This window comes from Crinia signifera, chromosome 1, assembly GCF_055691185.1.
Source record: "Crinia signifera chromosome 1, ASM5569118v1, whole genome shotgun sequence".
Lineage (NCBI taxonomy): Eukaryota > Metazoa > Chordata > Amphibia > Anura > Myobatrachidae > Crinia > Crinia signifera.
In genome coordinates, this window is record NC_139217.1 from 460637096 (window position 1) to 460756990 (window position 119895).

The window sequence follows — 119895 nt, forward strand, 5'->3', positions numbered from 1 at the left end:
AACCGTACAGTAAGATCAGTGTGATGTATATGCTCCAGAGCAGGGATGGGGAACCTTCGGTCCTCCAGCTGTTATTGAACTACATGTCCCAGCATGACCTGCAACAGTTTTAGCATGGCCTAATAGCAAACCCATAGGCATGCTGATATGTGTAGTTCAACAACAGCTGGAGGGCCGAAGGTTCCCCATCCCTGAAAGACAGGGATGGGGGTATCGTAGGAGGTCAGTCGCACTGGATCTGTACAAAAATTTCTAAATAATGGTGTAGACGGACCCTCAGTACAGTTATGGTGGGTGTTTCCACTTTATTAATTTCAGGAGGGTGTGCTACCACTGGACATGGAGAAGAGCATAATTCAAAAAGAAAGAAGAGAAATGTCTCTGTGTGGTGCACCTCAGATTGCAGAGTTTATTAAAATATAGCCTTTATTAAATTTTTATTAAAAGACAAGGAGGCAAAATATTGACAAACACGTGAAAACATATAACACAGACAGTGTAATAAAAAAGGATAAAGATTTATCCTTGCTCAGTGTGGCCCAATTCCCCCGGTATCCCCTATGGATGTAAATGATTGGTGCTGCTGTGGCACTACTGTTCCCCATCCCTGCTCTAGACATTGAGACTTGGACTCAGCAGGGGTGTGGATTATTATGCCCCTTTCAGACCGCACTTAAAAACCGTTATTTTGCCGTTTTAAAACGGTAATCTGTGTGGTCTGAAAGGTGCAGGACCACTTTAAAAGCCGTTTTTGTAAAATGGTTAAAATGGAGGGTCCTACTCGTTTCAGACCCGGTATTTTGGCATCAAAATCGGGTCTGAAACAGTATTGAGGACCCAGCCAATGAGCGGACCCAGCGCAGTGAATATTTAATGAGTTCTCATATTAAATATTCATATGCACTTCACCCCCTGGGCCCCCCCCCCCATGGGTTTAAGGAAACACCCCCCTCCGTGCAACCGGTACCTCCTGTGTTGCAGATCCCGGCAGTACTGTAGACAGATGCGCTTCTAAAAAAAAAAGTGACTTTCGGAAAATGGCTGCCCCATAGGAAAACCTGTTTGAAAAAACAAGGGGGGAGGGGGGTTTCTTAAACACATTGGGGGGGGGGGGGGTTGTTAGCCCTAGGGGGGGGGGGGGGGGGGATATTAACCCTGGGGTGGGGGGGGGGGGGGGGTGGGGGGATAGGGTGTGTGTGTGTGTGTGTGTGTGAGAAGAATGTTAACCGGGGGGCTCTGCTGAAGACCGCAGTGGCTTTGATCCTGTATTTGGAAAGATTCCAAAAACGGGTCTGCCAGTGTCGAAAAAGCGGTTTACCTGGCAGACCCGTTTTTGGAAACGTTTTCAAATACAGGGTCAAAGCCAGTTATGCGGTCTGAAAGCAGCATTATTAGATAGATGTCAAAAGGTCTACCCCAGAAGATCGACCTGTAATAAGTAAACAGGGGCAAACCCCTTGGTCCGGCCCAGCCTCGCCCCTTGACCCACCTTCTTATGTGTTTTTTTTAAACTTTGCAATTCTTTTCCTGATTTTGCACACTGTAATACCCATTACACATTATGCCACACACTGTGATGCCCATTACACAATATGCCACACCCTGTGATGCCGTTACACATTATGCCACACACTGTGATGCTCATTACATAATATGCTACACATTGTGATGCCCATTACACATTATGCCACACACCGTGATACCCATTATACATTATGCCCATTACATATTATACCACACACCATAATGGTTATTACATATTTTGCCACATAAGTGCCGCTTACCTACATGTTAATTACCAGGGCCTTCATGCTTGATGTCAAGCGGGATTGCATGCTTGTTGCCACAGGGGAGTAAAATGTTCATTGCCAAGGATGAGTTTAGGCAGTCAGACAATCGCAGCCCGGCTGAGCAGGCGCGCTATTTCAAATCTTGCACCAGCTCGTGGTGTGTCAAGCAAATCAGGAGCAACCACTGTTACTTCCGATTGGCTGCCACACCACATACTCCGATTGGCTCCCAAGGCGGTGTGAGATTTCAAATAGCCGCCGTGACCCTTCTTGTTGGGCTGGGATGGCTGGCTAGCCTATCTTTCCCAGCGTGGCTGCCGATTCTGCCTGTTTCTGTGCATTGTATAGCCTGGGAATGCCACCCTCCCGGACACCGGACTTAATCATCGGACTGTCTGGAGTAACCCCGGAGGGGTGGTAACCCTACTATTGACTGTCTATCTAGACACTGTAGATCTGTCAACTGGAGCCAGCAGGTTGGGGGGAGCTGCCTACTACCCCATAATACCCATCAAGAGATCGAATACTGTGTGCACAATGCAGATGACCTGGATATTGCAGCAATGGAATGACGAGGAAACTCGCAATGACCTCATACTGGGCGTCAAAGGGATTTCCCTAAAACTTTCTGCAGCATTTAAAGGGACACACGACACGAGCTGGTTTGGTTTCACTTTCAGTTGTCTCTGCCAGTACCCCCCAGCCCCCACTAGATGGCAGCACAGCAGACAGCCCCTTGCAGCGTGTAGAGCTGGTGGAGTAAGCAGGAAGGACAGCAGGAAATAATAGTTACACCACCAGGCAGCTACTGAGCCTTTGCTGCAGGGATGTCGGACTCTCAGCACTTTTATTCCCTTAATATCAACTTGCTGCATGAGCCTGTGCTTCAGGGAGTGTGTGAGCTGCTGGACCAGACCAGTGACAGGGGATGGAGGAGACTGGCTGGGGTCATTGCCAGGAACAGCCGCTTCAAATTAAGGTACTGACTGCTTGCCAGGCACACTGGTGCCCTAATTCCTGCTGGTGACGAGTGATCGCTGTTGGGAGTGACACGGACGGATGTGCAGGGTGGTGTATGCGGTGAGGAGCTGCTGCACCCCATCCTCTCTGTCTGTCTGCAGAGATGCTTACAGGATACATATATATCATTTACAGGATACTTAGTATAACTATATATAACTTATAGGATACTTATTATAACTGTATATACCTTACAGGATACTTAGTATAACTATATATAACTTATAGGATACTTATTATAACTGTATATACCTTACAGGATACTTAGTATAACTATATATAACTTGCAGGATACTTATTATAACTGTATATAATGTACAGAATACTATATATTTCTTACAGGCTGCTTAGTGTAACTTAACTTAAAGCACAGGTTCTCAAAGTCGGTCCTCATGACCCCACACAGTGCATGTTGTCAATGCCTAATGTACTTCCATAATGTTTTGCCAGTCTCACAGAATCACAAGTGAAATAATTAGCTCCACCTGCGGATCTTTTAAAATGCGTCAATGAGTAATGAATGCACCCGTGCACCTGGAAAAAATGAACTGTGTGGGGTCCTGAGGACCGACTTTGAGAACCCCGGACTTAAAGGATGCTTAAGCGGCCTACACACGGGACATCTTATGCCCTATTTCTAAGCGATATGACTAGACCGCTAAGAAATGTAGCATGGATCTCTCTGTACACCCAATAGCGATGGTGCTGCGCGGTCCAGTGCGTCGCAACCGCACGCAAAGATAGACAGTGCATGCAATTGCAATCTAAGCAGGCTAGATGTGTTTTGAGATCTATAGTACCCCAATCTGCGCTCAGTGTATATGGAGCAGCACCTCTGAGGGGTCCCTGTTAGGTAGGACCCAATGTTTTAGAAATGAAAAGAAAGAAGGGTTCAGAGGGCGCTAAGAATAAATGAACAAATATATACGAAGAGTGTTTAATAAAAACACCTACGGGCACAACATTGTATATACAATTGCTAATAAAATTCAGTACAGCATCAGATGAAATGGTACTCTTTACCTAGAAGGGCGCCCATTGCGGGCATCGCATGTACTAAAAAAATCGCATGCGATGCGACCGACGCGATGACTGCGATTTCCCATAGGGAACAATGTTAAATGTCCCAATTGACCCGATTTTCCTGTTCAATGTCCCAACTGACCCGATTTTCCATAGGGAACAATGTTAAATGGCCCACAGAGGCCAAATAGGCACCCTGAAGTATGAAATGGCCCCCCCAATTGTTAACGCCACCCCACGGTCAACGTCAACCCGAAGCGTGGCGAGCGCAGCGAGCCCGCGAGGGGCGGCGGTACGCGTCCTACGACCTTTTCATACCCCCACTATCCACGTCGGCGTGGAGTTGAGAATAGAAAGTGTGGCGAGCGCAGCGAGCCACCGAGCCCGAAGCGTGGCGAGCGGACGCGGACACTTCACAGGTATACGCGTCCCCTCGCGGGCTTCACAGCTGTCCACGTCCCCTCGCTGCGCTCGCCACACTTTCTATTCTCAACTCCACGCCGACGTGGATAGTGGGGGTATGAAAAGGTCGTAGGACGCGTACCGCAGCCCCTCGCGGGCTCGCTGCGCTCGCCACGCTTTGGGTTGACGTTGATCGTGGGGTGGTGTTAACAATTGGGGGGCCCATTTCACACTTCAGGGTGCCTATTTGGCCTCTGTGGGCCATTTAACATTGTTCCCTATGGAAAATCGGGTCAATTGGGACATTGAACAGGAAAATCGGGTCAATTGGGACATTTAACATTGTTCCCTATGGGAAATCGCGGTCATCGCGTCGGTCGCATCGCATGCGATTTTTTGGTCGCATCCGATGCGACCGACGCGATTTTTTTCCCCGAACGATGCCCACGATCAAAATCGTGGGCGCCCTTCTAGGTAAAGAGTACCGATGAAATTCTTTCAGATGTTTGATGGTTACAATCACCAAGTAGGCGTACAAGGTCCAACGCGTTTCGTCATTTCAATGACTTCATCAGGGGCAGTAAGAACGGCAAATCAATTGAGCGATTTATATATGATTTGTCAAAGATGTAGGTCATCGTTAAAGTTTTGAGACAATGATCCGATACAGGTAGTTCCAAGTTTATTGACGGAAATCCACCAATGAGGGTTCCTCAGAACATTTGTTTATTTGGCTCAAAGTAAGCTGGTGCTCTGTAAATGTATTCAATATCAGCAACCAATGAAAAGGTGTGTGCACTGCTAGGATCCAAAACTGGAATCTCCTGGAGAACACTGGCTCTGACAGATTGCTCAGCGGCACATCGCTGGGCAGAGCGGTGTGCTTGCATTTTGAACGTGTCGGTATTTTGACCGTTACAGGAAACTTAGTATAACTATAAAACTTACAGTATAGGACTGAGCTGTTGCTGAGTGGTCTACATGTAATGTTACCATTGCTGGACTTTACAGTACTGCAGCAACATTTAATTGTCCAAACTATGACCCTCCAGCTTTTGTGAAACTACACATCCCAGCATGCCTTGCCATAGTGTTAGCATTCCCTAAGACTGTTGCAAGGCATGATGGAACTTGTAGTTTCACAACAGCTGGAGTGCCATAGTTTGGACAGGCCTGGTGTACACAGTGCCGATGTTCGTGCAGCTACTGCCCCCTGTCTGTTTGACCATAGACTCACTTGCGGAATTGGTATTCCTAGTTCCTGTTTCCTGCTTCCTGCTTCCTGCTTCAATGCTGCATAGGTGTACCTTGCAATGGCTCCAGTATTCTTTACTGGTCAGTAATTCCGTAGGCTGAAATGGTGTCACAACGTAGGCTTTAGAGTACAACTCAGAGTCAAGCCCATGGCTAGCTAGTACGTACAGTTTGATCCACCAGCTAGCAAACCACGCGATTGTTGAAATGGGCGACTCTTCTACCTCTTGAGGGCGTGCTGGCAGGGACGTGCAGTCAGGGGAGGCAGTGCCTCCCCTGTCATAAATGATTAAAAAAATGTACAAAAATATTTATAACACATATACTGCGCTATAAATATCTTAATTCTTTTTATTATTTATGAGGTAGGACAATGGGAGAGTGTAGGAGGCAATGGGAGCTGTGCCTCCCGCTGACAATTGAAAAATGTCAGCAGCAGGGGGGGGGGGGTTTAGCCGCGGGGAGAAAAGCATCTGAAAAGCCCATTAAAAATCAATGTGAAAGCGGCATCTACACATCTGCCTCAGTGACAGGGATGCACGACCCTGTCACTGAGGCAGATGTGATAGGACAGCCTATGTCCGCTGTCATGTAAAGCTGTGTTGGCTGCACTGTCCCCCGAGACCCCACTAGAAGGCTTGGCTCCCGTTCCTCCTCCCGCCATCAGTGGAGCCCCGGCATTGGCATTTCAGGGAGGCCTGACTCACCTCCTCCTCCCGCTGCCGCGGACCTGCTGGGTGGCCTGGCTCCCCTTTCTCCGCCCGCCGCTGCTGGAGCCCCGGCTTACGCATGTCAGGCTCACCTTCATCCTCCGCTCCACCCGCTGTCCTGCGCCCAGCTCCCCTCCCTCCTCTTGCTGCTGCAGCATTTCAGTATGGCCCCGCTCCCTGCCTTGCGCACTACTGAAAACCGGACGGTCGGGTGCCGGACTTTCAGTGATCAGAGGCAGGCTCTGGCGTCCAACATGGGGGGGGGGGGGGGGAAATCGGACTGGTAAACAGTCGCACCGGTTCCCCTGCACCCTCATTAGTCTGCCTGCAATGGCCGCAGATCCCCCTGATAGCACAGATGTGCAGAAGCGTATTTGCAGCAGAGCAAATACGTGCCGGGCTCACTGCTGATAGGCTCTATTAAATAATAACCCTGTCGGCCATGCCAGGCTCATGGTTTCCACTACAGTTGGTCTGCTGCATAAATTCTCACTATTACCTGTGCTGTGCGCCCCCCCCCCTGTGCCCCAAGTACACTGTCACAGTGAGCTGCACTTGATGTGCCACATTTGGAGAGAGGTCCATCAACATAAGATGCGGTGCTGCCCAGGTGAGCTGATTTGGGACAGGTAAGAAAGAGGGGAAGAGAGAGATGGTTGTGTGATTGGTAGTGGTGGCTTTCTGTCTGAACGTGAAGGGGGGGGGGGGGGGTGTTTTGGTGATGTTAACAGCGAGCGACAGTCTGGGGGTAGGGGGTGCTGTTATTATTTGGAGCAGATGTATTGAGGGAAATGGGCATTTTAACAGTATTTCACCTTTAATCAAACATTTTATGTAAACATATTTTTGCTTAGTGCTGTGTGACACTGTCTGCCCCCCTCTCTCTTTGACCCTTTCTCTGCCTCTCTCCCTCTCATGCTGTCTCTCCCTTTCTGTTCCTGACACTTTCTCCTTCGCTCTGATGCACTCTCTCTTTACCTGACTGACATTGTCTCTCTCTTACCCTCTCTGACACTGTCTCTACCTCTTTTACTGACACTGTCTTTCCCTCACTCTGTCTCTCTCCTTCTCTCTGACACTGGCTCTCTTCCTGACACTGTCCCTCTCATTTTTCTACCTGACAACCCATCTCTCTTTACATGACACCTACACTCTCACACTCCCCTCATTCTCTCTGTTGCTCCCTTATGGGGCATTGTAGCAGGGGGGCCCTTTTTAATATTTTCCTATGGGGCCTGTGAAGTTTTAGTTACATCCCTGCTGGTAATAAATGTATATATATTTCTGTGTGGATAGGGTACTTGTGATGCACATTTCTTGTTAAGGCTAATATCCTGAGGACGGGGTTACGTGGATATATATATATATATATATATATATATATATATATATATATATATAATGTTAGGGGCCCCACTGCACTGCTTTGCCCGGGGGCCCCTAATGCTCTTAAGATGGCCCTGAGTGTGTATATATAATATTATATATATATATATATATATATATATATATATCTGTTAGCTTATATGTGGTCTGTTCACATAACAGTGAACAGCAAATATATTAACTATGTATGTGTGCATTTGACACATGTGCCCACCCTATTTTTTTTTTGCCTCACCTGACACTAACCTCACCGCACGTCACTGCGTGCTGGTACTGCTAAGACTCCGGTACAAGCTGATATCAGAAGTTCCATAACTCAGACGCAGGTGGAGGAAACAGGAATGCCGTTAGACAGCAAGCCTCAGAGGTCTGGAGCCAGGAGACTTAACTCTAATAACAACGTTGTTTAATGCATCAGCAGCTTGTCTGAGCAGTCCTTATATCCTCCCCTGTAGTACACGATTGGTGGATCAAGTCAGAAGACCGCTGCTAGGCCAGGGATTGGTGAAGCAAAGCAGCGTCTTTTGGTGTGCAGCGTCAGATGACCACTGCAGAGTCTGTGGCACAATTTCCACAGACTGCCGCCGAACTTGATGGCATTACATCCTGGCATATAATTCTGTTATGGGGCACACTTTAGTTATGTAGTAATAGGTTAATTAGGTTAAATGACCTTTTACTAGGTTTCAGTGCGAAATAATACACATAGCAACATTTGAACACATATGACAGCAAATCATGCGAATGGAAGCCGGTCCAAGCGAAATTCTTCTGGACTCTTTTGCAGCGTGGCATATGAGGGAGTGGCTCACTACGTTTTCCAATCCATTATTTTGAGCACCTCAGTTCTTGTGTGGAGTTTGTATGTGCTCTCCTATATCAAGGCATTCGTTTAACTCCTGTAACCAGTGGATTTAGGGGCCGATTCACACCTGCTGGCCGATGTCAGTCCTTTGCGCATGTTCAGGGCCCCCGCAGCAAACGCATTTGACAAGTTTTCCCTTCTCCGAGGCGCTTGCAGCTTGAGTGACAGGCAGGGGGCGTTCCTGGATGGACCACTAGAGTTTCACGGACGTGTCCACAAAAAAACGGTGGGTGCACTCATAGAAACTATGATCGGGCCCCTTTAAATAGACGACTCGGGGTGGACGCATGTTGATGTCGCCCGCCCCAATTTTGCTGAAATACAAGCGGCCAACGGGTGACTCCACCTGGGTCACGCGGTGGCTGCGAGCATCAGGTAGAGGAGGAGAAATCCTTTCATCTTTGCTGGTGCTAGTGAACTGATGTGTGCCCATAGACATCCGTTTGCAGCCCTGCGCGGGGATTTGTACAGCAGGGCGGGGGGGGGGGGGCTGTGTTCGACAGGACGGTGTTCACCTGCTCGCTCGGTATAGACGTCGACACCTAAGAGTAGTCAACATACCCTAGGTTAACACTGACAGTAGGTCGACACAAGCTTAAGGTTGACCGTTTTTGTGGGGGTGCCCATAAAGTGCCCTGCTTCCGCCCCCTTCCCACCCACCATTGAGCCAATGCCCCGGCCAGTCTGAAACTCGCCAAAGGCGTTCGCTCCCGGGGTTTGCACATGCGTATATTTGCGCAAAACCCCACCATCGGGAATGGGGGCGAATTCGCACCTGAGCAATCATGTCTGACTGTACCCCTTAGATTGATCGAATCGGGATCTGATCGCAAGGCAGCGGCACCGTGTGGACACCCCTTTACACAAGCTACTAGAGGAAGGGGAATTAACGGGTGACAACAAACCCTTTCGAACACGTTCTAATGACATTTGTGCGGGAATACAATGTCCGTGTGAACACATTTTAGAGGCCTGTCACCCATCGCTATTTTGGTTGGCTAAAGTTTTTACACCAAGTAAGAAAACCACTATATAGCTACAGGTTTATTGTTTTGCTGTCAGTGTGCTGACATTATGCTGGAAGCAATAAGTATCAAATATCAATGGTTCATGGCTCCCGGGCAGCAGATTCCCCTGTGACAAGCGCCACCCCTGGTGAGCCGCAGTGCGCGCACTGGCTTCACATTAAATAGGCTTCTTCTACTAATCTCATGCTGGACTGGCAGTCCCAGGGAGGAGTGAAATCTCTTCTCCAGGGGCTGCCAATCCAAACTGACAAGCCTTGCCTCGCTCCTAGAGGCTGCAGCTGATGCAGTCCCCGAAATTATTTTTTGTGTGATTGGATGCCAAATCGCACCTATGCACACTTGCAGCCCCCCTGGAGTCAAAAGGTGGGAGCCACCACTATATAGGAAGTAATGCTGGCTGTACACTACATGTGCAGCAGACAGGGGAGGAGCTGTCTCTCCGATAGTTGGTTCACCTCCATACGCTACTTGATGTACAAGGACGATCTATCTTCACAGTGTGAAGTTGCCTGTATGATGGTAGGGTGGATTGGACAGGGTTGAAAACCGAAAGCACTTTTTTAGTTTAAATAACTCAACAGTAAATAATGCTTTTGATTAAGCGTATAATCAGGACTCTCTTACACATAAAATGGTCGAGATATATATATATATATATATATATATATATATATATATATATATATATAATCTCGACCATTTTATGCATTTATATATACACCAGTGCTGGAACTTGTGAGTGGTGGGCCGAGGTGCAAAGATTGGTTTTGGACCGCCCACCTCTGTTTCATACCAGGTTCATAGTACGCTGGTAGTGCACAAAGTTACCACAAGGGAGAGGCTAGGCAGAGGGTTGCAGAGAAGGCAGTGTGTGACTGAGGAGGCAGAAGGTGACAGGGGGCGGGGTTCTCTAAAATCCGCAGCCCTATTCGCCTTCCACTCATTTCTAATGACCGCATATTCTCTAAAATATGCGGTCATTAACGCAAGGGACAGCTCTTGCGGTAAGAGCTGTCCCTTGCGATGCGGCGCCGTTGCTGGACTTCCGGGTCTATGACCCGGGAGTCCGTCTGCGCATGCCCAGACTGACGCGCCGGCCGCAGGGCATGCTGGGAGGGATCCGTGACGGGATCCCTCACACACCGCTGCGGTAAGAAGCCCATAGGCTTCTGCAGGGAACCGCCAGCTTTTGCTGGCGATTCCCTTCGCAGCGGTGACACTGCGGAGGGAGGTTAGAGAATACAGAAATGCGGAAAAAACCCCGATAACGGGGTTTTTACCACATTTCTGTGATAGAGAATCTCACCCAGGGAGAGTCAGCGGGCTGCTGGGGAGATATGTGGTGACACGGAGAGGCAGAGGGCAATTGAGGAAAGCAGAGGGTGACAGGGAGAGGAAGACGACGAATGGTAGACAAATACAACAGAGAAAGTCAGAGGGCAACAACAGGCATAGGCAGAGGGAGAGAAGGAGAGGGTGACATAGGAATTAGGTGGGTGACAGGGAGAGGCAGTGGGTGATAGGAAGGCAGAGTGTGATAGGGGAAGGTGGTGGGAGACAGGGCAAGGCAGAGGGTGACAGGGCAAGGCAGAGGGTGACAGGGAGAGGCAGAGGATGAATGGTAGACAAATTCAACAGAGAAAGTCAGAGGGTGAGAAGGAGAGGGTGACAGAGCAATTAAGTGGGTGACAGGGAGAGGCAGTGGGTGATAGGAAGGCAGAGCTGTATATCACGGACACCAGAAACACACCAAATTCTGCTGCATGACTATTCTGAGTCAGTGAAAATATTTCCTAAACAATATATCGATGTATAAATGTTGAATTGTCTCATAAATGGAACATTCAGCATGGTGCATATTGTAACTGGAGATGATTACTGCTGGTAATTGGAGACTGAATCGCAAAAAAAAACCATTCATTTAAAATGATTTCTGTTGGAAGTAAAAGTAGTACACACAGCAGCGATATGGGCTGAAATCGCTGGCAATATGGTCGCTGGCGACCATATTGCCAGTGATGGGAGTGTGCCCCGCGCGCTCCCGTATTCAGCCCCATTTTAATCGCTGGACCAGCTGATTCCCTCTGCGGCTCCCCCGGCAGAGGTTCCTTCTCATCAGCGTCCATCTCTGGTCGCTGATGAAAAGGAGACACTGAGCGATATATCACTCGGCGATATATCGCCCCATGTGTACGCACCTTAATAGTCATGTTTCCTATGCAGAGATCAGATTATTCAGGCGTGTGTGGTGAGTGATAACACAGCCATCTCTAGTGGTCAGTGAGACCTTTTACACTTTCTGATTATTTGTTGGGAGTAAACACATACAGGGCTTTACATTTTCATGGATTCAAAACGTAGCGCCTCCTTTGCAGTTGGGACAATGGCCCTTCTTCAGATCTGATCACAGTTCAAATTTGTTCTCAAAATGGGCAAAACCATGTGCACTGCAGGTGGGGCAGATGTAACATATATAGGGCGGGATGTACTAAAGGGAAAATGCGGTAAAACGGGGGTTTTACCACATTTTCCTATTTACCATTACCCGTCCGCCCCGTTTTTGCCTGGCAGGGTATCGCCACCCAGAGGGTGGCGATACCCTATAGAAGCCTATGGGCTTCTATCGCCGCCCCGACGTCCGCGGGCCCCCCCCTCCCGTCCTCCTCCCCCAGCAGGTGTCACAGCCGGGAGGACATCCGGCTGCAGGGCGGAGGAGGAGACGCAGGGGGACACTGGCAGCCGCCGGGAGGTGACGGAGACCCCCGCAGACCACATCAAAGGTATCGCGGAGGTCTCCGTCACCGCACCCCGATGCTAGCCGCATATGTTAGTACATATGCGGCAGCATCGCGGTGGCTGTCAGTCGAAGGGCGGCAATGTATATTAATACATCCCGCCCATAGAGAGTTAGATTTGTGTGAGTTATTTTGTTTCTGTGCAGGGGAAATACTGGCTGAATTATTTTTACACTGCAATTTAGATTTCAGTTTCAACACACCCCACCCAAATCTAATTCTCTGCACATGTTACATCTGCCCCACCAGTAGTGCACATGCTTTTGCCCATTTCGAGAACAGATTTGTACTGCAAACAGATCTGAATAAGGGCCAATGATTGGGGGGGGGGGGGGGGGGATCACCTGGGGGTTCACAATTGTGGTGTCCCTACTGTAGCACCTCTAAATGTATACCGTGAAGTGTATTTAGTATAAATACTAATTTATATATCACCTAATGCCAGTGAAAGAAAAAAAATGGCAATATTCTGGATTGTGAAGATAAATATAAATATAATATTGTGTCAGTTGTTCAAGCATCTTAGGTCTGTTTGGCCAATATATCCCCATCCCAGTTTTTCCCAAACCCAGTTCTCAAGGCACCCTAAGGGTTTAAGGATATCCATCATATAAGAAATTGTAAATAAATAATTTGTTAACCCAGAAGTCTTCTGAAAATCGTTCCTGGAAAGTTTCACACTTGACTCTGGACAACCTCGCACCCCCTCCTCTGCTGATCAAATACTTGCAGTCACGGCTCTCAGGGAAAAGGTGTAATTTATCCCCTTGAGTACGTGAGGCTCCGTCCGCATCCTCGAAGGGGGGCGGGGGGGGGGGGGTGCACTTGCAATTCTCAGCATGGTGGCACATATCATTATGTTGGGAAATAATGTTTCTGGGCAAGTCTCCTGCCTTTATAAGGGGAAACTGAAGTGAACATACGCTCTGTTATCTGTCTGTGGCTAACATGATGTACTTGGTGCTTTCGCTCTGTAGTACACTGTAATATACTGTATGCTAGCTGGTGTATCCTGCCAGGGTGCAATCTACTGTATAAAACCTCTCCTCAGAATGCAGATGTCTCCTACCTCCGCTCGGGGGCTCCACAGAAGGGCCTGGGTCCAACACCAGTGCACCAACGTTATCCAACGGGGTGCCACACACAGATGGTATAAATAAACTGACTGAGGTACTAATTACGGAGTCTATGTACTATTTAAGTCTTGGAGAGATAGTGTTCATTCTAGCACCCGCCATCTTTGAAAACCCATGCAGTTCCTCTTCCCTGCCTGGGGTGACGATGTCTGCTGTAGTGCTTCTAGCACAGTGTGGTCTGTATATAAGCACTGATATGCAAACCAGACCTGTGCTAGAAACACCACAGCAGACAGCGACACCCCAGGCAGGGAACAGGAACTGCATGGGTTTTCAAAGATGGCATGTGCTAGAATGAACACTGAGAGATAAAGTGGAAAGAGATAAAGTATTGCCCAATCCGCTTCTAACTGCCATGTTCCAGGCTGTGTTTGAAAAATGTCAGGAGCTGGTTGGTAATTTATCACTCTTCATTTTATCTCTCTCTCCAAGGCTTAGTAAACAGACCCCTAAATCACCTGTGTGTTTAGCATAAGAAGCCTTAAAACATGGACTGTAAGGGGGCCTTAAAGACTGCGCTTACTAACCACTGCCGCATTCTATATTTTACGGTTGGTTGGATAAACCAGCGGTGTAACTATAGCACCGCAGCCCCCGCCACCGCGCGGGGGGGCGCTGTGCATGTGGGGGCGCCGGGGGCTGCGGTGCTATAGTTACACCCCCACCCAATCCCCCGCAGACTTACCTATCTCACTGGTCCCGGCGGCTCCGTTCTTCTGCTGAGGACCACCACAAAATGGCCGCCCCCATATAGCACACAGTTCTCTGAAACTGTCTGCTGTATGGGGGCGGCCATTTTGTGGTGGTCCTCAGCAGAAGAAGAACGGAGCCGCCGGGACCAGCGCGATAGGTAAGGCTGCAGGGGATTGGGGGGTTTTGCATGGGCGGTGGGGGATTGGGGGTGCTTGGCGGGGCGGCGGCTGGGGGGGGGCGCCCCCCCCCCTAACGGCGGGGGGCGCCCAAAACTTAGTTACGCCACTGGGATAAACCCTCTAGTGCAGGCATGTCCAAACTGTGGCCCTCCAGCTGTTGTGAAACTACACATCCCAGCATGCTTTGCCATAGTTTTAGCATTCCCTAATAGCAAAACTGTGGCAAGGCATGATGGGACTTGTAGTTTCACAACAGCTGGAGGGCCATAGTTTGGACATGCCTGCTCTAGTGTGTATCTAACGGGTTTTAGGCTTCTGGGTGTGGCAATGGGGCTACAATGTTGTCACATTTATTGCAGCAATTGGATGGAAAGCCTGGATACTTCTATGCAACATTCTACTGTATTTCTGCATTGGAAATTATTGTCTTTGTGCAGCCAAAATAAAAGTGGGGTTGGAGTTGGTCATCCGTTTAGGTTGGTTACTAGATCCATTATAGCAAATACAGTGCAGCCGGAAAGTATTCACAGCGCTTCACTTTTTTTCCACATTTTCTTATCTTACAGCCTTATTCCAAAACCTGAACAAATTTTTTTTTCCCCCCTCAAACTTCTACACAGAATACCAAGATATTGTGAGGGAAATGTACTAAGATGGGTGTTCTATTCAAGATGGGATGTTGCTTATAGCAACCAATCAGAATCTACTTCTGATTTATTTAGCACCTTCCAGAATATAATAGATTGGTTGCCCATAGCAACAATACATCTTCCTGGACGGTGTAATGGTTAGCATTACTGCCTCACAGTACTGAGGTCATGGGTTTCATACCCACCATGGCCCTAACTGTGCAGAGTTTGTATATTCTCCCCGTACTTGCATGGGTTTCCTCCGGGTACTCCGGTTTCCTCCCACAATCCAAAAATATACTGGTAGGTTAATTAGCTCCAAACTAAATTAACCATAGAATGTCTGTGTGTGCGTGTACATGTGGTAGGGAATATAGAATGTAAGCTCCACTGGGGCAGGGACTGATGTGGTTGTTCAAATATTCTCTATACAGCGCTGCAGAATATGTGTGCGCTATATAAGAAACTGGTAATAAATAAATAGAACTCTCATCATAAATTTACCTCAGTGTTCCTCCTAACTGTCCCGATTTTGTCAGAGTTTATAAAGACACAGAGATAGATGTATATAGTAGTGATAAGGGAGGAGAAGTGATAAAGTGCCTGGTACTTTATCACCGGCCAATCAGCTCCTGACTGTTAAGTTACAGGCTGGGTTTTAAAAGGGACAGCCAGGAGCTGATTGGCCGGTGGTAAAGTACTAGGCACTTTATCACTTCATCACTTCTCCTCCCTTTATTACTGCTTCATACAGTACATCAACACCACAGTTTGGGATGATATCGACCTATTGTTGGGAAGTGTGATTCTTGGTAAATCATAGAGGGTTTGTCCACTCAACCTTCAAATAACATGACATTTATCTATTTATTGACTTCTAGATGCATTCCTACAACTTGTACTAAATACATTGCTTTATATCTGTGCTTTCCATCCACGCTTTCTGACTATGCTTGTATGTGAGCCTCTTGGATGAGCTGTGTAGGATACAACTGTATCCATAGAGCAGCTTGGTTTCCTATACTGTACTTGTTATAACGACACAGCTGAAAGGCACAGAAATGAGGCTGGAAAATGAAAACAATGCTTTTAGTGGAAGGGGTGGAAGGCCGCTTTAACACATGAACTCTTTCACATTGTTGGCTGAGAAATCAGAGACCGTTGTTTGATACTGTACTTGTTTTCTGTAGTCAGGCATTGCCGTGTCTGCTGAGTACAGATACATATCCAACGTGTTAGGGCAGCTGAGCGGTGACTTACACCTGTCACTCTTACTGAACTTTCAAAATTCGTGCAGTTCCTCTTCCCTGCCTGGGGTGGTGCTTCTAGCATCAGTGCTGAAATACAGACCACATTGTGCTAGAAGCATCACAGCAGAGAGCAACACCCCAGGCAGGGAAGAGGAACTGCACTGGTTTTGAAAGATGCAGGGTGCTAGAATGATCACTACATATGGTTATCTTTAGTTACATATAGCTACACCTGTGTCTCCTGGGTACTGATACACTGTACAATGTGTCAGGGCAGCTGATTGGTGGCTTACACCTGTCACTCTTACTGATGTTATATGTTTCATATGTACTTCCTCATCTAGCCACACGGAGCTTCATCAGTGTTCTCTGAAGGTGATGGAACCAGAAGGAAGTCCTGCCCGCAGCTTACTGAGATTAGTGGGCGACCAGGGATGTACCACAAAGGAACTGGCGGACCTTCTGCAAAACATTGGCCAGTCTAATGCCATCCACATCCTGCGCCCTCCAGGTGAGAGTATTACACTGTACGCTGATGCGGCATCAATACCACTCTAATAAGGATTTCTGTGCCGAAAATAAAGAAAAATTGGTATTGTGGCGGGTATGTGTTAATTAGGTTGACATGGAAAATAAAAAAACTTTACCATCCCAGTGGGCATAGACGGGCACCATGTCTGAAGCATGATGAGTACAGCGGTACACTAATACAGTGTCTATGTCGGCACAGACACTTAAAACCCATGAAAACTGCATGTCATCCTTTTTCTTGTGTTGACCTCCTCTGTGTCGACCTATTGACTGTCAACCTTATGCTTGTTGTCTTAATGATCCACACCCATTATCATGCAGAGCAGGCATGTCCAAACTATGGCCCTCCAGCTGTTGTGAAACTACAAGTCCCATCATACCTTGCCACAGTTTTGATATTAGGGAATGCTAACACTATGGCAAGGCATGCTGGGATGTGTAGTTTCACAACAGCTGGAGGACCAAAGTGGCACAGCGTATTTAAGCTTTGCCAAGTCCACGGCAGAGGAGTAGCTAGGCGACATGGTGCCTGGAGCAACGGGATTTTTTGGCACCCCCACCCCACCCAGTCATCTTTCCTTCTTATAGTAATGCTCCTTACACATTATGCCCCACACACACACTGTAATGCCCATTACACATTATAACTTGCTTAAGTAACTTTATGCCATACACTGTAATTGCCCATAGCACATAACACACAGCATAATCCTTAATTCACTGTAATGCCCCCTGTAGTGTTGCTTACACATATAATGCCCCCCAGCAGTGCGCTATTACACACATAATGGTCCCAGTAGTGCTGCTTACACATATTGGCCTTTATTCAGATCTGATCGCAGTACAAATTTGTTTGGAAAATGGGCAAAACCATGTGCACTGCATTTTGTTTCTGTGCAGGGTAAATACTGGCTGCATTATTTTTACACTGCAATTTAAATTTCAGTTTAAACACACTCCACCCAAATTTAACTCTCTCTGCACATGTTACATCTGCCCCACCTGCAGTGCACATGGTTTTGCCCATTTTCTAAACAAATTTGTAGTGCAATCAGATCTGAACAAGGGCCATAATGCTCCCCTTGTAGTGCCACTGCCTTACACACATAACACCCCCACTAGTGTTTACAAATATAATGCCCCCCGTTAGTGCTGCTGCCTTACTCACATAATGCCCGACTAGTGCCGCTTACACACATAATGCCCCGACTAGTGCCGCTTACACACATAATGCCTGACTAGTGCCGCTTACACACATAATGCCCCGACTAGTGCCGCTTACACACATAATGCCCGACTAGTGCCGCTTACACACATAATGCCTGACTAGTGCCGCTTACACACATAATGCCCCGACTAGTGCCGCTTACACACATAATGCCTGACTAGTGCCGCTTACACACATAATGCCCCGACTAGTGCCGCTTACACACATAATGCCCGACTAGTGCCGCTTACACACATAATGCCTGACTAGTGCCGCTTACACACATAATGCCCCCACTAATGGCGCTTACACACATAATGCCCCGACTAGTGCCGCTTAGACACATAATGCCCGACTAGTGCCGCTTACACATATAGGGGGTTATTCAGGTTGATTCGCAAGGCTGGCAAGGCTCACCGACCATCGAATGATGTTTAGCGTGCACGCATATATAAGTGACTTTCAGTTGCGTATATATGCGTGCACGCTGGCGTGGATATGGGCGGGCAGCTGACATCCGGTGTTGTCAGCTACCCGCCCCCCACACCCGCGTCACTGGCTCATTACCATGAGAACGCCCAGCGTTCTCATGGGAACGCCCATGGAATGATGGGTGTTCCCATAAGGTAATGGGGCAGGCTGGCGCCCCCCGCCCCTCTCCGCCTGCACATGCACAGATACCCGCCTGCGCATGCGCAGACGCACAACATCGGTACTGCGTGCGAATGCACGCAGTACCGACCGGTCTGAATCAGGCCCATAATGCCCCCACTAATGCCGCTTACACACATAATGCCCCCACTAATGCCGCTTACCTACACATAATGCTCATTGCCTGGGGTTCCATGCTTGTTGTCAAGGGGGTATACATGCTGGTTGCCAAGGGGCATTACATGCCCATTGCCATAAGGGATTACATGCTTGTTACCAGCAGTTCTATGCTTGTAGCCAGGGGGGATTACATGCTCGTTGCCATAGGGGTTACATGCTCGTTGCCCAGGGGGAGCTAAATGTGAGTTACCCAGGAGGAAATAAATGTGTCTATTGCCCACCCTTCCCCCTGCCAGATGCTGACTGGCCATCTGCTGCGGAGGCACATAGTCTCTGAAAGCATTAGAGACCGTGTCCCTCCAAAGATGGCCCCCACCACAAAGGAGACAGCCGCTAGAGGTCCTCCTGCACCTCTAGCGTTTGTCAGTGTGTGTCTTCTCTGTGGCGGCGGCGGCCAGGGCGCAGGGTCTCTGTAATGATGTCAGCAGACAGTGGTCAGCATCCGGAGGGTGAACCGGTGGGCAGCGAGTGTGGTGCCAGGCGCCCTGCTACTTTTCAGCACCCGGAACTTGCGCTCCGCCGGCTCCACCCTCCCTACACTCTTGGTCTACAGTACATGTGCATTTGTAGGCAAGGTTCCATTGAGAGCCGATAGGCTAGTAAATAGCCAATCCAAGGATCTAAGCATCAACAACAATGCAGAATAATACTGTGCTGCTGTCACACTGGTGCTCGTTGGATGGGGGGGGGGGGGGGGTGCAGCACTGTCAGTGTCTCATTAGCTGTCCAGGAATGCCCCATACTTTTCCAATATACTTACACTAGTGTGCGTCGAAATCTGTACTGCGTCTCTGTACATCCAACATCTGGAGGAACGAGCAGCGGAAGGTGTCTCTGCCTGAAATCGGTGCTGCACCCATATCCTCTCAGCGCCCTTCCCTCTCTCAGTACTTCAAAGGCTTCACTGATTACAGGTCAGAAGCCACAGAGAAAACACAGGCAATGTCACTTATACACACATACACACACACACACACACACACTCTGATTTTGTTTCAATAAGGCTCGATTCAGACCTGATTGCTGGGTTACGAATCTTCGGAGCCCAGGGATCAGATAAACACCCCCCCTCCCCCACTATATACACTGATCTGTTTCAAACTTGATGGATGTGGAGAGAGGGAGCTGTGAAACAGAGATTGGAGGTAGGAGCAGATAGGGACTTGGGCCGGCTGGAGAGATTGTAGGCTAAAAACTGTCACAGCTCAAAGTGAAAGCACACCGCAGAAGCCGCCATTTTTACAGGATTTATTATATATTCACTCTCCATAGACCGCACTGGCTGAATGTATCTCTTATTCGACAAGACTTTTCGCATGCTGCTCCCTACCTCTGGAACTCTCTACCTCTCTCCCCCAGATGCTGAACCTCTCTACAAAACTTCAAACAGGCTCTCAAGACCCCACTTCTTCTCCAAGACCCATCCAACTCTCATCCTAACCCACTGTTACTTGCTCATTTCTACCCCATCTGTGTCACCCCTGTCTGTCTGCCCCTCCCCTTTAGAATGTAAGAGCTCACAAGCAGGGCCCTCCTCCCTTGCATGCTTTTCCTTCTCTTACATAAACAATCTTTGATGGCACCAAATCCTGATACTTATGTCCGTGTCCCCTGCTGATGCAGCTATGGTTATGTGCCCTGTACTTGTCCTCTATTGTAGTCACCTGTAAGTCACTGTGTTCTGCCCCCTGATACTTATGTCAGTGCCACCTGCTGATGCAGCTGTGGTTATGTGCCCTGTACTTGTTCTCTATTGTAGTCACCTGTAAGTCACTGTGTTCTGTCCCCTGATACTTATGTCAGTGCCACCTGCTGATGCAGCTGTGGTTATGTCCCCTGTACTTGTTCTCTATTGTAGTCACCTGTAAGTCACTGTGTTCTGCCCCCTGATACTTATGTCAGTGCCGCCTGCTGATGCAGCTGTGGTTATGTGCCCTGTACTTGTCCTCTATTGTAGTCACCTGTAAGTCACTGTGTTCTGCCCACTTATGCTTATCTCAGTGCCGTCTGCTGATGCAGCTGTGGTTATGTGCCCTGTACTTGTCCTCTATTGTAGTCACCTGTAAGTCACTGTGTTCTGCCCCCCTGATACTTATGTCAGTGCCGTCTGCTGATGCAGCTGTGGTTATGTGCCCTGTACTTGTCCTCTATTGTAGTCACCTGTAAGTCACTGTGTTCTGCCACCCTGATACTTATGTCAGTGCTGCCTACTGTTGCAGCTGTGGTGATGTCCCCTGTACTTGTCCTCTATTGTAGTCACCTGTAACTCACTGTGTTCTGCCCCCCTGATACTTACAGTATGTCAGTGTTCCCTGCTGATGTTAGCTATGGTTATGTGCCCTGTACTTGTCTTCTATTGTATTCAGCTGTAAGTCACTGTGTTCTGCCCCCTGATACGTATGTCAGTGCCGCCTGCTGATGCAGCTGTGGTTATGTGCCCTGTACTTGTCCTCTATTGTAGTCACCTGTAAGTCACTGTGTTCTGCCCCCTGATACTTATGTCAGTGCCGCCTGCTGATGCAGCTGTGGTTACGTGCCCTGTGCTTGTCCTCTATTGTATCCCCCTGTAAGTCACTGTTTTCTGCCCCCTGATACTTATGTCAGTGCTGCCCGCTGATGCAGCTATGGTTATGTGCCCTGTACTTGTCCTCTATTGTATTCCCCTGTAAGTCACTGTTTTCTGCCCCCTGATACTTATGTCAGTGCTGCCCGCTGATGCAGCTATGGTTATGTGCCCTGTTTTTGTCCTCTATTGTAGTCACCAGTAAGTCACTATGTTCTGTCCCCTGATACTTATGTCAGTGTTCCCTGCTGATGCAGCTGTGGTTATGTGCCCTGTACTTTTCCTCTATTGTATTCCCCTGTAAGTCACTGTTTTCTGCCCCCCTAATACTTATGTCAGTGCTGCTCGCTGATGCAGCTATGGTTATGTGCCCTGTACTTGTCCTCTATTGTAGTCACCTGTTAGTCACTGTGTTCTGCCCCCTGATACTTATGTCAGTGCCGCCTGCTGATGCAGCTGTGGTTATGTGCCCTGTACTTGTCCTCTATTGTATTCCCCTGTAAGTCACTGTTTTCTGCCCCCTGATACTTATGTCAGTGCTGCCCGCTGATGCAGCTATGGTTATGTGCCCTGTTCTTGTCCTCTATTGTAGTCACCAGTAAGTCACTGTGTTCTGCCACCCTGATACTTATGTCAGTGTCCCCTGCTGATGCAGCTATGGTTATGTGCCCTGTACTTGTCCTCTATTGTATTCCCCTGTAAGTCACTGTTTTCTGCCCCCTGATACTTATGTCAGTGCCTCCTGCTGATGCAGCTATGGTTATGTGCCCTGTACTTGTCCTCTATTGTATTCCCCTGTAAGTCACTGTTTTCTGCCCCCTGATACTTATGTCAGTGCTGCCCGCTGATGCAGCTATGGTTATGTGCCCTGTTTTTGTCCTCTATTGTAGTCACCAGTAAGTCACTGTGTTCTGCCACCCTGATACTTATGTCAGTGCCGACTGCTGATGCAGCTGTGGTTATGTCACCTGTAAATCACTGTTTTGCTTATTCATTTGTGTACTCTGTAATTGGGCGATGCGGATCCCTTGTGGCACCATATAAATATAGCATAATAATTATACTCTAGTATAATTGAGTACAACTGCATAGTTTAAGCTTTTGTCAAACATTGTATTGTTAATCTACAATAGAAATAAACTGAACTCTTATCTCTTCCAGGGATCAAAGTAGTTTTCCAGCCGGAGTCAGTAGCAGTTCAGGCCGGGCAGATGGTGAAGCTGTGCTGTATAGCGGCCGGGCACCCCATTGTGAATTACCAGTGGTTCAAAATGGATAAAGAGGTACTTTCCCTTTACTCCGTACTGGAGGCCTTATTTAGAAGTGGGTGGAGTTGCTGGGCGTAGTGCAAAGGCGTGACTCCTCCTGCTGGATCACCATATTAGTCCTTCCATCTAAGCCGCTGCAATAGCTGCTCCGTCCTCACCCAGAGTCTTCCGTCTTTTCCTACAATTTGCCACCGTCTGAGTTGAAATGTCTGGGCCCAATTGAAATAGATCGTCAGCCTCGATTTCATACAATAGCTTATTATCATAAACTAGACGTTCTTTATTGAGATCTATGCAATATGTTGGAGGCCACTGTTATCCCTCTAGCACAAGCTTGTACCATTAATCATTAATGAATCCTTTGTGGAAGCTTTACCATTCCCCCCACATCGCTATTCGTTAACCCCTGATTTTCTGCTAGTCAGCAGTGATTCGCTAATTCCAAGTTGAGTTTTATCGCTACCCTCTCTGATGCATACCTATTAGTGACGGAAGCCGGCAGACACCGGAAGGCCCTTTTGCCAATGCTGCTACGGCCCAACCGCAGGCATCTACTGTAGCACAGTGACTGTCCAGTACTTCAAGAGGTTCTTCATTCAGCAACTGTAATAGAAGCACCGAATACGGCAGGCATGTTGTGAAACCACACATCCCAGCATGCCTTGCCATAGTGTTAGCATTCCCTAATAGCAAAACTGTGGCAAGGCCTGATGGGACTTGTAGTTTCACAATAGCTGGAGGGCCATAGTTTGGTCATGCCCGTATTACGGGTATGGGTCTCTTGGTCAACAGTCAAAAGGACGACCACTATTGGCCGACCGTAAAAAGGTTGACGCGCACTAGGTCAAAAGATCGACATGAAAAAGGTTGACATGGGAAAAGGTCAACGTGTGTGCTTTTTAGTCTACCATGTCCTCTCGCATGGCACGCTGCGCTTGCCACGCTACGGGCACTATTATAACGGGTCGGTTTTCAGAAATAAAAATTGTGAAAAACTCATGGCGACTGGTTGTTTTTTTAAGCTATGTCGACTTTATGTATGTCCACCTTTTTTTCATGTATCGACCTTTTGACCGATCACCAATAATGGTTGACCTTTTGTATGACCCCTTCCCACTAAATACTGTGGCAGCTGTAGGGCATCCGCTGCCCTGTTAGCCTGGCATTGCCCAGATAATACAGTCAGAGCGGACGGACTGAGCGCTGGGATTCTCAGGCCGTTAGAAATGTGAGCAGTGAGAGCAGCTGCTGGTAACGACTCTGAGATTATGCGGAAGTGTCAGTTTGCGGAGGATGCGTCTACTCTTACGGGGAGTTCCCACATTCTCATTGGCGGGACAGTTGCTGGCGCGTCAATCAGGGCTATTTAGAAAATGACCAATTTCCAGTTAATAACTGAGTTATACGCTCATACTCAAAGCTCTGTAAGGGAACTGAGAGCCGTAATGTTACTTTCCTGGTAAGAAATGTTCAGTGCCAATAAGCAACTTATTATGACTCAGCTGAGGCCAGATCAATACTCAGCTTCTGACATGACCTGCAGGTGCCCTACGGGAATTCATCGGAGCTGGCATTCAATCCTGTGGATGTGAACGACGCCGGGTTCTACATCTGCCGAGTCAACGACGTTCAGTCCTTTGATTTCAGCAACTGGGCACAGCTGGATGTCATCAAGTGCCATGGGGCTTGTGCCGGTGAGTGACGCGATGGGTGTGTGATAGTCATTCTGAATGCCCTTTGTCTGGTAAGTAGACGCCAACCATCAAAGTATTTCTCCTGCTAGGGAATCCCCTTGCTTTGTACTGAGGGGATTTGGTGGTGGTGGTGGGGGGGGGGGTTCTCTGCTTACCGAACCAACATGAATCAACATGTGATCAATATCGTTGAAGAAACTGTACAATAGTTTAAATCCTATTTGGGATTAAGTTATTCAAACCTCCCACCCCCCTCCCCGTCCATGGCTCGACTCTGTAGTGCTGGGTGCCTTTTTAATTTTTTTAAATAGTGTATTATTGGCAAATAGGACACACAAGCAACTTCTGCTGATTAAAATGATATGCGGAATGTCTATAGTGTGTGACTGCACATACCAAAAACTTTGTTTTGTTTTTGTACTTTTTTTTTCATATTTAGGTCTGTCTATGTTACCCGACCACAAGCTGCAAATCTGTTACCAACCTCAAAGCCAAAACCTAGTGGCGGGGGACAAACTGATTTTGGAGTGTGCCGCTGTCGGGAAGCCCCTCCCCCAGTACCAGTGGTACAGAAATGACATAGCCATGATGGATGCAAGAAGCAAAGTGTACACGGTATGTATACTTTTATAGGGTTCAGTCTGATTTACCGACAATTGAAATACCGGCAACCACTTGCTGACACTGTTATACCGGTTGGGTGTAAATACCGATGATTACATAATACCGAAAGTTGAAATCCTGCGCTCAGCGCACTATATTATATTCTCCCTCTTTGCCCACTGGGGTCGTAAAGTGTTTTTTTGTGAAAAAAATCAAGAAGAACTGTATTCAGTATTGTTTGTGTCAATATTTTGGCTGTCGACATTGTGGTTCGTCAGTGTCTTGTACCTGTCGGTGATTTGATTGTCGGTATTTTGATGTTGGCAGTATTTCAATTGTCGGCTTTCTGTACCCGTTGGTATTTTGTCTGTTGGAATTTGGTTGTGGGGATTCTGTCAATCTGTATTTCATCCGTCGGTAACTTAACTACATACCCTGTTATATTGTTTATAGATTTACTACATACTGTATTGTGACTTTTGTGTTACCTGTTTTTCTTCTACGATCCCCATGGCAGCCATAACATTGGGATGTATCCCTTTCCCCATAGATTAGACAGGAGTTTTTTCTCTAGGACCGCCCACCTTGGGTATAACAGCCTCCTCCTCCTTAGCGTCAGTGTCTTTTTTTCCTGTCTCCGTTAGAGAGGACAGAATAGGAGTCAGTTAATTTATTTTCTAACAGGGCTACCTCTTATATCAGGGAGCTTGCTAGGGGGACCAGATTTATCTATACCCCTATGCATAACACCCGCTTACATGCCCAGCCAAAATACCTGTCAGACATCCAGTCTGGGTGCAGGCGCTGTGGATAAGTTACGTTTTTCCAGCTGGACACAATGGAGAACACAGGCGGCAGCAGCGCTGAGACAATACAGGCTGAAAGCGCAGTTGGAAACAGCGTGGTGAGCAAGCGGCAGTCCCAGCTGTAAGCCGCGACTGCACGCTGCGGGGATAGACACGGTAGGGCGGAAGTACGCGCGGCGTCTACTTCCGCCCAGAGCAGCTCTAGTGCGCTCAGCAAGAGTGTCCCCGGAAACACAGCGGGGAATGTTTGTTCCGCTTGGCCATCCTGAAGAATGTTGGAGCAGTAATGAAGGAGTTAAGGCGCCATATTTAAACACAGCAGACAACGCTGTGCAGTGCACACGCTGGGCTGCAGAAATGATGGCTGAGATGGAAGTGCCTTCTTCCCCTAAGCTGGACAGTGCCCCTATGAGGTAAGCCCTTAGTGTTTTTAGGGCATCAGATTCTTTTATTTCTAGCTACTTAGTGTGTCCATTGTCTCTTATAGTGTGCCTACAGAAGTTATCCCTGTGCCAAAGAAAAGGCTTTCAAAAAAGAAATACATTGAATCTAACTGCATGTCATGTGATAAGGTGTTCTCTGCGTGTCAAAACAAGTCACTATGTGAAGAATGTGAGACAAGACATAAGGAGCCCATAAAGGAAGTGCCAAAAAAATCAGAGCATACGGAGATACTAAAAGAACTGATGGCTTGGATGAAACAAAACTTTGTGTCTAAGCATGAATTTGTCCAGTCACAGACAGCTAAGAGGTCTAGGTCTCAAGCTGGGTTGAGCCAAGAGGAGGGTTCATCCGGCATGGAGGAACCAGATAAAAACTCCACTGATGAGTCAGGAGAAATAGAGGAGGATAGAACCTTTAACCTGGATATAGTGGAGAACGTTCTAAAGAACATATACAAGGCAATGAACTACCAAGAGGCTACAGGTACCGCTTCGGAAAAGGACCCGCTATTTGAGGATAGATCAAAGAAGGGGAGGTCCTTCCCAGTTAATAAGGTAGTGAGGGAAATAATTGCTAAGGAGTGGGTAAATGTTGACAAGAAACTCACCCTTAGTAATAGAGTGGATAAAATGTATCCATACAAGGATGAAGAATTCATGGCGTGGTGCAAGATCCCTAAAGTAGACGCGGCGGTGGCGGAGCTCACGTCAAGGTCTACAATACCGGTGGAAGACGCTGCGGCCTTCAAGGATTCCATGGACAAGAAAGTGGAAACCGCCTTAAGAAAGGTGCATACGGCGGCGTCAGGGGCACTCAGGTCATCAGTCGCTATTGCTTCAGTATCCCGTGCTCTGAGACTCTGGGCAGCAAACCTACATACGGATGTAGAAGATAAGATATCTAAAACATATATCTTACGCAGTTTAGAGATTATGCAAAAATCTATTGACTACCTGTGTGAAGCATCACTGGACTCGGTGGCATTTGCATCAAAATCCATGGCAGCCGGAATAACTGCAAGACGAGCACTGTGGCTAAAGCCTTGGAGTGCCGACGCAAATTCCAAAAACAAACTAACAGCATTACCCTTCGAGGGAAATTATTTATTTGGATCTAAACTTGACGCCATGATACAGAAACTGTCTGGCGGAAAATCTGTCCGGTTGCCGCAGGATAGAAGGAATAGGTTTCCCTATCCGGGAACACCTAAACTGTCCTTTAAGGACGCAAGAAGCTACAGGCCTGGAAAGCCATACTATAAAAGAGGGAACCCTAATCTTTCCCGTCAGTCCTTTCGCCAGCCTTACCGAGGAAAATTTCAGTCGGACAGAGGTAGAAGGCTATGACTATCCACTAAACATCAAGATAGGTGCAAGACTATTGAATTTCCCAGAGGTCTGGGAAAGGACGATTGGGGACAGATGGGTCCTGAATATAATTCAGAGGGGTTATTCAATAGAGTTTGCATGTCACCCGAGGCAAGACCGGTTTTTAAAATCCAGAACACCAATATTGGTGGAAGAAAGAAGAGAGTTGAAGATAAAGATAGAGCAACTCTTAGAAATAAACGCCATAGAGGAAATCCCCAGGCTACAACACAAGAGAGGCTTTTACTCGAACTTATTTCTAGTGAAGAAACCCAATGGAGAATACAGGACAATCCTGGATCTGAGGGATCTCAACCTGAATATAAAGAAGATAAAATTCAGGATGGAAAGCTTGTCATCCATTCTAACTGGGATAAGGAAGGGAGCGTTCCTAGCGTCAATAGACCTAAAGGACGCCTACTATCACATCCCAGTAAACAGATACCACAGAAGGTTCCTCAGGTTCGAAGTGTCAAACAGGCATTTCCAGTTTACTTGCCTGCCCTTTGGGCTAAGAACATCTCCGAGGGTCTTCACGAAGGTTCTAGTAACCTTGATTGCAGAGCTAAGGAAACAGGGAGTCCTGATTTGGCCATACCTGGACGATCTGCTAGTCGTAGGGGATTCGGAAGTAGAAGTCCTACAAGGTCTAGAGTTGACACTATCAACACTAAGGAGACATGGCTGGGTAGTAAACGAAACCAAGAGCCACCTTCTACCAAGTCAGATTATTCAGTTCCTGGGGGTCCTGATAGACACTGTGAATTTCAACATTGCTCTATCACCAGAGAGATGTATAAGAATCCAGGAGATGATAGAAAAGGTCCTGTATTCGAAGAAGGTGACCTTTCTGATGGCCGTACAATTGCTGGGCATGATGACGTCCTGCATAAAGATTATACCTTGGGCCCAGGCAAATATGAGAGTTCTACAAGGGTACCTGTTACCTCTGATCCGAAGAGGGTACAGGGACCATCAGCTTATCACACTGAACGAATCAGTAAGAAGATCCATACTGTGGTGGACGAGGGACATGGAGAAAAGAAGGTCCAGTCTAGAGAGTCCGAGATATGCGGTAGTAACTACAGATGCCAGTCTAACTGGTTGGGGAGCGCATATGAAGAATGCATCAGTGCAAGGAATATGGTCCCTAGAAGAAACAATGAATTCCTCGAACGTAAGAGAACTTCAAGCAGTCTGGGAAGCAGTAAGGCTACTGAAGAATTACATAGTGGGGAATCATGTCAGAATAATGTCGGACAACGTCACGGTGGTCTCACATATAAATCATCAGGGAGGCACCAGAAGCAGAAAACTGATGAGAATATCACGGGATATTATGGTATGGGCGGAGAAATACCTTCTCTCGATCTCGGCTATATACATACCAGGAAGGAGGAACGTAGTAGCAGATTTCCTGAGTCGAAAGCTACTAGATCCGGGAGAATGGGAACTGAACGAAGAGGTGTTCAGGGAGATTGTGCAGAGGTTCGGAGTTCCGGAAGTGGACCTGATGGCTACTTATGCCAACAAGAAGGTGAGGACATTCTGCTCAAGATATTATCATGCCCAAGCAGCAACATTGGATGCCTTCACGATCAGATGGCAATTCAAACTAGGGTACATATTCCCACCTTTTCCCCTGATAAACAAGGTGATAAAGAAGATACAAGAGGACAAGGCAGACCTAGTGGCAATCCTACCATACTGGCCACGGAGGGGCTGGTTCGCAAACGCCATGAGGTTATCAGTGCAGAAACCATGGGAGCTACCCAACAGACCGGACCTACTGACACAAGGCCCAGTACTACACTCAGAACCCGCGACATTATGTCTAAGGGCGTGGAGATTGAGCGGCAAATACTAAAGAAACATAATCTCTCTTCACAAGTCACAGACATGATGTTGAAAGCCAGAAAAGATGTTTCTTCTCTAGCATACTACAGAACATGGATGAAATTCATCGAATGGGGGCAGTTCTCAGGTGACTATAGTAAGATTTCCACTGGAGAGGTGTTACAGTTCCTCTTTGATGGATTCCTCTTAGGGCTGGCAACGGCCACCATTAAAGCTCAGGTATCAGCTTTAAGCGTTCTGTTAGACAGGCCATTGGCGGAAGAAAAGGTGGTAAAGAGGTTTAGCAGAGCAATGAAGAGAGTTAGACCCCCAATCAAGTCGATAGTAGCCCCTTGGGACTTGAACTTACTTCTTACAGTATTAGCCAAGCATCCATTCGAACCACTCATGGACATTCCGCTCAAACTGCTCAACTGGAAGGTGGTTTTTCTTGTAGCAGTCACCTCTGCGAGGAGAGTGAGTGAACTACAGGCGCTGTGGATCGAGGAACCCTATCTTATTGTGTTCCCGGACAGGGTGGTGTTGAGGACACACCCGCAGTTCTTACCTAAGGTAATCTCTAGATTTCACCTTAATCAGGAGATAACCCTTCCCGAGTTTTATCCAAACCCTCAGAGTGATGAGGAGGAAATGTGGCATAACTTGGACCTGGTGAGGGCCATATCCATATACTTGGAAAGAACCAAGACATTTAGAACCTCCAAGCACTTATTTGTAATTCCTGAAGGAATAAAGAAGGGAGGAGCACCTGTGAAGCAAACGATCTCTAGGTGGATAAGAGAAATTATCTTATTCGCCTACAAGAAAGAGAACAAGGTGGCACCTCCGATCGTACAGGCACACTCGACTCGGGCAGTCTCCACATCATGGGCAAATAAGGCGAAGGCATCAGTTACAGATATCTGTAAAGCGGCTACCTGGTCGTCAGTCCATACATTTTCTAACCATTATGCACTCAACGTATCTACTGCCCACTTTGGGAACCACGTGTTGCAAGGAGCTATGTCAGCGGGACTGACATCGCCATAAGTAAATATAATACAGCTATCCCCCCCGTGTGGTGTACTTGGGTATGTCCCAATGTTATGGCTGCCATGGGGATCGTAGAAGAAAGAGCCGAATTATAGTCACCGATAATTCCTTTTTCTTCCTAGAGATCCCATGGCAGCCACTTGTTACCCTCCTGTGTTATTATTGTGTTTTTTCTCCAGGTTACGGAGACACTCAAAAGACACTGAGGCTAAGGAGGAGGAGGCTGTTATACCCAAGGTGGGCGGTCCTAGAGAAAAAACTCCTGTCTAATCTATGGGGAAAGGGATACATCCCAATGTTATGGCTGCCATGGGATCTCTAGGAAGAAAAAGGAATTATCGGTGAGTATAATTCGGCTCTTTATATAGCGCACACCTGTTACACATCTTTTGTAGAGAATATTTATTCACACCAGTTATTTCCCCAGAGGAATTTACAATCTACATACCCTATAATTAATAGTATACATTCTGCAAATACCTGCTTGGAATACCAGAAGAAAGTAGACTGCACCTCTTTTCTGTCCAAATCATGCACCTGCCCCCCCCCCCAATCCATCTGTACAATACTCAGAGGCTGTGACATTTTTCTTTGTGTCACTGCCTTTTATGTATATTAAGCTTGACCTAATAAACCTTTAGGGGAAGAGAATCCATGTATATACATGGATTCTCTTCAATTTGCATGTTTTGGAACTTAAGCTTTTTTTTTTTCTACCCCTGGATTTCTACATGGACCAAAGAGGACTGATCTATAATGGATTAGGTGAGTATGTCTCTTTGTTGTACAGGTACCCTATGAATTTACTGGAGAAGTGGACAGAAGGGCTATGGGGATGTAGGTATGTAGGAGTTTATCATTATTTATGATATAGCAGATCAACGCTGTCTACATTGACCTTGTTATGGTCGACCACCCTTAGTCGCCTAAAGATAGTCAACCGCGTCTATATAGACAGTAACGGAAGTTAGATGCCAGCGTTAGAGTGATGGGAGTGTGGTCGACTGTCACATGGTCAACGTAGATGTATGTAAGTGTGCATGAATGTTTAATAAAACTATACTGTCACGGTGTATGTTCTGAGTTTATTGTATTATTAATTTTAGATAAATAATAAATCTTAATTTTACACTTTTGTGCTATGAATGTGGCACCCACCGTCCAGGGGTGCTGGGGTTAGAGCATCGGACTTCAGCACTGGCCTTTGGGTGCCCTGGAGGCAGGACCCCGTTATTTGGAGAGTCCCTACTATTTGACTGGTTGGGGAGATTTAATGCTACAGCCACAGGGACTTGTCCCCCACAGCTGTGGCATTACCTTACAGACTAGTGGTACCTGATGCTGGTTTAAAAAATCTGGGGACCAGTACATCCTTTCCCCTCTTATTTTTGAAAACAGCAATGATCCAAGATCCCAGGTGCTGTGTTTTTTTTTTTTTTATAAATACAGGGGGGCCCCTATGCAATTTTGCAATGAGTGCAGCACGAAGCCACCCCACCAGGCATCGGCTGATCTGCGTTCCCCTGCAGCCGCTCCCTCCCCTACCCTTGCGAACGCCCTTCGTTGGATCTGCATACACAAGATAAGACCGTTCTTTTCGACTGCCATGTGCTATAATACAACCCCTATACAATGATTAGTAGATACTGAATTCTGTGTTTGTTACACTGAAATCAGTGCGTCAGCATACGTTGGCATAGCAGCGCCTCAAAGATTCAGAAAAATCCATTTAGGTAAGATGACGGATTATTAGTCATTTAGTTCTGAAAGCCACTTCCTTCGGTCATACATCTGACAATAAACCACAATAAATAGGAGATGTTGTTTCAATCACTAAATACATGAGAGGTCATCACTGGTCAGATTCCGCAGTTCTTCGTTCCTCAGGTTCCCCACTTCCTTCCGCAAACCTTGCACACTGTATACAGTATACTCCGTCTTCTCTGGTCATGTCTTCAAGTTGAAACTCCCCTCTAAATGAAAAAAAATATATATATTTTTTCCTAGGTTCCCAATGTTTCAGCTGAAGACCAGGGCATTTACTTCTGTCAGGTGTCTAATGGTAATGAGAGCGAGACTAGCCAGGGAGCGGAGGTCCTTATCGGTAAGTCTAAAGGATATGATGTGTTATTATGGCACATCTACATGTATGATTACCGCAGGGTGCATCTACTTTTTGTGTTGGCTCAGTGGTGCCGGCCGGCACATTATCCTCAACCACATTCACAAACTGAGATTTTAAGGCAGATTTTAAAAAGGAAATTCTAAGCATTACTGATGAGTGCAGTACCATCTCCAATCCTGCAGAGGGTGCTGTATGCTACAGCTGCTTTGAAGTACAGTATAGAGCCCACCAGTATGCAGCTTGTGATTCACCAGCTATTATGGAATTACATACCACAGAATGCCCACCCAGATAGAGCAGTAGTTCTAGAATAATCACAGAGACATAGCTTGCATATCTATAGCCAACCTGTGTCTCCGTGGAATTGTATTCTATAACCAGGGTTGCCTACCCTCCCAGAATTGGCGAGAGGGTCCTGGAAATCTGGTCCACCTCCTGGCCCCCTGGAAAGGGGGGTGAGCCTCTGGGAATCCTGGCTGTCTCCCGCAACTCCCCCCTTGGTTGGGGAGTTCCGTGGGACCAAATGACGCAAATTGCGCCATTGTAGCCCTGCCCACAACTGTACAATGCCTGAAATACCAGCATTGCACGGTGGGGGCATGGGCATGAAGAAGGGATTGCGCTGGCCACCACCACAAAATGTGACATTCTTCCGTAGCTCTGCCCCCCACCCCTTTCCCATCCCTTCAGCAGCCCCGCCCCCCAGCCTCAAGTAACTGGCTATCCTCTCCCGGAGGGGGCAGCCAAAAAGTAGGCAACCATGATTACAACACAACACATTCAGTACCTAGTCACAGCCTGCAGAGTCGTATGCCTATATTATAACGCAAGTAGGCTGGGATGTAATTGGGGCCAAGTTAGGTCCAATTTTGTGAAATTACTGATTTTTACGCTAAAAATTTGTTATGCACATACAGTTGCAATTACACACAAAAAAAAAAATAGACAAGCCGCATATCATTCTATGTGACTGTATGTGCATGCCAAATAATGTTACACTGTTTGGCTGGGAAGCATTGTAGCAGGATATTTGTATAATTACATACAGAATGTAGGCATGCTGTATATCACTTTAATCAGCAGAAGCTGTGTGTGCATCTTTTTAGCATTCGGATGTGCATAATAAACATTTAACAGGAAATGACATGTACAGTACATGAGCTATTTCGACAAATCAAATTAATGTCGCTTTTTCAATGTTAGAAATATTTTTTTTCATTGTTTATTTATTACAAATGTGCTGTCATTTTGTGCCTATATAAGTTGATTTAGACATTGGCGATTATAACTCCCCCGAAACAAACAGCTCTAATTATGTCCGACTCTATAGAGCTGTTTTGTGTGAGACTTGCTAACCCGACTATCATTACTTCCTGGCATGCAACATACTATAAATGTCTCATTCCGTTTGGTCAAAAGGAATCAGAGACTTCCTGCTCTAAATCCTGTAAACAGAGCGTAAAATTAGTCCACCATTACATTGGCCGAGTTTGGAAATAAGTCAGACATTCAAGCGTGGGGGACGGCCATCTTTACTGCCCCTGAGAGTAACTATGGGGCAGATGTAATAAGCCTGGTAAAGTGATAAGTGGAAGGTGATAATAACGCACCAGCCAATCAGCGGTGTTCGAAAAGTGACAGTTAGGAGTTGATTGATTGAAGGATGCACATGTGAGAGGTACGGGTACAAATTGCATAATTACCAGCATTGTTCAACTCAATTTCATTTATCTAAAATAGGTCAAAATGTAAATGTTGTTTTTCTTTTAAAACAAAAGGATGTGGAAATCTTTGGACAAGTGTCGCAATGGAGTGCACAGAAGGTAGTGTAACTGCATGGCCGCTTCCTGCATGTCGTCATTCGGGGACTTTCCTGCTTGTGATTGGGCAGAATGCAAATGGAATGACGCGGGATAAGTGTTTATACGGCTCTTTGATAAATAACATCGGATACAGCCACGCGGATCTGTACACAGGAACAAACTGACGCTCTGTACGCGCAATCGGCTATGAACACACACATCATCCAATGGTCGCAAAGTAAAGTCACTCTCCGGTGAGATTTGCGGCGCCCCTGCTACGCGAACAGGGCGGGCAACTGACATCCGGTGACATCAGCTGCCCGCCCTCGGAGGGCAGGAAGCCGCCCCCATTCGCATGGGGACGCCCAGAGCGTTTTTGTGAGAGCCTCCGAGGGCGCCCGCACAGAAGGCCTGCACATGGCCATAAGTAAATATGAACATGCGCAGGCCTTCACCGTCGGTCCCCGTTGCGATTTCGCAAAGGGGAGAATCAACCAGAATGACCTCCAATATGTATCATTCACAACAAATTTTTAAACTCCTGATGGCGGATGATAGAACTTGATTATAAATCGGCCCCCTAGGAGGCCGTTCAGTTAGTGGTGAAGGCCGTATGGTGCCCTCATTCCGATTGCCGTGGCTAAATCGGAGTTGCACTCAGGTGTGGAATTTTTCTGCACAAGCGCTCAGAGTCCGTCGCCCAGAGTGGTGGATGCGACTGAAATGTGCAGTCTCTGAAATGACTTGATGATGTAGTGGGTGTTCCTGGGAGCTGGCTATGTAGATGCATAGAGTTTCGTATGGGAGTGGCACAGGCGGGTCACTGAAGGGGGTGAGAATGCAGCAGACACAGCAGCTTCGAGTTGGGGTCCTACTCTGATGGAGAATCTGCACCCAGCAAGGGGCTTGTACAAGATTAAATGATGAGACAGATATTGGCATCTAAGGAAGCACCAAAGAGGATTGCAGCATCTACACACCCTTGTAGGCGTCTCTGTTCTTACACAGAGGCTTAGACTGGCCCGGCGAGGTACCGGTGGATTGACTGGTAGGCCCCTGTGATTTATGGCCCTGCCCACTTTTTGAGGTGGGTGTGTCCTGATGCAAACTTTTCATGCTGCCAGCCAGTCAGCAGCGAATGACTTACCCAGTTGCGGTGGCTGCATCACCAGCCCCGCATCCTGTTACATGCCACAACCCACCCCGTGTTGTGACGTAACATGCTCCCCCCCCCCCCCCACCGGTACACCCTTACCCTCCCAGTATGACACTACTTAAACACATGGCCATTTGCATAAAGCTGCAGAAGCAATACTGGCAATAGATGCACCCACAGGAACTGTATCAATACTTTTAGAACGGGGAACAGAGGCGCGGCAGGACAATGGGCAGTGTTCCTGTACTGTAATCAGCAGGGAGGAGCACAAGAGAACATTTCCGCCACTCATCCCTGGGGTACAAGCCTCAAACATGAGCGTAATCTAACCACTGATATCAGGGTGACGAGTGCAAAAGTATATATCTGATCTATAATGGTAATGGCCCTTATTCTAGTTGACTTGGATGGCCACCGAGCATTCTTAGCCCTGCCTACCATACGGATCGCTCACACCGTCCGAATGCGGTAAGACGCCGGGCGAATGGACCGCGAGTGGATGTTTCATGTTAATAACTCTGTGGAAATCTGTGGAAACCTCCAAACCACTCTGACATTTTTCCGCATGAAACAGGGATATCGGCGGGCAGCTGACATCTGGCTATGTCCCCCACACGTGCGTCACAGCCGGATTACCATACGTACGCCCAGCGCTTTCATGGGAACGGCCATGAAACGCGGGGCGTACGCATATGGTAATAATCCCCTCTCCACCCACTGTCCGGATTGTTCCGACCGACGGTTTTCTGTACGGAATTCACGCCGTATTCGGACGTGCGTGGCGTTCGCACATGCGCAGAAACGCCTCTGCACATGCGCAAACACAATACATCGGCCATCCGACCGGACACGCAGCCGTCCGACTCAATCAGAATAAGGGCCCATATTAGGATGTTATTGTATCTTCTCTGAAGAATGGTTATTACCACAGTGTAAATAATGAAGTGAGATTATTGCAGATATGCAAACAAAGCTGCAGCGATCAGCGGTCGTCCGTAGGGAAGACTTCATATTACGTTTGGGTTTTCTTTGCACTTTTTTTTGCGATATAAATTGATAGTTGGCTCATCTGTTTTGCACTTCTTGTCCTGATACCTTTTAAATAGAGAAAAATATTGTGCGCGCCGAACTAGGGGCCCGATTCAGACCTGAACGCTGGGCCGGCGAATCTTTGCAGCCCAGCGATCAGGTAAACACCACCTTTCTAGAGTGTTTCCCTGTCCCCGAGGGGGAAATCCACTCGGAAAAACTCACCATCGGATGCCATCTTTTTGGGTAACAGCGGCTGTCAGTGATGTCACGAAGCCGGTTTGGCCCTCCCTGCAATCAGTCTGGAATCACCTGCATTGTCCACACCGCACACCCGCAAAGCCTCATTGACGTCCCTGTAATGCCCCCCCCCTAGCCAGCCGATAGACTGCGGTCGCACTTTTCTGATTGGTTAGTTTTTGTCTGCTTAAAAACCCCATCATGGGTGACATGTAATAGGATGAGATGTTTAGTACAATTCTGAAATCGCACAAAATCGCATTTATGGAAATCGCTAATTTTAAAAATGCAAATACGAATTGAGGTGTGAAAAATCCGATGTTATGCGATTTAGGGGTTATGCAATGTACCGCCGCTATTTCCGACGTGGGAAATAGCGGCGGCTCCCTATCATTAACAACAGCATTGATGCGGGATCACGGCAAAACGGGACTTCAGAAGCTGCCGGGCCCGTTCTGCCGATTACGGCATTCGCGGCCACGCCCCCTTTGCGCCCATCGGCAGGTGGGACATTGAATCCCGTCTGTCACAGCCAGAAGACACTTTTTGTTGGCAGAGTAGATCAGTGGGGTAGCACTGCAGGCACTATATCTGCAGGAACTCTGTGTGAGGCGATGATTGACAGGACAGCTCCGGCGGCTATGTCTGCTGGGGTTCGGGCGCACTCCCCTGTATAAGGGTGCTGACCTGTTCAATGAGCCTGGGGCCAGAACCATGCACAGATCACAATGATCTGTACATAATTCTGTCAAACTCGTCATCCAGAACCTGGTCTATTCGTTTTGGGATTTTTGGTAACGATTCCTAAAAATTGCACCCTATTAAATTTGCGAGTTTTATAATAGGAAAGCTTCTGGATGCGAATTGAAGTGTGAGAAAAAGTCGACAGGTCAAAAAGTGTGATTTTTATCACAATTCCTATTACATGTATGTCAAAATATCTCATCCTGTTACTTGTCACCCCTGTTACATTATAACATATGCCCCTTGTAATACCATCTTCATCAGTGTGAAGTACTGTAGGTGTATTTATTTATTTACAGTTTCTTATATAGCGCAGCATATTCCGTTGCGCTTTACAATTGGAAACAACAGTGATTAACCAAACTGGGTAGAAACAAACCAACATAGAGGTAGGAGGGCCCTGCTCGCAATCTAATGCTGTGTACACACGGGGGAGATATATTGCTCAGCCATATATCGCTGAGCAATATATTGCTCAGGTTCACCTTTTCATCAACGACCAGAGATGGTCGCTGATGAAAAAGAAACTGCCGGGGGGAGCCCGGCAGTGGAAATCAGCTGGTCGCAGGAGCATGTTCCTGCGTCCAGCGATCACCACAGGGGCATGTTCCTGCGACCAGCGATCACCACAGGGGCAAAAACTAGCATGCAAGTCCCACCAGATTACAAGACAGTCCTGATGGGATGCAATTAGATATGAAAGGTGTATTAAGGCCTCCAGCTGAAGCTACTCAGTCTGTCTACATGTGATTCACATTCTCTGCTACAAAATTGGGTGCACTATTTGTTTTCTTTTAAATGTTGGTCTTCTTCTTGGTGATGGTTTAATGTAATAAATGGGGATCAATGTCTAAAACATTATCAATGCCTTAATAGATGTGTCGCTCTGGGGCTGGGGGGTGGGGGTCTCATGTCGACCTAGTGACCGTTTGGACCCAGAAATCAGTTGTAAAGTGTGTTGTAAAAAAAAAAAAGATCTTTGAACTTTAATAATATTTATTATTATTATTTAATTATTAATGAAAATATAAATAGGGGTATTTGATTAGCCACATCAATATTTTTGTCCTGAAAAATGGACTAATATCACCTTTCAAGCCCGGTGGTCATTATCAGTTTTCTGGGTGGGGACGAAAACGACCCCATTTTTGGATGATAACTCATTGGTTCCGGCTGGGATAAAAACTGGGGCTGTTCATCTGGGATTTTGTTTTACGTGCCTGAGGGTTGTTACCAACCAATCAGCTTCTAACTGTCAAGATTCAAATACAGGCCCTTATTCTGGTTCACTGGCTAAGGCAAATTCCTTCTCAAATGGAGAAACCCATGCTGCACTGTAGGTGGGGCAGATGTAACTTGTGCAGAGAGAATTAGATTTAGGTGAATGATAGATATGAAGAGAGTTATGTACACACAGGGAGATTTTGGCTAATGGACAATTTTGACTAAGCAATTTTTGGAGACATTTTGGCTAGATACACTGGAGATTTTGACCAAGCGATTTTGTCTTTAGAAATGATAGTCTATGATCTAGTCAAAATTGCCTTGCCTGCGCAGTCAATCTATGCTAAGCAATCTATGCTAGACAATATTGACTAAACAGGAGAAAATAGGGAGATTTTGGCTAACCTTCTAGGATATTTTGACTATCTAGTCAAAATCTCATGCCAAAATCTCACCGTGTGTACACCCCTTTACAGTATTAAGCATCATATAGGCTTAGGTTCAGGAAAAGGATGCTATAATTAGTGTTCCAGGCAAGTTGTGTGGAGGCTAGCATAGTACATGTATTTGCGTAATGTGGGCTGAGTATGCAAATAGTCCTTATCCTCTACCTCTAATTGTACAAAGGTGAACACCAGATATGAGAGAGGAAATACACTGTGCATGCTACTTAGTTACTACCATTGCTAAGACTTACAAATCTGCTTAACCCTACAGTAACCAATCAGTAGCTCCCTCTAAACTGTCTAGACCAGGGGAGGCCGAACCTGTCTTCAAGATCTACCAACAGTCCATGTATCTCAGGCCACCTGTGTATCTATAGTAGGAATGAATGCAGCATATTTGACAATGTGACAGTTAGTACATACTTGCCTACCCTCCAGGAATGGCCGGGAAGCTCCCGAAAATCGTGTGCTCCTCCCTGATGTACCAAACAATGGGATTCGCAGGTCCGCGGTGAGGGGTGGGTTTCGCATCATTTTAGCCCCTCCCCAAACCCGCAGACCTGCAAATTGCCGAGTTTGACTGCCAAGGGGGCAGTGCTTGGTGATGTCCGCCTTCTCGCGCCCCCCTGACAGTCGCAATCAGTCTCCTCTCCGGGCTTCTCCCAGAGAGAAAAATAGAAAAGCAGGCAAGTATGAGTTAGTAATGACTACAGCTGTGCACCAGCTAGGTGATCTGGGACATGTGACAGTTAGTAATGACTACAGCTGTGCACCAGCTGGGTGATATGGGACATGTGCCAGTTAGTAATGACTACAGCTGTGCACCAGCTGGGTGATATGGGACATGTGCCAGTTAGTAATGACTACAGCTGTGCACCAGCTAGGTGATCTGGAACATGTGACAGTTAGTAATGACTACAGCTGTGCACCAGCTAGGTGATCTGGGACATGTGACAGTTAGTAATGACTACAGGTGTGCACCAGTTAGTTAGGTGATCTGGGACATGTGACAGTTAGTAATGACTACAGCTGTGCACCAGCTAGGTGATCTGGGGCACGTGACAGTTAGTAATGACTACAGCTGTGCACCAGCTAGGTGACCTGGGACATGTGACAGTTAGTAATGACTACAGCTGTGCACCAGCTAGTTCATCTATGACATGTGACAGTTAGTAATGACTACAGCTGTGCACCAGCTAGGTGATCTGGGACATGTGACAGTTAGTAATGGCTACAGGTGTGCACCAGTTAGTTAGGTGATCTGGGACATGTGTCAGTTAGTAATGACTACAGCTGTGCACCAGCTAGGTGATCTGGGGAACGTGACAGTTAGTAATGACGACAGCTGTGCACCAGCTAGGTGATTTGGGACATGTGACAGTTACTAATGACTACAGCTGTGCACCAGCTAGGTGATCTCGGACATGTGACAGTTAGTAGTGACTACAGCTGTGCACCAGCTAAGTGATCTCGGACATGTGACCGTTAGTAATGACTACAGCTGTGCACCAGCTAGGTGATCTGAGACAAGTGACAGTTAGTAATGACTACAGCTGTGCAACAGCTAGGTGATTTGGGACATGTGACAGTTAGTAATGACTACAGCTGTGCACCAGCTAGGTGATCTGGAAAATGACAGTAATGACTACAGCTGTGCACCAGCTAGGTGATTTGGAAAACGTTGACCGTTGGTAGATCTCGAGGACTGGTTTGGCCACTCCTGAGCACATAATCAGTAGCGCACGCAGGGGGGGTTTCTGAGTACCCAGAAACCCCCCAGGAGTCTAAAAGCTGAGGGTCTCCTCTTTCCATGGATACAAGAATTGTAAAAATCGGCCCTTGGGAACCAGAGATATCTGACTTCAAAGCAGTGGTCCCCATCCAAGCATGTTAATTGTTATTCCCAGTCAGATATTTCAGGTTCTGTCTGACTTAGAGTTTTTCTGAGGGTATATTCCAAAAGCTGGGACTCTTCCCCTTTGATGGACACTAGAAGCTTGTCTCTACTGTTCCCAGAACCAGAGATATCAGCCTTCCAGCAACTGGTTACTGCTCCAGCTCCACACACCTGGTATGTAGTATTATATACTCGTTGGCGGATTGCTCTGCCTCCTGAACTCTGATCCCCTAGTCCCCAATACCATTTGGTAGGTGGGATTCTCTAGTTTTTAATTCCATTAAAATTTAAGAAATCTATTTCCGGTAACTGAAGATATCTGCAGTCAAGCAAGCTGTCCTCGCACCAGAAAATTATGAATAATAAGCCCACTCCACTACACACCCCTCCTCTGCATATTAAACATCCTCTACCACCCTGGAAGTTATGTATCAGGGCCCCTTCATTCAGCCAATGCCCCTTCTTCCTCCCCATCTCCCACCATCTGTGCAGTAAAGGGGTAATTAGTGGAAATTACTGATCCAGGCCCTACATGCTGAGCGGTTGATATAATACCCCCTACAACCCGCGGGACATCAAAGCTTACCCCACCCCTACCGCTGGAGGATCGGTAGGGGCCCCAATACATTGCTATGCCCAGGGGTCTACACTGCTGTTGACGCCCCTGTATGTATGTATGTATATATATATATATATTTTTTTTATTATTATTATTTATATACATTTGGTCTATCTATAATACTTTAACTGACCCGGTATATACTGGGTCACCTAATACCCCTTTCCCACTGCAGGCTTTACACGTGTAAATGCCGTTTTTTTAGCCTTTTTAAACGGCTAGAGCTGCAGTGGGAAAGCTCCAGGTTGCTTTACACGGGTAACAAATACCGGTTTTTGTTACCCGTGTAAAAAGCAGTGTTTTTAACGTGTAAGAGCCGTTTTTTCGGCAGTGGGAAAGGGGTAGCCCTTACACGTTAAAAAAAAAACGGCATGGGGTCCCCCCCCAATGCCGTAACCAGCACCAGGCTGAAGGAGCCGGGGCTGGTATTAAAAAAATCAGGAAACCCGACAAATAGGGGTTCCCTGATTTTTTTTACAACCAGCCCCAGGCTCCAGGTCCGGGGCTGGTTCCCAAAATACGGGGGACAAAATGACTAGGGGTCCCCCGTATTTTAAGAACCAGCCCCAGGCACAACCAGCCGGCAGGGTAATGCCACAGCCGGGGGACACTTATGATATAAGTTCCCGCGGCCAAAGCATTAACCCTACCGACCAGTCAGCCTGGCCAGGGGCCCTGGGGGAGTGGGGACCCCCCTAATAAAGGGGTCCCCCCCCTCCAGGACTTACCTGACCAGGCTGAAGCCTGGTGCTGTCCTCGATGCCCCTGGGCGGTGGGCATCGAGCTGATGGTATGGTGTAAAAAATAGAATAAAAACCATTGTCTTTTACTGGTGAACTATGAGTCCCAGCAAGCCTCCCCCGCAAGCTGGGACTTGGAGAACCACAAGTCCCAGCCTGCGGGGCATTAAAGGGCCCGCTGGGTCTTGTAGTTCCACAGTAAAATAAAGAGTTAAATAAACACACTGACACACGTGAAAAATAAAAGTTTAATACATACATAACACATACATACTGATACTTACCTATCTTGAGCCCGTAGGTAGCCCTGGTCCTGATGTCCTGGTCCGTGTCGGCGTCTGTATCCATGTCGGCATCCCTGTCGGCGTCGGCGGTCCGGAGTCCTGAAGAAATCCATTTGGGAAGCTGTGGAAGGAAACCATACTCACCTGTCCCAGCGCGACGTAGTCCAGGTAAGGTCTTTGCAAAAAAAACAAACCGACACCCGAACCAAGCGAACAGGCAGAGAGCCGCACGGTGTGTTTACATCGTGCGGCTCCGCCCCCGAATGCTGCGGCTCCGCCCCCGAATGCCGCTATTGGCCGCCTTGCGGCCTAGCGGCCAATCAGGAGCCGCTAGGCCGCAAGGCGGCCAATAGCGGCATTCGGGGGCGGAGCCGCACGATGTAAACACACCGTGCGGCTCTCTGCCTGTTCGCTTGGTTCGGGTGTCGGTTTGTTTTTTTTGCAAAGACCTTACCTGGACTACGTCGCGCTGGGACAGGTGAGTATGGTTTCCTTCCACAGCTTCCCAAATGGATTTCTTCGGACTCCGGACCGCCGACGCCGTCGCCGACAGGGATGCCGACATGGATACAGACGCCGACACGGACCAGGACATCAGGACCAGGGCTACCTACGGGCTCAAGATAGGTAAGTATCAGTATGTATGTGTTATGTATGTATTAAACTTTTATTTTTCACGTGTGTCAGTGTGTTTATTTAACTCTTTCTTTTACTGTGGAACTACAAGACCCAGCGGGCCCTTTAATGCCCCGCAGGCTGGGACTTGTGGTTCTCCAAGTCCCAGCTTGCGGGGGAGGCTTGCTGGGACTCATAGTTCACCAGTAAAAGACAATGGTTTTTATTCTATTTTTTACACCATACCATCAGCTCGATGCCCACCGCCCAGGGGCATCGAGGACAGCACCAGGCTTCAGCCTGGTCAGGTAAGTCCTGGAGGGGGGGGACCCCTTTATTGGGGGGGGTCCCCACTCCCCCAGGGCCCCTGGCCAGGCTGACTGGTCGGTAGGGTTAATGCTTTGGCCGCGGGAACTTATATCATAAGTGTCCCCCGGCTGTGGCATTACCCTGCCGGCTGGTTGTGCCTGGGGCTGGTTCTTAAAATACGGGGGACCCCTAGTCATTTTGTCCCCCGTATTTTGGGAACCAGCCCCGGCTCTTTCAGCCTGGTGCTGGTTACGGCAGTGGGGGGGACCCCACGCCGTTTTTTTTTTTTAAATTCTCCCCCCCCCCCCCTATCTTTACACTGCTTAAACGGGTTTTTAAACGGGTAAGTGGGAATGTGACAAAACAGCTTTTAAACGGTAATTTACCGTTTAAAAGCTGCAGTGGGAAAGAGTCTTTATGGCTCTTACCCGTTTAAAGACCCGTTTAAAAAAAACGGGTCATTACCCGTGTAGGCAGTGGGAAAGCAGCATTAGTGTCCATCTCCGTGCTTTGCTCCGCCCCTCTGGAAACCCCCTTCTGAAAATCCTGCGTTTGCCACTGATAATAGAGGCAGGTGATTGGTTATTTTGGTTTTAGTGCAAATTTTTATGTTTGAGAGGTTCCCCTCCCTCTACCGTAGGGATGCCAATCCCGGAATTGGTGGGACCCTGGGGATTTAAGCATTTTTGTCCAGAATTAAAAATTTTCAGATTGAAAAATACGTATGCGCATTCCATCCCTTCATGCCGGGCAGCGCTCGGCTTAGGCGCACAGCCACCCACTGGTCATTCCCACTGCCACATCTGCCGGCCTACACCTGCCCTCTTTACGCTGAGTGTCCCCCACTCCTGCTGTCTCTGCCTGCTCTGTCTGCTGCCTCCGCCCGCCTGCCCACTTGCTCTGCTGCCTTTGCCTGCCCACTCCACCGCCAAAGGACTGCTTCTACAGTTACCAGTATCAGGAGGCCAATCCTGGGATTGACCGGTTTTTAATCCCAAATCCCGGGATTGGCCTCCCTACTGTACTTTCATGCTCTTAATGCATATAAGCCAGCTGTATACATTTACTAGGTCGACAAGAGGAAGGTCAAAATGCATTAGGTCGACATGGTCATTAGATTGACACATGCATTAGGTTGACATGGGGAAGGTCAACAGTCAAAAGGTCAAAGGTCAAAAGGTTTATCAATTTATTTTTTGAGCCGACGTGCCAACAGGCGGTATTTCATGCCCTACCATCCACTAAGGCGTGGTGGGAGAATAAATAGTGTGCCCGAAGCATGGCGAATGCAGCAGTGCCACGTTACAGTGTCCATGTCGACTGTATTGACATTCGGATAAAAAAAAGTGAAAACTCCCATGTCGACCTAATGCTTGTCTCAACCTAATGACCCTGTCAATCCTAATGCTTTTGTCAACATAATGACCCTGTTGACCTAACCCAGTGTCGACCTAATGCATGTCGATACTTCCTTTTGTCGGCCCTATGACCCATACCCAAGCCAGCATCATACATACAGATCAGTGAACACGTATTTTTGTAGCATTAGTGATATGATGTAAGCGTACAACGTCCCCGTGGCAGAATTTGTACATATTAGGACATGTCCTGATTCATGCTGCCGCACCCTGATCTGCCAGACTGTATTATTCCTATTTATTTCCGTAGTGCCAATCACGTAATGCAGAGCTGTATGGAGAACCCATAGTTCTTCACGTCGGTGCTTGTTGTGCTGAGTATAACAGTCTAGGAGGCACATTTATCAACAAGTGATATTGTTGTTGTGAAAGATAATGCTGCTGCAGCCAATCAGCTCCTACCTGTCATTTTGCAAACACAAAACAGGAACTGATTGGCTGGAGCACCATTTATTTTTCGTGATGAGTGACATCAAGAAAATCACTCTTTGATAACACTTTGGACAACGCGTTATGATATGTGCACCAACACTTTAACATTAAGCACATTCTGGTCACTTTTCTCATATTACCACCACACATTGGCCCTTATTCAGATCTGATCGCAGTACAAATTTGCTCTCAAAATGGACAAAACCATGTGCACTGCAGGTGGGGCAGATGTAACGTGCAGAGAGTTACATTTGGGTGGGGTGTGTTGAAAATGAAATCTAAATAGCAGAGTAAAAATAATGCAGCCGGTATTTACCCTGCACAGAAACAAAATAGCTCACACAAATCTAACTCTCTCTGCTTAAGTTACATCTGCCCCACCTGCAGTGCACATGGTTTTGCCCATTTTGAGAAAAAAATTGGTACTGCGATCAGATCTGAATAAGGGCCGTTATTTACCATCTGCAAATTCTGGTAGGACATAACCCACATGCGGGTGGAACACTTAAGTCCATCCAACCCTGTAAGCATGACCTGAATTCAGGACTGTTGACAGGTACCGTATATCAAACTGTTAATTTAAGACCAGGGTTCGGACTCCTTAAGCAGCGCAATGGATTATATTATATCATGCTAAACACAAGGCACTTGATTACATTATATCTTTTTTGTTTTCTTTTGTTTTAGATGAATTGAGTGACTTAATCATTAATGGTAAGTTCTAAATATTGAAACCGTTTTATTTTCCGATGGCCTTCAGCCTGACATTAATACCGCTTTCACACTGCCTAAACGTTTTAAAAACCGGTATTTTGAAACGGTATTTAAAACGGTTCTGAGCCTTCACATTGCAGTAGATTACCGTTTAAATACCATTCACATCAGTCAACCCGTTTAATCCCCTGAACATGTTTCAAGGCAGAATGCAAGGGCCAGCCTATCACAGGTCTGTAATCTGTTGATTTTACTAAATACCGTTTCAGAGCCATTCTCAATGCATAAAAAACGGCTCTGAAACGTGTAGGACTCTGCTTTTTAAACGTTTAGAAATACTGATTATCTTTAACCGGTAAATGAACTCTGGCGCTTTCCCACTGCAGCTTTAAAGGTTTTGAAATGGGAAAAAATCGGCAACATACCGTTTAACAAGTGCGGTGTGAAAGGGGTATTATCTTCTGACATGAAAATATTTAAGGTATATGAGAAATGTAAATAAAATCTCGATTAAGGTGTTTTGATGGTGCATTTAAAATGCAGGGAGCATTCTAGTCACTAATGTACTATACAATAGACTTAAGTATTCTAGTGACACAATACAGAGATCAGTCTAGTGACTGATATACTTACTATACAATGGACTTGAGTATTCCAGCGACACAATACAGAGAGCATTTTAGTGACTGATATACTATACAATAGACTACAGTATTCTAGTGACAACACAGTACATTCTAGTGAATAATACAATAAAGTATTCTAGAGACACAAGGCAGAGATCATTCTAGTGATTGATATACGTACTATACAATGGACTTGAGTATTCCAGTGACACAATACAGAGAGCATTCTAGTGAATGATTTAAATACAGGGAGCATCTTAGTGAATGTTATACCATACAGAGATCATTCTAGTGAATTATATAAGTACAGAGAGCATACTTTTAACTGATATACTATACAGGGATCATTCTGGTGACCGATATAAATACAGGGAGAGGGTTAGTGACTTATACATACCATACAGAGAACATTCTAGTTCTCTGTATTTATATAAAAACAGAGAGGATCTTAGTAACCTATATACTATACAAAGATAATTCTAGTGACTGATCTATAATACAGAGACCACTAGTGACTGATACACAGTACAGAGCACATTGTCCTATATACATTCTAGAGAACAAAAGTATATTAATTATATACTGTAAAATATAGAAAGCATCCTCGGGTCCTCTATACCAGTGATTTCCAAATTCTCTACTGAAGACACATTCTAACTATCCAGGTTTTAAGGATAACCATTCTTGAGCATAGATGACTTAGTGAATTAGTAGCTATAATTTTCATTTAACCATCTGTGCTTAAGCATTGATATCCTTTGAAACCTGGAATGCTAGTGAGTCTTGAGCACAGAGTTTAAAATGTACAGCTTTATACACTGCAGCAGTGCAGGGCTGGCGCCACCACTAGGCAGCTTTATACACTGCAGCAGTGCAGGGCCGGCGCCACCACTAGGCAGCTTTATACACTGCAGCAGTGCAGGGCCGGCTCCGCCACTAGGCAGCTTTATACACTGCAGCAGTGCAGGGCCGGCGCCGCCACTAGGCAGCTTTATACACTGCAGCAGTGCAGGGCCGGCTCCGCCACTAGGCAGCTTTATACACTGCAGCAGTGCAGGGCCGGCGCCGCCACTAGGCAGCTTTATACACTGCAGCAGTGCAGGGCCGGCGCCACCACTAGGCAGCTTTATACACTGCAGCAGTGCAGGGCCGGCGCCACCACTAGGCAGCTTTATACACTGCAGCAGTGCAGGGCCGGCGCCACAACTAGGCAGCTTTATACACTGCAGCAGTGCAGGGCCGGCGCCACCACTAGGCAGCTTTATACACTGCAGCAGTGCAGGGCCGGCGCCACCACTAGGCAGTTTTATACACTGCAGCAGTGCAGGGCCGGTGCCACCACTATGCAGCTTTATACACTGCAGCAGTGCAGGGCCAGCGCCACCACTAGGCCGCTTTATACACTGCAGCAGTACAGGGCCGGCGCCACCACTAGGCAGCTTTATACACTGCAGCAGTGCAGGGCCGGCGCCGCCACTAGGCAGCTTTATACACTGCAGCAGTGCAGGGCCGGCGCCACCACTAGGCAGCTTTATACACTGCAGCAGTGCAGGGCCGGCGCCACCACTAGGCAGCTTTATACACTGCAGCAGTGCAGGGCCGGCGCCACCACTAGGCAGTTTTATACACTGCAGCAGTGCAGGGCCGGCGCCACCACTATGCAGCTTTATACACTGCAGCAGTGCAGGGCCGGCGCCACCACTAGGCAGCTTTATACACTGCAGCAGTGCAGGGCCGGCGCCGCCACTAGGCAGCTTTATACACTGCAGCAGTGCAGGGCCGGCGCCACCACTAGGCAGCTTTATACACTGCAGGGAACTTTCTGTTGTCCAGTTTAAAAAGTGTTCAACTGGCTGCTCCATTATATGGAGTGCAGCGTTGAGATAACTACACACAGCGATATCCCTAAAAATAAAGGGACCCCATAGGAAGTTGGAATGTACTGGCTGCTATGGCTGTGCGACTCAATTAGCCACAGTGTTTTGTCAGGTTCCTGGTAGCCATCTAATGCGCAGACTGGCAAACCCGGAATATTCTTTGGAGTGCCACTGCCTGCGCTCCATCTTGCCGGACAGCGCAGCTGAGATCAGCGCCGCACTCAGCTACAGCTGCTGCCCTGCTCCTGCTGCCCGGAACTGCCTCCCTCCCCCGGATGTGTGTGGCGTGACCTTGTAATGTCACACCGCACAGAGCCGGGGGCAGGGCCGGGCAGTGGCTGACGGAGAGTTCAGCGCGCTGCCCGGACCCGGGGGTTGTAGTGGTGAGGGGAATTTTTTTGGGGAGCGCTCCCCAGAAAAAACTCGCCCAGTGGGGAGCGCAGCCTAAAAATAAACCCACCACTGAAGGGGTTAATACACTGCAGTGCAAATTACATCAGCAGTACATACCCATCAGTGGTCTCAACACATGACGAGGCGAATCCTGGTACACTTGCAAAAGCAAGTTCACTCTCTAATGGACAAAACCATGCTGCACTGCAGGTGGGGCAGACGTGACATGTGCAGAGAGAGTTAGATTTGGGGGTAATTTTGTTTCTGTGTAGAGTAAATACTGGCTGCTTTAATTTTACACTGCAATATACTGTGGATATTAGTTTGAAGTACAAACCCCACCCAAATCTGCAGTGCACGTGTTTTGTCCATTAGAGGGAGAATTTGCTTTTGCAAGTGAACCAGAATCAGGCCCAGTGTGCGCTGTGCGTCAAGACCAACATCCTAACATCAGCTGCAGCCTAATTAGCCAGCTGCCGATAGGGTGAGCCTCTCTCCTGCACAGGGATTCCCGCGCATCACTCCATTTCCTTCTGATATCTGGGTGGGGGGCGGGATTACGGTTGCTCATCAATTCTGTCATTCCTGAATTCTAAATATCTATGAAAACTGCTAATGAAGATTCACTAATTAAAAAAAAATTAGGATTTTTTGAAATGTGTGAAGTTATTTGCTTATACGTGAAAAGGATTTCTTAATAATTTATTTTCCTTTCTGATGTCTTGCAGTACCCACAAATGAGCCGCTGTTTGGTAAGCATGACCAGATTATCCAAAATTAAAGGCTTTTTCACCTTTATTATATAAACCTAAATCAATGTTTTCATTTACCATAACCATAATCTACGGGGCCCGTACATGAGGGGAGAATCCAGTTCCCCATTCTCTTAATGCCTCGGGTAATCCTCAATACGCCATTACTGACAAAATAAAAGGATCGGGTCTGAGAATTTTAGCATGCAACATTTTACTGATTACTTCCGTCATAGGTGTGTGCGTGCAATGTGGGCGTGAGTTTGCAGATTGGGGAGGGCTTGTGTTTCCCTGGATTTTGTCCCTATAAATATATCAGGATCTGACTCTTAAGGCCCCCGTCCACTAGGGCGAGGTATCGCTTACGATACATTGTATGTGGTCCTTGCATCGTATGCGATCCTAGCAGGGGCTACAGGCTGCGACACATATTCATGGCAGCACGTAGGATCAGCGATGCGAGGCGCACAGGAATGTGCCTCACATCACAATCGCAGGTAAATGACATGCGATGTGTCACTTTTTATGCGATCCGACGCAGCAATGTCATATTGCCCTAGTGGATGGGGGCCATTACTTTCTACATTGCAGTCACTGTACTTACACTGTACATGCAACATTAGCCCTTATGGAAAAATACTTCAAGCTATATTATGCAGTCAATAACAGATTTAGGGCCAGATGTACTAAGCTTCAAAAAGTGATACAATGGAGAGTGATAAACTACCAGCCAATCAACTCCTAGCTACTTAATCGCCACATAGGCTTGCCGTAAAAGCAGATGTTTGTACCTATTTACAAAACTCCATAGCCACAGATTTTAATTTCAAATGATGCTTTTTTTGTTATGGCAGCATAACCAGAACATGGGCCGATAAAATTAATTGATGCCATTGTTCACCTGTAATAACCGCGTCCTGTTGTGCGTGACGCAGATGCTGTGAGTCACTCCTGGCAGTCAGAGAATGAGGCGCCCCACGTCTCAGTCACTGCCTCGTAGATTTCCTATGTCGGTCTGCTACAGTCTGAGTCATGGGCTGGATCATTATTCTATTTATAAAGCTGATTTGCCTCTTACATTACGCAGATGTAATAAACTCGTTATATAACTGCACTAAATACCGTGTGGTACATTTTGCTGCCTGTTGGTCTATTGTTTAGTAAATAAAACTCTTAAGGCGCCGAAGGAATTATGTTGGTTGGCCTATACAGATGGGTCTTCTCCCATCTTGGCAGGGGATGGCGCTGGCGTCGCCAGCCGCCATCCCCCGCCAGCGCCATGGCGATGGTGAGAAGGGGACGCGCGCGCACGAGAGGCGCGCGCGTCCCCTTCCGACGGCGCTTCCATCCGTTTCCCCGGGTCCCCGCCGGCTTGCCGGCGGTAACCCGGGGTCCCCGCCGCCTGCCCGCACCCCCCCCCCCCCTAACCCCCCCTAACCCTGTCCGTCTCCCTGAGGCGGGAGACGGACAGGGTTTCCGTCGCGCTAGCGACGGAGACTGAGACGCGCGTGCGCGTGAGACGCTAGCGCGTCTCAGTCTCCTCGCTGGCGTGGCTGCTGGCGGGTCGCCAGCGCGTACGTTCTGGCGACCCGCCAGCAAGGATGGCAGTAGTAACATACTGTACCTTAACTTAAACTTAAGTGCCTAGAAATAAATCACACAGGACACCTTATATAAAAATAACGACTCGGACAACCATGGCATAAGTTTAAACTGGTCACAATTATTTATTGAGGTGGTATGACCCCTATTTGTCTATAAAAGGGATGTCCAAGAAAAGCACTTGAGACCAGCACCAGTCAGAGGTGTATGCCAATGGTAGCGACTACGACGCTCCAATCTAACAAAACACCCCTTACGTGAGGTACAGCCTGCACCGTGACGACTTACCGCCCCTTCTAGGTATGGCGCGGACACTTCCAGGAAGTGTCCACTGTCCCCGCCCAATTGGGGGACTCGCCCACCGTCCTGGCAAAGGGGGGCCATACCGTACGGTGACCGCCTGACACCTCACCCGACTGCTGGTCGAGAGCGCCTTTTAAGTATTAAAATTTGCTAATAAATTGTTTGGACAGCCCGTAGGCAAGGTAGCACAAAAGTGGAAAGAAGAGAGGGAAGGGAGGGTGGGGATCTGGACTCCAAGGAAGTGCTACCCCTCAAGCAATCCCTTATATACCCCTCCTCAAGCTGCCTCCCCAAAGCTACCTGATTGGCCCAAGGTCCCATGACCCTGCTGCCTGGGATTTTTCCCACAGCACCTTGCTTCTTCAACAACTTTATTAGTCACCTACAAATTCCCAGGCTCTTAAATGCACTTGAGCCTATGCGGCCCTCGTTCTATATTGTGATCAGGGGGCGGAGCTAGAACTATAATAGGGGGGGTGGGTGGGACACACTTGCTTTTTGTACTTTTGCTGTCTGTACTATGCGATAAAACTGAACTAATTATCATCTGCATATTATAAAGCTGCTCTAATGATGTTAGTTTATATATTTAAGGACACCAATGGGTCAACATTGACAAAGGTCAACACAAACAAAATGTTGACATAGCAATGGTTTACATGAAAAAGTGTCAATTTTTTTTTTTTTTTGGGGGGGGGGACGGACGGACGACTTTTCATACTTTAACTTCTACGTGGACTCGTAGATTAGGACTTGTAAACTGTGCCAAGAACTTCTGGCCCAAAACACGTGCTCAGGTGTGGACATGGACTCATGTCGACTTTTTGTCAGTGTCTACCTATTGACCTAGATGTAATTCGGTTGACGGTGTCTAGGTCGACAGTCAATAGGTCGACTACTATTGGTCGACGGTCAACACGTGAAAAAGGTCGACATGTTTTTCATGTTTTTTTTTTTTTTAAACCGATTTTTTTTTAAAAACTACTCCGGCTGCCAATGGCAAAGGATGGATTTGGGGGGGTCTTGGAGGCAGATCGAGCGGCCACCGCTGCTTCCTTTCAGACTGACGGGACAGACAGCAGCGGCGGAGGATGCAGAGCAAGGAGAGCACCTCTCCTGCCCGGCGCTTCCCCGCTCTGGAGACTATTGGTGTTTGCCAGTGGTGCTGCACCGCTGGCACACACCTACAACTCTCATCGGATGCTATACATCGCGGGTGCTAAAAAAGCGTGCTGCACAGGATCCAATCCGACGCGCATGGGAACACGCATCGGGTCGGATGTTAAACAGGTTAGATTTGGCCAGTTTTCATCCGATATATCGGCCCGATCCATCACAATCAGATTTTAAAAAAGGCCAAATCGGACCTGTGTATGGGCACCTTAGTGATAATTTTGCTGGTTTATATATTTTGCTCACCCTGACACCCATGAGTGTGCCACAAATCCTGTCTCATTACAGCTACAGACAAAGTCGCACTATTGATGGGGAACATGTCCTACAAGAATCACTCCCAGCTGAAGGCACCGATGGTGGACGTGTACGAACTCACCAACTTACTGCGGCAGCTCGACTTTAAGGTCGTGTCACAGCTGGACCTCACCGAGGTGGAGATGAGGAACACGGTGAACGAATTCTTACTCCTACTGGACAAAGGCGTGTATGGTAAGACGTGATCGATTTAGTTATTGTTATATATACTTTTGGGAAGATGGCGCAGTGGATCGTGTGTGTTTTTTGCGCCACAGCCGCACTGCTCTTTGGCAGTAAATGATTTGGGATTGCCGACACACAGAAGATTTATTCACCAAATGAGGAACAGTGAGTGTTTGGGGGGAGGTAACGGGGTGATTAGAAAAGACACGCACCATAAATGTCCATTGTCATTTATCTGACCTGGATCTCCTTTATATGCTGGTTCTGTATTAGGCATTTGCTGTTGTGCGGCACAGGCACATATAGGGTTAATACGTCATAGTCCCCTTGTAGCAGTAATCGTATGCAAACCGCAACATTTACTGCTCCAGCATGAATTGTGGATTTAGGGCCCAGTTTTATACCTGATCGCGCCGATAGGAATTTCCGCATTGACCGATTTATCAATAGACTGCACGTGCGTATGGTCCGTAGTATACATGTCCTGCAGTGAAAGAATGCTACTTTTTGATCGCTGCCCATTTGCATAGTGATTGACAGGAAGTAGGCGTCTCCGGGTAGTAATTGGCCATTTCACAGGAGTGCCCAGAAAATGTAGGCGTGTTCAAGAGTTTTAGGGGAGGGTGCTTGACGTCAGCAACAGGCCGGATATGCCTGCTTTCATCGCAGTCACTGAGTCTGTCTCTGGCTGCTCTGAGCCTGTGATAAACTTGTACCCAAGTTAGCGGCTTACCAATGGTTTGAGAACATTTTCGCACAGCGATCACATTAATCCGCAGGATTTCATTCAAGCGGCCGTGCGATCGGGACTGAATTACCCCCTTAGAGTTTACAATATCTGGAAATGGATATTCCTACTTCAAACAATCCATCCGCATGTTTAGAGTTGAAAATACATCGGTTTTTGTTTAGCGCAAGATACACAGGTACAGAGAGGTACTTTATACCCCAGACAGGAAGGTATACAGTTATGTATATTACTGTATATACACTGTTGTGCATTGTGGCCATTTTTGTCATGCCTGACACTTAAAATCCTACCCACCCTCATTTCCTGTGGTTTTGTTTTGCAAGATATGTAGATATAAAAACCTCTTCTTCCCTTTTTGCAGCATTATACAGAACTGCTTTGTTGTCGCTTTATAGATTCCTGTATACACTGTGGATGTGTTTCTTTCTCGGAGTGGGGAAAGATAAAGTTCTAACCAATCAGCTCCTGGTTGTGTGTGTCTCTCCCTCTCTCACTCTCTCCTCTCTTTCCCTTTCCCTCTCCCCCCCCTTGAAAAATCTCCCCCACAACGCAACCTGCTTGTTCCATGAAAGATCTATTCACAAATACGCGAATTCTCCGGCAGGTCCGTCTGCAGGAGATCTATATGGAAATCTGTTCGGTTATTGCATTTAGTGGAGTTAAAATAATAATATTAGTCCCTGTGGAATTGCTAGGCCAGACTAGGGTTCAACCCACAGAACTTGCCACTGCCGTGTTGTGTTGCGAAGCACCTGTGTCTCACACGCGTGACATCAGTGGCCGCACATTACAACAATGGCGTCTCCAGCATTTGTATATAAATATAAGCGAACTGCTTGACATGCAGTACCTATCCTGTTCTTGTGCACATATTTTGTATATATTTTGGCAGGGACAGCATAGACCCATACGAAGTTAAAGTGGGAACAACAGAATCATGATTTAGAGCAGCAGTAAAGGTGCCCATACACGTTCCGATCCTGCCATGTGTTTTGAGCTTAAATAGCATCGCATTGCATTGCATGCCTTGTGCATGCGTTGTGCATGCAATGCGATGAGATAAAGACAGTACAAAAAGTATGTGCAGCACATACTTTTTGTACTGTGCGATGAGTTGCATCTCATAGCACACATCGCAGCGGCAGGATCGGAACGTGTATGGGCACCTTAAGACTGATTAGATCCTGTCCAGGTTTTCCTAAAGCTGGCCATACATCAGAAAGATATTGTACCCAATCATACAATCTCAATTGATTGTAAGATGGATTGTATGCAGATTGTGTGCACATCTTGTGTACACAATCATACAATCAATCATAAGATGGATTGTATGACTGATTGTATGATGGATTGTATGCAGATTGTGTGCACATCTTGTGTACAAAATCATGCAGCAGATGGATTGTATGACTGATTGTATGATGGATTGTGTGTAGATTGTGTGTCCAAAAACCACCAAGGACTGCCGGGGATTTCAAGGGAAATTGTACACAATCATGAGTGCAATCGATCTTAAGATCGATCTTTCTGATGTATGGCCAGCTTAAGATCTCATGTGAATCACGGTTTGGATGATTACCAACACCTGTGGTTTCCTGTTAAATGTCTGTTCAGAGCAGAGGGTCAGGGTTCCCAATGCCAGTTAGTGGCTGGAAAATAGGCTTGGGGTGTGGGGAATATGCTAGTGATCTCAGGACTGTTGTACCCACATTGTGAAGCCTGTGAATCGCCAAACTGTCAAGCCTGTCTGCTGTCTGCCTGCTAGAAACCGCTTGTTTTCCTCCAGTGTATGTGATCTCTGTCACAATATGTTTCCATGGGCACGCCCACAAAACGCTGGGCGGACCCCAGCGGCCGCCCCCTGCCTGTCCATCATTTTGCAAACGCCTCGGCGAGTTTAAAACTCGCCAAAGGCATTTGCTTTGGGGTTGTGCGCATGAGCGCTCCCCCACCAGTGAAAACGGGGCCGAATTCGCTGCTCACCAAGCAGGTCTTAATCGGCCAGATAGTCACGAAAATGGTCAGGACACGCTTACGTTTTTGCTGCCTCTCCCCGTTACCTCCACCAAACGGTTCCTTTGCGGTAGTACTGTAACTCTGCAAATGAATCCTCATAGCGGGCAGCTTCGCTATGGTTCCTTAAAGCGTAGGGAGTCTTCCGATAATACATCGGTTGTAGCGTGCGACTGCGGTAATGTACCTTGGCGCACGCGCAGTTTACAGATAATCGCTCACCTGTGAAAACATCGGTACAGCGCACATCTCAGACCCTTATTAAGATTTCTTATCCTGTTCCTTCTTATTATTCTGTAATAACAACATGCACCTGTATATAATGGTGCCCCCATCCTTACACTCAGGGCTGCTCTACTACGCCGGCCATGGGTATGAGAACTTCGGGAATAGTTTTATGGTTCCGATTGATGCTCCGAAGCCGTACCGATCCTCCAACTGCTTGTGCGTCCAGAGTATCCTAAAACTCATGCAGGAGAAGGAGACCGGCCTCAATGTGTTCCTGCTGGACATGTGCCGCAAAAGGTAATGACCGCCACACAGCGCAGCTATCAGCGCATAGCGAGCGCGGCCATTACCGCACGAGTACATGAGACGAAAAGTGACATCTGTCCACACAGTGGAAAATTCATTATTGTTAAAAGACTGTTAAGGATTCACTTGGTAATAATAATAACGCCAGCAATGGGCGGTAGAACTATTGGAAAAATGCTTTCCTTTGCATATAGTATATGATAGTAAATATTAGCCAACCAGAGGGCCATTCAGCTGTAATGCAGGCATATAACACAGCATACCAACCTCTGACAGAGTATGCTGGGACTTGTAGTTCCACAATAGATGGGATTCCCTTTGTAGCTGAACCCCACTAGACTAAAGGCACTTTCTGCGAGCAGGGCCCTTTTACCTCTCTATCTCTTTATGATTACACAGCCTTGTTTATTACTGTTCTTTCCCAAATGTAAAGCGCATGTCAAATCTGCTGGAGCTAATATAAATCACGTTTCTTACATTTATTTCATTTATTATCTATTATCCGTTTCTTATATAGCGCACACATGTTCCGCAGCGCTTTACAGAGAACATTTGAACATTCACATCAGTCCCTGCCCCAGTGGATCTTACAATCTATATTCTCTACCACATGTACACGCACACACAGACATTCTAGGGTTAATTTTATTGGGAGCCAATTAGCCTACCAGTATATTTTTTGGATTGTGGGAGGAAACCGGAGTACCCTGAGGAAACTCACGCAAGTACGGGGAGAATATACAAACTGCGCACAGTTAGGGTCATGGTGGGAATGGAACCCTTGACCTCAGCGCTGTGACGCAGTAATGCTGACCATTAAACCAACCGTGCATATTACTGCTATCCTGAATTATTCCTTCAGATCTTCTGGTGTCCCGCACACCCTGCACCCTTTAAATCAGGCATGTCCAACGTTGGCCCTCCAAATGTTGTGAAACTACACATCCCAGCATGCTTTGCCACAGTTTTGCTATTAGAGAATGCTAAAACTATTGCAAAGCATGCTGGGATGTGTAGTTTCATAACATCTGGAGGGCCTATGTTGGACATGCCTGATTTAAATCATACTGACCTCTCCATTGGCCTGACGCCAGCAGAAATCACTGGGAAAATGGACACTGCAGGTATTTCCTGGTGATTTGCGCATGCTCATTGGATGTGTCCTCTGTAACAAGGACCATGTTCCCATATTCGTCCAGATTGCATTGTATATGCCGTCCAATAGTAAATGTGCCCCTCTGTCTGTAGTCATCATATAACGTGTGTCATTGCAGGAACCAGTATGATAATACCATCCTGATTCCAGAGAACCTGCAGGTGACAGCGAACATTGTGTTTGGCTACGCCACGTAAGTTATGCTTTGTGTGTCAGATTTCCCAGGCGTGTGACTCGATGAAGTCGTGCGGTCTCTTCTGAATTATTTTCATTGTTATCGCAAATATACTGTACCAGTAACAGGGCCTGATGTATCAAGCTTCAAAAAGTGATAAGATGGAGAGTGATAAGCAACCAGCCAATCAGCTCCTACCTGTCATTTTTCAAACCCAGCCTGTAACACGGCAGGTAGGAGCTGATTGGCTGGTTGTTTATCACTCTCCATTTGATCACTTTTTGATGCTTGATACATCTGTCCCTCAGTGAACAACAGAATAACAGGTTATAGATCATTACTGCAGTATGTCATCAGAAAATCATGCCCAGTATGGTTATATATCTGTCCCAGCTGAGTTTGTGGTCGCCAACAGTAGCTCTATCTCTTAGCCTCCCTCCCCATCTGCCCTGCGGCAGCCTTAATTTCCCGAGATTCGTAGGTTTTTTGGGGGGGAGGGGGCGGAGCTAAACATGCAAATCGCGTCATTTAGCCCTGTCCCCTCCTCGAAGACCCGTGAATTGCAGGATTTGCCATCCTGTGGGTGGGGCTTGATGAAGTCTACATCAGGCCCCGCCCCCCAAAGTGCTGCTGACAGTCTCCCAGAAAGGGGACTTTAAAAGTAGGCAACCCTGTAATAGTAACCGTGGGACTTTGGTTTTGATTCACCTGAACTCTAGTCTCTGATATTCAGCCGCTGGACCTTTCAGCTTTGCAACATCGCAAGAAAGTTAAAATGATTTGATACTGGGAGAATCAGACCTTCTAATGTGCAGAAATACATAGCAACCAATCAGCTCCTGCCTTTCATTTTATATAATGTACTTGATAATTCTAGCTAGTATCTGATTGGTTATGGGCAACTTCTCCACCTCCCCACTTCTCAAGAATTGATGCAGTAGATTGTAATTATTCACTTCTCATTTCTATTTATGGTGCTATTTTGTATTTAAATATTATAGTATTGTATGTAAGTATTGTAATAACTAATAGAATTAGTTAATTTCATTGCTCACACTCTGTTATAATTAAAAAGTTGTTCAACTGGTAATGAAAATGGCAGACATACTTTCAAGAATATACAGTGTATATACTAAAGGGACAGATATTTTAACCTTTGAGTGCCAACGATGCTGTGAGATCCTCACAGAGACTAAAATAAATAATAAAAAATATATATATTTTACTTATTTCCCTGTGAAGACATCTAGAATGCAATGTATACTATAGGGGCAGCCAGACTTTTGGAGTTGATGATCTAATGTAAATGTTGAAAAGTGTTCATGCTCTACCAAGTAGGCACATTTGCATGCATCCAAAACATTAGCCCTGATGTACCAAAAAGGGGATGTAGAACCGTGACAAGGAGTATGAGGATTGTCCAACCAAAATGATACAGGAAATAAATACATACACGTTGCCCCTCGCAGTAATTAACACATTGAGATGTTTTGTTTTTCTTCCATGTGAGGACCAATGACTTTGTCCCCTACATGAAAAAACCCAAACACATTACCCCAGACACATTGCCCCCCTCAGGAAAAAAAAAAAAAACACATTGTTCTTCCCCCAGAAAAAAAAAAAACACATTAGATTTTTTTCTTGTGGGAGTTCAATGTGTGTTGGGTTTTTTCCTGTGTGGTTTAAACACATTGGCCTGCAGTGTCTCCCACAGGGGGGGGGGGGGGGACACATTGTCCCCACACAGAGACAATGCAGATTTTACTTTAACTAGCAGGAAATGTCCCCACATGAAAAACATTGTGCCTCACAGGGAAAAAAACATGACTTCAAGTTGTTTCAAAGGGCCATTTGCATCTGAAACATAACTGTATATTCTCTCTACATTAGTTAGACTTGGCACCAAGAACATTGGCCATTATTCTGGATAACTTGCAAAGGCAATTTCCTTCTCAAGCATTGCATTGAGGGGGGGCTGATGTAACATGTGTAGAGAGAGTTAGATTTGGGTGGGGTTTTACTTTAAAGTGAGGTATACATTGCAGTGTAAATATAAAGCAGCCAGTATTTTCCCTGCACATAAAAAAAAAAAAATCACCCAAATCTAAATCTCTCTGCACAAAAGTTACATCTGCCCCCTCTGCAGTGCACATGGTTTTGTCCATTTGAGAAGGAATTTGCCTTTGCGAGTGAACAAGAATAAGGGCCTTAATTATCTCCTATTTATTATGGAGGAGTGTCTGTTTTTACATATATGCAGATGTCCTCTCTAGCCTCAATAGGCCAAGCAGTGGGAAATGCCTGGCAGGGTCGAGCTGAGAGGTCCGATGCAACTCTGTTGACGTTGAGCTTGCAGTTTTTATATGTAACCATTATTTATGTAGAGCAGCCAGAACTGATTATAAATTGGCAATAATCCATCATGTCCGTGAGAACACCCATGGGTATGTGTGAATGTGTCACCGATCACACTTCGGTCTTTATATATTGTCATCTACTTGCAGTAAGCATCAGAGTTCTAAGTAATAGCGAAGGCGCGTTTTCTGCAGATTGGATAAGGTCCAAGTCACTTCGTTTGCGATTCTGCAGAATAGGGGAAATACTGTACAAGTTTTTGCCGTTTTAAGTATTTTTCTTAAAAATATTTTTTGTTATTTTTGCACCTTAATTTTGTGCCGCTTAGAAGTCATTTGGCGTCTTTCACATAAAACCTCCACTAATGCTATTTCTGATTTAGGTTATTATAATAATAAAAAAGAATGTTTATCTAAACTTACTGGGGCTCATTCAATTCTCAGTGAGTCAGACGCCAAGTGGCAGTAATTACGGGAAGCCACATAAACCTAATTTACTATGTTGTGCTTATGAGTGTATCCGTAAGGTGTAGTATGGGCACCTGCGCTAGCCCCTTGCTGGGGGCCAGAGACCCGTCAGAAACAGGGTTCCCTTACCCATATGCACGGTTCAGAATGACACAGAACTTCTGGGCTTCAATGTCGGGACCTAGAACTCGCCCACAAGAACCAAAATTGACGCATAGACGACTTCATTTACAAATTACGCACCATTACACTGCCTGGAAATATTCAGTGTATTCACTGGCCTCATTCTCCGCCAGGGATACATTGACAGAACTATCAGCCAATGTCTGCCAGTGTTTAAATATTCCACCTGCGCAGGATCATCTTTCTTTGTAACAATTTGATTTCACCATGCCCTTATTTCTATGTTCATTTCTCTAGGTGCCAAGGTGCGGAAGCTTTTGAAATTCAACATTCAGATCTAGCCAACGGTATTTTTGTGAAGTTTTTGAAAAAGCGCTTATTGGAGGACAAGAAGATCACCGTTCTGCTGGATCAGGTGGCAGAAGGTGGGAAATATTGTAACGGTTATCTCACGCCGACGTCTGAATGGAATAGGGTGGAGAGCGATAAAGTACTGGCCAATCAGCTCCTAGCGGCAAATTTACAGGTTGTGTTTGAAAAATTACAGGAGCTGTTTGGTTGTTACTTTATCTCTCAACAATTTAGCACTACAAGGCTTAGTACATATATTCTGGAGATGGGGGTGAGCAGATCTGAATGTTCTAGGCACTGATGACATACACATCTAGGTATGGCCATTGCTGGACCCCATTTACTGCCCATCCCCACCTGCATTTATCGGATTATGGGGGCCTAACTGTAAAAGCTGCAATCTGCTGGCAGGCATTTGGTCATGATGGGCACCTTTAGCACATTATCGCCCCAGCGGACAGTCCGCCACCTATTACGAGGTCAGCTCACTCATCTCCTGAAATACACTGTGCTGCTGTGAACATTTGGATAATTTGATTGGCTGTATGTTGTTCTTCCCTGCCCGCTTGAAACCAGAATTCCCTGATGGTAGGGGGTCCAGGCAGGTGCAAATCCCGCAGCGAGCGCCTTCGGTAAAATTTTAATTCACCTGGGCACTTGCTGCCTGAGTGACAGGCTGGGGGCGTTCCGACAGGTCCGCCCAGCTTTTTATGGGCGTGCCCACAAAAACGGAGGGCGTGCCCATAGAAACACTGGGCCTGCCCATCAGTACGCAAGCATGCTCCTGCCTGCTCGGGGGCGGGTGGGTGACATCACATGACCTCCGGGACCTCCCCCAATTCGAAATGTTAGTCCTGGCTTACATTTCAGAATGACCAGAGGAAAAATCATTTCATGATGGGCGACCATCAAATAATTATGCCGCATGCGATTGGATGTTTAAGCGCACACATCCGCATGTATGGAAGTGCGGGTATTCGGGCCGCACGCAGGGCGGTGGGACTCGGGCAGCATTTACCTGCCCGCTAGGCAGCAAATTTGCGCAGCATAGCGAGCACATCTGAATTACCCCCCCTCCATATGTGCTAACATATGAAGAACCCTGGTTAATTGAAAACACCCATAATGACGCCATTCCGTTGTCCTCAGACATGGGACAATGCCTGCTCACACAAGGGATGCAGGCTTTGGAGATTCGCAGCAGCCTATCAGCAAGAAGGGCACTGACGGACCCCATACAGCAGACGGCCTGCTCTCAGGAGTCCTTGGCACGGAACCTACAGTGGGCCAAGGCAAACGGTAAGTTATCCAACCTGTATCAATGTCTCCTTGTTCTTATAGACTATGGGGCAGATTTATGAAGTGATAAACTGTCTTGTTTTTATCACCGGCCAATCAGCTCCTACCTGTGAAGTTACAGGCTTGGTTTGAAAAATGACAGGAAGGAACTGATTGGACGGTGATAAAAACCAGACACTTTATCACTTCACCAAGCTTAATAAATCTGCCCCTGAGTTTCTAGTGGATAAGGTGAAATGTATCAAACCTTCTAAAGAGTGGAGTAGTAGATAGGGGAGAAGTTGCTATGGGGAACATCTCCACTCTTCAGAATGTGTTCCATGGTAACTCTGTACTGTCCAAGAGAAACTAGGGGGAAATGTAATAGGATGAGAGAGTCAGAAAGTGACAGATTTGGTAAGAAACATACAGTTTTTTTAAAGCGGCAATCATTTACCAGTGTGATTTTTGAAGTGTAAATGATTGGCACTTGAGATTTCTTACCAAATCTGTCACTTTCTGACTCTCTCATCCTATTAAAATTTCACCCTTGGTCTTTACAAGTTACCTGCTTGTCAGTGAGGGCTCAGCGATTTTGGTAATCAATTAAGGTACAAAGCAGCATAAAACCATGCACAAGGCAATGAGGATACTCATGTTTGCCGCAAAAGCCTCCCAGATCTACAGTAACCGCAGTAGATGAGTGGGAACCGTCTGTTGGACAGAATAGAACGGCAAGAATTAGGAGACTGACAAACATTTTGCGGTATTAAATGCGAGGGGGTTTGTACGGTGAGGATGGCCTTTACTTGCTGAAAGCAATCCATCCGTGCCGTCGATCTCCCTTGCCGTCTCTCGCAGTATTCAACGTAAGGGAGAAATCCTCGCCATGAGAGGACGGTGAGGATCCCTTTAAATGGCGAGGTTTGCCATAAATACAGCGGGTCCGCTTCATTTTGTGGTGAGCCCGCTGTTTTAATGGCTAGACTCGCCGTTTCCACCTTGAATGAAGCAAGGTGGAGACGGCGAGTGAAGGGGAGGGAGTTGAATACTCTGGCGGCACTACTCGCCATCATAGCTCACCGTCAGGGGCGTTCAATACACCTAATTGAATGATGCAGCGTAAGCATCACAATGGTATACTTATGCCACACTAGCGGTCCCTTTTCTATTGGGTCGATTGTCAGTAACACGTTGCTGCAACCTCTTTATCTCGTTTTGCCATAGTGGTGTCCGAGACTTAATCAGTTAAGCCGCCTATCTACTCTTAGGCCAAGTGAATATGTCCAAAACCCATCGGAACAGGCTCACAAGTCATCGCAGGCTCAGCGTACCCCTGTCCTTAATCTGCGGTGTGATGGAAAAAGGCATATCCAGCTTTTCACGCACCCTCACCTTTACCCCTCGGGCAAGCCTGCATTTTCCCAAACAATCCCAGCATTTGGTACTTGTTTCCTAGCATGGCGCCCACGATATTAAGTCGTACGACATATAATCGCATCGCATGCCATACACCTGATGCGATTTTAAAATTGTATAAGCCCCTATATGATTTTTAGTTGTATAAGCACCCTAATGGGGGCTTACAATGTTAAATGCACCCCCACTATGAAAGCCAACTCGAAGCGTGGCGAGCGGCGGCGGTACGCGTCCTCTGAACTTCTCATACCCCCACTATCCACGTCGGCGTGGAGTTGATTTTATATAGTGTGGCGAGCCACCGAGCCCGAAGCGTGGCGAACGCAGCAAGCCCCGCGCGGGGACGCGTATTACTTTACATGTATTCCGCATCCCCTTGCGGGTCTCGCTGCGCTCGCCACGCTTCAGGCTCGCTGCGCTCGGCACACTATATAAAATCAACTCCACGCCGACGTGGATAGTGGGGGTCTGAAAAGGTCGGAGGACGCATACCGCCGCCACTCGCCACGCTTCGGGTTGGCGTTGATAGTGGGGGTGCCGTTGGGGGTGCTTTTAACATATAGGGGGCACATTTAACATTGAAAACACCCATTAATGTGCTTATACAATTTTAAATCGCATACCATTGTATATGCCATACAATGGCATATAATGCGATGGTATACAATTTAAAATTGTATCCCATCGGCTGCCATCGCATAATATCGCATCGCATACCATCGTATGCCTTATGGTCTGCGATGTGATGGGCGCCGTGCTAGGAAACAAGTACCCAGCATTTTCCTAGGCGCGCCTGCACTTCTCTTAGCATTCTCAGTAAACGGACAATTCCCACCCCCAGACGCCTACTTCCTGTCTCTCACCTTGCGAACAACTAATAACAAAGTAGCAGGATTTTATCGTAACATGGCGTCACCGATGTGTAATACTGACCATACGTATGCGCCATTGATCGATAATATTCGATCAGGGCTGAATTAGCCCCAGAAGGTGGCCGTCGCACCGTGGCCTGCGAGGCAGTTGGTTGAAAACTCCAGCTGCCCCATCCGTCCCCTCGAACGCCTTCACAAAACTATGATGCGATTGAGAAACTGTGCTGCAGATCACACAAGTGAACCATACTGAATAAGGCGCAATATCGCACTGACCAACTAACCTGCTTGAAATGCATTTTATTTATAAGCAACATTGCCTGCCTACAATTCTCCCCAGCATACGTATGGCTGGCAATTACCGTATTCAGTCCCTTTAAAGCTTCTTTGTTTTCCCTCTGTAATCACTATAAAGCTTCAGCTTTATAGTGACAGAAATAGTCCGGTCTGCTGAGGGCACTTCGCAGCTAATTACCTCCTCCCGCGGCGCAGACCACGGCTGACACTGCTCAGACACCCGTCCGACCACCTTTCAGAGATGCAATGAACCACTGCCGCCTGGACCAGTCATAACCGCTGACCCATGAGCTGGAAGCGATATACCATTGTCAGATCCCGGTGAGCACTCCTCTAAGTGCGGCCCTCTTATGACCACATCATGACCGTTACCAGGAGTTTTGGGATCCAGAGCAGCATTATACATATGTGGTTGCCGGATTTAAAAGTCAATATATCAGATTATTAATTATTAGCGATATTGATATTAACCGAGTTACTTGGTATTGTGGTCCCCATCTCCAGAGCTTCCGGAGAGCATGTGCCTCGAGTTTGACTGCGGAGTTAAAATCAAGCTGGGATTTGCTGCCGAGTTCTCCAACGTGATGATTATTTACACGCAGATAATGAGCGCACCCTCCAATGTCAGCGAGTGCAGGGCCAGTGTCACCGACTTCCCACTGGTAAGTACCGCTCCAGCTTCCTCGCCCGGCAGCGATGCTGTGATTGGTGGGCTCAGGGTCTGTCCGCCCAATCACTTGTGCTTTGCTGCGTTATTCATTCCTGGCTGGGAAACTAATTTGATGTTTCCAGAAACTAACTGTATTCATTTTTACCAGTGCTATCGTCACAGCACTTTGCACTGAGCTGAGAGGTAAGACGGGTACACACTGAACGATGTGTGTGTAGCCTGCGGCATTGTGCGTAATGGGAACATGGCGGGGTTCCGGCATTGGCAAGTGTAAAGACAGTTGCCGATACCGGCGGCGGCGAGCAGCGGGGTGGGGTTCAGGGAGGGGTGTAACAGAGTCCATGATGCATTCTGCAGCATGGCCCCCGCTAGGGATGTCTCCTGTTGGGCTCTGAGTCTGATTCAGACCTGCACGCTAGGCTGCTATTCGGAGCCCAGCGAGCAGATTAATGGCGCCCTGGAAAATTCACGCCCCTGCCGCCAGCCAGATCAACTCGCTTCACCGCACTTACACATCCTCTCGTCTGCGCCCGCACACAGGAAAAATCATGACTTTCCCTCTGTTTGCAGCAGAAAGATGAGCCGGGACTATCTTTCTCCTGCACGCTGATGTCCAATTTGGGGCGGGCGCTGACGTCATGTGATGTCATCCACCCGCTCCGAGCAGGCCGGGAAAATCCTGCATTCCATGGGGCCCGCCCAGCGTTTCTATGGGCGTGCCCAGCGTTTCTATGGGCGTGCCCACCGTTTTGGTGAAATTGCATGTGTTTTACCTCCGGTGCGCAGTACCGTGCGCAACGGACCGGAGCCGAAGATCGCAAGGGCCGCGCTGGTCACGCTTTCCCCTGACTGCCTCAGCGACTACTACAGCAGTGGTGCCAAGAGAGGGGGGAGGGGGGTACTAATTACCAGGGCCCAGGTGGAGAGGCCCAATGTGGCTCCCATTTCATGGCAGCAGCAGCTATTCTCATCCCAGCACACGCTGCAGTGTGGCCATGGAAGTGATAAAAGTGCTATTTATTCCTCTGCATTTTATTCGGAGGAGACATGGCCACGCCTCCCACAAGTAGGCCGCGCCTCCTGAACAATACCTGTGCCCTCTCTACTGCCCTGGCCGCCAGCTCCCCCCTCCTCTGGATGCACATCCTCCCCAAGTCTTAAGGTGCCCACACACACGAAAATCGGCCGATGCTCGCTCCCGTGGATCTTTTGCTAAATCTTCTGATCTTACGTGCTGCACAAAAGATCAGAAGATTTAACAAAAGATCCATATGAACGCACACGGGATCTTAAGAAAAATCTTTGGTAAAGATGTGCGCTTGCTTGAAATCTTTTGTCCAGATCGGACAAAAGATTTGAAGGCTATAATTTATGCGCACATCTTAAGATCGCAGATCTTTCTAGTGTGTGGGCACCTTTACATTCTTCCTTTTTCCTTAGCTATAATCATTGCCTACATACACCACAGCCTACTAGCCCTCCCAACTCCTGTCCAACTCCCCCCTCCTTCCCAGTTCACTCCCTATCAGTTCACCCTCCCACTGGTTACCCACTTTCTGTAGATTGCAGGGCCTTGGGTTGGGCCTGTAACCGAGCACTAGTCTTACCACCGGTGCTCTGTGTTTTTTGTATTCTTCTGCTTAAGTGCACCAACGCTGCCTGTTGACTCGGCTACATCCAGTTGCTGGACACTTCCCCATACTTGTCACTCTTGGGACTTGCGGTGCTTGAACAGCTGTGATAGGTGACTGTCGTGCATTGTATTTAAGCTGTGTGCTGCATTTGTTTTTGTGTCTGCGTCATGTACAGTGCTGTGTACACCTGCTGGTGCTGTACAAACAAAACCTAAATAAAGTAAAGGTAGAACTGCAGGAAAAATGCACAAATTTTATTGCAACTGCAACCAGTTCAGCAAGTACACTGACCATTCACCTCCCAACATTCTCCGGTACAGATTAAGCCCATCCCATAATCACCCTAAGCCAATCCCTGATAGGCACAGACTGTGCTACTCATGAAGCCACACCCATTTGGAGGCATACATAAACAAATAATATTTTAGAATAGCAGCAATATAAAACTATATAACCGTGCGTCCTTGTGCTACGCAGGATTTATACGTGGACCCTAAAGAAACAAATAAAGGCACCCCAGAGGAAACGGGGAGCTTTCTGGTGTCTAAGGACCTTCCGAAGCATTGTCTATATACTCGTCTGAGTTCCCTGCAAACACTAAAGGTCTGTATGCAAATCACGTTCATTGGTGTCGCTAATAGCATTGGTCACATGTTTACTAGGATGGTTAATTAATGATAAAGCAGTTTTTTTCCCAGACATCTAAGTGTACCGCCGGCGTGACCAGTGGTGCAAGTGTGGGAGTACAGCATACCTTTAAATAATACGTTGCTGGTACTTCATACCACCCCGCATCCCCTGCTGTTCGCTGCCACATTCTTCTACCACCCCTCCGGCACCTGCTGCCACTGAGAGGAGGAGGAGAGAGGAAAGCAGCACCACAGGCTTCCCCCACCCCTCCAGTGGCTCTTGGCCATTTCAAATGTGGCGCAGCTCCTGAGCCAATTAGAGCTTGCGTACCGGCAGCCACGGTGATTGGCTGCTGGGCCGTGAGCTCCGATTGGCTCCCGATTCAGCACGCCATATTTGAAATGGACTATACCATAGTAGAGCCTCTAGCACAGAGCTAAGTTATTGAACTGACCCTGCTTATATTTGGGGGCTAGCTAGGACACAAGGAGAGTGTGCAGCCAAGGTGGTTATGTTTTCGCCGGACCATGTATGATACTTTACATTAGAGAAGGCTCCAGAGGCGGGGCTGCAGTACAGTTTAAAATTCAAATAGGAGAGCCACCGCAACTGCCATTCCAAACTGACTCACTGGCAGTTGATGTGAATTTTGGACCGTGCTGCAGCCCCACACCTGGATTCGCCACTGTATTACATCAAAGGGCCACTATTCAGGTCTACCGGTGGCTGTTGGGTTTCTCTAGATTATTAGAAACATGGTAGGTTTTCTTAGTTCCTGTAAGTAATGTGTATGTATATAATAAAGTATAATAGCGCATAATATTAGAATTGAATATATATCCCACTAACTTTTGGTTTCTGCATTGTACCATGTAGGAAAACTTAACCTTCTCTGTATGCCTGACCTACATGTATGATGGATTCGATGATATGGTGGATGAAAGAAAGAAAATCGACGTAGGAAAGCCGCTTATTGCCAAACTAAACCTCCATTCCTGCCTTCAGTCCTCCTGCATGCAGTCCGCTCCTCTACCTCACAGTCCAGAGATGGCCTCGTCCACTCTCCATAAACCTCCGGTTTTTACAAGTTCCCCTTATGAACCGTCACCTCTCAGTATTCACCACCGGAACTTGGCCAGCAGCATGCAGCCAGAACACTATCGGCCGGACTGTTACTCAGGATTCCCCCATAGTGGTGGGCGCAGGTACTTTTCAGAACTGAAGTCACCGTATAGCAATGTGCCCACGACAAGCCATAGGAACGTTCCGGAGGAGAGCACGGAGGAGGGGACAGAGGAGAACTTTGCTTTATGATTGCGATATGTAATATGGATTATTATTATTACATTTTATTTATAAGGCGCCACAAGTGGTTGGCAGCGCCGTGCAGAGGGCACACATTAGGACAATACAGGGTACACAGGACTAAAGATAACAGTAACTGAAGAACTAAAGCAGAGCACAGGTAATAATTAGAGATGTGCAGGCTCGGATTTCAGAGATCCGAGCCCCCACGGACGTCATCATTCCGAGCCCGATTCCGAGCAGCGCTCGGAGATTCCGCCTGACTCGGTCCGTCCGCGTGATTAGAACGTCATCTCCCGGCGTTGGATTTCGCGAGGCTTTATAAGCGGCTGCCGCGCCCGCCATCTTCACTCCAGTCAAGTAGTGGGTTGGGAGAGGGTGTGTTGGTGCTGCTGCTGGGGCTTAAATTTGAGCTTGAGCTTTTGCAATCGCTGGTGCTGTCTCTCAGTGCTGCTGTGTAGTAGTCTAACTGTGTACTTGTAGTACTACTGTCTCCTCTGTGCGGTCTACCTCTGGTGTGCTGTGCTGCCTGTAATTGATTATTTTATTTGCTGGGGCTGTCTCCCTCAGTGCTGCTGTGTCCTCTGTTCTCAGCTTAGGACAACAGTCTAACTGTGTACTTGTAGTACTACTGTCTCCTCTGTGCGGTCTACCTCTGGTGAGCTGTGCTGTAATTAATTATTTTATTTGCTAGGGCTGTCTCCCTCAGTGCTGCTGTGTACTATGTTCTCCTCTGCTTAGGAGAACAGTCTAACTGTGTACCTGCCTGTAGTACTACTGTCTCCTCTGTGCTGGGGCATACCTCTGGTGCTGTGCTGTGCCATTTATTATATATATTAATAATTAATTAATTATATTAAATAAATATATATAGTCCACTGGTGCTGCACTGCTGCCTGCACTGAATCTGCCAGTCTGGCGGTCTGTGGTCTGGGGCTCACAGCCTAATAAATAATAATGCCGTATATCTTATCTAGTTACCTGTGTGGTCTGGGGCTCACTGGCTAATAAATAATTGGTACTCTTTACCTAGAAGGGCGCCAGCGATTGAAATCGCGGTCGTCGGGGGTAAAAATCGCGGGCATCGCGGGTAAATCGGGATGGCCGCGATGACCGCGATTTTCCCATAGGGAACAATGTTAAAAAGGCTGATTGACCGCGATTTGACTGTTAAATGCCTCAATGGACCCGATTTGGCCCTAGGAATCAATGTTAAATGGGCCACAGAGCCCAAATAAGCACAATTAACCCTTAAATGTCCCCCCCAATTTTTAACGCCGCCCCACGATCCACGCAAACCCGAAGCGTGGCGAGCCCGTGAGGGGCGGCGGTACGCGTCCTCCGACCTTTTCATGCCCTACTATCCACTAGGGCGTGGAGTGAGAATATAATAGTGTGGCGAGCGCAGCGAGCCACCGAGCCCGAAGCGTGGCGAGCCCCGCGAGGGGACGCGGATACCTTCACAGGTAGACGCGTCCCCTCGCGGGCTTCACAGGTGTCTGCGTCGCCACGGACACCTGTGAAGCCCGCGAGGGGACGCGTATAACTGTGAAGGTATCCGCGTCCCCTCGCGGGGCTCGCTGCGCTCGCCACGCTTCGGGCTCGGTGGCTCGCTGCGCACGCCACACTATTATATTCTCACTCCACGCCCTAGTGGATAGTAAGGCATGAAAAGGTCGGAGGACGCGTACCGCCGCCCCTCGCGGGCTCGCTGCGCTCGCCACGCTTCGGGTTCGCGTGGATCGTGGGGTGGCGTTAAAAATTGGGGGGGGACATTTAAGGGTTAATGGGCTCTGTGGCCCATTTAACATTGATTTCTATGGCCAAATCGGGTCCATTGAGCCATTTAACAGTAAAATCGGGTCCATCGCGCCTTTTAACATTGATTCCTATGGGAAATCGGGAGCATCGCGTCGCGGGCATCGCGGGTACATTTATGGCCGGCCGCGACGCGACCGACACGATTTCCATGTTTAACATGGGTTTCAATGGGAAATCGCGGGCATCGCGTCGGTCGCGTCGCGGCCAGACATAAATGTACCCGCGATGCCCGCCTAATAAATAATTAAATACTGCCGTATATCTCTACCTTTGTGGTCTGGGGCTCACTGGCTAATAAATAATTAAATACTGTCTGCCTAATAAATAATTAAATACTGACGTATATCTCTACCTTTGTGGTCTGGGGCTCACTGGCTAATAAATAATTAAATACTGCCTGCCTAATAAATAATTAAATACTGCCGTATATCTCTACCTTTGTGGTCTGGGGCTCACTGGCTAATAAATAATTAAATACTGCCTGCCTAATAAATAATTAAATACTGCCGTATATCTCTACCTTTGTGGTCTGGGGCTCACTGGCTATACTGCCGTATGTACCGTCTGGTCTGGGGCTCACTGGCTAATAAATAATTAAATACTGCCGTATATCTCTACCTTTGTGGTCTGGGGCTCACTGGCTAATAAATAATTAAATACTGCCTGCCTAATAAATAATTAAATACTGCCGTATATCTCTACCTTTGTGGTCTGGGGCTCACTGGCTAATAAATAATTAAATACTGTCTACCTAATAAATAATTAAATACTGCCGTATATCTCTACCTTTGTGGTCTGGGGCTCACTGGCTATACTGCCGTATGTACCGTCTGGTCTGGGGCTCACTGACTAATAAATAATTAAATACTGCCGTATATCTCTACCTTTGTGGTCTTGGGCTCACTGGCTAATAAATAATTAAATACTGCCTGCCTAATAAATAATTTAATACTGCCATATATCTCTACCTTTGTGGTCTGGGGCTCACTGGCTAATAAATAATTAAATACTGCCTGCCTAATAAAATAATTAAATACTGCCGTATATCTCTACTTTTGTGGTCTGGGGATCACTGGCTATACTGCCGTATGTACCGTCTGGTCTGGGGCTCACTGGCTAATAAATAATTAAATACTGCCGTATATCTCTACCTTTGTGGTCTGGGGCTCACTGGCTATACTGCCGTATGTACCGTCTGGTCTGGGGCTCACTGGCTAATAAATAATTAAATACTGCCGTATATCTCTACCTTTGTGGTCTGGGGCTCACTGGCTAATAAATAATTAAATACTGTCTGCCTAATAAATAATTAAATACTACCGTATATCTCTACCTTTGTGGTCTGGGGCTCACTGGCTATACTGCCGTATGTACCGTCTGGTCTGGGGCTTACTGGCTAATAAATAATTAAATACTGCCGTATATCTCTACCTTTGTGGTCTGGGGCTCACTGGCTATACTGCCGTATGTACCGTCTTGTCTGGGGCTCACTGGCTAATAAATAATTAAATACTGCCGTATATCTCTACCTTTGTGGTCTGGGGCTCACTGCCTATACTGCCGTATGTACCGTCTGGTCTGGGGCTCATTGGCTAATAAATAATTAAATACTGCCTGCCTAATAAATAATTAAATACTGCCGTATATCTCTACCTTTGTGGTCTGGGGCTCACTGGCTAATAAATAATTAAAGGTGCCCACTGCTGAGAGTCATTTTTTAATGAGGGTATTGTCTTTTGAATGCATACAACTGTTTGCATTCCACCTCATTGCTGCACCTTCATGGGTGAGAATGTGATCTCCCTGACCTGTGGGAGTAAGGGCTGGGGCAGGAAGGCTACAATTACACTTCTTTTTGGGCGGCTAAACTTTTTTTTACCTGTCTGGTCTGGTGCCCACTGCTGAGAGTCATTTTTAATGCACATCAGGGTCAGGATCAGGCACATCATAATTAATAATCAATCAATCATAATCAGAATCAAGCCTGGGCGGCTGCAATTAAAGTTCTTTGGGGGCGGCCAGGGCTTAAAGTGGTCCTGGAGAGGTGGTGGAACTCAGTTCCCCTAACACTGCCCCCCCCCCCTTCCCCCCTATTAGGCAAAGCCTAGACCAGTGCCAGGGAATTTGTGCCCTACCACCCATAAAGGGATAATGGTCCCACAACACATGGTAGCACAATCGTATACACATTACACCGCATGTAGTGCCCTTGATTCATATTATATCACACAGTAATGCCCCTTATACACATAATGTCCACAGTTGTTCATCTTAACTTTACATTACATATGCCATGCCAGAAGAAGAAGCCGATGGGACAGAATTTTCTATTGGAATTACTGTTCAGGACTGTGGAAGAGGTGGAACTAAGTTCCCCCTACCATTAGAGGTGGTGGAACTCAGTTCCACCTGGTTCCCCCTCACTTTAACCCCTGGGGGCGGCTAAAGTTTTTTTTCGTTTTTCAGTTACAGCAGTTTTATACATAGCTTGGTTTTTGTAAGTTGAAGACTTGTCAGTGCAATTTTCTTTTACAATATCCTTTATCTTTGCATGGACTTTGTGTATTTGGTTAGCATTCTGAGGTGTACACTGACTGCCTTCACCTTGAGAACTATCAGTTTCTGAAGCGGCAAAAATGCTTTGGTTTTGAAGATAGTCACTTTCTTTGCCGTTAGTTTTACAGGCTGACATACTAACAGACACAGTTGATTCGGAACAAGTTGTTGGAAATTTTTTAGGAGATAAAGCTGTACAAACCTTCTTGCCCCCCTTTTCAATTTTTAATTGATTTGCAAACATTGTGTAGTATTTGTCATATGTGCATAGCCTTTTAGAGAGAACTGCTTTTTCCTCATCAGATAACCTTTGTAATGATTTGACCTTCGCATCTCTCTCCTTTTTATTTAATGACAAGAACTATGAATACTTCTTTAATTTCTTCATCAACTGTTCTTTATTGATGAAATGGTCCGATAAAGCCTTTCCTCAAAACTTAAGTAAAGTGATGTTTCCTTGATAATACTTTCACAGCTCACAAAATTCTCATCACTGGCTTCCTTTTCTTTGCCACTTGATACCTTGTTTTCACAATAAAGATTGGTTTCTGTTTGATGACCAGTTGGGTACTGATCAGCTGATATTGGTGCTTCATGATCATATCTCTTTAAGAGTCTTGGGTCTTTCATAGATTTTGATGTAATCACCATAGACGAAGTCAGTAAATTCTCTAGAGTAATAAGATTGTTTTGATGGAATGTACTTATTTCTGGAACAGTAACTTGCTCCTGAAACACAGTTGGTGCCATTGGGATAATATAACCTGGATAAATAGCCTGTGCTATTTCCTCTGGGCATTTTGGGGGGCAATTCTGTTGCTCGGGTTTCTGAACCTTTGGACGAACACTTTTATAAATAATAGTGGCATCTTTTCCTTTTCCTATACGTTGAGCCACTGTATGGCCTGTGTTAAAGGTATATGATTCTAGTCATTCTATAATTCTAGTCCAGGAGATCCAGGCGGACCAGATGCTCCTGGTTCTGATAAGTTCTTCCATGTTTTACTAATGATTTGTTATTTCTCTAGTTAACTAATGAAAACCAGATGTTCTGTTGAAAACAACAGGATGTTATGTAATTGATCCTTCCAGAATAGTCTTTGGAAAGGACTCTTCACACACACACTGAAACAAAGTCATAAGACCAGCAACAATAAGTGGCAATAGAATACGCAGTTAGAATACCATACTTGGACTTAGGAAATGATGGTTATGACGTATTACTAGGAGTGTCAGCCCGAATCATCAAGTTATAAAACTAGCCACAGCTGCACCCAAGTTTTGAGCTTGTCGTATGGTGGTCGTGGGTGTCACATAAGGAGAGGAGTTAAGCTGTGATGGGGAAGCCGAGACGTGAAGATGTCTTGTTATGTGGTATTGTATTGAATTACATTCTTGTGTATGATGAAGAATAAATATTTATATCTTTTATAATACTTCTGGTAAATGTCCTTCTTGCATGGGAATGGCAATAGCACTATGTGGGGTACAAACACGTTTCAACAAGTGGGGGCTCGTCCGGGATTTTACGGGATTCTAGGGTTGGACGGACCAGCCAGGATGGCCGCTGTGGACTCCCTAGAACCAAGTTGATTTGATATATATATATATATATAAATATATGTATATATATATTAGATAAAAGTTTGCAGGACATCTGTTGATATGTTACAGACATTCATATTCATATTAAAAGAAAAAAAAAAGTTTTTGTTATTTGGAACTGTGCCAGATTATCGGCTGCTGTGATGTTCTAATGATGTTATAGGATTTACAGAGACAGGGTATATAGATGGTTTGTGTAACGAGCCAGCATATGTATAACATGTATAGATATGATTTACTTAAACATATGCACGGAGTTTGAGGAAAAAAAAGAGAAATTATCTTTTTTTTTTTTCTCCTTTTCTGGGCGCAACGCCATGATCCGGGCGTGAAGCCGGGACCGATCCTTGAGATCTCCAAGGGTGGGGGCCCCTGTTGTAATGCTGAGTACAGCGTACAAGTCATACTATGTATTATGGGTTGTACTAAGCGGCATAATTGTGCCAAGCTGAAAAATATGAAGCAGTACTCAGCGTATCATTAACTGCTGGATTATCAACAGCTGGAGTTTGTATATGAGTTAATGTCTACCTCTAGTAAAGGAACTTTTTCAGAACTTTTCAGTATTTTAGTGATGAGGTGTAATTTGACCCCATCCTAATGTGAATCATTCCAGACACTGCATATTCAAGTGATACACAGTGAGACCTACAGAGCAGACCCCAGCCTATGTTTTACATAGGGATCTCGATATTTATTTTGGGTACTTGTTTCCTATCTGGGCGCCCAGTACGTTAATTGCGCTCCTATGTATTCTCCGTACTGAAATCGGATCGCATCGGATGTCACAAATGCACATACACGATATTGAACGATGCGATGCGATCCGATTTAGTTCCCGCTTCTATGGTTGGCCCATAGAATGGGCCATGTGTATTACTACAGTGTTTATTTACCCTTGAAAGCCCTCCCCTTGTCACATCTGCACAGAAACACTGAAAATAAAGTGTTTTCATATGTACATGCTAATCCTGCCCCCTTCAGTTTCTGCACAGTTACACATTACATCATCATTATCAGTGTCATGACAGCTGCCCCAAGCCGGCCCCCTGTCACATCTGTACAGTGAAATCTTTGTGGGTTTGTTGGTGATAAGAGAGGTTGATATTGTGAGAGCTGCTGATTATTGAGAGATAATTGACGATTTATTGGAATTTGGACTGAGTTTCATTCCCCAGACTTCCTTTGCTGATTCCAGTATCCATCTGAATTATATTGGTGAGTTATATTGGTGAATTATACGGGTAATAATAGTGGTTAAAATATATTACAGATAAAGTACTGATTGTGGATTTTTCATTTTATTTTATTAGTGCTTGGCATCTGCCACTAATTTGTTCTCACTGCCTAAATCGGAGGAGGATGCGATTACGTTTTTCCAACGCAATAGTCTGATCCCTTCCGTCATGACATGTGAAAATGGGCATAATATGAAGATGTCTGTGAAAGAGATGAAGTGGCGCTGCCACGTTAAAGTGTGCCGCAAAAAAGTGAGCGTCCGGGCCACCTGCTGTTTCCCAGGAAGCCGCATGCCACTTGTCATTATGGCAAGATTTATTTATTCCTGGACCAAGGAGCTCACTTCGATCCAGTATTGTGCGGAAGAACTTACTATGTCCAAGAAGACTGCTGTCCTCTATAACCGCACTATGCGAGAGGCCTGCACTTGTGACCTCCTGTCGCAGCCACAGCGCAGAATTGGTGGTCCAGGAAGGATCGTGGAAGTCGATGAATCCTTATTTGTGAAGCGAAAATATAATGTTGGCAGGATTCTCCCACAGCAGTGGGTTTTTGGGGGCATTTGCCGTGAGACAGGCCAGTGTTTCTTGTGTATGGTGGAGCGGAGGGATGCCGCCACATTGGTGGCCGCCATTATTGAAAACATTGAGCCAGGGACTGAAATCTACAGTGACTGCTGGAGGGGCTATACGACCCATGAACTGACACAAGCAGGTTATTTTCATGCCCAAGTAAATCATAGATTTAATTTTCTGGACCCAAATACAGGTGTGCATACACAAAACGTCGAACGTATGTGGGGTGCGTGCAAGTGGCGCAACAAACGCCACAGAGGAACAGCACGCCACATGCTCAAATCATATCTCCAGGAGTTCATTTGGAGACAGACATTAGCCAGGGATAATCTTTTCCAAAGGGCACTTTATGCATTAACCCTCCTCCCTAAGGATGAATAATCCATTAATTGTTCTGTCTGCATTTAAAGTTATATATTAATAACATAATATAAAAAAACCATTGTTAAAGCAGGTAATCTTTACTGTCTCAGATGGATGATATGATTGATACGGTATGATATGCTTGATTACAATCTTTCCCTCCACCCCTTTCCACCCCCCCCCCCTTCCCACTGGCCTTCACTTCACAATGTGTGCTGAGTGCAGTTAAATAATTTGCCTCACCTTGCGTAGTCACGCTGCGCAAGCCACACTACTGCAAAACATGTATAGTGTGTGGGCTAAAGGGGGGGTTAAATATGGAGTTGGATTGTGGATGGGGGGTTTTGGTTGTGGTTGGGGGGAGCAGTGTAGGCTGGGGTATGGGGTGTGCTGGGGTATAGAGCACATTACAAAAGTAGTGTAATATTAAATTGAGTGTGGTCGCATCTTATGCCAAAATCTTATGGCTTAAGATGCGATGACACACGATTTCATATCGTTTCCCATAGGTTTCATATGTTAAGTCAGTCGTCTCAGCCAATACATTTAGCTATGAAATCGCGTCGCGTCGCATCGTCTGTATAGAGGCGACGCGATTTCCCGCCCTCTTGTCAATCACATTGTACAGGCGCCAAAAGGTACATGAAACCAGGAAATCACACCACTCACTGCGCGACAGAATCGGTGCCTGGCTCCCTGGCTGACTGACACTAAAGTAAGTACTTGAAAGTGTAATCCAGCACATAGCTGCACGTTTGGGGAGATATGGGGGTGGGGGGATGGGGGTGGGGGGATGGGGGTGGGGGAGGCATGCACAGGGTGGGGGGCATGTTTATGTGGCTGTGGGGAGAGGGGGTTGTGTTTGTTGGGGGGTGAGGTGCAGCTGTGGGGATTCAGAATTGAAGGTCGACATGACTTAAGGCCAACATAGGGCAAGGTCGACATGGGTTTAGGTCAACAGGCATTAGGTTCCCAAGAGGGTTGCACTGTATATTGAGCCGACATGTGCCAACAGGCAGTATTTCATGCCCTACCATGCACTAGGACGTTATTGTAAAAGAAAATAGTGTGTGCAGTTCAACTTCAACTGTCTCCATGTTGACTGTGTCAACTTTTTCCCCCAAACACAGTGAAAAACTCCTGTTTACCTAATGCCTGTTGACCTAAACCCATGTCAACCTTGCCCTATGTTGGCCTTAAGTCATGTCAACATTCAACCCTGTCGACCTTATGGTGTCGACTTAATAAATGTAGATCTAAGTCTGGTATAAGGACCAAAAAAGTTGATTGCAATTTTTATTGGACTGATAATGTTAATTTCCCACCCCATTACCATCGACACACCCACTATCCACGCGCACCCGAAGCGTGGCGAGCGCAGCGGTACGCGTCCTCCGACCTTTTCATGCCCTACTATCCACGTCGGCGTGGAGTTGAGAATATAATAGTGTGGCGAGCGCAGCGAGCCACCGAGCCCGAAGCGTGGCGAGCCCCGCGAGGGGACGCGGATACCTTCACAGTTAAGCGCGTCCCTTCGCGGGCTTCACAGGTGTCCGTGGTGACCCGGACACCTGTGAAGCCTGCGAAGGGACGCGTTTAACTGTGAAGGTATCCGCGTCCCCTCGCGGGGCACGCTGCGCTCGCCACGCTTCGGGCTCGGTGGCTCGCTGCGCTCGCCACACTATTATATTCTCTACTCCACGCCGACGTGGATAGTAGAGCATGAAAAGGTCGGAGGACGCGTACCGCCGCCCCTCGCGGGGCTCGCTGCGCTCGCCACGCTTCGGGTGCGCGTGGATAGTGGGGGTGAATTTCTATGTCATTGAATTATGATTAATGATGTTTTTTTTATTTTTTTGGGGAATTGAAGTTGCTGTTATCAGAGATTTTCTACGAATCTAAAAAGAAAATCAATATTTGGTGTCTGACCCCTAATAAGGTAAGTCTTCCTTAAATTGTGCTTCTAATAAATTTGTAAATGTAACCCAAATGCATTTTTTTCACAGTGTACCACCCCCACTATCCACGCGCACCCGAAGCAGGGCGAGCGGCGGCGGTACGCGTCCTCCGACCTTTTCATGCCCTACTATCCACGTCGGCGTGGAGTTGAGAATATAATAGTGTGGCGAGCGCAGCGAGCCACCGAGCCCGAAGCGTGGCGAGCGCACGCGGATACCTTCACAGTTAAACGCGTCCCTTCGCGGGCTTCACAGGTGTCCGGGTCGCCACGGACACCTGTGAAGCCCGCGAAGGACGCGCTTAACTGTGAAGGTATCCGCGTCCCCTCGCGGGGCTTGCCACGCTTCGGGCTCGGTGGCTCGCTGCGCTCGCCACACTATTATATTCTCAACTCCACGCCGACGTGGATAGTAGGGCATGAAAAGGTCGGAGGACGCGTACCGCCGCCCCTCGCGGGGCTCGCTGCGCTCGCCACGCTTCGGGTGCGCGTGGATAGTGGGGGTGAATTTCTATGTCATTGAATTATGATTAATGATGTTTTTTTTATTTTTTTGGGGAATTGAAGTTGCTGTTATCAGAGATTTTCTACGAATCTAAAAAGAAAATCAATATTTGGTGTTTGACCCCTAATAAGGTAAGTCTTCCTTAAATTGTGCTTCTAATAAATTTGTAAATGTAACCCAAATGCATTTTTTTCACAGTGTACCACCCCCACTATCCACGCGCACCCGAAGCGTGGCGAGCGGCGGTGGTACGCGTCCTCCGACCTTTTCATGCCCTACTATCCACGTCGGCGTGTAGTTGAGAATATAATAGTGTGGCGAGCGCAGCGAGCCACCGAGCCCGAAGCGTGGCGAGCGCAGCGAGCCCCGCGAGGGGACGCGGATACCTTCACAGTTAAGCGCGTCCCTTCGCGGGCTTCACAGGTGTCCGTGGCGACCCGGACACCTGTGAAGCCTGCGAAGGGACGCGTTTAACTGTGAAGGTATCCGCGTCCCCTCGCGGGGCTCGCTGCGCTCGCCACGCTTCGGGCTCGGTGGCTCGCTGCGCTCGCCACACTATTATATTCTCAACTCCACGCCGACGTGGATAGTAGGGCATGAAAAGGTCGGAGGACGCGTACCGCCGCCCCTCGCGGGGCTCGCTGCGCTCGCCACGCTTCGGGTGCGCGTGGATAGTGGGGGTGAATTTCTATGTCATTGAATTATGATTAATGATGTTTTTTTTATTTTTTTGGGGAATTGAAGTTGCTGTTATCAGAGATTTTCTACGAATCTAAAAAGAAAATCAATATTTGGTGTTTGACCCCTAATAAGGTAAGTCTTCCTTAAATTGTGCTTCTAATAAATTTGTAAATGTAACCCAAATGCATTTTTTTCACAGTGTACCACCCCCACTATCCACGCGCACCCGAAGCGTGGCGAGCGCAGCGGTACGCGTCCTCCGACCTTTTCATGCCCTACTATCCACGTCGGCGTGGAGTTGAGAATATAATAGTGTGGCGAGCCCGAAGCGTGGCGAGCGCAGCGAGCCCCGCGAGGGGACGCGGATACCTTCACAGTTAAGCGCGTCCCTTCGCGGGCTTCACAGGTGTCCGTGGCGACCCGGACACCTGTGAAGCCTGCGAAGGGACGCGTTTAACTGTGAAGGTATCCGCGTCCCCTCGCGGGGCTCGCTGCGCTCGCCACGCTTCGGGCTCGGTGGCTCGCTGCGCTCGCCACACTATTATATTCTCAACTCCACGCCGACGTGGATAGTAGGGCATGAAAAGGTCGGAGGACGCGTACCGCCGCCCCTCGCGGGGCTCGCTGCGCTCGCCACGCTTCGGGTTCACGTGGATAGTGGGGTGGCGTTAACAATTGTGGGGGCCATTTCAGAGTTCACAGTGACTATTTAACAGTGCATTCCATGATTAGATGAAGCAATGTTTTTGTTTTCTTTGCATTTTTTTAGACATGCCACGCACATACAGCAACAAATTCTGGTCTGGATTCCTTGCAATCTTCAAGGAGAACAGCTGCCTTTGGAATGTGGAAAATCCTAACTATCGGAACCAGGGAATGCGGAATCGGGCATACAATAAATTAGTGGATTATAGCAAACGTAAAAACAGTGCTACAGACTGTAAATGGGTTCGGCGTAAGCTGACAAATATGAGGACTGTGCTAGTGAAGGAGCACAAAAAAATTTTGGATTCACAGCGTTCAGAAGACGAGACTGTTCCCCGTTACAAGCCAACATTGTGGTATTACGAGGAAATGAAGTTTGTCGTGGAACAGACACCAGGGAGAACACCAGAGGAAAGTTGTACAGAGGATGCCTCTCACTGCAGTGATTCTGAGAGTGCAGAATTAGTAAGTGTTTCATATGCCATTTATTGTATGAGACCAACTGTAAATTTGTATTTTTATGTAATTATGTTTTTTTTGTTTTTTTTCACTAGCAATTTTCCCCTGAGCCACAGGAAGAAGCTGGTGAATTAGCAGAAGCAGCGCCTCCTCCTCCACATGAGGCTTCTAGAAGAACTGCTGCTTCTTCAAGGAGGCGAAGGAGTAGAGAAAGCTCCCAGCCGACCAGCTCTCTTTCTAGTGGACAACAGTGTGGCTGTATATATGCGGAGGAAGCACGGAAAAATCCTCCAGATTCTTTCCAACGTTTTGGAAATTACGTCATCGATGAGATGCGGAATATGGATCCACACCAGTTCCGCATTTTCAAGCGTCTACTGCATGTTGGTCTGATCCGCGCATCAGACAAGACTTTGATTGATGCGTGTGATATCGTACCACATGCTAGTACCCCAAGTCAATTGCCCCCACCACCCCCATACCCACATCCACATCCTATGTACTATGCGCCGGTTAATCCTCCGCCTCCCCCTTCTTTTTATGCGGCGGGACCCCATATCCCATCTACCTCTGCCACTGACTCCTCGACATTATCTGGGGTTGTGTATACATCTTTGGTGAGTACACAATCACCTTCCTCAGATGATGCGCGTTTCTCTTAAATTCTCCCCAATTTGGCATTTTAATATTTTTCCTAAATTATTATACAGCAATGCTGTTGTTGTTCTCCCTGTGTTTGTTCCAAGGACATTATTTATTTCCTCTGTTGTACCACAATTTTGACTTATTCGGGACACAGTCCCGAACTGCTGAACGTTGTGAATCCCTACTTTTTGTGCTCCTTCACGAAGCACTGTTCCTCATATTTGTTGATTATGCTGAACCCATGTGCAGTTTGCGGCACTGTTTGTATGTTTGTATGCCCGATTCCAAGTTCTCTGGTTCCAGCTGTCTCTTCCCAAAAGGCAGCTGTTCTCTTGTTATTTTGCACGGAATCCAGGCCAGGGCCTGAAATGGTTCATTAAAAAAAAAAATTAATATTCAAATAAAATCATTTGAATGAAATTAATGTGTCGTCTCATTATTTTATTATAATTGTATTGTAAAACCATTAATAAAATTGTGAATTTTATTAATGGGTACCAAAGTGTCTTCCCTACAAAATGTAGTCGGATCGTATCGGATCTGACGGCATCGTACAGCATTGTGTACCGCATGCGATGCGATCCGATTTAAAATTAAATCGAATCGGATCGTATCGTATGGCATCGTACATCATCGTAGACCGAATCCGATGCGATGCGATCCGATTTCATTACGGTGCCGTACGTAGAAAAGCTGGGCGCCCAGATAGGAAACAAGTACCTAATTTTGTTTAATGTGATTGTAATTTGCGTTTTATTCTTGCAGGTATCCTAATACTATAGGATTGATGTGCTACCAAGTGAGGAATCGGTTGCAGATTCTAACAACATTGTGTTTTCTTTCAGATGCAGAAATATAAAAAGTATTTTTAATTATTTGGCACCAGGCCAAAATTACTTAAACTCTCAAAGCGGGGTTCTTAAATGGTTAAACATCCCTTGCCTAAGTAATAGCAAGAAGTTTAAACAAAGGGTACCAGGATACCCTTACAACAATTTATTCCATAGAATAAATTAAATTGAATCAGGAAAAATGAAACACATACAACTTTGCCATTACCAAATTATAACAAGTTTCAGGCATGGAACTAATGACACTGTATTAGGGATTGTCAATATAAATTCATGATGGCATTATCATTACAATTGAATATTTTAGTACATTGCTAGAGATGAAAAGAAAAGTATTATCTGCTATACATGGCTGAGAGCCATTGCCATTGGTTGATATTACCTTAGATTTGTTGTGGAGACAACAAGAATTATATTTAAAAAAAAATTCTGCATGCAGTCACACAAATGCCAAACAATGCACAAACAGAACATGGTAGGATTGAAAGGAGGTGATGTTTATGATTCCTTTAAACAAACCCATACACACATGCATAGAAGCAAGGTATGGCATTGTGCCAATTTATAAAACACTGGTTAGGCCTAATAGAGTTCAGGATGCAACTCTGAGTTATAACAGTATAAGACTGGAAATTGTCCAGCAAAGAACAACTGTAATTAAAAGCTGATTTTGAATCCTCAGAGTGATTCCTATGGAAATTATATATTACAATGAGGATCATTAAGGTTTAAAAATCTCTCTGCCATAGGTACTACTGGCAGGCATTATCAATGCATTTAAGAATGGTTTTAGCAAGTTTTTTTTAGCAGAAAACAACATTTAAGGGTACATTGTTTTCTTCTTCCCAAATGGGGGATATATATAAATATTCATAGAATGGGAAGAAGAGAGATCAATGGGTTCACTCCACATGAGGTCATTAACAGCAGTAATAAAAAAATAAAATAAAAAAATGTCATATTGCTGAAATAAATTTGCTAAGACAATATTATAAGAAGTAGTAGTGCACATTCACAAACTGTAATAGCATTGATGAAACATAAGAGTCTGAAACATAGTTTGCAGTTATTAAATGCCAAAATCATACTTTTGTTTCTAGGGGTAACGAATGATTGGTTGATTGACATTGAGGAAGGTCCCTCCCATGTCATGACACATACAACATTCAACATCAATAGGAGGTGTCTTAACAAATCTGATATTTTATTCAATGTTATAAGTGCATATATGGGATAAAGTCAGAAAATAAAAGAATAATCAGAATAATTACCAAGAGTTATAAAAATGAATAAATTTATATGTATAAAAGGTACAATTTGTTTAAGAAATAATTAAGAGACAATGATTAAGTTAAAATATTTGTCCCATTTGTAGAGGTTGCAGATCAAGATTATTGATTTTATTCAGTGCAGAAAAGAAGGTTTTTGTATGTATATGAAAGTGTTTATATGTTAGAGGCGTGACCTAAAGCATCTGAAACTAAGCAGTTTACTGCCAGAAAAAAGAGTTTGTCGTGGGTGTCACATAAGGAGAGGAGTTAGGAGTTAAGCTGTGATGGGGAAGCCGAGACGTGAAGATGTCTTATGTGGTATTGTATTGAATTACATTCTTGTGTATGATGAAGAAGAAATATTTATATCTTTTATAATACTTCTGGTAAATGTCCTTCTTGCATGGGAATGGCAATAGCACTATGTGGGGTACAAACAACATGCTTCAACAGTGGGGGCTCTTAAAAAAAAAAGAAAGAGGGAGTTTGCAAATTGAATTCTTATAGAGCATTCCTCAAAGAGGGGAATTTTAAAGATACCAGTTTGAGGATTGCTTTGTGAGAATTCAGATGATGCCAAATAGAATCAATATAAAGATATCGTGTTATCCAAGGGTGGTTAGGAAAGTTTCTTACAATGGAGAAAGGAATGGCATGAACGGAAGCACTGCAATAGTGCTTCATAGTATTCATACCACACCTGTACCTTCACTTAACCTCTCTCCACATAAAGTCGGATGGCAGACCAGATACGGTACTAATCTAAAGACTGACTTTTAAATTGCAACATAATTTTACTGTTCAATATGTTATCCACCTATCTAAGCAGTTCCAAGACCTTTGTTAAGTCAACGGGAGATCCATTCCACTTCTTCATTTGGTCCAGAGCACGATACACAGCTGGGAGAACATGTTATGCAGTTACAAGACCTTCGTCGAGTCAACAGGAGATCCATTCTACTTCTTCATTTGGTCCAGAGCACGATACACAGGCTGGAGACCATGTTATGGTGAGAAGTTTCTTGCATTCAGGTTCCCTTGCAGATTGATGGGACTGTCCTTGACAAGTATTGCTGACAACAGATACGGCTATAAAAGTTATTGAGAAGGACATCAACCTGGAGTCGCAGGTCGTATGGAAAGACGGTGAGAGGTTCAAGTTTAAAAATCACCAGAGACTATGTTGTGTTCAAGTTTAAAAATCACCAGAGACTATGTTGTGTGCTTAAACAGAGACTTATTTGATATTAATAAGAGTTCTTCAATCAAGATGGAAAGCATCACTTTTAACTGACTGTATACTTACGGGACAATGTTAAGGAAAATACTCAAGTCATTTGAGTGGAGTAATCATGGACATCATTGCAGCATTTATAATGATCTACCTTGGAGAGAGGCCTAGTCGAGGTTATTGGTCTGAGTTCCTGTCCAGTAGCATGGATAGGGGTTATTTCACTAAGTCCAATTCCTTTGTCCCTTCTAAGCAGGTCAACATGGACATTTGGTGGCGTTTGTGGGGAGTGGGGTACGGTGCCCTTTGGGGGGTGAGGTGGTGGTCGTATCAGAGGAGAAAAATATATACTCTGATGTATGGATAAAGTGGTATATTATTCAAGAGAATTTGTAAGTCAACAGTATCATTCACTGATGGGATACTGTAGGTAACGAATGCAACTGATTGTTGCGTATGCATTAACACACCATTGATGAGTGATAACATGCCAATGTCACCATATGTTTATATAATGAAATAACGAAATAGTTACTTTAGAAAATTCGTGAAAAAGGATTGTGATTGATATAAGATATCATTATTTTGTTTCAGCAAAATCATAAGTTACAGGAAACCAGATTTAGGTAAACAGACTGTATACACTTTCACTATCAGGAAGAGCCATACAAGATCAAAGCTGATGTAGGATATTGCGACAAAATTGTCACAATGCATAAGCCATATGTTCCGCGATGCGCTGAACAATGTGCAACTAACTTTCAAGGTTTTAAGTTTATCACATGCACCCTAGATTGAAATGAAAAAGTATTTGAATTTACACTAAAAAAAAATGAAGGTTCAACATAAAATGTTCCAAAGTTCAAATTTATAAGTTAGGAATAATGGTTTACATCATAGTTCTAAAGTTTGATGTTTTTTTCCTTATGCTAAAACAATATTCGCCATATTGGGGGAAATGTGTTTTGAAATGATTACCACTAAAGTTTGAAGGTTTTACTATTTGGGAATAAAAGAAATACGTACCAAAGTTTTATACCATAACCCATGATGAGTTGAAAGGAGTCTTTTTACAGGTTAATACTACAGTTTAAAAGACTTTATTCCGGCTATAAGGAAATATATTCCATTTATCGATTCTCAAGTAAAAATCATATGGATACCACCTTGGCAAATATCTATACGTATGGAAATGGTGGTTATTTGGACAATCAACAAGAGATTATTGACTTTGCACAATTTCTGGACAATGTTACTAAACTTTACAAGGACATTTTTAAATATGATGGACATGATCTAAATGCTAAAAGCAATGGACTATTACAACAAGCGTTTTGGACTATTTAACAATACAATCCGGAGAATATTGTTTAAATGTTTGAAAGTAAATGTTGTTGTAACTGTTTGACTGATAATGTTACAAATTCCTGGTATAAAGGAGAAACATATAAAATGATATAATGATAGAATACTATAAATGATGCATGATAGTCATGGGTAGATCATAGGCCATGTTTCCCAAGAATAGAATAATGATAATCAGTGAAAAAGTTTATTCTTGTGATAAAATATCAATTTTGATAGTGATAGGGAACATGTACAGTATAATGTCCCTGATCAAAGGGTGGAATTGTTAAAGGTATATGATTATAGTCATTCTATAATTCTAGTCCAGGAGATCCAGGCGGACCAGATGCTCCTGGTTCTGATAAGTTCTTCCATGTTTTACTAATGATTTGTTATTTCTCTAGTTAACTAATGAAAACCAGATGTTCTGTTGAAAACAACAGGATGTTATGTAATGATCCTTCCAGAATAGTCTTTGGAAAGGACCCTTCACACACACACTGAAACAAAGTCATAAGACCAGCCACAATAAGTGCCAATAGAATACGCAGTTAGAATACCATACTTGGACTTAGGAAATGATGGTTATGACGTATTACTAGGAGTGTCAGCCCGAATCATCAAGTTATAAAACTAGCCACAGCTGCACCCAAGTTTTGAGCTTGTCGTATGGTGGTCGTGGGTGTCACATAAGGAGAGGAGTTAAGCGGTGATGGGGAAGCCGAGACGTGAAGATGTCTTGTTATGTGGTATTGTATTGAATTACATTCTTGTGTATGATGAAGAATAAATATTTATATATTTTATAATACTTCTGGTAAATGTCCTTCTTGCATGGGAATGGCAATAGCACTATGTGGGGTACAAACAAGTTTCAACAGCCTGTTAATGAATCATTTCCGGATGAAAATTTGGGTTGGAGTCGTACTTGTCCTGAAGATGTAGCCGCTTTTTGCCCTATATAAGTGGCATCTACTAAAGCAATCGGAAGACAATGTCTCGGTGTTTCCACAGGCCTAAAGTTGCTGTCATATTCATACACGTATATCAAGGAATTTGTAATCTGCTCATCTAAAGGATCATTCCATTGTGGTGCTTTTTTTGATATGTGACTGTCAAAATTCGGCATTGGATCCAAGGCTACTTTCATTGCAGTATTAGTGTTAATTTTCTTGACTTTACCACACAACACCTTTTTTCAAAAAAGTTTTGCTCCAAATCATTATTAATGACAAGCTTCAGGTCAAAAAAGTCCACGATGACTTCAACTCGCAGCCCATATTTAGCCGTTCCTTATCGAGAGTATCCATGATTTCACCAAATTCTCTTCGGTTTGGTGTGCAATGGACAAAACAAACTTTTTAACTATCTATCTTTATCTTAGGGATGGTAAAGTTATGTAGAGGCTTATTTTCCGCATGTTTCGCTCTAAAGGGAGCCTTTGCATGTTCATCCATTTTATCTATATTTACTGTAACGTCAAAATTGTCTTCACTGTGGTGTGATCATAGGCTGGATATTAACTCATGGCTGCTTAAACATGTCTCTCACAGGTGTCCGGTAGCGGCGATGGCGGCGCCGGGGTTCCCGCACAGCATCACGCACAGCCGCAGTCTCCAAGAAAGTAGTGCACTCTGACTCCGGAAACTGGTTGCAGCTAAAGTTTTTTTTACCTGTCTGGTCATGTGCCCACTGCTGAGAGTCATTTTTAATGTGGGACTTGTCTCTTTTCAATGCATATAACTGTTTGCATTCCACCTCATTGCTGCACCTTCATGGGTGAGAATGTGATCTCCCTGACCTGGGGGAGTCAGGGCTGGGGCAGGAAGGCTGCAATTACACTTCTTTTTGGGCGGCTGCAATTACACTTCTTTGGGGGCGGCTGCAATTACACTTCTTTTTGGGCGGCTAAACTTTTTTGTGGGCGGCTGCAATTACACGTCTTTGTGGGCGGCTGCAATTACACTTCTTTTTGGGCGGCTGCAATTAAACTTCTTTGGGGGCGCCTGCAATTACACTTCTTTTTGGGCGGCTGCAATTACACTTCTTTTTGGGCGGCTAAATTTTTTTTTACCTGTCTGGTCTGGTGCCCACTGCTGAGAGTCATTTGTATGAGGGACTTGTCTTTGAAATGCATATAACTCTTTGCATTCCACTGATTGCTGCACCAATCGCCCACTGCTCCTCGGCTGCACTGTGTAAACAGTGCACAATCAAGCCAGATAGGGGTCTTGGTGCTTGTTTTGAGGTTGTAGCAGGGGAGTGCAGCTACAAGTCGCAACACCTTGAGAGAAGATCAGTACTTCTCTACCGGCAAAGGACATCCTCCTCGACAGAGCGCGCAACTTCACGAGGGACGCATGTGAAGCAGTGAGCAAAGGGAACACCCGCCTAGCGAGCCAGATCACCTGAATCCACCCTAGAGATCAATAGAGTTACAGAAGTCGCAGCCAGATAGAACTCTTCCAGCTGCCACCTAGTCATTGATTAGCCCCCTCCCCTCCACCCATTAGGCAATGATTGACGAGACGAATGGTAATAATAAATAATAAATGAATAATATTACTAATCACCAAATTAAAAATCAGATGAAATTAATTATAAATAATCATAATCACAATCAAGACAGATAGGGGTCTTATGAAATATTAAACTGACCAAAACAGATACACACTCTGCACCATCGAGCAGGTGATCACTGACATGCCAGGTGCAACGGTCTTTAGCACCCTGAATGCCAAGTGTGGGTTTTGGCAGATCCCTCTGGACAGAGCCTCTTCCATGCTTACTGCCTTCATGACCCCTATTGGGTGCTACATCTTCCTACGCATGCCCTATGGCATCACCACGGGCAGCGAAGTTTTCCAGCGCTGCATGGAGCAACAGTTCGCTGACTCTCCCTTTCACATCATCGCTGTCAGCATCCTCCTTATCTGCACAGCCGGGTCCATCAGTTACTGTCACTACTGCAACCAATGCTAGTGATGGTTACGCATGCCCTATGGCATCACCACGGGCAGCGAAGTTTTCCAGCGCTGCATGGAGCAACAGTTCGCTGGCTCTCCCTTTCACATCATCGCTGTCAGCATCCTCCTTATCTGCACAGCCGGGTCCATCAGCTACTGCCACTGCTGCAACCAATGCTAGTGATGGTTTACATTACATCTTCCATCTGCCACCTTAAAATTGATTAGCCCACTCCCCTACACCCATTAGGCAATGATTTAAGAGATGACTGGTAATAATAAATGAATAATAATCACAAAATTAAACAATCAGATTACATTATCACACAATCAAGCCAGATAGGGGTCTTGTTGGATGTTAAAGTGATGAAAACAGTTACACACTTGCAGACAAACTCTGTGCTGCACAAAATGCCCACCGCTCCTTGGCTGCACATGGTAAACAGTGCATGATCAAGCCAGATAGGTATCTTTTATGGGCCTATTTTTTTAAACTGCCATCATGTCTGCCGCTGCAGTGCCACTCTTACATGAGCCACGTGTTTGTGCCGCACACTTGTGTGGCTTAGCATAGTTATCCAGCTACCTCAGTGCAAACTTTGGCAATAAAAACAATATTGTGAGGTGTTCAGAATACACTGGAAATGAGTGTAAATGAATGTTATTGAGGTCAATATAGCGTAGGAGCAAAAAAAAACACCAAATTCTGCGATTTTAGCTGTTTTTATGCTTTTTTAACAAAAAAAAATCAGAACCCAAAACCCAAAAAAATCCAAACACAAAACACTTAGGAGGTGTTTTGCCAAAACCCATTAGAACCCAAAACCTCAAGGTAATCAGAACCCAAAACCCGAAAAGTGGCCGGTGCACATCTCTAGTAATAATTAGCAGGACAGTTCTCAGTAAACAATACAGGGGAGATGTTGGGAAGCGGAGGAGGTGTCCGTGTTCTACCAGGGGTCGACTATAGCTAGGGAGCTAATTCCAGTGAAGGGGGCAGCACCGGCAAAATTTTGGATATGCGCACGTAATGCAGAGGAGAGGCGATGGTCATTGGCTGAGCAGAGAGGATAGGAGGAACCGTGCAGGGAGATCAGGCTGGAGATGTAGGGGGCAGTTGAGTTATAGAAAGGGCCTTGTATGTGAGGGTGAGAAGTTCAAAGAGGATTCTGTAGGGGAATGGGAGCCCGTGTAGATTTTCTTGAAGGGGTGCGGTAGAAGTGGAGCGGCGGGAGAGGAAGATAAGTCTGGCCGCAGAGTTGAGGACAATGTTGTGTAGCTGGAACCAACAGGATTGAGCCAAGGATTGGATGTGGGTTGGGGGAGGGGGGGTAGAGGTGGGAGTCAATAAACACCCAGGCAGTGGAGATGGAGAACAGGGGAGATGATGGTGTTGTCCAAGGTGATGGAGATATTGGGGTGGGGGAGACTCTGGATTGAGGAAAGATGACGAGTTTGGTTCAGCAATTATTGCACCGTGTATCGGCACCTTTATTCGACCAGTGCTATACAAACAGGCTGATTGGGGGCCAGAGCTGATGTCACACACCTGCCCTGAAGACGCCTAGGTATGCCTGCGTTCTTCCTGAAACTCCCAGAAATCGTCCAGTTAACTCCACCCACAAATGCCGGCTTCCTCTCAATCAACATGCATATCAGTCAGCGTGTACCCAGCATTCGTCTATGACACATAAGGAATATACATGTGTAAGGGATGTACTAATTAGTGGACAGAATTACTGAAAACACCAAGCATTGGGTAACCTGTGAGTTACACGATATCAGTAACTAATAAAACTGTATTCAGCACCTTATTCTGTTCTCCTTTCCTACCTGCAACAATATCAATAGCAAATATATATAGTTACATAGTAGGTAAGGCTGAAAAAAGACTTGCGTCCATCTAGTTCAACCTGGTATAGATATCCATTGCTGATTTGGTAGGTTCTGGTATTTTACAGACAAATTATATTTCTTATTTGTACCCATGGATGTTTTTCTCCAGTAAATGTTTGTCCAACTTTGCCTTGAACGCATTTAATGAGCCAGCCGTTACCACCTCTCTGGGAAGAGAGTTCCAGAGTTTGACTGTTCTGACCGTAAAGAAATTCTTTCTACTAGCTGAATGAAATCTTTTTTCTTCTAATCTATACTCATGCCCTCGCGTCCTAGATTCCTTTCTAGTAGAAAATAGGGTGTGTGACAGTTCCTTATATTGGCCCTTAATATACTTGTACATGTTGAGCATGTCCCCCCTTAAACGTCTCTTTTCTAATGTAAATAGTCCCAAATTGCTTAATCTCTCCCCGTAGCTTAAATTCTCCATTCCCCTAATAAGCTTTGTTGCTCACCTTTGGACTTTTTCTAATTCTATGATGTCCTTTTTATAGTGTGGGGCCCAGAACTGTACTCCGTACTCTAGGTGAGGTCTCACCAATGCTTTATATAGTGGCATAATTACCCTTGAGTCTCTAGTTTCCATTCCCCTCTTAATACATGCCAGAATTTTGTTGGCCTTTTTTGTAGCTACATTACAATGGGCACTACATCCTAGATTGCTGTCTATTTGGACTCCTAGATCCTTTTCAAGTATGGAATTACCCAGTTTCTCTCCGCTAAGGTTGTAACTTGCACACTGGTTGTGTCTCCCAAGGTGCATAACCTTACATTTATCTACATTGAACCTCATCTTCCATTTTTTTGCCCACTCATCTAGAATTGCAAGATCATTTTGAAGCATCGTGACATCTTCTGGTGATTTGATGACTTTGCTAAGTTTTGTATCATCCGCAAAGATGGATACATTGCTGAGTAACCCTATCCCAATATCGTTAATAAAAATGTTAAACAAAATGGGCCCCAAAACCGAACCCTGGGGCACTCCACTTAGTACCGGTATCATATCTGATACGGCACCATTCACAACCACTCTTTGTTCTCTATTACATAGCCAATTCCCTACCCATCTGCAGATATTTTCACCCAATCCTAGGTTCTCCATTTTATTAATCAATCTCTTGTGTGGGACAGTATCAAATGCTTTAGCGAAATCTAGGAAAATCACATCTACAGCATTTCCATTATCGAGGTTTTTGCTAACCTCTTCATAGAACCCTAGTAGATTAGTTTGGCATGAACGATTTTTCACGAACCCATGTTGGTTAGTACTGAGTAGACGGTGATGATCTAAATATTCCTGGATACCATCCCTTAACCCCTTCCCGCCGCAGCCTGTTTTTGCCTTCCTGACAGAGCCCTTTTTTTCAAATCTGACATGTATCACTTAAGTGGGGATAACTTTTTTTTGCTTTTACTTATCCCAGTGATTTTGAGATTGTTTTCTCGTGACACATTGTACTTCAAGTTAGTGGTAAATTTGGGTCGATACAGTCTGTGTTTTTTTGTGAAAAATACCAAAATGTCGTAAAAAAATGGAAAATTTAGCAATTTTCAAAATGTTAAATTTTCTGCTTGTGAGACAAATAATCATACCACTCAAAATAGTTAATAACTAACAAAGACCATATGTCTACTTTATGTTGCCATCATTATTTCAACCTCCTTTTAATTTTTTTGGACACTAGGAGGCTTAAAATATGAATAGCAAATTCTCAAATTTTCAAGAAAATTTCAAACACTGATTTTTTTAGGGACCAGTTCAGTTCTGATGTGACTTTGAGGGACTTGTATGTGAGACATCCCCATAAATGATGCCATTTCAAAAACTGCACCCCTCACAGTATTCAAAACAGCATTTTGGAAGTTTGTTAACCCTTTAGGTGTTTCACAGGAATTAAAACAAGGTGTAGGTGAAATTTCAAAATTTCATTTTTTTTGCAGATTTTCAATTTTAATACATTTTTCTAAGGAACACAGTACATTTTACTAGAGAAATGTGACTAAAAATTGATTCCCCCAATTATTTTGTTTTCATAAATATCCTATATGTGGCCCTAGTGTGCACGTTGACCAAACCACAGGCTTCATAATAGAAGGAGCACCTACTTGATTTTGGAGCCTCCTTTTTATGAGATTATTTTTTAGGCACCATGTAGGTTTCTAGGCACCATAAGATGCTAAAAGTTAGGAACCCCCCACAAGTGACCCCATTTTGCAAACTACACCCCTCAGGGAATTCATCTAGGGGTATAGTGTACATTTCAAACCCCCAGGGGTTTCACCAATTGTGGTACAACTGGGCTGTGAAAATGAAAAATTACATTTTTTACACAAAAATGCAGTTCTGGCTCAAAATTTTTCATTTTCACAAGGAATGAAGGAGACAAAGCACCCCAAAATCTGTGCCCCAATTTCTCCCGAGTACGGCAATGCCTCACATGTGACCAAAAAATACCATTTGGGTGCATGGCAGGACTCAGAAGGGAAGGAGTGATATTTGGATTTTGCAGCACAGATTCTGGTGGAATGTTGGTGGGTGCTATGTCGCATTAGCAAGACCCCCGAAGCACCAATACAGTGGAACCCCCCCACAAGTGACCCCATTTTGCAAACTACACCCCTCAGGGAATTCAACTAGGGGTATAGTGTACATTTCAAACCCCCAGGGGTTTCACCAATTGTGGTACAACTGGGCAGTGAAAATGAAAAATTAAATTTTTTACACAAAAATGCAGTTCTGGCTCAACATTTTTCATTTTCACAAGGAATGAAGGAGACAAAGCACCCCAAAATCTGTGCCCCAATTTCTCCCGAGTACGGCAATGCCTCACACGTGACCAAAAAATACCATTTGGGTGCATGGCAGGACTCAGAAGGGAAGGAGTGATATTTGGATTTTGCAGCACAGATTCTGGTGGAATGTTGGTGGGTGCTATGTCGCATTAGCAAGACCCCCGAAGCACCAATACAGTGGAACCCCCCCACAAGTGACCCCATTTTGCAAACTACACCCCTCAGCGAATTCAACTAGGGGTATAGTGTACATTTCAAACCCCCAGGGGTTTCACCAATTGTGGTACAACTGGGCAGTGAAAATGAAAAATTAAATTTTTTTACACAAAAATGCAGTTCTGGCTCAAAATTTTTCATTTTCACAAGGAATGAAGGAGACAAAGCACCCCAAAATCTGTGCCCCAATTTCTCCCGAGTACGGCAATGCCTCACATGTGACCAAAAAATACCATTTGGGTGCATGGCAGGACTCAGAAGGGAAGGAGTGATATTTGGATTTTGCAGCACAGATTCTGGTGGAATGTTGGTGGGTGCTATGTCGCATTAGCAAGATCCCCAAAGCACCAATACAGTGGAACCCCCCCACAAGTGACCCCATTTTGCAAACTACACCCCTCAGGGAATTCAACTAGGGGTATAGTGTGCATTTAAAACCCCCAGGGGTTTCACCAATTGTGGTACAACTGGGCAGTGAAAATGAAAAATTACATTTTTTACACAAAAATGCAGTTCTGGCTCAAAATTTTTCATTTTCACAAGGAATGAAGGAGACAAAGCACCCCAAAATCTGTGCCCCAATTTCTCCCGAGTACGGCAATGCCTCACACGTGACCAAAAAATACCATTTGGGTGCATGGCAGGACTCAGAAGGGAAGGAGTGATATTTGGATTTTGCAGCACAGATTCTGGTGGAATGTTGGTGGGTGCTATGTCGCATTAGCAAGACCCCCGAAGCACCAATACAGTGGAACCCCCCCACAAGTGACCCCATTTTGCAAACTACACCCCTCAGGGAATTCAACTAGGGGTATAGTGTACATTTCAAACCCCCAGGGGTTTCACCAATTGTGGTACAACTGGGCAGTGAAAATGAAAAATTACATTTTTTACACAAAAATGCAGTTCTGGCTCAAAATTTTTCATTTTCACAAGGAATGAAGGAGACAAAGCACCCCAAAATCTGTGCCCCAATTTCTCCCGAGTATGGCAATGCCTCATATGTGACCAAAAAATACCAGTTGGGTGCATGGCAGGACTCAGAAGGGAAGGAGTGATTTTTGGATTTTGCAGCTCAGATTCTGGTGGAATGAATGGTGGGTGCTATGTGGCATTAGCAAGACCCCCGAAGCACGGTGAAATGATGAACCTAATAATCCATAGATGTGTGGTATATTTTAAAACACTCCTTTATACATAGGCCGGGTTTGTCGGGCAAGTTTCACAGTGGAAAATAGTATCCTTTCTTATTCCCTTTTTATAGCAAACTTTGCACCTTTTTTGTGTCCTGCCCTTTTTTGCAGTGGAGGGGATTTCGTTAGGAAAATGCTGCCCTGGTACAATACGGGGGCCAGTACTAGAAGTACTGGGGCCCTCTGCCTGCTGGTTCCCAAATATTAGGCCCTTTATGACTTCCTCTTGAAAGTGCATAAATGTCCCCCTCTGGCTGGTAGAACTGAATAGCACGTAAGCGTTATACAGTGCCATCTTGATGATATACACGGCCAGCTTCTTGTACCAGATTTTTGTTTTCCGCAGGGCACTGTACGGCTTCAGTACCTGATCTGAAAGATCCACTCCGCCCATGTACTTATTGTAATCTAGGATACAATTAGGTTTTGAGGTGTGGGTACTGGTACCTCGTACAGGGACGGAGGTGGTACTGTCTCCATGAATTGTTGTCAGTATAAGGACATCCCTCTTGTCCTTATATTTGACCAACAACATATTTTCGGTGGATTGTGCCCTGCTTTCACCCCTTCTCAGTACTTGGGCAATGTGCGTTTTTGGGAGGCCTCTTTGGTTCTTGCGCACAGTACCGCAAGCTGCTGTACCTCTTGAACCAAGGGCCTTAAACAGGGGGATGCTAGTGTAAAAGTTATCCACATAGAGGTGATAACCTTTATCCAGGAAGGGGTGCACTAAATCCCAGACAATTTTTCCACTAACACCTACGAGGGAGGGGGGGCATTCTGGCGGTTCAATTCTTGAATCCTTCCCTTCATATACCCTAAACCTGTGGGTGTACCCTGAGGTGCTTTCACACAGTTTATACATTTTTATGCCATACCTTGCCCTCTTACTGGGAAGGTACTGGCGGAATTTAACCCTTCCTTTAAAATGTATAAGGGACTCGTCGATACAAATAAATTTTTCAGGGATGTACATCTCTGCAAATTTGGCACTGAAATGATCAATGACCGGCCTGACTTTAAATAGCCGGTCAAAGGTGGGATCATCTCTGGGTGGGCACTGTGCATTATCAGTGTAATGTAAAAATTTAAGGATTGTCTCAAAACGAGTCCGAGCCATGGCCATACGGTGAAGTGGGGTGCTGTACAGAACATCTGTACTCCAATATTGCCTAATTTCTGGCTTTTTTACTATGCCCATATGTAACACCAGACCCCAAAACGTCATCATCTCTACTGCATCTACAGGGGTCCACCTAGCAAATGATGACGTGGGGTTTTGAGCAATAAACTGCTGGGCATATAAATTACTTTGGTCCACCATTAAATTTATAAAATCATCAGAGAAAAATAATTTGAAAAAGTCAATTTCTCTGAGACCTGTTGAATCAAATTGGATTCCTGGGATGGCCAAAAACTCAGGAACCTGGGGCTCAAAATTGTCTGGTGGTGGGGTCCATACGGGATCAATCATTTGGGGGGGGGGGTCTCAGCTGCTCTACGGGGGCGTCTTTGAGGGGGTCCCTCATCACTAGAGGAGGAAGATGAGGTTAAGACGAATCCTTCAAATTCCCCGCTTGCATCACTGGCTGTGTCAGAGTCAGAGGCAAGCATGGCATATGCCTCCTCCGCTGAATACATTCTTCTGGATGACTGGGATGACATTTGGGATGCCATTTTTATTTTTGTGTTTCTGTAAGTGTAATGTTTCAACACGTGTATAGTGTAGGGGGGGTACAAACTTTATTTCAACACGGGGGGTATGTAGTGTGTAGTGTGTATGTAGTGCAGAAAAAAAAATACTTTATACAGGAATTTGATCCCAATAAAAAAAAAAAAAATGATATCAACCCTGTGCCAAAAATGCTGTTCAGTGATGTATGTCACTGATCAGCACTCAGCGGCCACAGGACACCCACAAAAGCAACGTGGGTGTAAAAACAATTTAAAAAAAATAAACCACAGCACTCTCCAAAAAAAAAAACAATTTAAAAAAACTGCAGAAAAAAGATTATATCAACCCTGTGCCAAAAATGCTGTTCAGTGATGTACGTCACTGATCAGCGCTCAGCGGCCACAGGACACCCACAAAAGCAACGTGGGTGTAAAAACAATTTAAAAAAAATAAACCACAGCACTCTCCAAAAAAAAAAACAATTTAAAAAAACTGCAGAAAAAAAATTATATCAACCCTGTGCCAAAAATGCTGTTCAGTGATGTACGTCACTGATCAGCGCTCAGCGGCCACAGGACACCCACAAAAGCAACGTGGGTGTAAAAACAAAATTTAAAAAAAATAAACCTGGGGCGTGTCCTGGACTCCATGCAGGGTAGACGTGCGCCTGCTGAGCTCTCCCTGACTGGCTCTATACATCACCTCTTGAGCCAGCACAGAGAGCTACCTTCAGCACCCTGCAGCTCAAACGGGTCCCTAGACGTCCCCGCCACTCACCTGCTGTAGCAGCATCCGAGGGGAGGCAACCGGAGAGCCGCTCCGAGTCGCGGCCTAGCCACAGCGCCGAAGCCGCGGCCTCGATTTCCGGCCGCGAGCCCGCGACCATCGCGGCGTGCGCGCCGGAGCAGACGCCAGCCTACCCCGGGTGACTGGGGATCCCTGTCGGCCCCCACGCCCTCCCGCCTACCTCCCACATCGCCCAGAGAAGCCGCTGAAGCACCCGGCGGGCGCACACAGATCCGGGACCTCCGGCCTGGTGAGAGCACCGGAGCCGCGGCCTAGATTTCCGGCCGCGAACCCGCGGCACGGCCACCATAAAGAGCACGCCGGAGCAGACCACAGCATACCCCGGGTGACTGGGGATTCCTGTCGGCCCCCACACCCTCCCACCTGTCCTCCACATCAGCCCTGCGAATCCATCAAAGCACCTGGCGAGTCTCCACAAGATCCGGGACCCCAGGCTTACAGGGACCTAGTTTACTGAGGCAGCAACACAACAGAGGGGCCCAGAACTGATAGGACGAAGGGGGATCTCTATCTACCCCCCCACCTGGACCCACTATATGGTGGTGACACAGCCTTGACCTGCCAGGCCTCGACAGACAGCTCCCTGTGACCTGCCGGGCCCAGACACTCCTGAGGACCAGGCCTGGACCAAAGCCACCTCAAACCTACAGGTGCTGCATCACCCTTAAAGACTCCACACAGCATATTGTCCTGCTGCAGCAAGTGACCATCCCTGCCAACCAGCAGGTGCGGGTAAGCAATACTTTTACCGATATAAATACTTCAAGGCCCGTCAAATAAGCGGCCCGCGGCCCAGCCCCCCCTACCCCTCCCAAGGCCTGCTTTAACGTCACAAACCCCCCCAGCTACTAGCGCCTTTGGCTAAGAGTCCTCACCCAGTCAGACTCCCTCAACCTATCAGCCAGCCGCAAGTGCCTACTACATCACTGATTTATTCCCCCCCCTGCTCTGACGCACCCCGGGTTGGTAACCCACTCAGCCTAGTGGAACCCCGAGGAGGCGGGTACCATCGCTGACTCATTACCCCTCTACCCATAACCAAAATATTGGCACCAGCTACCCCAATAACTTGACAACTTTGCCCCGGCTACTTGGGCCCGCTGCAGGTCACGGACCCATAGGACCCCGGGGTCATAACCAAAGCTCCGAACGAGATTGCAACCCTCACTGGACTTGGGGAAACACAGCATCTCCATATCAATTCCTGGTTCTTTGGAAGTACCTCAGATGCCCGGGATGGACAAATACGTGGCCAAACCCCAACGTGGCACTAAGTCCCAGCAGCAGGGGAAGAACCGTGCAAAGGAGGTCACTCCCATATCTTCCCCTAACCCGCATTCCCCTGGCCCGAGATCTTCTACCTCGATTGAAGACTCTACAACCATGCCCCCGACATCTGGGGATCTTGTCTCCACCAAAGAATTAACCTCCATATTAGCATCATTACTAGACCAAAAGCTGACTCCACTGAAGGAGTCAATTGACTCTGCCCTGACGCAAATACTACAACATGACCAGCGTTTGTCCGAAGCGGAACAGAGAATTTCTGATCTGGAGGACGAACTGGCTACCACAAGAGCCACTACTATCCTCCATTCATGACAAGCTGGAAGACCTGGAAAATCGAAATAGGAGGAATAATGTTAGAATAATAGGTGTTCCAGAGAGCGTCAAACCAGCTGCCCTCATGTCCCTGGTCTCTGAATGGCTACCACGAACCCTGGGCTGTATCTCCCCAACTGACTCAATCCAAGTCGAGAGGGTACACCGTGTGGGCCCAGACCGCCAGCAGAACAGAGACAGGCCTAGACCCGTCATCTTACGCATCTTGAACTATGCCGACAAGGTCAACTTAATGGACGCTTACAGGAAACATTCTGACCTGCGATATGAAGGTGCTAGGCGACTTATTTTCCAAGACTTTTCATATTTGGTCTCCATGAAACGAAGAGAATTCACACCGATTTGTAAAAGTCTGTACGAGCTGGGATACCGCTTCGCCCTCTTGTATCCAGCAAAATTACGAGTTCAATATAATGGCAAACCATATTACCTAGAAACCCCCGAAGCTGCAAAAAATTTTCTAGACTCCTTACCCCAACAGCCTCCTACAACCATGGATGATGCGGACTGAACCGGTTGACCAGCAGAAGTCTCATCCTTTCCCTGCATTTCCATGTTCGTACCTAATGGACTGGTAATATGCAGCGACCCTTTCTTCATATTCTACGCTAGTTTGTTATATGATATTGTCTTTCTGGGCTGGTTTGGGGGGGTTGGGATTGTTCATGGCTGGGGCTACCATACCACATGCACCCCCTCGGATTCTGTGATGAGGGAATGTGTGTTCCTTGCTGGCGAGGTCCCAATGGCTGGTGTGGGCTCACACCCCCCTCGCCAGCAACAACCAAATAATGTGCTCCTCCCCCTGTTGGGATACCCCATAGTTGATCACTTTAAGTATTGGTCCATACGACCACCTGTTTTGATTTACAAAAAAGTTCAAAAGTTTATTGCCATGAGTTGGTTACTGTTTATAATATATGGTACACGATATATGTTATGTGATATGGAATGGCACTCTGGGTTCATATTGCCCCACTACAGTCTGCTCGCTGGGACAGACTGGGGGCCTCGAAAAAACTCATTACTAGTAGCACATAGACCCCGTGAGGGGATTGGTTAATGATGCCCACCATGGCCAATAGACCAACTAGGACACAAACCACGTTAAAGTTCGTGTCCTGGAATGTGGAGGGACTTAATTCACCGATCAAAAGACGTAAAGTAGCAACTCATCTGAAACGCATACGTCCAGATGTAGCCTTTCTACAAGAGACACATTGGGATATCAAGGATCCCAACGTACTAAGGGATTCCTGGATTGGGGAGTTCCGGGCTGCCTCCTTCACAGCCAAACGTAGAGGAGTGTTAATACTATTCAGGAAACACCTGCCCTATACGATTCCAGACACTTGGCTGGACCCAGAGGGCCATTTCTTATTTATAAAACTCGAGCTATGCGGGTCAAAATATACACTAGCAGCAATATATGCCCCCAATGGACCTAATACCCCCTTCTACACATCACTATATACTAAATTATTATCCTGGAAAGAGGGAGATCTAATTATGGGTGGCGATTTTAATAATGTTATGTCGACAGGGCTAGACAGATCTGGACGGAGGACCGGTGGGAGCAGTACAACTACGCCCTCCCCCATCACATTGAAATTAGATAATTTGGGCCTTTGTGACCTCTGGAGATGCCAACATCCAACATCCAGAGAGTACACCTTTTACTCCCACCCACATGGCACCTCCTCTCGCATTGATCTCTGGCTGATCACAAATTCCTTATATCATCAAGTGGTAGAATCAGGGATAGGGCCGATCGACCTATCTGATCATGCCTGGGTTTGGTTTACACTCACTCTGAAAAGTCCAATCACCACATCCTATAATTGGCGATTTCCCTCCTATCTAGTCCACTCCACAGACTTCACACTTCATTTGAAACACGCCTTCTCCACCTATGCCTCGGACAATGCACAACATCTAGGGAATATACACTTATTTTGGGCGGCCTCAAAGCCAGTGGTTAGGGGACAGGTAATGGAATACGTTGCCAGGAAACGTAAAAAACTAAACCTCGCTATTGCTGACCATAGCAACCGTCTGTCGGATGCATATAATGCTATGCTCCTCAATAACTCTGAGACATCCAAAACGGCATATACAGAGGCAAAACAAGCTTATGATGCACTATGCACGGAAAAGGCCCAATTCTCCCAAGATGTCTCCCGTAATAAATATTTTAGAAGCTCAAACAAAACGGGAAGACTTCTGGCCAACCTAGTTCGCTCACAATCTGCCCCACTACACATACTACAGCTTTCCACGCAAAATGGAACATTGACTTCTAACCCCGCTGAAATTTCAGCAGAATTTCAGAATTATTATAAACACTTATATGAAGCACCCATTGACAGGCCCCTAGAAGGTATGCAGTTCTTACAGCAGGCTCAACTGCCTATCCTCACTGCCGAAGAGAGAGACGCACTTACCACCCCAATCACAGAACTAGAACTAAAAGCAGTGCTTAGCACCCTAAAAAAAGGTAGATCTCCAGGCCCCGACGGCTTCAGTGCCGAATATTACCAACTAATGAAAGATAGCTTAACTCCTCACCTGATATCGTTATTCAACTACCTGTTACAAGGTAATGCACCTCCCCCAGAGTTCACAGCGGCACGCATAGTGGTGTTCCCAAAACCTGGGAAGGATCCCCAACTAGTTCAATCTTACCGCCCAATATCCCTACTGAACCAAGATCTAAAGATCTTTACCACATTATTAGCCAGGAGACTACAGCCTATCCTACATAGGATTCTACACCCAGCTCAGACTGGCTTCGTGAGAGGCCGAACCTCTGTCCATAATATCCGCACCTTAACGGCGGCCCTACTACGCTATAATTCTCTGCATAACAAAGAGGCGATCATTGTGAGCTGCGACGCAGACAAAGCGTTTGACCGCGTCTCCTGGTCTCACTTATTGAGGATACTACAAACACAACACTTTGGCCCAGATTTTATAAATGTCTTTAATATGCTATACTCCTCCCCGGAAGCATGCATAACCATTAATGGACTGAACTCACCAACCTTTAGGTTAGCCAGAGGTACACGCCAGGGCTGCCCATTATCCCCACTGTTGTTTAATCTGGCATTAGATCCCTTAATACGCACCTTCTACCAGGAAACCACATGGCAGGGATTGGAGCTGGGGGGGTCGGAGGTGAGGGTGTCTGCCTTCGCTGACGATCTTCTATTATACATCAGCAACCCTAAACAAGCCCTTCCCAAATTATTGGGGATACTGGAGGTATTTTTAAACATCTCAGGCTTTCTGGTTAATTATCAAAAGACGGAGGCGTTGGCCGTTCACCCCGAGGCCCAGACTGGATGGGGATCCACTTTCCCATTCAGATGGACCACTGAATTTTTAACATATCTTGGTCTACGCTTTTCCAGTAAGGTAACAGATCTATATGACCTAAACTACTCTCACTTCATCGCCCAAATGATAGCAGACTTTCAAAGATGGAGACACTTACCACTTTCATATCTGGGACGATGTAGTCTATTTAAGATGGTTTCCTTCCCTAGATTATTGTACCCGGTTCAGATGCTCCCCTTCCTGCTGAAAGACCAAGATGTCTTAACCATAAATAGAGCTCTCACTAAGTTTTTATGGGCCGGTAAACTTAGAATTTCCCAATTGAAACTGCAACAGCTTCAGTCTAAAGGTGGTATTAACCTACCATGTATACAGGATTACGCCCTAGCTGCCAATCTGCGTTACGCAATAGACTGGGTGAGTGGTACAAATAATTACACGCATAGAGCACTAGATCAGTCCTTCCTCCACGAATGCACCCTAGACGCCTTACTGTACATACCGCCCACGTCTGCCCCAACACATGTTAGAGACAATCCCCTACTCCAATCACCATATAGAGCCTGGCGCATCACAAGGAAACGACTCCGTTTGCCACTCGCAGTATCCCTCCACACACCACTGATACATAACCACGATTTCCAAAACGGAAACCCAGACCCTATATTCTTTACATGGCATCTACAGGGACTCAGGTCGATATTTCAGTTCTTAGGTGAAGATTATACCACCCCTCTCACCCTGGCACAGCTAAAAGAAAATTTTCCCCGGATACAAATCCCCCTGTTTGCCTACTTTCAGGTCAGAAGCTACATAACAAAAAGCTTACAAAAATTATGCAAAGCAGGCACAGACAGAGCATTTGACCTGATGATAGTTTACAGAAAAGGAGAACCAATACCCACCTCAACACTACATGCCCATATCCGCCCCACTTTAGACCTCTCCAAGGTCAAAAAAGGATTGACACACTGGAAGGAGGCCTTTCCTGACATACCAATAGAAACCATCATAAAAGCAACAAATTCTTTAAACAAATTACTTATCTCATCATCTTATGCCGAGATGCATTTCAAGATCCTACATAGGGCCTATTACACACCCAAACACCGCTTCTTAATGGGAATATCAGACGACTCCAATTGCTTTAAATGCCTCTCCCCAGAAGCTGACATCTACCACTGCTTGTGGGCATGCCCCACGGTGCAAAGCTTTTGGCAAGACGTACAGCAGTACATCACCCACACACTAAAAATATCTTTCAACATAACTCCCTCATGGGCGTTATGGAATATCCATGAGGCGGATACGCCCTCATCACTTCCCTGGGGTACCAGATGCCTGCTGGCAAAAATAGCGGCAACCACTAAAAAACCATCCTCTCCCAGTGGATACACTCCAATCCAATATCACTACAGCTCATGCTCCCAAGACTAAAATTCCTCTACCAGATGGACTGGATAGAATGCCTGTTAGACACAGAAACAGGGGCCAAAATTTTTTTTGACACATGGTTATTGTACATAAATTCTCTCACGGCCCAAGAAAAGAACAACCTTAGACACGCAGTGTCACTCACAACTTGGTACAACATGGCCACCCTGGAAAGGGGACAACCCCCCTTTTAGACTAGCACTAGATGCCACATATGTGCTCTATGATAATCAATGGTTGTATGTCATAATGTCCTAACGTGTGCCTCCACATTGTATAACCCTATGTTGCTACCTATGTAAATTGTAAACTGATATGTCGTTCATTGTTAATATCATTGTACCATATATGACTTGAATTTATCTAATAAAAACATATTTAAAAAAAAAAATAAACCACTGCACTCTCCAAAAAAAAAAACAATTTAAAAAAACTGCAGAAAAAAAATTATATCAACCCTGTGCCAAAAATGCTGTTCAGTGATGTACGTCACTGATCAGCGCTCAGCGGCCACAGGACACCCACAAAAGCAACGTGGGTGTAAAAACAAAACCCCACTGCACTCTCCAAAAAAAAACAACTGCAGATCAGTGATGCGACACTGATTAGCAGTGAGGGGCAGCAGGCACACAACTGTGGGTGCAACCTGACAGGGTATATATAAAAAAAAAAAAACCTGCACCCCCAAAAAGTTGCTGATCAGTTAATTTATACTGATCAGCACAAAAGGGGGGGCAGCAGGGGGGGCAGCAGTCAGTTGCACAGGCAGCACAACCTTTGGTGCAACTGACAGGTATATATATAAAAAAAAAAAACCTGCACCCCCAAAAAGTTGCTGATCAGCACAGATATACTGATCAGCACAAAAGGGGGGGCAGCAGACACAAAATATAGCACTCTCTATCACTATCTCTCACTATCTCTCACTATCTGTCACTCTATGACACTGCAGCAGCAGCACACAGAAAGTCACAAGATCCAGGAAGCATCCAGCTGCTGGCAGCACGCTACCAGCAGTGATCAGGTAAGTATCAGGCAAGGATCAGGTCAGTATCACGACAGATTGGCACGGTGACCGCTCTGCACGCAATTCCAGACCGGAATGGCGTCTGCAGCGCAGTCACCGTTAGTTTAAATCACGCGCCATGGCTGTGATTGGTCCGTCGGTCCGACGGACCAATCACAGCCTTGGGGGCAGGTGGGGTGAGGTGAGGTGTGGTCATCACCGGTGACCCCCTCACGCCCCCTCACACCCGGCGGTGATTGATCCCTGTGTTACCGAGCGTCTGATTCGCCGGTAACACAGGAAAACGCTGCGATTGGTTGTTCACATTGAACAGCCAATCGCAGCGATCGCCGACGGGGGGAGGCATCGCCGCCCCCCCGGGCATGCTGGGACATGTCTGCTGTCAGGGACAGCAGACATCGTCCCTCTGTCACCGCGTCCCTAGACGCGGTGACAGTTTAAAGTCATGACGTATATATACGTCATGTGTCGGGAAGTACATCCCGGCCATGACGTATATATACGTCAAATGTCGGGAAGGGGTTAAAAATCCTTCAAATAGTTTACACACAATTGATGTTAAACTAACGGGTCTGTAATTAGCGGGATCTTCCTTTTTTCCTTTTTTGAATATTGGCACTACCTCTGCTATTCTCCAATCTTTTGGTACTATACCTGACGATAGTGACTTGCTAAAGATATAATGTAGGGGGGTAGCTAGTTCATCCCTTAATTCCATTAATACCCTCGGATGAATCCCATCTGGCCCTGGTGACTTATTTGTTTTGAGTTAGTGGGCCTATGTTTTCCTTAATTAAACGTTTACTATTTATGTATTTAAAAAACTTCTTTGGGTTGGTTTTGCTTTCAGTGGCTATGCACTCTTCATATAATATTTTAGCTGCTTTGATTACCCCAAAGAAGTATTGAAGTCATTCTCTCATTGACTGTTCAATGCCACTTGGCAAACAGCCCAGAGCAGAACTGGACAGCTTTTGCGTGGATATTGCCATTTGTATCTTAACCAGGGCACCTAAAATATGATTATTTGGTACTTGTTTCCTAGAACGGCGCCCAGATTTCCTACGTACTCAAACGTAGGGAAATCGCATCGCATGGGCCATTTTAGTGCCGTGCAATTTTTTTAATGTCATTTATTCACTGCTCTGTGTGCCCCAGGGGATCGCACCTCATCGCATCACACCTCCCGCAAAATCGCATGCGATCTCATGCAATTTTATAGGGTGTGCGATGCCATTACATTAGCTATACAATAATATGATTGTATGTCCTAAAAACCTAAAAACAGGTTTTACGCACCCCCCTCCCCCCCCCCACCACTATTCACGCCACCCCGAAGCGTGGCGAGCGGTGGCGGAACGCGTCCTCCGACTTTTTCATACCCCCACTATCCACGTCGGCGTGGAGTTGATTTTATATAGTGTGGCGAGCGCAGAGAGCCACCGAGCCCGAAGCGTGGCAAGCAGATGCTCGCCACACTATATAAATTCAACGCTACGCCGGCGTGGATAGTGGGGGTATGAAAAAGTCGGAGGACGCGTTTCGCCGCCTCTCGCGGGGCTCGCTGCGCTCGCCACGCTTCAGGTGGCGTGGATAGTGGGGGGTGCGTAATACCTATTTTTAGGACATACAGTCATATTATTGTATTGGTAATGTAATGTCATCGCACACCGTATAAAATCGCATGCGGTTTTGCGGGAGGTGCGATGCGATGCGATTTCCTAGGGCACACAGAGCAGTGAATAAATGACGTTAAAAAATCGCATGCCGCTATAATGGCCCATGCGATGCGATTTCACTACGCAGAATAGCCCACTAAGCAAATAGCTGAGTGGGCACCGTTCTAGTAAACAATTACCGATTATTTTCCCAATCTGCGGTTTAACAGAAGATTGGGGCAATAATCCAATAATGGATGGGTCTTGCATAGAAAGTCTGATTCAGTATAGCGAGTCTGAATCCCATTGCAGTTGAGATTCTGTACGTAGCGATTGTGCAAAAATATGTAACTATTGCCGCCACCCATAATCGCCGTCTCTGGACAATCGCCTTCATAAAAGATCCAACATCGGACATTGACCATCTGAGTAAATCCATGGTTTTGCAGCAAAGGCAAAGGAATGATGATGCAGGACCGATTTTTAAATCAGTGTGAGATTTGTAACCCCCTATTGCAAGAAAACCAGGGCACATGTTCACTGAGGGCTTAAATCAGAGCACATGGCTTGCAGTTCCCCAAAGCTGCAGCCTGTCAATCTGGAGGTACTGTAGGCTGGAGACGGGGATAGCCAGAGTTCCCGATATTAAGAGCATGACATCACTGGCAGCGGCTAAGCCACGGTCTGAATCTTCCGAGTCCAGTTTCTTGGCCTCAGCTATGGATACCTCAAGCTCACTCAGATGGTTGGTGGTTTTGCAGAGTGATCCTATACTGCATGGTAGATCACAGAAGCAGACAGGAGGACATGATGGAACCAGCTGCATTCACATTTTCCCATCACTGCTGCGTCTAAAGATGTGGCGGCAAAGGGAGCTGCTTCCATCTCTGAATGGGTCCACTGCATAGAAACACTGCGTACATTTATTAATTGCCTCAAGTGTATGCGAGCATTCATTAACTGATGATCAGATGGTCGAGGTGCTAGCCATACTTTTTTGCCAAAAAATATGGGCCCACCAACCAGCGTCCAGGTGGCCTCATCTGGTGGGTCCCTAAATCTTAGTATAAGTGCGGAGCTCTGTATCTCGCCAAAGAAGGGCCCTTCCGAGCAGTATCATTTATTATCTTGTCTCGTGCGGATGGGGGTTTAAAATCAAATCAACTTGCTGAATTACAGGAGCTGATTGGTTGGAAGTTTATCTCTGTCCGCACTATCACTCTCCATGCCTTAGATCATCTGCCCACTCCAGGAGCCTCACAGACACGTCCGTATCTTCAGAGACAATCACAAGGAATGGCACAGGAGCGGAGCTAAGTACCTGCACCGCAGGGGCCTCTAATCAGGCAGATTAACTCCTAGCAGGGGAATAGTCTAGAACGGGAAGCGGTCATCTATTAGAATGAACTTAGGTCTACAGTCATTAGGTCGACCCCACTAGGTCGACTGGCAGGAAGGTCGACATGACTTAAGGTCGACATGGGCCAAGGTCGACATGACTTAAGGTCGAATTTGCATAAAGGTCGACATGAGAAAAGTCGACTGGTCATAAGGTCGACATGGGTTTTTCACTGTTTATTGAGCCGACTTGTGCCGACAGGCGGTATTTCATGCCCTACCATCCACTAGGGCGTGGAGGAGGTTATTAAAGCTGTGGCGAGCGAAGCGAGCCACCGTGCCTGAAGCATTGCGAGCGATGCGAGGGCCCGATTCTCATTGCCAACTGTGTCCATGTCGACTGTGTCGACATTCTGGTCAAAAAACTGAAAAACCCATGTCGACCTTATGACCAGTCGACCTTCCTCATGTCGACATTTATGCAAATTCGACCTTAAGTCATGTCGACCTTGGCCCATGTCGACCTTAAGTCAGGTCGACCTTCCTGCCAGTCGACCTAGTGGAGTCGACCTAATGAATGTAGACCTAAGTGTGGTCTGACAGATGTACCGATTCCTCTAGAACAGAAGGAACTGATTGCAGGCAGCAGCTCCTACTGGTGCAGATCAATACTGCCCAAGTCAATCACAACAGAGTGCTAAAACATTGGCCAATGCTTCGAAGCACATACCAGGTATACAGTATATCCGGAAGATCTGACATGGACTATCACAAAGCCACATTTTCACTGCAACTTTAGTAAATGAGCATTATTGACAGCAATAATTGACTGCGGGAAGATGGATGCTGATGTGAGAGGTAATGGACTGGGTAATGAGAGCTGGGGTGGTGGAGTACTGAAAGCAGAGCATGTCAGACGTAGGACGTTCACGATGAAAGCGCAGGAGGATCAATTCTTGCTGAATAAAACTGTTACAATCTATCTGATCTGACACCGGCCAATTTGCTCAGACTGGGCTCCCATAGGGTCTCGGCCCACAATCATTATCCAGCTAGTTAAAAGCCCATCAAAATGACCACCTCTGCAATATAGTTCACTTTGTGACAGTTTTTAATTTCACTTTGAGCTGTGACAGTTTTTAGCTCATAAACTGCACACGGGTATGGCCCTGGTTGGGATTGAACCCAGTGCTGCAAGTTACATATTTTGGTACTCTTTACCTATCACGGCGCCCATCGCGGGCATCGCGGGTACATTTATGTCTGGCCGCGACGCGACCGACGCGATGCCCGCGATTTCCCATTGAAACCCATGTTAAACATGGAAATCGCGTCGGTCGCGTCGCGGCCGGCCATAAATGTACCCGCGATTCCCGCGACGCGATGCACCCGATTTCCCATAGCAATCAATGTTAAATGGCCCGACCGACGCGATTTTACTGTTAAATGCCTCAATGGACCCGATGTAGCCATAGGAAACAATGTTAAATGGGCCACAGAGGCCAAATAGGCAACCTTGACTGGGAAATGGCCCCCACAATTGATACCGCCACCCCACGATCAACGTCAACCCGAAGCGTGGCGAGCGCAGCGAGCCCGCGAGGGGCGGCGGTACGCGTCCTCCGACCTTTTCATGCCCTACTATCCACGTCGGCGTGGAGTTGAGAATAGAATAGTGTGGCGAGCGCAGCGGATACCTTCACAGGTAAACGCGTCCCCTCGCGGGCTTCACAGGTAAACGCGTCGCCACGGACACCTGTGAAGCCCGCGAGGGGACGCGTATAACTGTGAAGGTATCCGCGTCCCCTCGCGGGGCTCGCCACGCTTCGGGCTCGGTGGCTCACTGCGCTCGCCACACTATTCTATTCTCAACTCCACGCCGACGTGGATAGTAGGGCATGAAAAGGTCGGAGGACGCGTACCGCCGCCCCTCGCGGGCTCGCTGCGCTCGCCACGCTTCGGGTTGACGTTGATCGTGGGGTGGCGTAAACAATTGGGGTGGCCATTTCAGAGTTCAGGGTAAGTATTTGGGCTCTAAGGCCCATTTAACATTGTTTCCTATGCTAAAATCGGGTCCATTCAGCCATTTAACATGAAAATCGTGTCCATCGGGCCTTTTAACATTGATTCCTATGGCAAATCGTGGGCATCGCGTCGCGGCCATCGTGTGCACATTTATGGCCGGCCGCGACGCGACCGACACGATGTCCATGTTTAACATGGTTTTCAATGGGAAATCGTGGACATCGCGTCGGTCGCGTCGCGTCCGGGCATCTTTAGCCCGCATACGACGCGACCGACGCGATTTTTTACCTCACGATGCCCACGATCAAGATCGTGGGCGCCGTGCTAGGTAAAGAGTACCCATATTTTTTTGCCATCGGTTTCCCACAGCTAAAGTGCACTCTAGATCAGCAATTATTGCATTCCATCATACAGCCATATGCCGTTACCAGAGTAACTGAGAGCACAGCGCTGATCCATTCAGCTCAGGAATAATGATGTGACACCTCCGGCCCGGAGAAAAAGACATTTTCTTATAGATTTCTAAAGAGAATGATAAAAGTTGCATACATCTTCCAGACAAGGATCAGAACAATTACATACATAAAGGCGTTATCTAACCAACACAGAGACCGAACATTCTATATCAACTCTATACTCTAATACTGCAGGTTCGCTCTGGGACTTTGAAACGGTTCAGTCCCGGAGCGAACCTGCATTTTGGGATGTTGACATTGGTTCGCTGACGTCATCGCGGCGGGGAGTCGGCCCAGGGTGCTATCACCTAAGAGTTCCAGATGATGGCCCGACAGTCCGGATCCCAAAGGTCGGTTCAAACACCTGACAGTCAGGATCCCGACTGTCAGGGGCTATTCTCCTTCATGGGGGGGGGGGGGGGGGGGGTCCACGACTTGGACAATGGCCCTTATTCAGATCTGATCGCAGTACAAATGTGTTCTCAAAATGGGCAAAACCATGTGCACTGCAGGTGGGGCAGATGTAACAAGTGCAGAGAGAGTAAAATTTGGGTGGGGTGTGTTGAAACTAAAATCTAAATAACAGTATAAAATTAATGCAGCCAGTATTTACCCTGCACAGAAACAAAATAACTGACACAAATCTAACTCTCTCTATACATGTTACATCTGCCCCACCTGCAGTGCACATGGTATTGCCCATTATGAGAACAAACTTGTACTGCAATCAGATCTGAATAAGGGCCAATGTCACGAATTGCGTCATTTTAGCTATGCCCCCTCCCCGGAAAGCCACAAATTGTGGTATTTAAACGCCAACATCGGACAGTCTGGGAGGGTCCGGGGCATGCAGGAAGCTTGCTCGGGCTGGGAGAGGGACCTGATTTTTAGGAGCCTACTGGCCATTCAGGAGGGTATGCATCCCTGTAGTACTGTAGTTTCAGCTGCACAAGTGAAACTACCAGTTGTCACTGTAATGAGGAAGTGACACATCATTTATTTGCATATAAAGGAAACGCGTAAGCAGAAATATTTGCAGCATTCAGACGCCTGGGTAATATCATTTCCTCTACGCCACATGCCCAGTTCATTATGCAATAATAATTTAGCTTGGTGTCTCCCACTCACTGGCAATCTCACAGAATTCCATATGTACAGTAATATATGGAGTCTATGCAGTGTTCCCTCTAAGCTGTGCGCACGTGCGCGCGCACACAACTCGAGGAACGTGCGCACAGACATTACAACAGAGCGCACAAAGCAGCAGTGGTCCCTTTTTGCAGTTGTGGACTCAATTAATGTGTGTTTCACCCATTAACTACATTGTGTGCTGTGTTTTGAATGTTTAAATGTTTATTATCATTTTGAAGTAAAGTTAACACAAATGCTGAACGTCATTTTGCAGTTATATATAAGTGACGCACAAAAATTTAAATTTCCTTCCAAAGTTGCACAGCCAAAATCTTTTGCCGCACACAGCCTTCGTAAAATTAGAGGGATCATTGAGTCTATGTACTTAGCCTTGGGGCCAGATGCACTAAGCTTGAAAAGTGATAAAATGGAGAGTGATAAACAACCAACCAATCAGCTCCTGCCTGACATTTTTCAAACACAGTCTGTGACACGGCAGGTAGCAGCTGATTGGCTGGCTGTTTATCACTCTCCATTTCATCACTTTCGAAGCTTAGTGCACCTGGCCCTTGGGGAGAGATAGAAGTGGTGAGAGAGATAAAGTAACAATGGCTCAGCTCCTAAATCAGACCACCCTACTTCCAAATGATGGTTTTCAAGACGCCCTCGTGGGGATGTGGCCTGTCTCGGAGGGGGCATGGCCTCGTGGGGATACCGTGGCCGTAAGCCGCGCCCCCATTTCCATCACTGTGGGGGGGCATAGTCAGCGCTGTGTCAGCATGGGACTGTCCCATGAAAATAGGGACAGCTGGGAAGTATGCCGAAATGCTATGTTATAGGCTGTGTTTGAAAAATGAGCTAATTGCTGGATATTGTGAATTGTCATTGTGGGTGTTTGCAGATTTCTAGTATCAGGGAGAGGCTTTTCTATCAGATCAATCTCAAATAATACTGTTTATATGATATACTTGCGCTGTGTTTGACTGCCCTCTTCAGGTTAAAATAAAAAACAGCAACATACAGTATTGCTGCATTCATAGAGTTACAGTAGATAAGCACATTTTTAGGTTAAAAAAAAAAAATCATACTTACCTAATTTCCCAGATGCCCCTGATTTTTTTGGAGTATTCCCCTTCACCCCTTGGAAAAGTGGATGATCCATCAACATTCCCCCTGCTTCTTATTGAAGAGGCAGAATGTGAAAACAACTGCGTGAGACTCAGGTCCGCGCACAGGAGGTGGAGTTAAAAGACACACATTTGAGTAATTTAGCCCTGCCTCTTTCCTCACTGACCAGCGGGGGTGGGCAAAATGATGTCACAGCTGCTCCTGCCTCTGAGGAACTTTCAAAAGTAAGTATAGTATTCACTGCCCACTTGGGGGGGAGCAGGTTATTCTAACCTGGACTTGGTACTGACAGAGGGCCCGGGTAAGAACTTAGAAGCAGCATTGTTTTCCAGCCAGCATATGCTGATCATGGGGCTGAAAAGATTTATTTTCCCATAATTTGCATAAGGGGTTGTGGCCATGCCTTCCACAATTAGACCACACCCCAAGCCTGTACCTATGTTTGCCATAGCTCTCTAAACCCCTGATGATATTCTACACACTTTCCTAGTGGTACTACAGAGATTACAGGCAAACGAGATGTTCCCCACTCAGATTTTGGGAAGTTCCTACCTGTTTGAAATTAACCATAGCCATTTGGGAAGCAATTGCTGGGTGGGGACGGGACTTTGTATCTCACCCCAACCACCTTCCTCATGCAATATCTTTGCTTTATAAACTTTTACTAGTCAACCAAGCGATCTCCATTCCAAGATGCTACGGGCTGGAGAAGAAGAACTGGGCCTTTCTTTAGATGACCATAAATGGAAAAACATTTTTCTCACAACAAACTCTAAATCTGGGGCAGAGATTGGAGAAGAGTTAGGGGGCCCATTTAAGAATGATCGCATTTACATTGAGATCTGGGTGGAATATTACCGCCCAAAATCGCATTGGAAAATGCGATCCTAACGGCGGGATGTATCATCTCTGACACGCATGGACAGGCCACCGAAAGTAGCCCGTCCCTGCAATGTGCTGCGATGTGCTGACCCCCACAACCTCCGAGACCGCATTACTCCAGCAGCAGTGCAGTGTGTAAGCCCGTAGGCTACAATGGGCTACCGCCATCTCAGAATGGAGGTAGCCCAGGGATGCATGCACTGCTGCCTGATGTTGATACATCGGTGCAGCTTCGCATCCCCCATAGAAACCTATGGGGAAGGTGGCCAGCGCGGTGCAGGAGGGATTGTGGAAGTGTCAAATTACAGTGAGTCTAAGCTTTCCGGTGGGAAATATGCAAATCGCATCATTTTAGCCCCTCCTTGAACTTCAGACCCGCGAATTGTGGGTTTTGCAGCGCCCCTTGAAGTGCTGCTGACCATTTCCCCTCTGGGGTTCTCCCGGAGAGGAGAATTTAAAAGTAGGCAAGTATGCTGCAAGGTCTGCAGAGGTCATTGCTATGCCACTGGTTGAAATGTCCTAAGACCAAGATAATGTTCCAAAATTTTTTTATTTTTATATACACAGAAAACCCCTAAATAAATCGTCCAGATGGTAATAACAGAATCCTTCCATTTAATCCATGTTACAACTGCAGTTTGTAGACAATATTAGGAAAGGGCTCGTACTGTAGGTACTGTACATGTATGCAACTCATATTTAGGGTATGTACTGTATATGTCAAAAATGTGATGTACCATGCTGATCATAGCTGCAATATGGCTGCTAGTGTACGCTTGGCACCGCAAGTCACACCACGGATATGCTGAACTGCTCTGTGTTCCGGCTTCAGCGAGTCACGGGTGTGATTTTGAAACATAAGCTAAGCGGCGTTTGCAGAGCGTCATGGGCCCGGCTCTACCTGCAGCACTTCAGAAAACAATGCTGGGTGTTGTAGTTCTCAGGATGTGTGCCCTGGTAATTATGTTGCAGAATGTCCCGAATGCTGCAGGTGAGAGTCCCAGCATAGTGATATCATGAAGAAAGCTCTCAAAATAATTGTTATAAACTCAATACTCGATTAGGTCTCAACATAATGCAATTCTGCAGCTGTACACTAGAGGGCAGGATCTGTGTTATTATATTCTCAGTTCAGCTCCTCGCCCCTCTGTTTTTGCACATTGGGCCTAATTCAGACCTGAAACACCGCCCGGCTGAAAGCCCCCACCACGTGCAAATCTCCTAGCATTGTTAGCATTCCTCATGGCCGAAAAATCATTGGATGGTCGCTCGTCTTTCTGCCGCTTGTAATGAAAAGTCAGCCTATCAACTTAGTGGATAGTTCTCCGTCAGGAGCGCTGCCTCTTGTGTCTGAAACCAATTTAACAGGAAGCTGACAGCATACTTGCTCACTCTCCCGGAATGGCCGAGAGGCTCTTGAAAACCCGGCGCCACTCCTGTCCCCCTGGGAAAAGTGGGCAGGTATCCCACATGCGCACTACGATACATATGCCTACGCAATGATTCGTTAAACGATAGGATTGTAAATTCACAAAACAGCAATCATTTGAACCTGTATAACGGATTGGGGGCAGCGGCCGGCGGACAGAAATAGCGTATGGATCGTAAATGCAATGTGGCCAGAGGTTGACTGACAGGGGTCAGTGTTTGTGGGTGGTAACTGGCCGTTTACTGGTAGTGCCAGGAGGCATATCCAGGGAGGGTCTGTGATGTCAGCACTGGCCTAGATCAGACTGTCTATGTCGCAGATGGATACAATTGGAAGCAACAGTGATAAGACAAGACTGCGTAATAACAGACAGTCAAAATGGTATGAGGGCCCTGCTCACAAGCTTACAATCTGTAGGGAAATAGGCATTGATACACAATGATAACTGTTATGTAATTCATTACGTTCAACCAGATTAAAGAGGCTCTTGCTGAGGTGTATGCAGGGGCTCGCTGGCACCATTCAGCCTGAGCTGCAAACACAAGCAAGTGGCCCTGGAGTGATAGAGACTGCAGCAATGGGCCACACATTGCATAGTCCCCTGGACTAGCACCGAGCAAGATTTTTTTAAGCCACCTCCCCCCCCAAAAAATGCCGCAACCATGCAGCATTATACATATGCCACACACACTGTGATGCCCATTATATATATGCCACACACTGTGATGCCCATTACACATTATGCCACACACTGTGATGCCCATTACACATTATGCCACACACTGTGATGCCCATTACACATTATACCACACACTGTGATGCCCATTATACATATGCCACATACAGTGATGCCCATTATACCATGATGCCCATTATACATATTCCACACACATGTGATGTCAATTATACATATGTCACACACCGTGATACCCTTTGCACATTACGCCACATGCCGTGATGCCCATTACATATTATGCCATACACTGTGATGCCCATTACACATTATACCACACACTGATGCCCATTACACATTATGCCATACACTGTGATGCCCATTATACATATGCCCATTATACCGTGATGCCCATTATACATATGCCACACACTGTGATGCCAATTATACATATGCCACACACCATGATAACCTATACACATTATGCCACACACCATGATGCCCATTACATATTATGCCACATAAGTGCTGCTTACTGACATGCTCATTGCTAGGGGATTCTTTGTCAATGCCAGGGGTTACATGCTTGATTCCAGGGGTTTCATGCTCTATGCCAAGGGCTTCATGCTTGATACGAAGGGGGTTTCATGCTTTTTGCCAAGGGGGGATACATGCTCATTGCCAAGGGGGAGTGAATTGCTCATTGCAAAGTGGGACTTAATTGCTTGGTGCCAAGGGGGAGTGAAATGCTGCAGCTGTAAATAAGACCGCAGCCAGCCGCAAACAAGGTAAAGCCGTGACAGCCAGGCAAAGCAGGTCTGCGGCTATTTTGAAGTCTCCCGCTGGACCGCTAGCCATTGGAACTCGTGGTCCAGCAGCCAATCAGGAGCCACCCCTGCCGCTCCTGATTGGTTGCCGGACTGCGAGCCATTTTAACAGTAGTCCGGCGCCTCACTAAGCAGCCTACCGCACATTCCATAGGACCCGCCTACTGCTTGACGGGTGGGCAGCCCTTAGGAGTCGGCTCCCAGTGCGACCGCTCCTATGGAACATATCTGGAGCAGGCCCTGCCCCCGGAACCCTCTGCAACAGTGGGCACATGTGCAATGCGATTCTGGGTGCTAATATCAGGCCCAGATTGCAGTGCATATGCAATTCTTGATAAATGGGCCCCATAGGGAGAGAAACTGCAGAGGACAGGGAGATAGTGAAAGAGTGCACGGGAGAGAGAGAAATAGCCAGAGAGAGTGCAGGGGAGACTGAGATAGCGAGAGAACATAGGGAAGAGAGATCTTAGGGGAGAGGGAGATAGTGAGAGAGTGCAGGGGAGAGGGAGAGAGAGTAGGGGAGATGGAGATAGCAAGAGAGCATAGGGAAGAGAGATCATAGGGCAGAGGGAGATAGCCAGAGAGAGTGCAGGGGAGAGGGAGATAGCGAGAGAACATAGGGAAGAGAGATCGTAGGGGAGAGGGAGATAGTGAGAGAGTGCACGGGAGAGGGAGAGAGAGCAGGGGAGATGCAGATAGCAAGAGAGCATAGGGAAGAGAGATCATAGGGCAGAGGGAGATAGCCAGAGAGAGTGCAGGGGAGAGGGAGATAGCGAGAGAACATAGGGAAGAGAGATCTTAGGGGACAGGGAGATAGTGAGAGAGTGCACGGGAGAGGGAGAGAGAGCAGGGGAGATGCAGATAGCAAGAGAGCATAGGGAAGAGAGATCATAGGGCAGAGGGAGATAGCCAGAGAGAGTGCAGGGGAGAGGGAGATAGCGAGAGAACATAGGGAAGAGAGATCGTAGGGGAGAGGGAGATAGTGAGAGAGTGCACGGGAGAGGGAGAGAGAGCAGGGGAGATGCAGATAGCAAGAGAGCATAGGGAAGAGAGATCATAGGGCAGAGGGAGATAGCCAGAGAGAGTGCAGGGGAGAGGGAGATAGCAAGAGAGCATAGGGGAGAGGGAGATAGTTAGAGAGGTCATAGGGATGAGAGATCGTAGGGGAGAGGGAGATAGTGAGAGAGTGCACAGGAGAGAGAGCAGGGGAGAGAGATAGCTAGAGAGAGCCTAGGGGAGATGGAAATCGCTAGAAAGAGCATAGGGAAGAGAGATCGTAGGGGAGAGGGAGATAGTGAGAGAGTGCACAGGAGAGAGAGCCTAGGGGAGAGGGAGATAGCTTGAGAGAGCCGAGGGGAGAGGGAGACAGCTATAAAGAGCATAGGGGAAGAGAGATCATAGGGGAAAGGGTGATAGTGAGAAAGAGTACCGGTGTAAAAGGAGATCTCAGGTCCAGCCTTCCTTATCCTGTGCGGTGCCAGTGAAGCAGGAACTAGAGAGAATGATTGGGGGTGGGTTACTGCAGAGCCCGGGGGAGGGGTTTCCGGGGGAGCTGGAGCAGTAACCAACTGCTGGGAGGCTGATATCTCTGGTTCTGGGCACAGTAGAGACAAGCTACTAGTGTCCATCAAAGGGGTAGAGTCCCGGCTTTTGGAATATACCCTCAGAAAAACTCTAAGTCAGACAGAACCTGTCTGGGGACAGCAATTAACATGGTGGATGGTTGGATGGGGACCACTGTTTTGAAGTCAGATATCTCCGGTTTCCCAGGGCCGATTTTTAAAATTCTTGTACCCATGGAAAGAGGGGACACTCATCTTTCAGACTAGGGCACTCAGATTCCTGGGGGGGTTTCTGGGTACTCAGAAACCCCCCTGTGTGCGCTACTGCCCCCCCATATGTGCCTCTGTCCTTTTTACTACCTTCACCCCTGCCACCTTCTCCTTTTACCCACTCCTTATGTGTGCCTTCTGCTTTGTTTGCCAGGGCGCCATGCTAGACCTGTTTGTCTGCCAGGTGTGTGGGGTGTGGTTGCAGAGGTGTGCATGGGGCCGGGGGTACTAATTTACCTTGTCCTGCGACCCACACTTTCTGATTGCAGCCCTGTACATTCCATTTGGATGCCGATAACTGGTGAGTTCCATCAAACCGACACATGTTATTTAGCGAA

General features: G+C 46.4%; 1 protein-coding gene across 2 annotated transcripts; it reads left to right on the plus strand.

Annotated features, from left to right (window-relative positions):
* Positions 1–2482: 2482 nt before the first annotated feature.
* MALT1 (MALT1 paracaspase) lies at positions 2483–70634 on the plus strand. Of its 2 annotated transcripts, XM_083155262.1 has the most exons (17): positions 2483–2769; positions 16505–16671; positions 22454–22575; positions 24104–24254; positions 24694–24869; positions 32371–32467; positions 34267–34311; positions 46131–46157; positions 49782–49805; positions 53172–53375; positions 56478–56655; positions 57939–58013; positions 61238–61365; positions 62441–62590; positions 65662–65819; positions 67939–68064; positions 68968–70634. In XM_083155262.1, exons 1-17 carry the CDS (start codon positions 2618–2620, stop codon positions 69403–69405), a joined length of 2418 nt encoding a protein of 805 aa, XP_083011388.1. In that variant the 5' UTR covers positions 2483–2617; the 3' UTR covers positions 69406–70634. The 2 variants fall into 2 exon arrangements, with proteins under 2 accessions (XP_083011388.1, XP_083011389.1); XM_083155263.1 differs by lacking the exon at positions 34267–34311.
* The last annotated feature ends 49261 nt before the right edge of the window (positions 70635–119895 follow it).

Excerpts from the sequence above, each read along its gene's own strand:
- MALT1 (XM_083155262.1), top strand. The coding sequence starts at position 2,618 with ATGTCGGACTCTCAGCACTTTTATTCCCTTAATATCAACTTGCTGCAT. Across the intron at positions 24,255-24,693 it reads GTGCCATGGGGCTTGTGCCG|GTCTGTCTATGTTACCCGAC; the intron begins GTGAGTGACGCG and ends TTTCATATTTAG. Across the intron at positions 34,312-46,130 it reads CGCAATGGAGTGCACAGAAG|ATGAATTGAGTGACTTAATC; the intron begins GTAGTGTAACTG and ends CTTTTGTTTTAG.